This window comes from Eleutherodactylus coqui, chromosome 13, assembly GCF_035609145.1.
Source record: "Eleutherodactylus coqui strain aEleCoq1 chromosome 13, aEleCoq1.hap1, whole genome shotgun sequence".
Taxonomy (NCBI): Eukaryota; Metazoa; Chordata; class Amphibia; order Anura; family Eleutherodactylidae; genus Eleutherodactylus; species Eleutherodactylus coqui.
In genome coordinates this window covers 49,440,505-49,572,643 of record NC_089849.1, presented here as the reverse complement: position 1 = coordinate 49,572,643, position 132,139 = coordinate 49,440,505, and the positions used below count along the sequence as shown (strand labels likewise).

Here is a 132,139-nt window from a genome sequence, read left to right as displayed (position 1 = left end):
GCAGGCCTACATATAGTGCACCATGCAGACTTAGTGTCGCCATATATGAATCCAGTGGGTTGCCCTGCACCCCAAAGGCCAAGTACACCAGCACTGGCACCCTGGGCTTCCCCAGAATTCAAAGCCACACTGCATGTTCTTTACATTTATACAGATACTAGCTGATATACCCGGCTTTATCCGAATTAATTTAATACAGGTATTTACATGTGGTTTGCACAGAAAATTTTATGAAGTCAAGGTCACTTTAGAGTAACCAAGGAATAAAATATGTATACATATAGAGGAGTGTTAGATTCTCCTCAGGCTGCATCTACTGATGTCCCTCTGCAGAATGTGCCACCCCTCCCACTCTTCTCATTTAGGACCTAATGAATGCTTGCGACAAATTTCATGATTGTACGACATCGGGAAGTTAAATTACATAAGGGTGCACTTACTTTTGCAATTAGCATTGAATAATCAAGTTGTGACCACTTTACTTTTCCTATTTAGGACCTAAAGAATAGTCGTGCCAAATTTTATATTGGTCAGAAACGCTTTCAATAGGTGGCACTGTGGAGGATTTATTCCATCTCCCTTATTTAAATTTTATATTTGTACGACCTCAGGAAGTAACATTACTGTTAACATTCGTGTGGGCCTGGTGCTCACTTGCCCACACGAATGTTACCGAAGATAACGTCCAACACCCAATGAAAAGTTACCAGGGAAAGGACTACCAACAGAAAACCAGCACTCACCTTACATACCAGCAGACATAATAGATGGAATTGCTAAATATACAGTAAATACGAGGGATTAGTTTGTGAATTGGCCAAGTCGCTTAAGCTGCAAGCCCAGCAATCAAGGGTCCTCGTGTCTTGCGGTCCCTACACTAGCAAGACAACTGACCCCAAGCTGAAGGGAGAATGGCAGGACCCTACCTAATAAGCAAGGAAATTGCCTCGATAAAGGCGGTCCCGCGCTGGAACCCCAGTCCTGACTATCCCTGAAGGGTTAATACACAGAACCAGAGAGACTAGCACATAGGACACAAATCACACACCAACACACTAGGGGTAACATGCAAGACAGAACAACCAAACAGAACAGGACAGTTCACTCCTCATGTCTAGCCACCAGCACAGACATAAAGAACATGACGCTGTTCACACCATATACACAGAACAGGGCTATCCACACCTAATGTCTGGCCACCTGCACAAACACTGGACAAGCCACAGTTCAAACACATAACACAAATACAGGCATGCAAGACCAACAAACCCTAGAGTGAAGGGATACCAGTTTCCTCTTGCAGAGGGAGGATAAATTATCTGCAAACAGACCAGTGGTGAGTGGCTAGCAGGAGAACACCACACCTAGCCAGCTTAATCATTCCACACCTGTGGGGCTGTGCTGCTAAAAACCTATGTGGTACAACAGATCCCAGCCAGCACAACCTTCACAATTACATAGGGGTGCCAATACTTTTGCACTTAGCATTGAATAATCGAGTTGTGACCCCTTTACTTTTCCTATTAAGGCCCAAAAGAATGGCCATGCCAAATTTCATGTTTGTACGTCACTGGGAAGTTAGAGAATTAGACTAGGTACATTACACAGGGGTGCCAATACGTTTGCATTTAGCATTGAATAATCAAGCTGTGATCCCTTTTCTTTTCTTATTTAGGGCCTAAAGAATGGATGTGCCAAATTTCATGTTTGTACGACACCAGGAAGTTAAAGAATTAGATTTGGTACATTACACAGTGGTGTCTATACTTTTGCACTTAGCATTGAATAATCGAACTGTGACCTCTTTACTTTTCCTATTTAGGACCTAAAGAATGGTCATGCCAAATTTCATGTTTGTACGACACCAGGAAGTTAGAGAATTAGCGGCAAGTCAGTGAGTGAGTCAGTGGGTGAGAACTTTCACCTTTATATATATATATATATATATATATATATATATATATATATTACACAGAGTCCCAACTTTTTGGGAATTGGGGTTGTGTACTGGGTGATAGCTGCATGATGAACAAGTTTAAAAAATCACCAGAGTTGCCCTATAAAATTAAGCTCACCGTGCACTAATTGTAATAGTAATTCCATAGCATGTGCACAACAGGCATAGCAGCGAAAGAGAAAACGATGGATTTCATGTTGCTACAGTGATGGCTTTGCAACAAGTTCCAGGTCATTGCACAGGTACTGTAGGTGTAGTGAAGCAAAGAAGAATTCTTATGATTTATGCTTCAGCACTACCATCACTATTTTCTGTCTCCTTTTAGAACTAGAGGTCATACACTCACTCTTCCTGGCACTTTAATTACTCGGTGATACATTTGTGTCACTGTAAAGAAGAATAACTTTTCTTAGGCTCTTTTCACATTGTATTTTTTATCTCCAGCTCTGATTTCTTATCAGTGCAGAAAACTGCAGAGGAACGGAAACTTGGATTTAAGTGGGATGGAACAGTAGGGTTTAATATGTGTGACAGAGACCTCTTTGGTTTCCGTTTCACATGGCTTTCATCCCTGACAGTTTTTTAGCTGGATAGAAAAGCATCATCCTTGGCGCTTTTCTATTCAGCTAAAAAGGTTGGCAGGAAAAACTTTTAGAAAAAGGTTGTTGAGAAGAATAGATAAGTGAAAAAGTACAAATTGGTAAAACTCCATAGATGTTGATCTCAAGGCTTTGGGGTTAGCTTGACTGTCTCCCAACACCATCTGTCATGGGTATCAATGCTCGTTCATACATGGTGAGTTTTTGTCATATCCTTTACTTGCCTGGCAGTAAAATATGTCCCTACAGCTGGAAATGCGGTAATCAACCCAATGTCAGAGCCCCTTGGGTCAGTGTGGAGATCTTGGCAGAGAGTACATAAATTGTACATGGGTGTGGTAACTTATGAGCTAGACAAACTTTTCAAGTATATGAAGTGGGAGAAGTTGGCACAGGGAAAAGTATAGTGACCATCTGGCTTCACCAGTCTTCAGGTATGCCACGGAGACATTTCAAAAAATGACATCTGTGAAAGCTGGAACATCCACCAAATGGATTGTGTATTACAGTCCCTTTCTTGACAGGAACATCAATATTAGGGCTAATTCAGATGGCTCTATTATTTTTTATTTTTATATAGAGTCATAATACCCCGTTTCCCTGAAAATAAGACATACCCTGAAAATAAGACATAGCATGATTTTCCAGAATTTTTGAGGATGCAAAATGATTTTTCAGGCTTTTTGAGGATGCTTGAAATATAAGCCCTACTCCAAAATTAAGCCCTGCTAACAGTTAATTTTAAAAGTCAATTTAAATAGTGTCCAGACAGCTATACATGTAAAAAAGTTAAACCTTTTTGAACAAAAATTAATATAAGACACTGTCTTATTTTCGGGGGAAACGCGGTAGTGCTTCCCAATGGTGCATAAGCCCTCTACTGTACCCATGATTGTATATGGAGGCATACAGTGGTCATTTTTGTTGGACTTCATACAAATGGGACAAGAAAAAATAATAGTGGCATGTTCCATACAAATGTATATACATTCGATCTATCTGGCGGTGCATTGTTTGGCTCTGCAGATAGTGAGTTGTACAGGCTCTGTGCATCACCGTTTTTGTATCTGTCTATTATAAGGGAACCATTTTTGTGTTTTTCCTTTAACAATTCAACTGTAGAGTTCTAAGACTAGACAGATTCTTCATTTCTGCCATCAATGGACACTGCCATGTGTGATCTGCTTATCTAATCTATTAACAAGTTAGAAAAGACTAATGGCATGGAGATAAATCAATGCTCTTGGCTTCCCCCTTGATTTTAATTTAGTTCAAAGGACTGATGCTCCTTTTAGATGAGCCAAGTTCTTGACCTGATGTAATAATGAGTGCTGATCGACACGCATATTGATTGGCACTGGTTTCATTTTCTTTTACATGGACCAAGAATCTGCTTATGGGGACCAACAATCACTACTACAATCGTTCTTTGCCATAGGTCAGCTGTATGTGGCCCTGTTCATACTAGGAGAAGTACTGACGATCAGCAAGCACAAATGATCGTTAGTTTGTTTGTCATCAGATTGTTGTACAGCCTAACTGTTGGGCAAACAAGTGTTCGAAAGAGCGTCCAAGCCTGATCGGCCCATGTAGAAGGCCAATAAATCATATGATTGAAATGACTGAGTGGCCCTTTGGATCTGTATGTGCTCGGACATACGGTTCTACAATAAATGTAGAGATAAAATGCTTAGCCTAAATTTAATTTAGCTATGTGGTAACATTTACTGCTAGGACCTTCCAAACTAATAAAATTAAAAAATACCTTTTATTAAATTCCTTTAAAAGAAGAACAAAACAAATACAAACAAATAAGGGGAAGATTAGGATTAAGAAGGCCACTAGTGACTAGTGATCAAACAGGTTGGAGTCGTATAATAGGACTCAACCTTAAAAAACGACAGCAACCGCCACTTCTGAAATATGAACAATGGGAAATCGAGTCATGTGATGAAGCTCAATTGATGTACAACATTGATCATAGATCCAGAAAAGTGATCAAATAAAGTAGAATCACTCTAAATCTGGTATCCTAATGTGCGTCGTATAGTGGGAAGGACTTGCACATAAGGAGTTTGCTCTTAAAGCAAAAATGCGCGTTACCCAACGTGTTTCTCCCAACTGGTGGGTTCCTCAGGGGTTACAATGCGCTAGTTCCAACCAAAAGGTTGGGTTGTGGCTAAATTTTTATAAAGTGTGGAAGCCATACATAGTCCAGGACTGATAATCATGGACCAGTGGTCGCCAAAATGATCTGTCTCTAAATGTAAATGCAATGCAGCGAAGAATTCCAGTGCACCGCAATTTACAAAAATCAGAAAAGAATGACCTATGACGTGGCAATGATGGTCACGGTAATGGTCATTAAGAGGACAAAATTATCCTCAAAGTACAAGATGAGATCAAAAAGAGATATATAAGCCGTCAGATGCTATCAATAACTTAAGCCCTTCAAGTCCTCAAGATAGATTTGCAGCTACCTAACTGATAAGAAACTATCTGAAGTTGCTAAATAGACTGATAATGCAACTCGAGTGAGTAGCTGAAGGGGACTAGCCCCTAGGTCAGGACAAAGAACTTAAAATCAAAGAAAATAAAGACAAAACGGCGGCATGTCAGTCCTTGTGGTGGAGTGACAGCATAATGGTGAGCTAGTCCAAGGAGCTTTAAATAGGGTTCATTAGGGAACACCTTTTGATGGGTGTGTATCCCCTGAGCCAATGAGAGGCAAAGTGGGAGGCGTACCACTCATGCTATGTAACCTAGGTAACAGGTAAACATATGTTTCATACTGAAGAAAGAGAGAAAAAAAAAAAAAAAAAAAGGATAACAGGTGCAAGGAAGGGGGCCAGCAACCGCTGCTGTAATGTGTGACTGATGTATCAAACCGATCGCGCTATACCGTCGCTACTAGCTCCGTAATCCGGAGGTATAGTAGATGGCATAGCGACGTCAGCGCGGGGGGCGTGATTCCGCTGACGACGCCGGAGGTCACATGACGCTAAGCGTCATCGACCGCGTCATGGTCACATGACGCCGAGCGTCACTGACAGTATCGTATGATACCCGAGGGGGCGGACCGCATGAGGACCACGGAGGCGTGGTTCCACTGACGGCGCCGGTGGTCACAAGACGCTAGACGTTGATGATAGCGTCATGTGACACCCAAGGAGGCGGACTAAGTGACGGCAGCGGCGTACTTGGAGACAAAGCCATGGCAACGGTAGTGTACATAACTCGGAGCATAAAAATGATGCTGTGGTGGCGAAACAAGATCACTGGTATTCGCTGTTGGGACAATACTCGTGGATGTAAACCATTAGAGTTGAATATAATGATTCATTTTAAGGATAGTTATATGCAGTACATTCTGCCAGGATCATCAGATGTATCCAGTATTAATAAACTCTAACGGATATAAGGAGCATCACGTAGATGATTCTGATACGTAAACCGAGTAAGGGAGTAATCAGAGCGTATGTACACGCCGATAAATATTAATTGGAGTAGATTTAGTTATCCCGCACTACCCTTGCACCATTGATGAGAATATATATTTAATGATCAGTATTATAAAATGCCTCGGACTAGCATGAACAAATATGATCACAGATAGTTATGAGACATCTTGTACGTGGAAATTTTCTCATAGGTGGTGTGTAGCATAATAGCTAACTATTTTTAAAAATAAACGTCTTTGGTTCTTCTGATGAAAAGATATTGCATTGATACTCAACACGTCGGTAGAGGCAGTCATGCATGCTATCAATCAATGAAGCAGTTGAACGACAACTGTTCGTTCAATCCAGTTGGAGACACAGAGCGTAGTCTGTAGATCCAGTTTGCCTCTTTTTGTAAGAGGAGCTGATTAAGATCACCGCGGCGACCGTCAGAACGAATATGCTCAATGCCTTGGAAATGGACATGTGATTCATCGCCCCCGTGTATATCCCACATGTGTATTGCAAGTGGTGTCTTATCCTTGCGTCTTATATTCCCTACGTGGGCAAGAACACGGCGACGGAACTCCTGGGCCGTCTTGCCCACGTAGTTTAAGGGGCATGAGCAAGTGGCTAAGTATACGACATTTTTTGTCCAGCAGTTAATGAATTCACGATTAGTGAATTCCTTTGCTGTATGGGCACTTTTGAAAGTTGGACTTTTTTTGATAAATGGACATGCTGCACATCCTGAGCATTTAAAAGTCCCTTTCCAATTGTGAGGAACAACAGACATTGACTAAAAACCAACAAAGCCTAGACGCGAGTCTAGAAGCCGTCAAGAAATTCTCGACAGATCCCGAGTTTTCTGTGAAAGAAAAAATTTTACAAAACAATGTCGAAAAGTACACCTCCCAAATCAAAGAACGTAAACACGGTCAATTCAATCGGGATCCCATTGATTTTAAAGAAAATCGAGCTTACACGGATAGATCATGTTCTGATACCGATATAAGCTCATCCGATCTCGACATGTCTGAGAGTGATATTCGAGGTAGAGGTAGACATTTTTCATATCCCCGGAGGCACAAAAATAAGCCCCAACAAAAGGGGACGGGGCAGAAATAAATACCCCAGCCCCATTGCGGATCAGGGTTTTTTAGGTGCCCCTACCTCTCGTTACCCGTTACGAGAGAGAAAAGCCCTGTGACCACTGCTAAAACCCACCGTAACAAAACTGCTCTGGATACTCCCACTGATAAACTACAAATTTTGAATCTCTCAGGAAAAACATTAACATCTGTTGAGATTGACGTATTGGAGAGGGGGTTGTCCTTCGTCCCGACGAGCCCTTTTAATCCGTTCGTCTGGACGAAGGACATCTCCCTCTTCATGCGTCGCCTTAGGTGGAAGAAACATTTTATCCAATTGGATAAAAAATTAGCAAAAGAATACGGGCTCTCCCCATCAGATATGCCCATCTTGAGGGATCTCCAAGACCTTGAAAGAGATATGAATAAAGTCCCCGGAAAAGGTCCATTTACGGAACTTAGGAATAAAAATACTTCCAACCCCCCTACACTGCATTGTCCCTTGTTGGATACTTTTGAAAAAATCGTCCTTAAGGAGATCAAAAATCTTAATCCCAGAAACTGCAGAGGTCCCCAAAACCTGACCTATGAAGAGTCATGTGCATTGCGAGCGTTGGAAAGTAATCATAAAGTGGTTATTAAACCATCTGATAAAGGTGGTAACGTTGTAGTTCTCAACAGAGATGACTATACCAACATGTGCCTATCCTTATTAAATGACGTTGACACATATGAAAAAATTCCCTCTGACCCTACTCTAAAATTCTCCAGCGAATTGCTAGCTATCACGGAGAGGGCATTGACTTCTAAACTTATCAGCCCTAGAAAATTTGAGTTCATTGTGCCCAAACATCCGAGGATAGCGACGTTTTACACCTTGCCAAAGGTACATAAGGGACTATCGCCCCTTAAAGGACGCCCGATCGTCTCTGGCGTTTCCAACCTCAGCCAACATGCGAGTACCTACGTTGACCAACTATTGAGGCCTTTCGTCACCTCTTTGCCCTCACATGTCGAGGACACTCTCGACATGTTGCGCCAGCTAGAGGGCATCCATCTTGACTCAGATGTGATTTTGGCGACCATGGACGTAGAGAGCCTTTATAGTTCTATTCCTCATGAACTAGGTTTGAAGGCTACGGAATATTTTCTTAGTCAAAAAGGCCAATATTACTATGAACACAATCAATTTGTTCTGGCACTACTAAGATTTATTCTTACTCGCAATTACTTTCTTTTCCAAGATGTCTTCTTCCACCAGCTCAGGGGCACCGCGATGGGGACACCATGTGCCCCATCCTACGCAAATCTGCTCCTGGGCTGGTGGGAGGAACGACACGTGTTCATCGAGGAGAATCATCTATATACCCAAAATGTCCTGTTATGGGCAAGGTATATAGATGACATATTTATCCTCTGGTCAGGCACGGCAATTACTTTTAACCAGTTTGTGGAGAAATTAAACATCAACTCCTTCAATCTACATTTTACGGCCGAAAGTAATGAAAAATCTATTACCTTCCTCGACCTCAAGATTACAAAGGAACATGACGGCACTCTTTCTACAACTACATTCCGTATATCCACTGCCACGAATACTTTATTAACTTGGGATAGTCATCACCCCTACTCATTACGTAGAGGGATCCCAAAAGGGCAATTTTTACGGATTCGCCGCAACTGCTCTTCTGAAAATGAATTCGAAGCCGAAGCTGTCAAATTATCCTCTAGATTTAGACAGCGGGGATATCCAGAAGAGGTAATTCTTGAGGCATACAATTTTGCATCCCAAAGAAATCGTGGGGAATTATTGCAAAAAAGGAGGAGGGAACAAACCAATCAAACCAGAATTGTCGGCACCTTCGACACTGGTTCTACTGCCGTCAAGGATATCTTAAGCAGTTTCTGGGACATCCTGAAGGATGATGAGGATGTGAGTGACATACTACCTCCAACACCATTGATCACTTTTCGCCGTGGACGCAATTTGCGTGACCGTCTGGTACGAAGTCATTTCCAAAAGGAAATGCCAACAAGTATGTGGTTGGGCAGGCACAATTGGAAAGGGACTTTTAAATGCTCAGGATGTGCAGCATGTCCATTTATCAAAAAAAGTCCAACTTTCAAAAGTGCCCATACAGCAAAGGAATTCACTAATCGTGAATTCATTAACTGCCGGACAAAAAATGTCGTATACTTAGCCACTTGCTCATGCCCGTTAAACTACGTGGGCAAGACGGCCCAGGAGTTCCGTCGCCGTGTTCTTGCCCACGTAGGGAATATAAGACGCAAGGATAAGACACCACTTGCAATACACATGTGGGATATACACGGGGGCGATGAATCACATGTCCATTTCCAAGGCATTGAGCATATTCGTTCTGACGGTCGCCGCGGTGATCTTAATCAGCTCCTCTTACAAAAAGAGGCAAACTGGATCTACAGACTGCGCTCTGTGTCTCCAACTGGATTGAACGAACAGTTGTCGTTCAACTGCTTCATTGATTGATAGCATGCATGACTGCCTCTACCGACGTGTTGAGTATCAATGCAATATCTTTTCATCAGAAGAACCAAAGACGTTTATTTTTAAAAATAGTTAGCTATTGTGCTACACACCACCTATGAGAAAATTTCCACGTACAAGATGTCTCATAACTATCTGTGATCATATTTGTTCATGCTAGTCCGAGGCATTTTATAATACTGATCATTAAATATATATTCTCATCAATGGTGCAAGGGTAGTGCGGGATAACTAAATCTACTCCAATTAATATTTATCGGCGTGTACATACGCTCTGATTACTCCCTTACTCGGTTTACGTATCAGAATCATCTACGTGATGCTCCTTATATCCGTTAGAGTTTATTAATACTGGATACATCTGATGATCCTGGCAGAATGTACTGCATATAACTATCCTTAAAATGAATCATTATATTCAACTCTAATGGTTTACATCCACGAGTATTGTCCCAACAGCGAATACCAGTGATCTTGTTTCGCCACCACAGCATCATTTTTATGCTCCGAGTTATGTACACTACCGTTGCCATGGCTTTGTCTCCAAGTACGCCGCTGCCGTCACTTAGTCCGCCTCCTTGGGTGTCACATGACGCTATCATCAACGTCTAGCGTCTTGTGACCACCGGCGCCGTCAGTGGAACCACGCCTCCGTGGTCCTCATGCGGTCCGCCCCCTCGGGTATCATACGATACTGTCAGTGACGCTCGGCGTCATGTGACCATGACGCGGTCGATGACGCTTAGCGTCATGTGACCTCCGGCGTCGTCAGCGGAATCACGCCCCCCGCGCTGACGTCGCTATGCCATCTACTATACCTCCGGATTACGGAGCTAGTAGCGACGGTATAGCGCGATCGGTTTGATACATCAGTCACACATTACAGCAGCGGTTGCTGGCCCCCTTCCTTGCACCTGTTATCCTTTTTTTTTTTTTTTTTTTCTCTCTTTCTTCAGTATGAAACATATGTTTACCTGTTACCTAGGTTACATAGCATGAGTGGTACGCCTCCCACTTTGCCTCTCATTGGCTCAGGGGATACACACCCATCAAAAGGTGTTCCCTAATGAACCCTATTTAAAGCTCCTTGGACTAGCTCACCATTATGCTGTCACTCCACCACAAGGACTGACATGCCGCCGTTTTGTCTTTATTTTCTTTGATTTTAAGTTCTTTGTCCTGACCTAGGGGCTAGTCCTCTTCAGCTACTCACTCGAGTTGCATTATCAGCCTATTTAGCAACTTCAGACAGTTTCTTATCATTTAGGTAGCTGCAAATCTATCTTGAGGACTTGAAGGGCTTAAGTTATTGATAGCATCTGACGGCTTATATATCTCTTTTTGATCTCATCTTGTACTTTGAGGATAATTTTGTCCTCTTAATGACCATTACCGTGACCATCATTGCCACGTCATAGGTCATTCTTTTCTGATTTTTGTAAATTGCGGTGCACTGGAATTCTTCGCTGCATTGCATTTACATTTAGAGACAGATCATTTTGGCGACCACTGGTCCATGATTATCAGTCCTGGACTATGTGTGGCTTCCACACTTTATAAAAATTTAGCCACAACCCAACCTTTTGGTTGGAACTAGCGCATTGTAACCCCTGAGGAACCCACCAGTTGGGAGAAACGCGTTGGGTAACGCGCATTTTTGCTTTAAGAGCAAACTCCTTATGTGCAAGTCCTTCCCACTATACGACGCACATTAGGATACCAGATTTAGAGTGATTCTACTTTATTTGATCACTTTTCTGGATCTATGATCAATGTTGTACATCAATTGAGCTTCATCACATGACTCGATTTCCCATTGTTCATATTTCAGAAGTGGCGGTTGCTGTCGTTTTTTAAGGTTGAGTCCTATTATACGACTCCAACCTGTTTGGTCACTAGTCACTAGTGGCCTTCTTAATCCTAATCTTCCCCTTATTTGTTTGTATTTGTTTTGTTCTTCTTTTAAAGGAATTTAATAAAAGGTATTTTTTAATTTTATTAGTTTGGAAGGTCCTAGCAGTAAATTTCCCAAAGTTCTGACTGGGATTAGCTGCCCTTGTAAATTAGCTATGTGGTAACAGGACCAGCCAGCCACTTTGTTCTAGTGGGTGATATGTACAAATGTTTGGTGAAGACGTTTTTCTTTTGGAGGCCAGTGACCTTTTCATGTACAAGCATAGATATCCACACAATCCTTATATTAGCATTATAGAGACGAGTTACATTCATGTATTGCAGAACTATGATGCCCTCCACGGACGTCACCAAAACATCAGGCTAATAAGTAATAATGTCTGCAGTGGACCAACATATAAATGTATTACATCTCCAAAATAAGGAAAACACAAAATGCAGGAGAGGGAACACCCTCCCCAACCCAACTACAGCTTGGCCGATGATGTCTAAAAGCAGGGTAATCATTTCGATAGGAATGGCCGCACATCTCAAACTTAGGGGACCATGGAGGGTAGAGAAGGATATATAGCAGATGGAAATATATATATATATATATATATATATATATATATATATATATATATGACAGAGCTAGGCAGAGGTAAATAAACTGCACAGTAAAAGTATCACCACTGGTACATATCTACAGATGACCACTGCCACACCAGACACCTCAGATAGAAAAATGACCAGTACCCATGCAGGGGCGGGCCCAGAACAAATACACTTCCACTTTGACTGATTGGCTGGCTGGGGGAAACACCTCTCTGTTTGCACTGACGGATTCCCGACAGGCGACTCTTAATAGATCTTATGCGGTAACCAGAAACAAGCACTCATCAACATCCAGCATCGATTTTCCAATGTCAACCTCAGTCACGTGGACAGGGGTTGACATTGGAAAATCAGTGGTGTGCATATTGCCTTTTTCACATTTCGTAATATGAGTTTTGATCTGACATCTGCATAGTTCAATTTATTACAAATGCTGTCTCTATCAAAGTCAGAGTTTTTTGCTCTACTGAGCTTTCGCTGATATTTGTCTTGTATTCCCAGTGTAATAATCCTTCTTTACATAAAGATATACAATCAGATGCTACTGGTAGTTACTTAGCTTAGCACATATTTCTCACGGCACCAATTGTCTATTTTATTGTTTTGTTGTTGACCTCCAGTACCACATAGGGAAGGTAGCAGGGACTGCAGGGGTTAAAAGTATGTTGCTACCCTGCTGGTATAAAATGCACAGAAGAGTGGTTGATTAAAATTGGAGGTAAGTGGGCCTTTGATATGTAAATGGCTGAGGGTGCGGTTTCTGCCCACTCCCACCTTAGAAGTAGTCCCCTGGGCAGCAGCCTGGCCCATTCCACAAGCTGCTGCAGGGTCATCATGCAGCCAGAGATACATCCAGGATATCCAGTGAAGTGGCGGCAGATTCGCATACAAGAAGTGCTGGTGACCCAGGCCAGTCCTTGCCCTGTTCTAAGTATTTTTTTTCAGACACTGGGCAAAGAGAACACAGCAGGCATCAGCTGGCCCAGGAGGGCTGGCGCAGGGACATCAGGTGATAGAGCTGCAGTTGGTTGCGTTTCAGAAGCAGAAGGGATAGCAAAAGCAAAGGCGAGTCTTTAACGTCATCTCATTGGTCACCTTATTTTCTTGCCAGATGGTCATCCAGCGGTACATCTGGCCCAACCCACCTTCGGAGAAGAGGGAGTCATTGGGATAGCAGCCAATCAGCAATGTGTTTCACTCATCCATCCCAAGTGCCCCCAGTTGGGCAGACTTCAGCACCGACAAAGGTACCAGCAGTAGTAAGGACAGTGTAGCATCAACCTGGAGTCGTTGGGCCACCAGCGTCCAGTGAGTCATCTTGTGGGAAAGTGTAGCCAGACATGCAATTCCTTGGAGGTTATTTATCTTCTTTGTTAAAAGCAGCTGCAGCCAAATTAGATGTTCAGGGCTTTGGAACCTTGATGCATACCTTTGGGGTAGAGCAACCCATGGCAGAGCGTGAATCTGTTCAATCTGGTCTAACGTATGGGGATACAATTTTCTGCAGGGTCTTGCAATTGAGTACACACGTAACTGTGATGGTTAGGCATAGGATATGCCAGCAGGAATTTGTCAATATATGGCCTCTGATATCTGTAGACCATGATACTGTAGAAAAGGAAAGGACTTTTGAACATGGAAACTAGAAGCTTTAAGTGGCGAAGAACCTTGCATTGTTGGAGTTATTCCCTCTTGTTGTAGCAGTAGAACTCTGGGGCTCTACAATGATCTGTTTTTGGAATGATAATGCATCAGTCATTTAAGCAATTTATAACCTTTTGTCAAGTTTGTTTCCAGTATTAGCCCTTTTGTTCCATCTTCCAAATGTCAAAACTCAGGAATTCAGACAGAACGGCATTGCAGAACTCAAGAATTCAGACTGAATAGGGACACTGAGAAACAGACTTCACACTTGCTAAACGGTGAACTAAGACAGAACACGGAAATAGTGAAACGGACCTCACGGACAGACTTTAATACTTGCCGATAGGCGAACTCAGGAGAACTCAGACAGAACTGCAGGACTGACAGTCGGACTACATATTCGTGGACAGGCATAAACCAAAGACTGCCAAGCACACAAAACACTCTGCTATTGATTTCAATGGGGCCGGTGCTGCTGCCGCCAGTCCCATTGAAAGCAATGGGCGATGTTGCAGATTTTTCTTAGCGCTGCGAGGCTTGAGTGAAGAAATCGCAAATGAGGATGAAACCATTGAAAATCATTGGTTTCATTATCATGCGTTTTCACTCACTCTCGCATTGCAGGAAAGTCTGTCGCCAGTGGGGAAGAGCCCTTATTGCTTTCATTGATAAAAATGGACCTAGAGCATATTAAATAACTGCTACATGAATGTTTGCTCATTTAGTCAGAGATGGTGGCAAGAAAACACTGTAGGGGGTCCGGAGTTCTGGGGCTATTGAGAGGACCTGCAGTGTCTTAAAGTTTGAGGTCACCCATTGAACCCCATTGAGCTCAAATTTTTCCTTTCTGACTTTCAAGATGGTGTTGAGAGAGTTCTTGACTTGAGAGGGTGTGGGTGGTTGGAGAGCCGTTTGAGACAATTCTCTCTTCCATGGTGATTTGGCCTTGAAGATGCTCATCACCCTACGTGAGCACTGCACCTGGGGCAGCAGTTAGCATTGCAGGAGTTGGTTCAAGGATATATTGTGGTTACCTGCCCATCAGGGCATTGTATGTTGTTCAAGAGAATTGTTTATTACAGCTGTGCTCACTCCCTTGCTATCCCTCAGTCTGTGTCTGTATTAATGGAGGGAGGTAAGCTGCTGTGGAATCTTTGCGTTAAGGGAAAGTCCATGCAGTCTACTTGACCACATTTATTATTGCTTACTGCAGTCTTGTAGTTTACAATCCCAGCTAACTGAGCAGGCAGAATTTCAGGGCGGCGTTCCTACAACTATCCATTGATTCAGGAATTTCAGCTGTGACTGTACATCCCAGAAAAGTGACAAGTTATTTTCCACGTTAAGTGTCTCATCAGATCTTTGCCCACTGAAGTCACTCAGTAAAACAGTCATTAACCCAATGAGTAGCTAAGAGGTCAACAACATCTTCTCACGCAGATTGAAATAGTGCTGCTAGAGGTTAATGCCTGTATGAGTCGCAAGACCACAATGGGGGGTATTTATCTTCAAGATAATTTTTTACGTCAATTTTCTGGCAATTTTTCTTTCCTTTGCCAGCTTAACTATGCAACAAAAGTATCATATGTTGCATAATGTTGAGAAATTTGTCACATATTTGAATATTACCAGAGATGCAGTTACTTTGTACACTACCCAACAACTGGAGTGAGATTATAACTAATTTAGCAACTTAAAAAAAAAAGGCAAGTCATGAATATGTCTCTAAAAACCTGCCTTCACTCAAGTCCCTTCACTACTCAGTGAAGATACGGCACGTGAATAATGTACACAGTAGTGATAAAATAGTGGGATAATGGACACAGGGATGCCACTACAGGGATAATTTACTCAGTGGATTCACAGCATAAGATTTGTACAAATGGTGATGTCATAGGGTGGGGATAATGCAAAAAGTGATGTCACAGTTGATGTAATAACACAGGAATAGTTCATCATGTACACTATGATATAGAAAAGCACTTGTACACAGCAATCTCCAACAGTCCCATTGAAAATGAATGGAGCGGCAACCCGCAATCACGGCCATTCCTCCATTCAGTCTCCTCCTCCCTGTGGGGGCAGCAGTAAGCCTGCAGGAGGAAGAAGGGTGACACAGGACCCTTGTTCTAAGGATCGATGGTGATCTCAGCAGTAAAACTCTTACAAATCAGGATTTTGTCATCTATCCTATGGATAAAAAGTTCGTTCTAGTACAACTCCTTTAATATTGCCAAAAATGCCACCTTAAGTATGAATAATCATACCAAGTGATCATACAGAATTGCTTCTTTAATTCTAAAGCAAGATGCCAGAGAGTTATTTTATAGCCCTAGCTATAATGGAAAGATATTCTTAGAAAGGCCAATATGCTAATAAGCTTTAAATTATTAGCAAAAATAACAAATATATAAAATAATTATATATTTAGAAGTTTACAGTTCAGTAAAGTGTTGAGCAAAATAAGAGCAGACAGAATGCGCCATGACAAAAGAATTAGATTAACTTTAACGACCTCCAATAAAAAAAAAACCAGCATTTTATTTTACATTCCCTTAAGCGGATAATAAAACATATAGATTACTTTATTACACACCTGGCAGAACCTCAAATAGCATAAAAGGAGTAATTAGGATCAGTGAAAACAGATGCATGGGTGCTAGTGTCCTTATAATATGCCGGCACTCATAAAATATGCATTTTATAATGAAAGGAAACACAAAGCCTCTTCTATCATCATAAATGGCTGAGTACATTTAAAGCAGCACGACTTGTAAATACAGAGTAGTATGAATGCTGACATCAGGATACGGCAATTTTTCCCCCCAAATTAGGCGAAAATTCTCACCACTCAAGAAGGGATTTACTTGGAGTTTTGTAAGGGGTTATCCAGGACTTAAATAGCGATGATGTAACCTTAGGATAGATCATGGCTATCAGATCAATGGCGTCCAATTCTTGCCATCCCACTGATCAGTGGTTTGAAAGGGCCGCAACACTAGGTGATCGATACGACTCTTTATTGCATACAAGACACGGATCATACATTGCCTACCAGGGGTGCCTGGTACCAAACTCAACCTTTTCACTTGAAAGGAACTGAGTTGGAGAAAGCCATGTGAGCAATTAACCTGACAGGCCGAAGAGAGTCCACAGTGGTGGACGCAGATCCTTCACACAGTAGATCTGCTGCTTTCCGGGTGTCGGACCGCCACTGATCTGACATTGATGACATATCCTAAGGATAGATCATCCATATACTGTATAAGTCTTTAATAACCCCATTAGAAATGTTCTAACTGGACAACCTTTTCTTAGGCCCATTTGGACAGGCCTATTTTTGGTGTACTCCACAGACAGCATACAGACACAATATAGCCAAGTACTATAGGCTATTCAGATAAATATTTTGTTCACACGGACGAATGGTCCAATTTTTTTTCGTCCCATTAGTCCACATGTTGCAGGCTTTCTCCAACGCAGGTTTGGCGTTACACTATTTTTGATTTTTATGTAGATGTTTGTATGGTGGAATTGTGGCACCAATGTGGTGAAATCCACGGTGAAAATCTGCAACGTATCCAAAGCCTTAAAGCCTTCTATCAATTCCGCATGGTTATTATCTGCCCCCCTAGTGTTGCACAAAGGCTATCTCGATTTTGCCGCGAGAAAATTGCGTCAAAATCACGTCATTTCCCCCCCAATTTTTTTGTGTTTTTATTGCGCGACTTTGCCGTGATTTTTTTTTGTGAAAGTCAATAGGACTTTCTAGTATTTAAATCGCATTGCATCGCAGCGCCCGTTTGTTGCATTGTGATAGAAAGCAGGCTCCATAGGGAAACATGGGAGATAAAAAAAATTGCACATGGCAGGAAGATAGAGCATGCCGCGATTTTTTGTTCTCTCAACATCGCATCAATGAAAACATCGCTAATGGAAGGAAGCCAGTGTAAATCATTGGTTTCATAATCTGCTCTTTTACTGACTCTCGTATCATGCGAAAATTGTCTGATTTTCTCAGCCACGTGAAACCCCCCTAAGGGCTAATGCCCAAGGCCGGAAATCTGCAGCGTTTCACCACAACTATTAGGTTTCATTGAACCTAATAGCTCAATGTACACACTGCGGAATTCCTATTTGCCGTGGGCATATGTGCGGATGGCTTCCATTGTAGTCAATGGAAGCCACCCGTCACGCTATACTTCTGCTGTAGCCCCGCCCACCACCGGCCACATCATATGACACCGCTGGTGTGTGATATGACACTGCCGGCGTGTCAGGTGCTGTACTGTGCATGCGCGCCGGCAGTGTCATGTGGGAGCTTCGCAGCGAATGCGGAGGTGAGTATGGGGTCTTTGGGGGGGGGGCGCCGTGACGGCCGTGTGCATGAGGCCTAAGTGAGGAATCCCCATCTCATCCCGTGCCCCGTGCTTTTTTTGATTGAACTTTTCTTGGTAAACCCAAGGGTTATATTGTTGTTACTTGTCTCAGCCTGTATTGGGTGACGTTTTTGTAGTACAGAGGTCCCAGTCACAGTTTTCCGTCTTAGTCACAATCGTGTAAGCAGTAATAAAAAACACGTTATGTTCTTATGTCTGAAATATTGCTTGAGCCGTATGAACAGCAATAATGATATAATGCCATGTAACACTGTTCTATTACATGTACTATCACAAGTCCCTAGAGAAGTGCATGTTGTTGAAAGGAATTACTTATTATCCTTGTGTTTGTAATGAATTAAGGAATACATAATGTTCTTTACAAACATTGGAAACATGGAAGAGAACCAACATGGGAGGAGATGCGGTGGATTATTCTGATGATGCTGAAGAAAAACACATCGTGGTTAAAAATACAATTAATGAGGTGGAGAATAATGAATATGGATAGAGGCAGGTTTGACACTTACAAGGAAGAACTGTTAGGCTTTCTGATAAATATATTGCATAATTCATTAAAAAACACTCTTCTGTGTGTACAAGGGGTCATATCGCGAAGACAACCAAATTTTGAAGTCAAGTCAATAAAGGAACCAGATATATTGTAGACAAGGGAAAACATTGTTGAATATATAGGCTGCAGGGAAAATGTGGTATTACATGCAAGTCATATTCCCAGGCATGTCACAAGGTCTGTTAGAAAGTTGGAAGTTGACTTATAGGAAAACTGCCCTTTAATAGGTGGCGCTATAGAAGTGTTGTGCCGTCCCTAATTTGCATGCCAAATTTCCCAGAGGAGCATTACACGGTCTATAAGTCTCCTTTCACATGCTTGATGGCCTCCACATAAAAAACATACCCCGCCTGACTCAAGTCACAGGCCCCTCACCAGCGAAATAGTAATCTACAGTAGATTTGTAAGGGTAAAAAGTCCTGAAAAAGCTTTTCAATACTTGGCTTTCACTTCATTCTGGAAAAGATTCTAGTTTTGGCTTATATCCCAGTTATATTACAGTCAGTTAGAATTTTGGCTACTGACTTATTACTGAGTATACTTGTATTGAGAACCAATTATTGTGTCAGACACTTAATGATGGATCCTCTGGTATTCTGTTGAACTAGGCCAACCCTACCCAGAACCCAAATGTGAACTTGAATCCAGAGTCTAGTACTGCAAAGTGGTGATACTGTAATCGCTATGTAGGGGGACTACCCTATTGGGATGTGTGAAAAATGCACATATAATAGTTATAACTGGCAAATTTATAAAGGCTAATGTAAAGCTTGATATTACAGGGGCATACAGTGACCAGTTTGTATAACAGTACCTCTGAATTGTTAGAACCTGGAAGTTTTCTGATTAGTGTTTTTCAGGTCACCTGATCATAAAGGGGGGGGGGGGAGAGGTGGCAGGACTTTTGAGTATGCTCTGAGAGGACTGTGAGACAATATGTTTTGAAGTAGCTGAGGAGGAGTGAGTATGAGTTCCCCAAGCCTATTCTGGAGTTGGAGACAAAACCCGTCCCCCTCAGGGTATTATAGTGGCACTTCCATATTGTATAGCATTTTCTGGCAGTAGGTCTCATCTCGTCTTATGTTTATATCTAATTGGTACGGAACACTCTACATGGATACTGCATTGAGGCTTGGTGGTCAGTATTTTTGCCTTTCAACTTGAGGATCATTACGGCCATTCTGATCAGGACAGAGGTTGTTCGGGTTTCCTATAGTATCCTACACTTCAAAAACACATGCTACTTAGGATAATGCTTCTTCTGAAATCTGTCCTACAATCTGAGGACAGTGATTACAAAGTTTGCACAAAATATGTTGATAAACCTTCAACTGGCCTTAAATGCATAGGGTATGTTTCTGGATATGTACACCATTTTAAATATAATGCAGTAAGAGTTGTTTTTCATTTGGAGTGCTGGACTTAACATTTCCATGTGGACAACACCTCTCTGGTGACAGACCTGGTGGAACTAACTACTGTACATGTTTTGAGCACCATAGGATACAAGTGTTGTGACAGTTGGTGGAAAAATGTATGGTATTTCTGGTATTCTCATTAACACTCTTGCCAAGTATGATACTAAAACATTGTCAAGGCTACTAATAGTCACAACCAACATCAAGCTGAGATTCATTGAGCCCATCACAAGAAACAATCCTGAGGACCTATACAGAATATCTACACATCAACATTTGAGTGCATTGTAATCTTTGTTGATATGATTGAACACACAGGACAAACTGTATCATCAATAGGCTCTAATAGGTTACTTGTAAGTCAACCCAGAAGAAATGGACCCAAATGGGAAGTAATAGGCTTCAAAAATCAGCTTCAAATAGGGTTGTCCTACTGGAATTCTGGGGCTTTGTTGCATTAGGACCTTCACCTGACCTCAGATCCAGGTAAACCCCTAAGACTAATTGATTATCCTAACTTCGTTGGTTTTAATTTTCATAAACAATACCACAATACTACTATGTAAATGCTAGATCCAAGGTTACTGAGCGCTAACATATGCCCTAATGCCTTACAGAAGTGGCACTCTAGTGTCAATTATAGTCAGTAGTGATTGAAGAAATACATTTTTCCAGTATGTATATAGCAATTCATGGGACGAAGCATGGACTGTATTACTGTTATTTGTTCAATAAAGGGAACATTTCTTTGGGGATGAATACCCCCGATATTATTAGTTATGACAATACTTTTTACATTAACAGTCACCACAAACATAGTAGTGATATCTCATATGATGATATTGTGATGATCTAATCCCCTAATTGCAATGAGCCAGTAGAGAAAGAGTGACACATGGTCATTGGTACTAAATGTTTCATTGCTATGTTGATGTGGCTTCATTTTTAATAGTATTTGTTCCTAACGAGAAGCTACACGATGTTCTACTGGAAACATTGAAGTCGCTGATGGGAGGAGACGAGGTGGCTCATTCAGATGATTTATATTGATGATGTAGAAGAACAAGTCATTGAGAGCATCAAAAGTGGCTCTACCTTCTGCTCTGGTGTTCATAGACCTTTAGTTGGTGACCGAATTGAAGTACAGATGCTGGAATATATTTATGGAAAAGAACCAAAGAAAAATTGTATAGTATAATATAATAAGCAGGACAAATGAAAGTAATAACAGTTCCAAGCTCAAAAATGGCAGTGCTTGACCACTTGGAAGTTATAGTTCCTTCTTAGTTGTTTTTAGGTGTGCACATTATAATCCTAACCTAGAGACCGGTCTCCATTTACACTTGTTTAAGTTCAGTTGCTTCATAACCACCAAAAACTTCTTCCTTAGCATTTACAGGTTTCTGAAAGTGATGCATGGCAACACTGCTTCTTTTTTCTCTGGCAGTACTGATCTATCCTCTCTGAAAACACTAGCAACCCACCGCTCTGGGCTCTCTTACTGCGCATTTCTTCTTCATCCTCAGCAGCTTCCTCTCAGCTTAGGTAGCTGTCTCCTGACAGCAGGATAGGCTCAGGGGACTTACCTGTTGACGTGGACATGGACAGATGTCTCGAGGAGTAGTAGATCAAGTTGCATCACACTTCAGTCTATGGGCGGCTCCATTGGTGGTTTGACTCATTATCTTGACAGGCGTAGTGGTTGGGATCATAGGATACAGATCGTAGAAGCAGTTGAGTGAACTCACAATTCTGCTGCATATTTAACTGTTTTATTGGAACCGGAACAGAACAGTCTTAACAACATGGGATGCTGTCTGTAGTCCTTGAAAGTGTAACCAAGACGTCGACACATAACACCCGGGTCCTGGGAATCTTCCTCTGCTTTACTCTTCCTCTCTCGCTGCACTAGGCTTCAACTCTGGCCTGGTTCTCTCTCTCTCTTCAGTGGCGGAACCACTTCAATCAAGATTGCTGTGGGACAAGATCTCGTCTAACCTTTTATATCACTTCATGACCCTGTGTAACCTACTTTGATCTTCCCCGATGCCGCAAAGGACCATATAACACAGTTAAAGAGAAACACTCCATATTCATTACACCATACCATTAAATGTAAAGGTACATAGGTTGAACAGTTATAACTTTGCACAGCAGACAATAAAATGAACATTGCAAGTCTTCTTCCCCCTCCCGACTACACCACCATGCAGAGCTAGGCTCCAATGCATCATTTGAAACAGGTCCCTTTCCAGCTATAATGCTTCATCATACTGGAGAAGAGAGACTTTATGGACCTCCTTAGACTCCAGGACCCGGTTGTGACCGTGCCCCCTGTACTCCCTATAATTATGCCCCTGATGCCATGATAAATATCAGATGACACAGTATTTATGTAGATCAGTGATTTTTAACCAGGGTGCTGTTGTACGTCAGAATGCCGCGAGGACCCACCAGCTCTGTGTAGACCCTATATGAGACTTGCTACTATGACTAGGAGACAGTAGAAATGATGTGCCATGTGTCACTGACATGTTCATTACCTTTTATTTCTCCTGGGTGACCCTAACAGAACAGCTGAAATAACCCGGTGAGTATACCACAAGGAGATATGAAGAATAGAATGAACCCGCAGGATTAGCAGGTGTCCTGGATCACAGAGACGGTCATTTTTAGCTTTATGGCTGCTGGGATCCTCTTGGCACCTGGAGGGAATTCACATGGGACTTTGAGGTCAGAAGTTAAAACTCTCTACTGAATACAGGGGTGACATTTTACTGTCTGCAATCAGCATGCAGAATGGCATATTACACTATGTGGAATCGGTTGCATCTGCTGATGGTTTATAGGACTTTTCTGTATTGGCTGCAACTAAATAGTTCTTTTTATTTTTCCCTTCTATCCATTAGAGGTAAAATATAAAGATAAACAATCACAGAAAATGGCCGTTACTTACTGACTGAGGAGTGCATATAGATGCATCCTCCTCTCACCAGGCAGGTAGCTGACTACCAAATGGAGGAGCCAATAACACCTGTGAGGGCACCGATGAAACACCCACTCACACTGCCTCCTGATAATGAGGGGGGTGGATGTTTGGTGTACACTCCCACACATAGTGGATACAGAGTGTCAGACCATTCTGATATATGTAGTTCACCATGCAGACCAGCAACCTACTAATGACGCCATGATAATTCGGCGGGTTGCCCTGCATTTCAATCAGTAAACCACATTGGTACTGCCACCGTGGGCTCCCCCTGGAGTCTTAAAGCCACACTGCATGTGAATGATAGATAATAAATGCAAGGCATTGGTTGGATGTTGGCCAAGATACATCAGCCCACTAACCACTTCACGGTTCCTTGCGTTGTAGTGGGTCCCTACACTAATATAAATGCACTCCTCACCCAGTAAGTAACGACCATTTTCTGTGATTGTTTTTAATTTTTTATTTCTCCTTCTGTTACGCTAAAATATAAAGATAGGAGACAGATTCCTTAAAAGGGTTATATGGGTTGTAAAACGTGATGGCCCATCTTCAGGTTAGACCATCAATATCTGATCATTGTTGGCCTGCTGCTGCTGCCAATCAGCTGATTGAAAGGGCCGTGGCTCTTGCCCCAAATGTTTCTCATACTGTTTTCCGTCATGGACAAGCTTCCACTATGACCGGCCTGAACAAACTCTTATAGAAAACCTCGGAGTGTCGCACGCAGGACTCAAATTCTGTGGTTTGTAAGTGACCTCCATTCTCATGCTTTAAAGCATTCACAACCAAACAAGTGCAAACACCACAAGAACTAGGACATGACCAAACACTGTATAAGGGCGGCTTCACATGGGCATATGGGTTTTGGGCGCGATGCTTTTTTGCACATGTACTTGCATATTTTACTGTACTTTTTGCACTCGCAGGGTTAGCATGCCCCTATTTAGCCTAATGAGTTCCAGATGTGTTCTTTTTTCATGGCATTGCATTGAGCATTTGCACCTACCTCCCATAGAATTCAATTGGGATCTTTCCTCCACAAATGCGCATGAAATTAGAGCATGTCCTCTTTTTTGCGTGCATGAGAAATGTGTGCGCAAAATTGGGGAAATGAGAGCAAACCCCTTGAAATCAGTGGGTTCTATTCTCTGCATATAGAGCAAACACATTTTGCTTGCACAAATACTCTTGTGTGAAAAAGCCCTAAGACAGACCCCCCCCCCCCTTTTTTTCTTTACTTTCTTGTCCTTACTTTCCTTTGTAATGGGATACACATACACATGGCTGTATGTATACCTGCCGCAGGTGCTGTGAACCCTGGCTTTGTAGCAAGACTTACACAAAAAGGTCTGTATTATAGTATAGTGTACAGCAGATTAGGCTGAAATATGAGAATCATAATCACTATTGAATTCTAATGCTTTCTATACAACGCTCCATCTACGCTTCCTGTAGGTCTTGTGGTGTTATATTACTAATTCCATAGACAAATCTATTAAATACCATTGAAGAGTAATTTTCTCTAAATGCACAATATCACCTGTGAATATATGTTCTTGACATGACCTCTACTGTGTTGTTGGGTGCGTCCAATATGGCGCCCCCTTCCAGCATCCCCGGGTGCTGCAGTTCAGCTTTCTAAAATCCCTGCACAACAAAACAACAAGCAGCGTTTTGTAGTATTTTTGCTTCATTTTTGTTGGAAGTTCAATGGTAATTTGTTGTCAGGAACACTGCAGCCGGATTATTGTAAAGTTTGTAGTGAAATATAATATACAACATACAAAGCATTTTGATTTGAGGCGTTTCGGTGTAAGTTTTTGTTTTTCAAAATGCAGCAAGCTAAATGACCAAATTCTCGTTCATCAGACTTTTTTTTGTGCAGCCAAAAAAACTTAGTGTTATCACCTGTATACCTCCAATGTGTGTGAAGAGTGGATGTGCTGCCAACAACAGTAATACTGTATTGGAGGGGACGAACAATTGTTCGTCTGGAATGAAGAGCACGTTGGCTTGTGTAAAGACCTTTAAAACAAAGACCAATCACGGTCATAGAATGGTAGAGTTGGATGGGACTTCCAGGGTCATCGGCTACAACCCCCTGCTCAATGCCAGATCACTAAATCATCCCAGATGATTTGTTTGAAGACTTCCACTAAAGTAGAACTCACCACCTCCCGTGGTAACCTGTTCCACTCATTGATCACCCTCACTGTCAGAAAGTTTTTTCTAATATCTAATCTGTGTCTCCTCCCGTTCAGTTTCATCCCATTGCTTCTAGTCTTTCCTTGTGCAAATGAGAATAAGGCTGATCCCTCTGCACTGTGACAGCCCTTCACATATTTGTAGACAGCTATTAAGTCTCCTCTCAGCCTTCTTTTTTGCAATCTAAGCATTACCAGATCCTACAACCGTTCCTCATAGGACATGATTTGCAGACCGCTCACCATCTTGGTAACTCTTCTCTGAACTTCCTTCAGTTTGTCTATGTCTTTTTTTAAAGTGGGGTGCCCAGAACTGGACACAGTATTCCAGATGAGATCTGACTAAGGAAGAGTAGAGGAGGATAATTACCTCATGTGATCTAGACTCTGTGCTTCTCTTAATACATCCCACAATTGTGTTTGCCTTTTTGGCTGATGCATCACACTGTTGACTCATGTTGAGGGCTCTTTCCCACGAGCATGGGCGTTTTTATGTGCGCCCGCCGGCACCATAAAAACGTGTGAACGGGGGCACAAATCTAACATTTATGCGCCCGTTCAGACAGCAATGCCATTGCCTCCCCTTCCCTCCCCCTCACCGGCTCACCTCCTCTCTCCTTCCCTCCGGCTGTTTGCAATTGGAGTAGGTGGGGTGGGGGTGGATACATTCTTCCACTTGGATGTGCAGCCATTTATGACCACTCTTTAAAGGGGTTGTCCCGCGGCAGCAAGTGGGTCTATACACTTCTGTATGGCCATAATAATGCACTTTGTAATGTACATTGTGCATTAATTATGAGCCATACAGAAGTTATCAAAAGTTTTATACTTACCTGCTCCGTTGCTGGCGTCCTCGTCTCCATGGTGCTGACTAATTTTCGGCCTCCGATGGCCAAATTAGCCGCGCTTGCGCAGTCCGGGTCTTCTGCTTTCTTCAATGGAGCCTCTCGTGCAGGATGCCGGCTCCGTGTAGCTCCGCCCCGTCACGTGCCGATTCCAGCCAATCAGGAGGCTGGAATCGGCAATGGACCGCACAGAAGAGCTGCGGTCCACGGAGGAAGAAGATCCCGGCGTCCATCTTCAACCGGTAAGTATAGAAGTCACCGGAGCGCGGGGATTCAGGTAAGCGCTGTGCTGTTTTGTTTTTTTTTTAAGTCCCTGCATCGGGGTTGTCTCGCGCCGAACCGGGCGGGGGGGGGGGGGGGGGGGGGGTTTGAAAAAAAAAAAAAAACGTTTCGGCGCGGGACAACCCCTTTAAGTATGATCACTCTGCCAGTTGTGAATCCATCTAACAGTTGCATTGATCAATGCTTGTTATATGGCACAAATTGAGCCATACAAAATGACCTTTAGCCTGAGTGGAGGACCAATTACAAATAGCAGCCCTCGCTCTAGCCGGTCCATCTATGTATTACATGGTAAGCCTTTCATTTGAAGGGTCGGCATATACTTCTACATTTCCTCTGCAACTGTAGTAGTGGATGAGACAATGGTTGTGAATATCACATATGGAAGACCACATATGAATGACCACTGACCCAGGTGTCTGCAATTCCTAGTTAATGAGAGGACCATGGGGCAGATTGTTAAAGGGGTTGTCCCGCGCCGAAACGGGTTTTTGTTTTTTTTTAACCCCCCCCCCCCCGTTCGGCGCGAGACAACCCCGATGCAGGGGTTAAAAAAACAACCCGCACAGCGCTTACCTGAATCCCGGCGGTCCGGCGTCTTCATACTTACCTGCTGAAGATGGCCGCCGGGATCCTCTGTCTCCGTGGACCGCAGGGCTTCTGTGCGGTCCATTGCCGATTCCAGCCTCCTGATTGGCTGGAATCGGCACGTGACGGGGCGGAGCTACACGGAGCCGGCATTCTACACGAGCGGCCCCATAGAAGACTGCAGAAGACCCGGACTGCGCAAGCGCGGCTAATTTGGCCATCGGAGGCCGAAAATTAGTCGGCACCATGGAGACGAGGACGCCAGCAACGGAGCAGGTAAGTATAAAACTTTTTATAACTTCTGTATGGCTCATAATTAATGCACAATGTACATTACAAAGTGCATTATTATGGCCATACAGAAGTGTATAGACCCACTTGCTGCCGCGGGACAACCCCTTTAACTATTCGAAATGCAATGCAAATAAAATGCTATTGTGTACCCCAGGAGCATAATCAGTCTCATACATCGCAACAGATGTCAGGTCAGATTTATGGTGCATTCACACTTCGGGCTGTTGGTTATAATTCCATCTCTCTGTTCTGTTTTTGGAGAAAAAGAATTAAAGGAATTAAAATGGAAATAAATGTTTCTGTGTTTTTCCCATTGATTTCAATTGCTTAAAAAAATAATTTAAAAAAATGCTTTCAGTTTGTTTCCCTTTTTTTACCCTGATTAATAGCACAGCCGGTAAAAAAAATGGAAACCTAATGGAATGAAAACAAACAGAAAGCATTTCATTAAAAAAAAAGTTAAAAAAAACATTGAAATCAATGGTGGATGGAAACGTTTATTTCTGTCTTAATTCCAAAAATGGATCAGAGAGACAGAATTATAACTGACGGCCCTAATGGAAGTGGGAATGCTTCCTCCATCTGACCTTTTTTCTGTTGATGTTGTGTTATTATGATGTATGATGCCAATTACGCTCTTGGGGTACACGTAGCATTCTATACCCTGGACTGGCTGGCTGAGAATGGCGGCTGTGCTGGCTCTCCGGGGCAGTGATATATCCTTTCGCTGTCACTTTGGTGCCTGGCTCTGCTCATTTGACTTTTATAAAAGTTGCCATTTAACACAAAATTAAAATATTTCAGTATTTCTGTACTTATTTTGCTGTATGAGGGCCGTTCCATATGCAAAGGTCAACCCCCACCCTGAGACGTGAATAAATAACTAGATGCGAATCAGCGTACCGTGACCCTAGAATATGAGTCAGACGAGGTGCACCTCTTATCTAATGTATTTTCTATGTTGTGTTATTGGCCATCAGCCCAGACTGGCACAAATGTGCTTGGGTCTACACTGTGTTCTATGGGCCTGTCACATTAGTAAGACTCATCGGTCAGACTCAGTAGCTGGAGACTGCAACATTAGTTGTTCTTGACCTAGACGACTAGACGTATCACCAAAAGACAGACTGATTCAAAGCAACCAAACCCTTCTGTGTGGCTATAGATTGTTTGAGAATGTGATCAAACTTTCCTAGTGAGAACTATGTGTTCCCCCTCCCCATGGGTGTATCCTTATAATACGTTATACATAGTTATTAGGTCATCACTAAGCCATCTTTTTTCCAAGTCAACCCCAATTTTAAAGGGGTTTTCCAGGACTAGTATATTGATGGCCTATCCTCAGGATAGGTTTTCAATATCTGATCGGTGTTGGTCTGCCACTTGGGGCTCCTACTGATCAGCTGTTTGAAGTTACTGCAGCGCTCAGGTAGGCACTACTGTCACTTCACTGGATAGCAAGCACAACACCATACACTACATAGTGGCTGTGCCTGGTATAGCAGCTTAGTCATATTCATATGATTGGAAAAAAGGCTATGTGACCAATGAACATGAACACTGCAGATTGGCGGGTTTCCAAGCGAAGGACCAGCACCAATGTCATATTGATGACGTATAATGGGGATATGAAGATGCAGAGGACAACAGAGAATGTGGTGTCCGTATACAAGAAGCATTACTGATGTGATAAATCTTTATTAAAATCAAGGCGACACGTTTCTGCTCCGGGCCAGAGCCTTCATCAGGCCCTTTTACAGATTGGAGCAAATGGAGAAACAATACTGGTAGGCCGACGCCGCTCTCCAATGAATTTCAACAGGCAGTGGGTTAAGATTTATCCAACTTCTTTTTTTTATTGTGTCAATTAAATCCAGCAGATACACGTTTCGGAGTAGGCCTCTTCATCAGTCAAGCTGGGTTAGACATAACTCTTGGGGCTGGAAAATAAACCCAAAAGTGCTGGTGTGACCAGAAGGCACTGTGAGCCTACCAGGGAACACGAGGAGAAGTGGTCTAAGGCTGCCTGTCCACGGGCGTTGCGGTATCCTTCGGCAGATCTCCGCTGCGGGAGCCGCCGCCTGGGAGCCGAAGCCGACAGACAAATCTCTGCCGCTCAGCCTATCTGACAGATAGGCTGATCACGGAGAATCGCGGCAAATCGCGTCATGCTGCAATTTGCTGTCCGCGAGCAGAGAATCGCAATGTTTCACAGCTAGTGGACAGGGGGGAAACGCTATCCATAGCATCGCTATGGAGAGCTTTCACTGCATTCCCTGTGGCCGGATTATTGCCGCGGGGAACACAATGAAAACTCGCCCGTTGACAGGCAGCCTAAGTGGTCTACAAAAAAATAAGTTCAAGCCCTACTAGGTCTGTCTATCTATTGTACACTGGTATCCAGAACCATATATGATATTCCATGTGCAGTCTGACTAATGATTTGTAAAGTGGTAGAACTTTGAGAGGCAGATTTACTATTGAGAATTCGATCGTATTGCACCAAAAACTGCCTAACACACTTTGCACATTTATGATGTATTTTAGACACTTTCAGATACTTTTTTTCCTGCATGTCCAATAAAAGGGAGTGGCTTGTAGGAAAGGGGGCGTGGCCTAGATACACCAAAGTGCACCACTTTTTGGGTGCATTTTTTGTCTTAAACTACAATATCTAATAGGTGGTATAAAGTTAGATTAGGCAGTCTAAAGATTCGACAGGTTTATCATTCAGCAGGGGCATTGTGATTAATCTGTCATATTTAAAGACTGTTTAGTCTGAGTTTGCACTGTCTAATTATTAGACACTATTAGTTAATCTACCCATGTATATTATGATTGTGTGCATTTGTACCCCGTTTAATGCTTTCCACAATCTTATTTGCTTTGACAGCAGCTACCTGACACTGGTTGCTGCAGTTCAATTTAGTGTCAACTAATATTTCACCCCATTTCATTTCCATGTCAGTCTTACCCAGTTTTCTTGCACATTTAGTATGTAATGGTGACATGTATTTTTCCTTCCCAAGTAAATAACAGTGGCCTTAGGAGTCCAGTGGGCGGTCCTATCAGTGATTGATGGCTTCTCCATCCCAACCCACTGGACTCCTAAGGCTGGAAAGAGGTAGGATTAATTTTCAATCAATAAATATCAAGTTACATAGTATGTAAGGCCGAATGAAGACAATGTCCATCTAGTGCAGCCTGTTTATCCTCCTATGTTGTTGATCCAGAGGAAGGCAAAAAAAAACCAAGAGGCAAGTTATACTGAATCTTTCCTCATAAAACTATACATGAATCTACTCAGCTCTTCCTGCTCTACAAGATGATGCCCACAGATCAGACACGATTTTCAAGGTGACAGGTTTCCTTTAAACCGCATTCGAGCGCAGATCTGCGAGGCCCTATTGAAATCAATGGGAGTGCTGTACCGCGATTGGCGCGGTGCTCATGGCGCTACGCTAACTGCTGTAAAAAGTGGCGGTGTGAAAGTGGCCTTAGAGGGAACTATTAGCAATATTTTGTATATCAATATATTTGGGAGTTGCCAGTTATGTAGTTCTCCAGCATTTTGTTCATATTGGATCCCCGCTGGAGCTTTGCATGAATATTTCAGCTGTATATGGTTGGAGACAGAGCCGATGGCTTTTTGCTTTCTTCCCACAGCATAGCAGGAGGGAATGAGTGTTCTGCAAAAACATCTCCCCAAAGAGTTCTTTGTGAGAAATCAAATACAATTTTAACAGGTGAGAAGGCTAAATTTGTGGTGCTGTATCATGTAATGCTGCGTGGAAAAGACAAAGCCAAGGACTAATCTGCCCTCTGCTGGCAAAGATCTGCATTGCAGTCTTACTCCTAATTGAATTGCTTGTTACTGTTAAAGATTCCTCAATCATCCTCTACTTAAAATATATATATTCCACAAGACTAAATCCAAGAGCGAATTTTTCTCAAGAGCGAAAGAAGAGAAGGGCAGAACATTATGCATAAAAGTTTTCTAAACACTGACCCCATACCTCACACAGAGTCGTAAAACACAACTAACTACCAGGGAGGGGCGCAGTCTACCACTGCTCACCCAAACACTACATTATCAAGAGCAACGTCTAGCTATGATCTACCATCAGCCATTGGCCAGTCATGTTAACTGATACATTGTATTTTGTGGAATGAACAGCAGGAAGTAATGACCCCCTTATGCCAGTACTGAATAATAGGTTTTTCTGCAAACATCCTGCTATAATAGGCTTAATATCATGTCACTATGTGTTGGGTTAAAATTACTTTTGGTCTCTACTTTAGTCGATCACTGAGCATTGTGATTGGACATGTGACCAAGTAGCTGGTCCAATATTAACCCATTATAGATGTACTAAATGTCACATTACCCTGCTGTTGAACCTGGGCAGCTCCAGAAGCGGGGTAAGTACAGTATTAAAAAAGGATAAAAATGGATCTAATTTCAGACTTTATGGACAAGCACTTAGTACTAGGTTCTATTTTTTCAGTTGATTGACAAAAATGCTATTATGATTTTTGGTTTTTGCCTCCAGGTTCTCTATAAGACCCAAAATACTTCTAATATCGAGGTGTTGAGTTTTGAAATGGAATGGGACACAGTGAAGTCCTACAATTCAACAGAAATGGAGAATTGTCGATATTTACATAGCAGACACGGGGATTGTCCATCTCAAGCAGTATAATAGTTGTGCGAGGAGCGTGCTGGAGCTCCTGTATGACTGATTCGTTTTAGTTGGCAGTGGTGTGCATGTCCTGTAGGAGTCATATTCATGTTCATCTCTTGTTTCTGTACCACTACAATGTATGGTACAAAATATCCTACCAATCATGAAGGGTCTGGAGTACGCCTCCACTTAATGTGTTTTTTTCTGCTTCACAATACCTGCTATCTGCCCTGGAGCCAATGTGTTGAAATATGACAGGGTTTGGCAATATGAAGAATATGCACTATGCTACCAAAAGTAATTGGAATGGTCAGCAATACTTCCGACAAGGAAACGCGCCTTGTCAAGAATCCAATGCTGTTTTACGTTGGTTTGAACATACGGCTGTTCCATGATGACTGGCCTGAACCCTACTGAACATCTTTAGGACGAAGTAGAATGTCAGGTCAGGAAATGTTTTTTAGAGAACTTAAAAGACATTTGCAGGATGAATGGAGGGAATCATGAGCTGAAATCTATCTGATATGCTGCAGAGAGTATCTGATGCATAGAGTGCATTCCTGGATCCAGGCTTTAACCTGTTGAAAATTGACAAAGGCCCCTCTCCTGAGTATGAACATTTACTACTCCATGTTAGTTTCTTAGGGCATATTAGCTGGTAAAGGTTTGATAGGGGGAGAACATTTTCTTTTCTGTGTATACTTTTGTAGTACTGGATTCCCCAAAAAGTGAATAGTGCATCCTCCAGGTATTGGTTAGACTGCTACAGTTTTTCTTCCACGCATTTGAAGCCAGTAGGAGTTGGGGACGTCAGCTTAGGTTCACGGTGGTTAAATATTCTGACTCCCATTGGCTATGCTACAAGGAAAGGATAAACTAGTGGATGATGGTGACTGAGGTGTTCAAGGGAAGACAAAACAAGGAAGAGGCAGGTAACTTGGGAAAACAGAAACTAGACATCTGGTAACAAGTTTTGCTCAACCTTTACCACAACAATCACAGTACTTGTAAAGTCCAAGGCCGAACTCGGAAATAACTTGTTGTACCATAATAAATGTAATTCAAAGAGGCATACAAGATGGCTACCTGATTCAAAATGGCTATGCATAGGATAGAACATGGAGTCATATTCATTTCACTAACAGAACCCCCTTTTGCGACTCTATTCTAACCCTCGATCTGAGAGCTGAGGATTCATATTTGCTGCTGACTGGGATAAATGACAAAGTATGATGCAACCATTTAGTTGTGTCTGAGTCAGATGTCCTTTAACCACCATAAATTACACATCAGTGTAGTAATGGATGTGTGAGCCAATTATTGTATAGCATACTAAATCTGGTAAGAAACAGCAAAAGAGTATACAATTTACCACTACTTTACAAAGTATACAGGAAAGTAGAAAAAAAGCACTGAAGCTGGAACTGGGAAATTAATCAAACTATCCCTGGTCCTTATTTTGCCTGTCCTAACTCTCTAAATATCTCTATGAATAGACTCTAAATTAGCAATTAGGTTGAAACAACAAATACTGCAAGACTTCTTACATCTATGATCGTATTCGTATACCATCAGTTGTAGCTCTGTTCTGTAGAACAGCTTTCTAAGTACCCTGTATATACAACAGTAATAAGTCAAAAGCCAATGAGGTAACGTTAAGTGCTCTTGCCATATCACATGCTATACCATTTATTATCCTGCCACTACTTACTGCTACTGGTCCCTGCGCTCAGCCAATCAGAGGCAGCACTCACCCATTCATGAATTCATTGTCACAGTGTCCAGTGACAATGGGACTCCCCGCAGAGATGAAGAAATCCTCTGCCACAGCTATCACAATGTTCTCTGTATGCCAATCGGGCTGCTGGCCCCATTGACCACAGGTGAAACCCTTGGATGTGACAGAATCCAGGGGCTTCACATGCAAGGAATCCCCTGCTGCAGCCATCACAGCTGCAGCAGGTGATAGCGGGCAGCGCTCTTTTTGAGCAGATAAACGCTGCTAGCAGTGTTTTTTTCCGCTGTGATGCCCGCTTCGGTCACTTGAATTTTTGATAACTGATGTGTTCAAAAATTTGAGCGTCAAAACGCCCATGTGACTGAGGCCTTACTCAGTAGTGTGGAAGGTCTATCACAGGCTTCAACCAGTACACAGGATTCCCTTTAGCTCTAAATTGTAGTCAGGTGTTCGAGACTAAGGCCGCCTGCAGACGGGCGGAAATTCCACTGTGGGATTTCCCGCAGGATTTCCGCCGCTGGAAGCCTGCATAGGATTGCGTCCTGGGTGAAATCTGCGACCGCGATGCAGGCATCAACCCCGGCTATGGAGGAGCTGCTGGCGCGGATGGACCGGCTAACGGATGTCCTGCTCAAGCATCCAAACTTAAGGAGGGATGGAGCCCCAACTACCGCCGGGCCCAGGGAGACTGCGCAGATGTCCCTGCAGAAGATGACTCCCAATGACGATGTTGAGGCCTATCTGACCGTGTTTGAAAGAACTGATGAACAAGAAAACCTCTGCAAGGCTGAGTGGGTTGAGGTCCTAGCACCATTCCTCACGGCAGAACAGCAGAAGGCGTACCATGATCTCAGTGTCCACGAGGTAAGCGACTATGCCAGATTGAAGGCAGAGATTCTGGCTCGTCTGGGGGTTAGAGCGGTGGTACGGGCGTTAAGAGTGCATAATTGGAGCTACACGTCTGACCAATCAGCCTGGTCACATATATTTGACCTGTATCATTTGGTTAAAAAATGGCTGGAACCGAACATTTGCACACCCGCCCAGATGGTTGACAAGGTCGTGGTGGACCGTTACACCTGTGCCCTGATGGCAGACCTGCAGCGCTGGGTTGGCCATCGGGGAGGGGCTATGCATGCTAACCGGCTGGTAGAACTGGTCGACCTCTACACCGCGACAGAAAACTACCTCCAGGACGTCCATTCTGTCCAGACCCCCATTACGACTTCGAGACCTGCTAGGGGTAAGAGACCATCGGATGCCGGAGAGAAGTAGTGTCCTGGCGGGAAGGAGGTCAGGCCCCTAAAGAGGGCACCACTGGAATTAAAAGGTTCCAATAGCCCCAACCAGTTTGCTGGGCTAAGGAGACCAGGGCCTTTGAGATTCTGGAGGTGCCAGATGCTCGGACATGTGTTGGCTCAGTGCCCTATAACTGAGCCTATGGAGTGTGATGCTGCTTGGTGCTGGTCCTTGTTTGCAAGGCCTAATTGCGGTGCATCCCAGAGACTAGAGACTGAGCCGCAATTGTGTCGGTTAAGTATAAACCACCATTCTGTGGAGGCTCAACTGAGGGCTTCATACCAATTAAGCACATCAGTGTGGTGTGTATATGCGGTGACACTAGGGTATATCCTATGGCAAATTGTAACTTTGAGACCCATGTCGGAACTGTGACCTACGATGTAGGTGTGGTCAAGGGGTTAATGCACAGTAATTTTGGGACGTGATTTTCATGTGTTCTGGGACTTGTGGGGGAAGATGATAACCCCTTCTAAAGAGACTGGCACAAACCCAGCTGACCTTACCCCTCCGCAGGATAGCGGGGTAAATGTGGACATTGAACCAGGAGATGTAACCTTTCCTTTACAGGTCTTGGCTGAAGATGAGGTTGAAGAGGAAGTTCATTCCTCGGTTCAGGATGTGTTCGATCTGGAGGATGCGCCTGAGAACTTTGGAACAGACCAATTAAGGGACCCCACTCTTGTTAATGCGCAAGAAAATGTCGTGATAATAAATGGTGTGTTACAGGAACCAGGTTCTGACCAACAGTTCTCCCATTTGGCCATGAATAATAACTTGTTGTATAGAGTAACAAAAATAGGCGAGAAAGTGGTGGAACAGTTGGTCGTGCCAAAGCCGCACAGGCGTAAGGTGCTCGACTTGGCACATAATCATGTATTAGGGGGACATCTAGGAACCGATAAAATGCAGGATAGAATTCTTCAAAGGTTCTTCTGGCCAGGGGTGTACAAGGACATAAAAGAGTACTGTGAGTCATGCCCCACATGCCCCTCCCCCCCTTAGTGCCTCTCCCAATTATAGAGGTTCCCTTTGAGAGAATTGGAATGGATTTAGTGGATCCCCTAGTCAAGTCTGCTAGAGGACGTCAATACATTTTGGTCATGTTGGATTATGCCACTCGGTACCTGGAGGCAATTCCTTTAAGAAGCCCTACTGCCAAAAACATTGCATGAGAATTGTCCCTTATGTTCTCCAGAATAGTTCTTCCCAGGGAAATCCTCACGGACCAAGGGACCCCGTTCATGTTCAAAGTAACGAAAGAATTGTGTCACCTTAGCTAGAAATATATAGGCCGAGCTCGGAAATAACTCATTATACCAAAATACAACTGGATGTGATCAAAAGTTATTTATTAGAGATGAGCGAGCGTACTCGGAAAAGCACTACTCGCTCGAGTAATTTGCTTTATCCGAGTATCACTGTGCTCGTCCCTGAAGATTCGGGTGCCGCTGCGGCTGACAGGTGAGTCACAGCGGGGAGCAGGGGAGAGCGGGCGGGAGAGAGGGAGAGAAAGATCTCCCCTCCGTTCCTCCCTGCTCTCCCCTGCAGCTCCCCGCTCCGTGCCGGCACCCGAATCTTCAGGGACAAGCACAGCGATACTCGGATAAAGCAAATTACTCGAGCGAGTAGTGCTTTTCCGAGTACGCTCGCTCATCTCTATTATTTATTTATTAATTGACAGGCAGCAGTTTTTATAGAGGCATATGCCTCAATTACAATAATTCAAATTTATTTTAATTCATTTATTACCATTGGTTCATAAACCTAAAACACAAATATAAATGTGCAAGATAAAATATTTAACATCGAAATCGCCAATCAGACTTGTCGCAGGTGCAGTAGAATCATATATGATTGCCTTATCGGAATACGGATACAGAAATGTATAACAATAACATGTTTAGTATAACTATTTAAGAACATGTGTGAACAACGAGGAACAAGTTATCATGATACACCAGTCAGTCTGGATGCTCCATAGCTGTGAAGAATTTTTTTCCCATAAATGGGGAAAATTGGTTTCTACCTCATGTTTTTTTTGTTGCCTTCCTCTGGATCAACATTACATTGTGGAGTAATAGGCTGAACTGGATGGACATTTGTCGTTTTTTGGCTTTACATACTAGGTTACTATCAGTAGAGTAGGAAGAGATATGTCACTTCCCACTTTGCGCTGCTTCTGCTCCATACTCTCCCTCATCTCTTCTCATCCCATCTCCTCCGTGATCTCTCTGTAAACTCTTCTGTGAGCTCATCTCTGATCTCTCAGTGAACTGTCTACTGAACTCTTCTGATCTGTCATCTCTTCTCATCTTAGATCTCTGAACTGACTCAAATCGGAAATGCAGGATCTTACATTACCTCGCCTTTCCAGAAGCTTCTAGCACCTTCCAGATCAACCAATCCTCAGCCAATCAGGGCTCAGATAATACAGAGGGTCTGACCCCTAGAGGTCATTTTTCAGTTGATAAGGCTGGGAAGAAATACTTAAGATTCCAATGATTACATACAATATAATAAAATGCATATGGTGGCAGTCTTCCTGAGATATTAAACGGGTTTTCCCAGGAAAAATACTATTGACCTAGAACACAAGTGCGAGAGAACATCTGTGCCCTCTGTATGACTCACGTTACCTACTATGTTCTTACACTTCCTCATTCCTCTAGTTCTTACTTCCTTGTTTTTCTGAGTGCTATATAACTAGTGTACGATGACTGGAGAGTTACAGCAGTATTAGAGGAGAGAGGGATAGCACCAGGACCTCAGGGATAGCACCTCAGCCTGTAGAGATGGCTTCCTCATTTATAACACCTCTACTCCTATCTCTGGCTATATGTCTGTCTGCAGCAGGTGCTGTGAACCCCGGCGTTGTGGTGAGACTCACACAGAAAGGCCTGGATTATGGTATGTTCTAGCAGCAGATTTATGGATTTAGTGGTGATTATTAATTGCACCGAACCGCAGGGAAAAGATGAAAACTTTCCCTGAAGTGGCCTATTATGTTAGCAGCTTGTATGCTTGTGAACGTGATTTGACTGCAGATTTCGGCAGTAATTTATGGTGGTCTATCATTTTGCATTCCACTGGTCATTGTCATTAATAACGGGGTACAGCGCCATTAGAACAGACACAATGGCTGCAGATAGGCATTTGTGTAATTGTAAATATTCACAGCTGAATATAGTATGACATGGTGACCATTCAGATGAATGGTTGGGGTCTTCCAGTGATAATAGCTGCTCTTAGAGTACTTGCACACGGGCATTGTATAAGTTACATCTGTCCGATGTGCTGATCACAACACATTGTTATGGGAATAATATTATATTCCACAAGATTTCACCAGTCTGCTCCAAATTAGTTATGATAAGAAGTTTCATGCATGAAAATGTATTAGAGTTTGACTTCATCTTCATCATCCTCTAATACCCTTCTGATTTATTTAAAGGAATTCAATCGCTTTTACGGACAAACGTTACATCACAAAATAGGAGTATACAAAAAGAGTTATGCTCATACAGGATTGGTTAATACAATAATATGGTAATTCACATGTTAGTAAAGTATCAAAAGTGAAAGAATTTGCAGAAGTATAATGTTATCTGTAAGGTAGCAGCTTATCTAATCAGAATACACAACTGCTCTGTGAGAATCATGTGCAGGAGGCATACATGTTTAATCGTTTAACTGCTAGCTGTTTCCTAAGAGGGTAGATATAAAAGTATATATATATGTGTGTGTGTGTTAGTCTAAGCTGATATAAGAAACACATGACAAGGTAATATTTGATATGTAGCAGGGGTCCCCAACTCCAGTCCTCAGGGACCACCAACAGGTCATGTTGTCAGGATATCCTATAGTAAGAACCTCTGTGGCAAAGTCTGAGGCACTGACAATAATTACATCACCTGTGTAACACTGAGGAAATCCTGAAAACATGCGTGCTATCCTCATCTGAAAATTAAAAACAAATATAAGACATTCTGTGTTTTCTGCTTTTCTTTTATTCAGACTATCAGTCTTATGCAAGATTCACACAGCCATATTTGCGCAATGCAGCGGCTCACTTTACAGCAGCTTTCTTTCAACCACTTAAGGGCTCAGTCAGACGGGCGTTTTTTCGCGCGATTTGCGGATCGCATGACGGATGCGCATCCGCAAATCGCGTGACCGGTGCACGCAAGTCGCCCGCAAATCGTCCGAAAATCTGCTCCTAGCCGCGTTTCATTAGAAACGGGCCGGAGCTGTCCAGCGCAGTGCATTCAATGGAGACGGCAATACAGCCGTCTCCATTGAAAGCAATGCGCTGCGGGCGAGCCCGGGATGAATTGTCGGTAAGGGCTTAAATATATAAGCCCTTACCTGCAATTCATCCTAAAATGTGTTAAAATAAAAAACAATTGTATACTCACCTTCTGCCGGCAGCCGAAGCTCCGCGCGGCCGTCCTGCAGTGGGTGTGAAGGGGGTGTGAGTCAGACCTGCCCCCTGATTGGCTCAGCACTGAGCCAATCAGAGGCATGCCTCACTCACACCCATTCATGAATTCATGAATGGATGTGAGTCAGACCTGCCCCTAAGGCAGCAGTCACTCACCCATTCATGAATTGAATCAGACCAATCATTGAATCAGACCATCAGAGGCAGATCATTCAGCAGGCGGGGATTTTAAAGCCCCGCCGGCTGAATAGTGGCGAGAAGCAGTTCAGGAGAACTGACAGCGGCCGCGGCTGTACTCCGGCTGCAGCGGAAAGGTGAGTATACAATTTTTTTTTATTTTAACACATTTTAGGATGAATTGCAGGGAAGGGCTTATATATTTAACCCCTTCCCGACAATTCACCCCACGCACACCGGCAGCCCATTGCTTTCAATGGAGCGGTTGTATTGCCGCTCCATTGAATTCAATGGGCAAACATCGTTCTTCTCTGCCACAGCTGTTACAGCTGTGGCAGAGAAGAATGATTTGTCTTCTATATGTTCTCAATGGGGTCGGCGCTGCTGCCGCCGGCCCCATTGAGCGCATATACAGAAGAGAACAGGAATTGCAGATCGTAGATAGGTGCGATCTGCGATTTTTTGTTCTATAATTTATCGGACGAGCGCATAAAAAGCGCTCATGTGTCCGATACCATTGCAAAGCAATGGTTTTAAAAAATCGCCGGACGCATGCGCATGCGCAAATCGCGGCTAAAAACGCCCATCTGACTAAGCCCTTACACTGACTTCACCTTCTCTCTGTTCTTGGCAAGAGAAGTCTAAGGTTATATTCACACAAGTGATTTTTCTATCCTGTTTTCCGACCCAAAAAATTGGTCCAAAATCAGACAAAAATAGGACACATTTATTTTAGTAATTTTTTTTAAACTCATGTAACCATGGTAACTGTAAATAAAAAGGTAAATTAGAAAGCATTTAATATGTGCATGAAAAACGCATACACAAAAGATGGAAATCATATAGAAAACTTGTAGTAGTGCACAATCAGACCAAATATCGCTGACTGAATTTGCAAACACCTGTGTGAATATAAAGGTACATGCCCTCGGGGAATTTTAAAAGTTGTGCCCGAGATTCTCAGACACAACTCGCATCAGATGGCACTCGGACATCCCGTCCATATGCTGTCTGATGTGCTGTACATGGCACATTCAGATGTGCTACTTACATCCGAAAATTAGAAAAGAATAGGACATGCTGCAATTTTTTTTTACTACCAGTCTGAGTAAAATAAGCCTGTGTGCATACACCGATTCAAATGAATGGGTGCTATTTCTGTCCGATTTTATGACTGATTTTTAGGTCCGAAAATCGAATAGAAATATTGTCTGTGTACATGTACCCTAAGGGCGCATTCAGACGACCATATATCGCCTGGGTTTTGAGTCCAGCCAATATACGGCATCCTTCTATGCAGGGGGAGGAGGCTGGAAGAGCCGGGAGCAGTGCTCTGAGCTCCCGTCCCCTCTCTGCCCCTCACCACAATTTGCAATGGAAGGGGGCGGGACAGGGGTGGAGCTAAGTTGTGGGATGTAGCACTGCCCCATCCCGCCCCTCCAATTGGAAATAGTGGCGAGGGGCAGAGTTTTTTTGGGGATTTAGATGATGGATTTATCTTATAATAAAGTTTCTATTATTTATTAACACCAATGAACTTGGTTGTGTCTTTATTTATTTGACAAAGATAAGTTTGATACACATGTATTCTCTTCGTATGGAAATGAAGTTTACAATAAGGCTTCAATGTAATAAAGTTTACAATAAAACTTTGATGTCACTTTACTCTCCTCATAGAGAGATAGATAGAAGGCTCCTAATATATCACTTTTCTTCAACGTGTTTCCCCGCTACATGTGGGCGGATCATCAGGAACGTGATGAGCCAGATGTTGAAAATATTAAAGAGAAAAATGTATTATCAATTGTTGTTAGTCTGAGGTTTCCCAGAGTAGCCTAAAAATATAGAATTTGGTATACATATATTATGGATCTAAAGTGTTCCAAAATATAGTGGCCTAAGATATAGACTTAGATATATACTGTTATTCAATAAATAGTTTTAACTCTATTCAGACAGACCAAATCGGTGTCCTTGGTCATGGTTGATACAGCAATTATATTTATTGGCTGACCAAAGGTACCCCTAGGACTGTATTGAATATTGCAACACTGTTGATGGAGGCAGTGTTGGAATTACGTTTCAAAAACTCAATAGTTGAAACAGACGCTAGGTAGGCTCAAGACTCATAAGGTCTTAGATGAAAAGACCTTCCCTATTAAAAATACTATAGGGGAAAGAATTGTAGCTCCTAAATAGGAGTGGTATATATAGTCTTGATGTAATTGACAACTGTCTATAGAGTCTACCTAGTCAAATGGTCAGAATAGAGTAATTGATGAAAATGGCAGAGCCTTCGTCTGAACTCATTTTGAGTGATAATCGTTACATGTAAATGGGCCTTAATATATCTGAAGGTGGGAGGGTTCTATTCAAAATTTCGGATTTGCACAGGTTGATTTTGAAATTGCTAACCAGACTGTACTTATCGAACTCTTGTACAATGGCAGATAAGGCCCGTCGTAGTTTTGTGATATATACTAGTAGATCGTCAGCGAACGAGCCTACCTTATGTTCAGTGTGTACTGTTTTGTAACCCTGGACCTCTAGGTTTGCCCTAATTGCATTGGCAAGGGATTCCTTGAGCAGGACGTACAGTGTCAGGGATAGTGGGCATCCCTGTTATGTTCCATTCTTAATATTAATCGGATGGAAAAAGCTTTCCATTTACCCGGACCTGCACTGTGGGCTCATGGTGTAATGCCATTTTCCAGCTCCGCAGTCTGTCACCTAGACCTATCTTCCAAAGGGTAGTCTCTAAATCCATAGAATATTTTAACTGTACTGCATTTCAATCCTTAAACGTGAAGGGTCTGTAATATTTCCAGGATATCTGCAGGTACTCCCCTCATTACTGCACTGAGTTTATCTCATATAACTAATGCATTCGTTTTCAGGAAGCTCATTCTGTATTGATCTGTGTTAAAGGAAGTCTAACTCCCGAATATGGCCCATAAACCACTGCCAACACTAGATAGGTGCTATGCTAATATGTAAGATCATACCTCATGTTGTATCTAAAAGTGCAGCCATTAGGGGGATATCGGATGTAACATGTTTAGCTGTATGTAAATGACTTGCAATCCATCTGATGGACAGTCTCTCAGCTCATTTACACGGTCTGGGTTGTCTACCACTTGGCCCTCCACCGCCCCTCTGCTTGCCAAGTAATTGGACCTGTAGATTTCATTCGTTAGACGGAGGACAAGCTGAGAAGGACCAAAGGATAGGCGGCACTGATCAATACAAGCTGGAAGACCACCCATTGGACAGATTGCACCTCATTTATATAAAGCATGGAGAACATATAACAGGTGATATCTCCATGATGGCTGCACTTTCGTAAAAACATGAAGTATGATCCTGCATATCAGCAGAGCGTCAGTCTAAGGCTAGCAGTGATTTATGGTCCATATTCAGGTGGCAGACTTCCTCTAAACCCTTCTATGCATACAGTTTACATTCTCAGGACAGGAGTGGGAAAATAAGATGTTTGTTCTTCTCATTCTGTTGCAGTTGGCTGGTTGACCTCTTTCATCATAGTATTAACAATGCATTAAGAAAAGTTATAGAAAATCAGGTTAGTATTGAGATTTTTTTTGTTAACCCGGCTACCCCTCAAAATGAATAAAACATGATATGAGATGTATATACCCTTAAATGGTACTACTAAACAATACAGCTCACTCCCATAAAATAAGCACTGTACAGCCCATTTGCTGAAAAAAATCAAAAAGTTATGGATCTCGGAATATGACGGTGGAAAGCAATGCTTGTTTAAAAAAGAAGTATCTTTCCTTTTTAGGAGTAGTAAAACATAAAAAAAACTGTATAAATTTGGTATCGCCATAATTTTAGTGACCCACATGTTCACATGCCTTTTTTACTGCAAAGTGTGATTGTTCTCAGTATGAGAAACCAGGTAATCTTGTAGATATGATGCCTTTTAATGGCTAACAAAAATACATGATGTTAATGCGAATTTTCAGACCTCACAGGGTCTTTCATCAAGTCACAATGAAATGGAGGTGAAGAGGCATGCATATTTGTGCACACATACGTATGATAAGGCACAGACATGGATGTGATTAATTTGTACTTAGAAGAATACTACAACAGAAATACAAACATAGATGTGAAGGTTTTATGGTCTCTGTATTAGTGTTAAGAGATCATCAGGTCAGCAGTGGTATCGGATCTATAGATTTCACATACCTCCCAGTCAGGCATGAATCCTTTTGAAGAATTTATCCCTCTGTTGAAGGTGTCAAAAGTTATTATAAATTTGTATTCCCAAATTATTCTATGGCTTTGTGATTTGAAATTGCCTTTCAATATAATAACTCTCATGTCCTCCAAGTTGTGTCTGTAACTAGAAAAGTGCCTGGCCACAAATGCTTGACACATTTCACCTACATTACCTTTTTTAACGTTTTTGAGTACATTTTATACCCTGTTTCCCTGAAAATAAGACATACCCTGAAAATAAGACATAGCATGATTTTCCAAAATTTTTGAGGATGCAAAATGATTTTTCAGGCTTTTTGAGGATGCTTGAAATATAAGCCCTACTCCAAAATTAAGCCCTGCTAACAGTTAATTAAAAAAGTCAATTTAAATAGTGTCCAGGCAGCTACACATGTAAAAACGTTAAACCTTTTTGAACAAAAATTAATATAAAACACTGTCTTATTTTCGGGGAAACACGGTAGTACCATTAAAAAGTACTACCTGTCCTGCAAATAATAGGTGGTCATACAGCTATTTTGATGGAAAAATAAAAAAGATATTGGAAGGTAGGAAAGAAAAATGAAAAACAAAAGAAAAATCTCTGACCTGCATTGATAAAAAGATAAAAAATATTATGGCTCTTGGAATGCGGCAACACAAAAACAATTTTTTTTGTAAAATAGCAAAACAAAAAAACTTTGGAAACTTGGTATCACCAAAATTGTATCGACCCAGAGAATGATGTTGTCACGTTATATACTGTATTCTGCATGATGAACGCTGCAAACACAGAACCCCAAAAAACAATGGTGGAACCCCCCCCCCAAAAAAAAATGTAATTAAAATTTTACAATACATTAGAATATATGTGCCCTAAAATAATGACACTAAAAATACAACTTATCAGCTCAATGTTTGAAAAACAGTTGTGTGATCCAGACACCCCTTTTACTGTTCCAAGTACTGGTTGCCCCCATCTACTAAGCAAGGACAGTAGTTGTGTCTTACATAGTTTTGTCGGTTTATCCCCTTAGATCTGTCCTTTAATTAGTAATGCAATTACAAGCAAATTGGAAATCAGAACTGCAAATCAGGTAGGCTGAATATTTCAAATGCAGCTCGCCACACACGTATGTTAAAGGGGTTCACTGAATTTGCATTCATAAAGTTGAATAAAAATAAGATATCGCTAAAGTATGTACTAAGCCATGACTGGGGGTGTAGGGGCAATGCCATTATAATTAATAGCTCCCTCTGTGAACACTTCCTATGCCACGATCTACATAGATCACGGCAGGGAAGGGGTTAACAGCGGAGGGGCGCATCTCTGTGACTGACAGCCGGCTCCCGCTGCGGGATAGCGCAAGATCATAAGTGATCTCGTGCTATCCCCAGGACGTAAGTTTACGCCCTGTTGCGGGAAGTACCCAGCTGCCAGGAAGTAAACTTACGCCCTGGAGCGGGAAGGGGTTAAAGGTATCACTGATTTTGACACATGTCATACAGATATATGGTTCTATGAATGGAAGTCCACCTCCATATCCCCATACAATTATGAGCACAGTGATTGGCAAAGTAAAGAAGAACAATCTCACTACCCCTGATTTTCCAGCAATGGTTCTTATTTATTGTCAGAGGAGCGGACGTTATTGCAATTGAACTGATGTGTAGCTACTATGAAGACACACTTGTATGCTGCTGTACGGGTCCATACAGATAGGAGTCTACAGGTGCATGAAAAGAAAATGATATATATGTAGTACCAGTCAAAAGTTTGGACACACCTTTTCATTCCATGGTTTTCCTTATTTTTTACATTGTGGATTTATATTGAAGACATAGAACTATGAACGAACAAATATGGAATTAACCCTTTCCTATCCAATTTGTATCCTGGTTTTCCTAGGGGGCTTACTGTTTTTCTGCTGTTATACAACGGCGCTATATGCTGGCTAAAGCCAGTACTACATGAGGTGACACGTTGGATAGGCTCCGACAGCAGAGAGGCTGGCAATATACAGTAAGAGAATCCTGACGGACGTCTTCCAACATCGGAGCTGTACAGCCTTAAACCATAATGTCTTCAGAGGTCAGACAGTGGATTGGAAAGGGATAAGTACTAAACAAAAAATGTTTTAAACCAGAATGTTTTAGATTCTTCAAAGTAGCCCCTTTTTGTGTTGATGACAGCTTTGCACATTCTTGCATTCTATTAATCAGCCTCATGGGAAAGTTACCTGGAATGGCTTTTCAAAAATCTTGAAGGAGTTCCTAGTAGTTTTGAGTACTTGTTGGCTGCTTTTCCTTTACTCTCCCTAAATGATCTAATTTAGGTTTAGATCGGGTGGTTGTGGAGGTCATGTCATCTGACACAGCACTCCATCACTCTCCTTCTTGGTCAATTAGCCCTAACATAATCTGGAGGTTTGTTTGGGGTCATTGTCCTGTTGAAAAACAAATGATGGTTCAAACCAGATAGGACGGCATGTTGCTGCTTCTGGTAGCCATGCTGGTTAAGTGTGCCTTGAATTTTTACTAAATCACCAACAGTGCCACCAGCTAAACACCCCCACACTATTACACCCCCTCCTCCATGCTTAACGGTGGGAAGCAGGCATGTAGAAACCATCCGCTCATCTTTTCTGCGTCTCACAAAAACATTGCGGTTGGAACTAAAAATCTAAGGTCCATTCCTTGTGTTTCTTATCCCAAGCAATTCTGTTGTCCCTATTGATGGTCCTCAGTAGTGGATTCTCTGCAGCAATTTGAGCATAAATGGATAATTCTCACAGTCTCATTCGAACAGCTTATATATGTTTCTGATACTTGCTTTCTGTGAAGCGTTATAGTGGGTTGTAATCTGAGGTGCCATTAATTTGCGGTTTCTGAGGCTGGTACCTCTTCTGCGGCAGAGGTAACTCTTGGTCTTCCTTTCTTGGGGCAGTCCAGGTTCATCACATTTATTTTAGTTTCATTATTTCAATTTTTCCATCCTTAAAGATTTCAGTTTGTTTTTCAAAGGAATTCTACAGATAACGGGTCACATCGAAGGTGGAAATAACTCTGAAATGATTCATCTTGGATTTTTTTAACAAGACTAAAATATGGACTTTTAACAGGGATGTGTAGACTTTTTATATTCACTGTACTTTGAAGAATATAAAATATACAGCCTATTATGGTTTGCTCAAGTTTTTTCTTTACTACTTAATTCCATACATGTTCCTTCATAGTTTTCATCTCTTCAATATGAATGTACTGTACAATGTAGAAAATAAAAAAAGAGCAAGAAAAACCAGGGAATGAAAAGATGTGTCCAAAAGTCTGACTATTATATATAATATATACACAGACACGTCTGACAACCAACAGTAAGATTGGGTTGTGTTTTTTCTGGACTTAAATATTGATGAGATGACTTCTCTTTTTCCAGGTACTACCACTATCAAATGTACGGCATTGAGACTAGTATGCAATAACAAGGCTAAACAGCCCTTTAAATCACTGATGGGCTGTTCATTGGCAGTGCCAGGAGTCGGGCCCTCACCAATCTGATATTGATAACCTAATATAATGATAGGTTGTCAACATCTAAGTCCCGGAAAACCACTTTAAAGTGTTTGACCAATGTGTGACTAGTATACTTATATCCAGCCTTTTGAACACATTTAGCAAATCAGGGTGTAATTTGTAAGTATTTTTTAATCTTTTGAGCTATTGACATATGGTTTTCAAACCCTTTCCGTAGATAACTACTACTCTGGCCAAAGTTTCTGTTAACTCAGGGAGGATTGTTGGCAACTTGCAGCTTAGCGGGTTAGTACATACTTTTTCCTTTTCTCATTGGGCGCACTTCAACAAACTCCCCCAGACTATTTTAGAACTCTTCCAGTTGCAAAAAACGTCTGGAACCACACCTTACTTGTTTCTCCATCAGGTGCATCTCCTCTGCACACTCATTGGTAATTTTGTTTGCACTGAAATTATTGATTTTGCTTTTCGGCATAGCACACTACTGTTTTTGCATGACTTTGCAGAGTCACCATTTTGCTTCAAGCAACCATAGTGCTGTGTAGGTAGCTAATTACAATCCATCATTTATCAGAAGTTCATCATATTGATTGATTGAAATGTGGAACGTTTGAACTGAACACCCTGTATTTTATAGTGGCCCTGCAAAGTATTGCAGCTCATTGCAACTCATTCTCATACAAATGAATAAGACTGAGCTTCGTTTGTCTATGATAAAACTCAGAATGTATTGCAGAAGAAATACCAAAAAGATGTCTACAACATGCTCCTGTCTATATACCACCAGGGGTTAGAGAATCTGAACCCTCCTTAGAAAGGAACTGCCTTGCTGAGACAACCCCTGTGTTAAATTCAAGCTGGACGAAAGCACGGCACTCGTCACAGATGTCACCAACATATAAGGCTGAGAAGTAATTAATGTCCATAATGGACTAATATGCACATGTAATAAAAATCAACACATGAGAAACACCAATAAAGGTGTTATACCTAAACAATTTTGGCATGGTGGACCCTGCCTAAAAGCAAGGTGATTGTCCCAATAAGGACGGCCTCACATCTCTAACCCAGGGGGGCCTAGCCTATCCTTATTTAGAGTAGGGAAGAAGCCTTACAGTATAAGTATCATCACTGTTACTTAGCTGTAGAGGACTGCTGCCACACCAAACATCTCTGGCAGGAAAATCACAAGCACCCATGTAGAGGCGGGCCCAGAATATATACACTCTCATTATGATGATTGGCTGGCTGGGGAAAGACCTCCATGTTGGCCAATTAGTCCTTATACCACAAGAGATATAGAAGCAGGGAAGAGAAGATGAGATATCAAGCATTTAGGGATTGTTGACAGACGACCCCTAAGAGAATTTCTGCAGTGGCAGGAAAGACTAATTGGCACCCAGTGCTGAAGACGCAGTCATGTAGGTCAAGGCTAACGTCATGACATTACCCCAGCTCTACTTTCTGATTTAGGCCTTGAAAATAAAACTTGTCCATTGTTTAATGAAAAGTGATATTATTTTTAAAATACTTGGTTATCAACATTTCTGCTCCCAGTTATCAGTTGTGCACCTCCATTGCTTACTTCCAGAGGAGGTGATCATGTGATGATCCCGCTCCTTACAGTTACCAGAGCCGTGTCTTGCATGTATTAAAGCCTCACATGACTTATGTGCAGAGAGATGAATCGGTGTCCAGGTGTTCCTGTAAATAACCGGATGATGAATGATGTCTTCTGTTCATGCAGAGATTCTGACCAAGGGTTATCCGCTGCCACTTCTGGATAATGTGCAGCTAACAGATGTCATCCTACAGCCACAGCAGGTTTGTCCTTGCTAATATCTGAGTATGAACATGATCATTAGACATCCTCAATGTCACCAATATGTTTTGTTTTGTAGAATACAATTAAGTCTATTAAGAAAAGACCACCAAATCAGAGTTGCTAACCATCCAGAAATTCTTGAACAGTCCGTAATAACAGGGCACATTTTCCAATATCCATAAAAAAAAGTTGATGTATCCATGTTTGTTTGAGGTTGGTGTCACTTGAGTAGGTAATTATGACTGTAACTATCAGTATTTTACAGCTTACTTACAGTTCATATCAGTATCTGACCGATAACCACCTATCTCTTATAATCCTTATCATGCAGTACAATTTTCCAATGTGTCCGTAAAAAATGTTGACTGTCCGTGACTTTTGGATAAGTTGTCCAATAAAAAAGAAAAATTCAGATTGCCGACCTTGCACTAAATCCCTATGCTGCGGGCCATTCCCTGAATAGGGATGAAAATGAATGAGCTGTTAAAATCCAGCATGGTCTATCTTTGTGGAATTGAGGTCCTTATAACTACATCAAGTGAAAATAAAAATATATGAAAGCTAATACAAGAATCGTTTCCCAGTCATTAAGGTCAAAACTGGCTTACTCGTTAAGGAGTTAAATTGTTGGCAATTACATCAGATGCAAAACATCTACAAAATACACAAATAATAATAATCTTTATAATTATTCTGAAATGACCTTTGGATGTGAAGGAGAATCAGGAAGGGGTAAAGTTTCTCCTTGCAGAGACCATCAAGTAGGAGGAGACTTATAAGGCCATGCATGCTTCTCTGAGAAATTTGGTGTGCAAATGGTAGAGGTTACAATGCCTCTGCAGCGCCTCCTATTAGAAAAAAGCTTTTCTCCGCTTCAAGTCAAACTTCATGAAGCTCATGATAGAATCCCTTTAATGAAACTGGAATTGGAAGTACAAAGATTTTCTGTTTTGGCTACACTAAAGTCATGCTTATGGATCTTTGAAGATATGGCTCACACAAAATACATAAGAAGAACAGCAGTGTAAAACATGGTAAGGGCACGGTCAGATGAGCCAATTTTGTGCATGCCAAAGGGCACATGAAAAAACACTTGTCTCGCGTGTGCTGAAAACGAGTAAACAGGCAAAGTTTCATATGCGCAGCACATGAAACATTGCACGTTCACTGGAGCTGCTGAACTTGAAGAAGCAGCAGCTCCAGGTAGAGAGAGACAAAGCCCTGCAGGGCTTTGGGATTTCCCCAGAGCAGGAAGAGTGAGCGAAGCTATGGAAGGTTTCCTCAAAGCAGAGGGAGACGGAGTGGGACTATAGGGTAATCCCCCATAGCTCCGCTCTCTCTTCCTGCTATGGGGAAATCTATAATCCCATTCTCTCCCTGCTATGGGGATCCCCAAGGAAGATGCCCATAGAGCAGAGAGGGGGGCAGGGCTACAGAGAAGGAGTGAGGCTAGAAAGAAGGGGTGTGACTAGAGAGAAGGGGTGGGGCTATCGGGATTCCACTAAAGATTCCACATAGCAAATCATAGAGGGGGCGTGGATAGAAACGGATCTAGTCCTGCCCTCTCCTTCCATGCTCTCCGAAGAAAGCCTTGTAACCCTGCCCCCTCTTTCTCCCTGCTATAGGAAATTCCCTTAGGGAGAGAGGTGGAGGGAGTCCCCTACTGCCCCCGCTGCTGGGGCATTACCTAGCAGGGAGGCAGGAGGAATACCCTGCAGTTTACAGCAGGGCATTTAAAAGGTGCTGCCCAGAAGACAGACAGACGTTCGATGTCAGATCACCTCTAACTCCTGATGCTTTATCTTATTGTCCATGCCCTTTAATCTCATTCTACTGTATATCTAGAAATTACTACATTATGGTGAATCTGTAAAGAGTTTTTTTATCTTACTTTTTTTAGTACTGTCTCACTGGTATCACATTACTAACACTATTTTTTCTTTCAGAATTTCCTTCTTTTTGGGGCAAATGTTCATTATGGTAAAACTTACAACAGCACCTGGCTTAATGGATTTGTGACATCTATATGATCCATTTTGATGCAACACGATTGTAGACTTGCAGAATGTAGATACCAACTCCTGTGACTCGGGATCAATGACATATAGACATTAGTAGAATCACTGATAGGGGGGGGGGGTTCCCAACTATGAGACTCCCACCTTATAGAAGAATGTGGATCCCATCATTTGCACGGTTAGAACATCAATTTTAACCCCTTCCCGACATGCAATGTACTTGTCCTGATTAAATTAATCCCGTGTGGTGAACACAATAAAAAAAAAAAAAATTGCGCAAGGCCAAATTTGCATTTTTTTGATCACCCCGCATCCCAAAAAAATGAATAAAAAGTGAACCAAAAGTTGTTCATACCCCAAAATTGTATAAATAAAAACTACATGTCACCACACAAAAAAACCTAGCCCTCGCACAACCTGATCAAGGAAAAGAAAAACAGTATTGTTTTTAAATTGCATTACATTAAAAAAAAACTATATAATATTTGATATCACCGTAATCATAACCAACGCACAGACTGAAGATAAGATGTAATTTTTTCTATATAATGTCAAGGACTGGGGTCTGGTTATAGGAAGTCCCTGGAATACTGCCCGCACCCCCTGTCCGTTCCTACTTTCCCCCTTAGGCTAGGCCCTAGGGTGACAACTGGGCGACAGTCCCTAGCCTCACTAGGGATGAGGGGCAGAAGTCAGACTCAGGCCTCAGTCACACGGGCGCATCGGCATCCGTACACCGGCGCCGATGCGCCCGTGTGACTGACAGTTAGAAGACGGCCGTACCTGAAGACGGACGTCTTTCTCCAGCGCTGCTGAAAGAACACATGACTGGTAATGAAGCCGGTCACATGTTCTTTCCTCCGGCGCTGCAGAGATGTCCATCTTCAGGTACGTCCGTCTCCTTCCTGCAGTCACACGGGCGCCGATGCACCCGTATGACTGAGGCCTTACAGACAAACAAGGTACACACAAACACAAAGGCAATCCGGGTTGGCAACTGGAGAATACGCAGAACAAGAGGGGTTAGGCAAGCCAAAGTCAGGTACGAAGCAAGAGGATCAAAAGCTGGGGATTAAATCCAAATATGCGGGTATAGCCTGGAGACAAACACACTGGCAAGGATCTGGAGAAACTGAGGAGTTTAAATGCTGTCAGAACTCCCTCCCCGGCAGCTGATTGGGGTGGGGAGTCTGACAGCAGCAGGACCAAATTAGACGCTGGGAGAACAGTCCCCAGTGCTTGCAGAGACAGAGCAGAGCAAATGCACCCGGGAGTTATGGCAATGGGGATGCGCACGGCTGGAGCCAACGTCCAGGACTGCGGCGGCCAGTGCAGGTCACCAATACTCCCCTGCGCCGCACCCCATCAGCCCAGGTGATAGGACCGGCGGTGTGGGAATGGAGACCCAGAGAGCCGCCAGTCCTGACACATAATGCACATCGTAAAAGCAATCACCCACCAAAAATTGCACAGTTGGATTTTTTTTTTAAATTTCTCCCCACTTTGAAATTTCTAAACATTTTTTACAGTGTGTCATATGGTATATTAAATGGTAGCATTGAAAAAAAACTCATCCCACAAACAACTAGCCCTCAGACAGCTACGTAACCAGAAAAATAAAATAGTTATGATTTTCTGGAAGTGGGGAAGAAAAAAGAATTAGAAACAATGAAAAAAGGCTTTGGCAGGAAGGGGTTAAAGGGGTTGTCTCATGAAGAAAATCCTAATCTATATACCCAATTAGGGCATAGCGCATCTATCTCTTCTGTAAGTGCAGCTCCTGTTCTGTATACATCACAGAAGGGGAAATATCAAAACATAAATCACAGAAGACGACCGTTACTTACTGCCTGAGGAGTGCATATAGATGCATCCTCTCACCATGCAGGTAGCTGACTACCAAATGGAGGAGCCAATAACACCTGTGCAGGACACCGATATAAGAACCACTCACACTGCCTCCTGATAATGAGGGGGGTGGATGCTTGGTGTACACTCCCACACATAGTGGATACAGGGTTCCAGACCATTCTGATATATGTAGTTCACCATGCAGACCAGCAACCTATTAATGACGCCATGATAATTCGGCGAGTTGCCCTGCATTTCCATCAGTGAACCACATTGGTACTGCCACCCTGGGCTCCCCCTGAAGTCTTAAAGCCACATGACATGTGAATGATAGATAATAAATGCAAGGCATTGGTTGGATGTTGGCCAAGATCATTGAGCCCACTAACCACTTCATGGTTCCTTGCGTTGTAGTGGGTCCCTACTCTAATATAAATGCATCACAGAAGGGGAAATCAAGAATTAAAAACAATCACAGAAGACATCCATTACTTACTGCCTGAGGAGTGCATATAGATGCATCCTCCTCTAACCATGCAGGTAGCTGACTACCAAATGGAGGAGCCACAATAACACCTGTGCAGGACACCGATAAAACACCCACTCACACTGCCTCCTGATAATGAGGGGGGTGGATGCTTGGCGTAAACTCCCACACATAGTGGATACAGGGTGCCAGACCATTCTGATATATGTAGTTCACCATGCAGACCAGCAGCCTATTAATGACGCCATGATAATTCGGCGGGTTGCCCTGCATATTCATCAGTGAACCACATTGGTACTGCCACCCTGGGCTCCCCCTGGAGTCTTAATGCCACACTGCATGTGAATGATAGATAATAAATGCAAGGCATTGGTTGGATGTTGGCCAAGATACATGAGCCCACTAACCACTTCACGGTTCCTTGCATGTAGTGGGTGCCTACACTAATATAAATGCATCACAGAAGGGGAAATATATAAAAAAAAATAAAAACAATCACAGAAAAATGCCCATTACTTACTGAGTGAGGAGTGCATATAGATGCTCCTGTTCTGAAGGATTAGAAAGATGACTGTTCATCTAAATAGCCACCATTTAATACACCAATTCTGTATCTTACTGCTGCCCTTGTTTGTTCCACTACATACAGTAATTGACTTTCTTCTCACAAGTAAATGATTTGTACTTATTAATTATTTATTTCCACACTACAATTCTTTATTGTATTACTTTTTTTAAATATCTGATTACATTTTTGAAAGTATTTTATTTAAATGATTATGAGGGCGGCCATCTTGTCTAAGCTGTGAATGGTCGTTCCAGAGAATTGCTTTACAGGAGACAAGATATCTTATTGATTTCTATGGGAGAGTGTTGAGGGTATGCTATGTGATCTTTGCAGAGGTCATTGTGCAGGGATGAGATGGAGGTGAGCTGTGACAATCTGCTATAGTGAATGGTGAATCCTGTTATTTATATAGAGGTGTCTCTTTCCATTGTAATCAGCCTCTGATGATAATGAGATGACTGCTGAGAAGATTTCTCTACAGAACAGGAAGTGTCGGACTATTATGAGCCTCAGTAGTCAGAGTGAAAACTGCAAGATTTCAAGATTTCTTTAAATATAAATAATGATATAAAAATAAAGAAATGTAAATATTATATATTTAAGATAAAAACTTTATTTAAGCAGTAGATTGCTTTTTGATGACAGATTATTTTTAAATATACTAGATGTCCACCTAAAATGCAAAGACTGAACCTAAATGAGCCAAGCTTACAACATTTCAGAGGAATTCATTACAGTACTTTTAAAAGTATTCAACTACTGAGGGACAATAGAATCCATGTCTGGCCATTCCTTTGTTTTGAGGTGTACTGAGATAATAAGCATACCCCAGTGTGAGACAGATGCTTCCCTCCTTACTTTCCTTCTTGGCTCAAGATGTCCTGAGACGTTTGGTGTAAGGGGCTTTGAAATAAAACATGATTTTGTGATGCCGTCTATGATATATGAGTCTGTGTGGCCACCTAGTGGTTGTAAAGTTTCAGCTTGTCAGAGGTTTTGTCAGCATGTTGCAAAATTGCATTTAACCCGTCAAGACCAAGCCTGTTTGTGCCTTAATGACCAAGCCAGATTTTGGGAATCTAGTATGTTTCATTTCAGCAGAGAATAACTTTGTAAAGCTTTTGCACATCCAAGAAATCCTGAGCTTGTTCTTTCATCACATATTGAACTTTATTTAGGTGGTAAAAGTAGATTGATACAATTTGCATTTACCGTATTTTATTGTATAACAGGGGCACTAAGGGGAAGAAATGGGGAACTGTCTGCATATGCGAACTTGGTTGGGACACAGCGCTGGAACGGGCACCGGGTGAGTACAGGACGCAGCTGCCTGGACTCCAAGTTCCCTGAACTCTGAGCCGCATAATGTCGTTCCCTTAATGTCATTTAAAAGTACATTATGATACCAAATAATAATAACAGAATGACAGCAATCTTGGGTTTTGAATTAAGACGCTTGCCTTAGCACAACGTATTTGCGCAGCAAACGAGGCTTGTTTGCGCCTGAGTACTTTACTGTACATATTTGTGCTGTAACAGCAAGTTGAAATGTGTGAGGGACCCCGCCCCCTAATTTAAGTGTCAAGAATCCAATGCTGTTTTACGTTGATTTGAGCCTATGGATGTTCCGTAATGACTGGCCTGAACCCTACTGAACATCTTAGGGACGAACTAGAATGCCAGGTCAGGGAATAATAATAATCTTTATTTGTATAGCGCCAACATATTCCGCAGCGCTTACATAGACAGGGGGGAATACAGAAAGACAAATACAAACATTACAGAACCACGGTTACATATAGTAATCAGTTGATTGATACAATAGGGGTGAGGGTCCTGCTCCAACGAGCTTACATACTACAAGTAATGGGGTGATACAGAGGGTAAAGGGGCTGGAGATGTACATGGTATTGCGAGGTGGAGAGTGAGCGATGCTATACACATAGACCATGGTCAGACATTTAGCCGTGTGACGGCAGAAACGGTGTGACTGCAGGAGCGGTTTATGATGGCTAGCAGGGATTGCAGTCAGTAGGTCAGGGAGCATGTTATCAGGCGGAGTACAGAGAGGTTTGTTTAGGGAATGCGGTATGCCTCCCTGAAGAGGTGCGTTTTTAGAGCACGCCTGAAGTTCTGCGAGTCCTGGATTGCTCGGGTAGCCTTTGGGAATGTTTTTTAGAGAACTTAACAGACATTTGCAGGATGAATGAAGGGAAATACGAGCTGAAATCTATCTGATGTTAGTAAAACGTATGCTATGGAGAGTATCCAATGTCATTAGGGACAAAGAAGGCCCACTAACTAATAACATATGGAAATAAATGCTACTTTAATTCTTGTTCAGGTGTCCAATTACTTTTTTGAAAGATTCGGTAGACTGAATCCATGGCGCAGATGAGAACACAGTTTAGTAAGTGGAAACCTGTTGACCTACTTTAACTGCCAGCCAAACAATACTGACTGCTAAAATAATACCGAAATCATAAAGGAAAGAAGAACAGAAAGCCATGTACTTAGAAAGCAGGAGGAAGCGTGAAGTTCCTCCAAGTACTGTTGTAATGATGTTGTGATGCTTCTTTCTGAAACATTACTACTCTGAAGAAAAATCAAAGGGTGGCAGGCGGTGGCAAAGGAAGATGCCAGCAACGTGTTATGGAAATGCTAAAACGGTGCCTGCTGCATTTATTTGTAGGCATATGAGTTGCAGTAACCCCATCACTATTTTATCTGCCCGCAGTCGACTACTAATTGCTATTCTCTCGAGCATAGATGTTGGAAACAAGCTGAAGGCTAGTCAAACAAAGACCTTATTGATTCCATTTGACTATTGACATTCTATGGTCTGTGTGGTTTCCATCTAAATCCTGCTTTAAGGAATTTGGACAGATCCCTGGAACATAGAATAAAACTTGGCGTTAATGCATCCAAACCACACTACTGGTGTGAAACCCATATGGCCCATGCCTCTGTCAACAGACCTTAAACTGCTATTTACAGTACATAAGCCTGCAAATCCAAGCAGGCCCATACGTACCACATAGGCAGGCCATTCCATCCCACTACCACAAGGCCAGAAAAGTAGGGAAGCTAGCAATGAGCTGATCCTTACACAGTAAGAAATAGGAAAAAACTAATGGCTCTAAAGTCTCCTGTCTTTCCCAACTACAATAAGCACCATTTCCCACAAAGTCTGGTTATTATATATATGTCACAGTGACACAGCTTTCCAATACAGTTTCTTAGAAAGCTGATTCCCGTACTCATGTATAATGACCCTTTAAATAACACAATCCATAACCCGGGTTCGATCACCGGAGATTTGTGCAATGTTAGAGTCTGCAATATGAGCCCTATCTCCTATAGTAGGGCTGCTAACATACTGTCTTTAACCCTTTCCGCAGTGTGCAAACTTAGATTAAGGCTAGCCTCACTTACAATATGTCGCATGTAGGTACTCACTTCGACTGACCCAGGCTAGTCCAGGGTCAGGAGTGCTCCTTCGCCATGGTTTCTGTAAATCCTTGTTGCTGTTCAGGTGTCCTGCTGGCCTGGACGCACAATGTTTACTTTCTCTTGGCTGCAGACACAAGGCAGCTCCTGCAGCTTCCCCTCACAGGCAGCAGCTCCTCAGCTCTCTGAGGCCCAGCATCAGCAGCACCTCCAGATCACTCTGCTCAGCAATTTCTCTCCGCTGTGACCAAGCACAAAAATGTCCCGTTTATAACCAAGGCTCCAGTCTCTAGAAATTTCCTACTGAGCATGCTTAGTTCTAATGTGCCAAGATTTGGTGCTAATTTCGGCAACATTTAACCCTTTGTTGTAGCCCCTTATAGTACAAAAGTCAAACAAGAAGAAATATAATAGCCACTAAATAGAGAAGAAACTGTAACTTTTAATAGATAATATGCTAATATATAACTATTACCTGTAGTCTCTAGGGACTCAGAGGCGTAATTTTGAAGCTGCTCGGCCCAAGTGAAAAATTTGGAACTGGGTCTGCAACTATAAACCTGCATTAATAGTATTGGTTTGCAATATGGGAAAAAGAGACCTTATGGGCCCCCTAGGGCTCCTGGGCCCGTGTGCGACTGCACCCTCTAATTCCCCACCAAAAATGCACAGTACCTGCATAACAAACTATCACCATGATTCCATAGTGCAATGATAAAGGTATATAAATTTAGTTAAGAGTATATCACAGGCAAGCCATTTATGCAGAATAAATGTAGGCAAGGAAAAATGTAGCAGTCTTACCAATACCTGGAGGCTGCACTAGTCACTTTTTGGGGAATTCAGTACTGCCAAAGTGTACACGCGAAAGAAATTGTTCTTTCTTTATCAGACCTTTATCAGCTAATATACCCTAAGAAACTAACACGGAGTAGCTGCCTTGATAAGGGCGACCTTATCTGGAGGATTTTCCTTTATATTGAAAACCCTCTGGTATCCCTAAAAAGGGGGGTAAAAGGTAATAAAAGTCCTAAACATTTTCTTATAGAAAATGTACTTTAAAATGCGCCTCACTTGCAGTTTAAAAATGCTTTTGTAGCTACATGAAAGGTGGACTTACCCGGTGCCAGAAGGGTTAATCCGGTGGTGAAGGAGTTAACCCCTCTGCACCTGTTGTCCACGTTAGCCTTCAGCAGGTTTCTTGCTTCTCCATGTTTCTTTTTTGGAGTGGCGTCCAGGGATATCCTTTCACCGTGTTTGCAAGCACGGTCGGGCTGGATAACTTAGTATAAAAGTAAAAAATAAAAAATAAAAACTATCCCGTGCCTTGGCAGAAAACCAAATAAAAAAAGATTGGTTTTCTGCCAAGGCGCGGGATAGTTTTTATTTTTTATTTTTTACTTTTATACTAAAACATTTTCTTATGCATTTTACTGCTGGATAGAGATGAGCGGGCATACTCGCTAAGGGCAATTACTCGAGCGAGCATTGTCCTTAGCGAGTATCTCACCGCTCGGAAGAAAAGATTTGGCTGCCGGCGCGGGGGAGCGGTGAGTTGCGGGAGTGAGCAGGGGTGAGCGGGGGGGAGAGAGGGAGAGAGAGATCTCTTCTCCGCCCCCCCCCCCCCGCTCTTCCCCACCGACACACGAATTTTTTCTTCCGAGCCGGCAGGTACTCGCCAAGGGCAATGCTCGCTCGAATAATTGCCCTTAGCGAGTATGCTTGCTCATCTCTACTGCTGGACTCATCAAGGAAATACATGTTTCATCAGAACTATTATTGTTATACTGTTACTGGTGTTGGAACCTGGGTTATGGATTGTGTTATTTAAAGGGACATTATACGTGAGTACGAGAATCAGCTATCTAAGAGACTGTATTGGAGAGTCAATCCCTAGGGGAAAGCTGTGTATATACCATAACTGGATTTTGTGTGAAATGGTGCTAATAGTACTTGAGTGTTATAGATATTGTTCTTTCAGATTTATTTCCTATTGTGCACAAAATATTATTGTTAGGATCCATTTAGCCATAGTTAATAAGAGATGATTCTCAATAAAATGGTATAATTACATAACCATTATTGTTATACTATTACTGTTTATTTCTATTTTTGTGCTTATCAACAAATATTTTAAACTTTGGTTACTCCATCTGCTGCATCGTATCCTAAATCCTATGTTGTACCACCACCCACAACATTTTCGTTAAGTGTGCCATTCCCTTAAGAATGGCTTACGAATGGAGTAACAAACAGCTGAGCACTGATATATTACCCCAAACCTGACCCCTAAATTATATCACATGCTGTATATACAAGGTGCAAATATTATCACCATCATATTAACTTCAAACTTAAAACCCACTCTACCAAAACCAGCATTACCAATAATAGCCCTGCATAAGGTCCAAATAATACCGCCACATTGTGGTCACATATTACCACCACAACATAACTGAATAATACCCCCAAAGTGTTACTGACTATAAGCTACTAGACAAAGATCAATATCACCATTACACAGTGACCGCATAGTGATAGATGGTCACAACACAAGTGAGATAGAACATCTGTGCACTCTGTATGACTCACGTTACCTACTATATTCTTACACTTCCTCATTCCTCTAGTTCTTACTTCCTTGTTTTGCTGAGTGCTATATAACTAGTCTACGATGACCTGAGAGTTACAGCAGTATTAGAGGAGAGAGGGATAGCACCAGGACCTCAGGGATAGCACCTCAGCCTGTAGAGATGGCTTCCTCATTTATAACACCTCTACTCCTATCTCTGGCTGTATGTCTGTCTGCAGCAGGTGCTGTGAACCCCGGCGTTGTGGTGAGACTCACACAGAAAGGTCTGGATTATGGTATGTTCTAGCAGCAGATTTATGGATTTTGTGGTGATTATTAATTGCACCGACCCGCAGGGAAGAGATGAAAACTTTCCCTGAAGTGGCCTATTAAATTAGCAGCTTGTATGCTTGTGAACGTGATTTGACTGCAGATTTCGGCAGTAATTTATGGTGGTCTATCATTTTGCATTCCACTGGTCATTGTCATTAATAACTGGGTACAGCACCATTAGAACAGACACGGCTGCATACAGGCATTTGTGTAATTGGATATATTCTCAGCTGAATGCAGAATTACATGGTGACCATTCAGATGAATGGTTGGGGTCTTCCAGAGCTGCTCTTAGGGTACATGCACGCAGGTGTCTTAAAATTTGCGCCCGAGATTCTCGGTGCAACACGCATTGGACAGCACTCGGACATCCCGCCTGTGTGCTGTCTGATGTGCTGATCACAGCACATTAAGGCACGCTCTCCTCATCCGAAAATCAGACAAGAATAGGACATGCTGCGACTCAGTCTTAGGCCGAATCCACACAGCCGTATTTGCATAAGGTATTGTGTACACTAAGGCCTCAGTCAGACGGGCGTTTTTTCGCGTGATTTGCGCATGCGCATGCGTCCGGCGCATTTTTTACAACCATTGCTTTGCAATGGTATCGGACACATGAGCGCTTTTTATACGCTCGTCCGATAAATTATAGAACAGAAATCGCAGATCGCACCTATCTGCGATCTGCGATTTCTGTTCTCTTCTCTATATGCGCTCAATGGGGCCGGCGGCAGCAGCGCCGACCCCATTGAGAACATATAGAAGACAAATCATTCTTCTCTGCCACAGCTGTTACAGCTGTGGCAGAGAAGAACGATGTTTGCCCATTGAATTCAATGGAGCCGGCAATACAGCCGGCTCCATTGAAAGCAATGGGCTGCCGGACAGCGCTGGATGAATTGTCGGGAAGGGCTTAAATATATAAGCCCTTCCCTGCAATTCATCCAGAAATGTGTTAAAATAAAAAAAATATATATACTCACCTTGTCCCGGCAGCCGGAGTTCAGCGCGGTCGGCCTGCAGTGGGTGTGAAGGGGGTGTGACTCAAAGCTGCCCCTGATTGGCTCAGCGCTGAGCCAATCAGAGGCAGGTCTCACTCACAGCCATTCATGAATTCATGAATGAGTGTGAGTGAGACCTGCCTCTGATTGGCTCAGAGGCAGCCAATCAGAGGCAGGTCTCACTCACATGGCAGCCAATCAGAGGCAGGTCTCACTCACACCCATTCATGAATTCATGAATGGGTGTGAGTGAGACCTGCCTCTGAGTGGCTCAGCGCTGAGCCAATCAGGGGCAGCTTTGAGTCACACCCCCTTCACACCCACTGCAGGCCGGCCGCGCTGAACTCCGGCTGCCGGGACAAGGTGAGTATATATATATTTTTTATTTTAACACATTTTTGGATGCATTGCAGGGAAGGGCTTATATATTTAAGCCCTTCCTGACAATTCATCCCGCGCTTGCCCGCAGCGCATTGCTTTCAATGGAGCCGGCTGTATTGCTGGCTCCATTGAATGCAATGCGCTGCACAGCTCCGGCCCGTTTCTAATGAAACGTGGCTAGGAGCAGATTTTCGGGCGATTTTTGGGCCCCGGTCACGCGATTTGCGGATGCGCATCCGTCATGCGATCCGCAAATCGTGCGAAAAAACGCCCGTGTGACTAAGGCCTAAGCCTGCACATGCAATACACAGTGAACACAATCCATTGCTTTTAATTCATTGAGTTCATTCACATGTCAGTATTTTGCGCGCACATTTCAGGTGTGCAAAAAAATACACAACATGCTCTATTTTCTGTGCAATTCCGCAGTGCAAGAGCCCATTGAACTAGACAGGAGATGATAATTAGCCAAACAGTTTCTCCTCAGCGCAGATATGAAGTATCCTTGATACATATTTGCTGGGAATCTTCAGTGCACAAAACTTTAAAGGGTTTTCTGGAACTTTATCATTGATGGGCTATCCTTAGAAGCTGCACTGCCGGGTACTACGACGCATTCCATATACATCAATACCTTCAGCACCAGGTACCACCACCTATATGGATGAGCCACTGTGTTTTTGAATACAATGAGCCTTTTCAGAGGGCACCGATTATGCATTGTATACTGGTCCAGGTGCTTGTGTCCACTTGTGGTGCTTAACTGCTTAGTGTTCACTTGTGCTGATCTTTGGTGTTCAGTGGTTACTAGTGTTTCGTATATCCGTGCCCAGTGCTCAGCATACTAGTTCTTTGTAGTCTGGTGTCCCCTGTGTTTCCCTGGTTCGACTTGGTTACTGTTAAGCGATAGGGTCGCCCTTTTCGGTGCAGGTGCTATGCCAGGCGGCGAGTTCAGAAGGGGTAGCACAGAGTATTTCAGGTGACCTAGTCTCTGACTTCCATCTTCCCCTTTACATCCGATTTGGTGCTCTTTGTGTGTATTGTCACTCAGCTTGCCGCAGCAACTTGTTTCCTAGTATTGTGCCACCCGTGTAGCCAACATCTCTGAATAGATGTGAAGGGTACCATTTAATGTACCATATATTGTACAAAAAAACTTTTAAAAATATCTAAGTGGGATGAAATAGGAAAATGCAATTAAGCTATTTGTTTCCATGGCATACATACTGCAGCAAAAATGACATGTTAATTATTATCTGTGGGTCATTATGATTATCTTGACACCAAATTTATAGGTTTTTTTTGTATGTTGTACTACTTTAAAAAATAAAATAGCTTTAAAAATATTACATTCTGTTGCCGTCTTCTGACCACCATAAATGTCTTATATTTTTGTTGAATGGGTGGTATAAAGACTCATTTCTTGCAGGACAACCTGTAGATTTTCAGCTATATAGGACTTTTTGACTATTTTGTTTCAATCATTTTTTATTGAACTTTTTCGATAAACATTAAACAGAGGTACATTATACTGTTCTGCAGTTACCGTTTTATCTAAGCATATCCACTCTGATTCTCTTATGTCATAGATCGTGGTTTTTCCCTGCAGAGTACCTTTATTTTATAAAACAAAGAACTAAGAAATAATACGTTGAGAAAAAAAACAACAAAAACAAAACAAAAACATACAAAAAAAAAAAAAAAAGGGGATACGTTACTAAAACATGGCATATGTCTGACTAGGGGGGGTGACAGGTGGGGGGGGGACTGTTGGGGTAAGGGGACAGGGGGAGGGTGTAGGTCTTGCTTGTGGGCTTTTTATGCTCCCAGGGGTCCCTAAAGGTCTATAGTACCTGTATTTAACCAGTTTTCGAAAGATTTAGATGCTCTCATGGCAATCCACGGGCTCCAAAGATCATAGGACCTTTTACTGTCTTTTTCCTCCTGTGCTCCCTCCATTTCGTATCTCATAAGAGTATTAAATTTTTCTGTCCATATAATCCTTGTGGGTGGGGCCGTGGAACGCCATAGGCCCGGGATCGACATCCTGACTGCTAGGATGGTCAATCTCAGAAGATCAGTTTTGATCTTTGCCATGGACCCCGGGAGCATTAATAGTAGGGCCATTTTTGCTGTAAAGGACACCGTCGATCTGGTCATGTTATTGTAGAGGAGTTGGACTTTTTGACTATTTTTAATAAAAAACTTTCTCGCAGACTTGGTGACCACGAAAGCACATTTCTGGACTTCTATATTTTTCTTTCCCTGCGCGGGATAATAATGCATTATTTTAATAAATGCGACTTTTTTAACTTTTAAAAAAAATTCATTTTTTTGTAATAATTAAAGGGGTTGTCCCGCGCCGAAACGGGTTTTTTTTTTTTTCAACCCCCCCCCGTTCGGCGCGAGACAACCCCGATGCAGGGAAGTAAAGAAAGTTTACCGGAGCGCTTACCTTAATCCCCGCGCTCCGGTGACTTCAATACTTACCGCTGAAGATGGCCGCCGGGATCCTCTGTCTTCGTGGACCGCAGCTCTTCTGTGCGGTCCACTGCCAATTCCAGCCTCCTGATTGGCTGGAATCGGCACGTGACGGGGCGGAGCTACACGGAGCCGCTCTCTGGCACGAGCGGCTCCATAGAAGACTGCTGAAGACCCGGACTGCGCAAGCGCGGCTAATTTGGCCATCGGAGGCCAAAAATTAGTCGGCACCATGGAGACGAGGACGCTAGCAACGGAGCAGGTAAGTAAAAAACTTTTTATAACTTCTGTATGGCTCATAATTAATGCACAATGTATATTACAAAGTGCATTATTATGGCCATACAGAAGTGTATAGACCCACTTGCTGCCTCGGGACAACCCCTTTAACCCCTTCCTCACCTGTTTTGTACATGCCGAGCCAGCTCCATACACGATGGTGTTGGCCTTCTTTGACAGCTGATACCCACCCACAACAGCCTTTAAATTAATCCTTTAGGTTAACTCTTTAAATACTGCTGCCAATTGCAATGTACCATCTGAGTGTCATGGCACCCAGGGCTTTCTGAGGCTTCCAAGGCTACCATGATTAATTGCCTAGTAAGATGTACCTGTGCAAAGTTCCAGCTCCGTAACTACCTTGGCCACTACTGGGCGGCAAGTACTTCCGCCTGGGTCACTCCTACGACGGCTGCGTCTAACCGCCAGAGTCGACGACAAGTGCATGGTAACTTTTTCTTCCCCACTTCTGCCCTAATCAGCAATTCCAGCAACCTGATTGATTGTTTGGGTTGACTGATTCACCAAACAAGCAATCAGGTTGCTGGAATTGCTGATTAGGGCAGAAGTGGGGAAGCAAAAGTTAATATGCGGCTGACGTAGGAGTGTCTCGTCACGTGCCGACCACTGACCCGGACGGAAGTACTTGCTGCCTGGCAGTGGCTGAGGCGCTTACAGAGCTGGAACTTTGCCAGCTTCTGCACTGCCTTATACAGCCTGCAGGACGGACATGGGAAGACGAGGAGGTGTCTGGTGAACGGCCCGGAGAGAGGTACAGGTGAGTATAGATTTTTTTTTTTTGCTGACAGAACCACTTTAATCCTGCATAGTGAAAGTCATGAGAAAAAAAATATGCAATGCCAAAATTGTGCTTTTCTGGAAAAAAATGATTAAAAAGCAATCAAACGTTTGTAAATACACTGGAGAAATAAAGAACTGGTTGGTTGCAAATAATGCACACAGCCGTTATGGGTGTTTCCCATTTGAAGAGATGTAACATATAAACAGTGTGCAGATGATATTATGCTTCTCCGTTTACCATCTAGATTTCTGGACAAACAGTTTGATGGGAAAATCTTTTTGCATTTCCCTTTTTCACAATAAAGTTAATGATTGCAAAATGGGAACTTCCCCAAGAAGTGTTTCACAATGCAAAACTGGAACTAGACAGGAGATTATAATTAACCAAACAGGTTCTCCTCAGGGCAGATATGAAGTATCCTTGATAAATGTTTGGTGGATGGGGAATCTTCAGTGCACAAAACTTTCAGGGGTTCTCTGGAACTTTATTATTGATAGGCTATCCTTAGGAGCTGCACTGCCGGGTACCACAGCTCATCTCATATAAGTCAATACTTTCAGCACCAGGTACCGCCAGCTATATAGATCTCAGAAAGCCCTTTAAGCCCTGGTGGATACTGTATATGGAGCAGGCTCAGCCCTATACTAGTCCAACACATATCTGATAATAAACTGTGGGGTTGTGTGAGATCTAAAGTAATATTTCCCTTTCCTTTTGCTATGGACCAGTCACCAGAATACATATTTCTGTTATCTAGATCATTAGACAATCTTTGTCTTTTAGATCCAAACACTTAGTTACCTGACTGCTTATGGATCGGTGTAATCATAGAAGGGGTTGCGTAAGAATTGAAAAACATGGCTGAACTTAACCCGAAACAATGCCGCTCTTTATAATGGTAATGCAACTTACTATTCTGGTGAATGGGGCTGAGCTACAATACTACACATAGCCCATGGACAGGGATGGAGCTGCTTCTGAAAGTAAGAAATCATGTATTTCAATTTTTACACAACCACATTCAAGTTTGGCCTTATAAATTATTATTTCATATACCGGCATGTGCATAGTCCATGCTCACTCCCGCAACTCACCGCTCACCCCCGCCGGCCCCCGAATCTTTTCTCATGAGCCGGCATGTACTTGAAAATAGCAATACTCGCTCGAGTATTTTGCCTTAACGAGTGCACTCGCTCATCTCTAACTATAGTCCTTCGGTGCTAACCAAGTCTGGCATTTCCATAAACAATTGCTTGTTGAGCTTTTCTAACGCAGTCTTTACTCCGAGGGCCTCCTCCAAGGTGCGTGCCAAAAAAGAGCACTTTGGTTTCCTTTTCACGAGCCCCAGCTTCAGCATGGGCACTCTATTGTTCTCACTGTAACAAGCAACTGATCAAACCTATTCTGATTCTTCAGCTGAAGTCTAGTTTTATTCTTCTCTAGTTTGTCATAAGTAGCTGTTTTTTCTTCATACTATTGATTTGTAGCTTCTAATTCTTTTTGAATTGTTCTCTTTTGCCCTTCAACGGAGTCCAAGAATGCTATATTCTCAATTTTCTTTTTCATATCTGCCACCTGAGCCTGAAGTGTTGAAATCTGTCTTGATAAGTTTTTCTTTTTTTCTTCATCTTCCTTTAGTTGCTCAAGGAACACAGTTCTCTCATGTTCCATTTCTTTCAGTTTGGTACTAAGGCCAAGCTTCTGACAAGTTTCTTCTTGCAAAAGTTCAGCCATTGCTTGGGAATGTTTCTGTCTAAGCTCCTGGATTTGGGCTTCATGTACCAAATCCCTCTTTTATTTTTCTACCTTGCTGCAAGCAGCTTTCACCAACTCCAAGTCTTCCTGTACTTCATCTATCTGTGACTCAAGTTCGCAAACTTTTTTCAGAGCCCTATTCTTTTGTGCAGACACTTCCTCTTCTGTTGCAAGGGCAACATGTAACTCGTCAACATCTTGCTTTTACCAAGCAGTTCGTTCTTCCCATAATGATCTGTGATCAGCTTCAAATTTGGCTAATCTTCTAAGGTGCTCATTCTCCTTTAAGATGACCTCAGCTTCTGTCTCCAACCATTGCAGTTCATTGAGGGAAACCAATATATCATTCAGATTCCTTCCTGATTTTTCTTCTGCCGGTAGCCCTTATGACAAATAGCAGCTTCTTTTTCCAGCCACTCCTGATATTTTTCATTTACAACTTGACTTACTTCTTCTTCTATCAAAATAATGTCTGTTATCCTGCATATGTATAAGTTTCTCTTGAGCTCTGCACACCTGTTCCCCTACTTTTTCCCATTGGACATCATGGTCTTCACTGACTACATCCTCTGTCTTCAGAGAAGCAGTCTTCTTTTTCTTTCTTTGTATTTTTCATATGTGTAGGCACAATGGACATTTGATTGCCAATAGCAATGCCATTAATTTCACAGGATACTACACTGAGAACACCTCTCTGGTTTGCCTTCAACTTCAAACTACACGCAATCCTTTCATTATTTTACTCCCTACCACTAGGGGCATATTTGAGCTAATTTCTTCATGGCTGTGCTGAGCTTTCTGTACCAGCCTGTTCACACTCTGCATTAACCTGTGCAGACTGTGGAATACTTTCACATATTATTGGCATTTTGTACACAAAACAGGACATTCCATTAAAGGGGTTGTCCCGAGGCAGCAAGTGGGTCTATACACTTCTGCATGGCCATAATAATGCACTTTGTAATGTACATTGTGCATTAATTATGAGCCATGCAGAAGTTATAAAAAGTTTTATACTTACCTGCTCCGTTGCTAGCGTCCTCGTCTCCATGGAGCCGACTAATTTTTGGCCTCCGATGGCCAAATTAGCCGCGCTTGCGCAGTCCGGGTCTTCTGCAGTCTTCTATGGGGCTCCGTGTAGCTCCGTGTAGCTCCGCCCCGTCACGTGCCGATTCCAGCCAATCAGGAGGCTGGAATCGGCAATGGACCGCACAGAAGAGCTGCGGTCCACGGAGGAAGAGGCCATCTTCAGCGGTGAGTAGAGAAGTCACCGGAGCGCGGGGATTAAGGTAAGCGCTCCGGTGAGCTTTCTTTACCTCCCTGCATCGGGGTTGTCTCGCGCCGAACGGGGGGGGGGGGGGTTGAAAAAAAAAAAACCCGTTTCGGCGCGGGACAACCCCTTTAACCTTATCACATAAAGATTCTGTGTTCAGTTCACCAGACAACATTTCATGTAATATATTGTTTATCAGTACACTCTCCATATACATTTTTCTTAAACGCTAATGCACATTGTGCGGATTCCACTGCACCATCCTGCAAAGCAAACATACTAAGCACATCCATGCTGCAGCCTGTTATCAGTCCTTGGGATGGTTTCACTACCCTGCAGACGTATCTTGTGGCACTGCAGCTCCTCAGGACACATTGACATTTTACCTGGGACACAGTTCACATTGTCAGACAGTGGAACTCCAACCACCATCTGCTCAGAGGCCTGTTTCTGGCTTGGCTGTTTAGACTGCTGACCAGCAGATTTTCCAGGAGGCTGCACATCATTCTCACAACTGCCAGAAGTATGGAAAGTCCTTGCGCAAAACGATTTCCACTTTTTGCTCTTCACATTTAACAAGTTCAAACAGTACAGTTCCATACACAGTCTTAAAATGGACTGACAAGCACAGTCTTACCAGTCTCAGGACTTGTCTTAAGGAATGACAGTACCTCGGCACTACCCTGGGAACCTTCTGGTTTGATTCGAATTCTGTCAACAGTGGGATTCCACCCACCAGCAATTCACCTGTCCTTATCTTCAGCTTCACTGGCCCCCTAGCCAGAGGACACTCAGCTGCATATGTGGCATCCGCAGTGTGGCACCTCCAGAAAAAGTATTTTTGCTTCTTTGTGATTGCTACCTGCTGTGAACACTTGTTGCCCTTAGCAGCCACACTCTCTCCCACTTGTCCTTCAGAGGAACAACACCAAGGACCTTGCCAATAGTCCTCTTTTTTCACAAAAACATTTTGTGCAAGATTCTTTATGCCAATTCCCACAGTGATAGTGGTATTGAATCGACAGACAATAGTTTCTTTGCAATGCTAGCAATAGACTTATATGGAGCAGTCAATTTTCAGCCATTCTGGCACATCAGTGCAACATATCACTTTCATCTGTGGAAACCAACACTTTCCACTCACCACAGGACATCAGGCCTTTCAGGACACCATTGCAGGGTTGTGCACCATTTTCTTGCCCGCATCCTCCATCATATATGGCAACTTGGAGGTTGCTAACACAATGGATCGCCATCTTTCCTCCACCTAGATGGATGGTTGCATCTCAATAACCCACGTCCAGGCCAAAATTTGTTAACAATAAATCCATTTTTTATTTTGGCACATTAAGAGAAAACATAATATAATCTTTATACTGTTGTCATATGTCACAGTCCAACACCTTTAGACCCAGTGTGGAAGGCTGTCCACTTTTGCAAGACTCCTTGTTCTCCCAGTGACAGCATGATTTCTACACCTGACTTGTGCTTGATCACCAGCTCACCACTTAGGGACCCCACCCAGGGACACTGCAGCAGGGCTGGGGGGTTTCTCTCCTCCGAGCTACAACCACACCTGTCTCTGCCAATTTATTAGTAGAATGCCTGTTCTGCAGCCCCCTATAGGTCATCTGTGGTACTGCCATACAATATATATATAATATAGATGTATACACAACACATATATATTAAACACTGACATGCATGAATAAAGTTACAATAGCCAGTCAGACGCTCCTGCTGTTGTAACTTTCAACAGTACAGGCAAGAGTCTTTACATACTAAAAAGCGGCACCATGGGTACCAATCAATCACATGCTCTGTGCTGCAATCTGATTAGTTGAGTAAAACCCTTTGCTCAAATTTTTATTTCTGCTACTCTGATAAAGAAAATGCTATTTCTTTGTATGCTGATATACTCTGGATATCATGGCTTTCTTTTTCAGCACGTCAGGAGGGAATGAGTGTTCTCCAACAGGAACTTGCTAAAGTTCATCTCCCTGATTTCTCAGGCTCTGCACATACCCATATAGGGAAAGTCAAATACAGTTTCGACAGGTAAATAAATTTCAGATTTCTACATGTGTCCTATAGAACTAAAGAATATCCCACACATTGGTCTCACAGACCCTCATATACTGTAGTCTGTATGCTCCCATGTAACATCACCATTCAGGTACCAATATGTCATCATATGGGTCAATAATATTGAAGTATGAAACATATTGACTCAATATGTTTCATACTTCCCAACATTGCCAATTACTCTGATCAGATACATTCATTGCCCCCATAGTGGCAAGTATAATTCTTCCAAAACAATGCTAGCCCCAGTCACCATAACTAGAGGTGTCACATAAGTAGAGGGGGTTCTGAGGTGGCATACACCGTAACATTGATGCCCGAGGGGGGCACGAAAAAAAACCCTTAGTCACATAGGAAGACACTAGCTTTGTAAATTGCACATGGTAGGATTAGTATTGAGGTCCAGGAGCTATAAGCTACCTCTGACCATAACAATGTCTCCAACAATGGCCCTATATCAGCAGCCATTATTACTGTTCCTGAAGATCATGCAGAAGAAATGAGAATATAATTAACCTTATATGTTATTCTATTTCAGCATGACAATCCGGAACTTCCAGTTACCCAGCTCGCAGATCAGCCCGTTTCCTGGTGTTGGCTTTAAGCTGTCCATATCAGGAGCCTTCATCGAAATTAGCGGAAACTGGCATGTCAAGGCACTTCATATGTAAGAAACTGAAACATCACAGCAATAACTGACTTTAAAATTATCTTCATTTACATTATTTTGTTGGAAAGTACCCAATGGATGGTAAAATTAGCAATTCAGCAATGTGCTCACATAAACTAACTGCAGCTCCACATCAGTTATATATGTGGAATTTATCTGAGTAGTGGAAGAAGTAGATAATTGGAATGGGAAAGAGGGAATCCTGGTAGAAGTGGGGTGGAAGAACCGCCAGGTACATACAATGCAGTGTGTATATACATATATAGTGTTGAGTAATCCAGTTGGGTGGGAAGAAGCTGACAGATTTTCTCTGAAACTAGTGCTACCCATTCACATTAGATAGTTGCATTTGTGGAGGAGCAACTGTCACCATATCTGTTGTGCACTCTATTCTCTCCATCTTTCCCAAGACAGAGACAAGCCTGTTTATTAAGTTCTCATTAAGTAAATGTTGCATGGACGTGACAGATGGGCCCGCATGTTTTGATCTAAATGTGCACTAAGCTTACACTTTTATGTATTTAATAAACACAACTGTTATGCACTTTTATTCAGATATCTATTTGTTGTTGCATTCCCTAATGCAGTGAAGGGGCTATGTGATGTCCTTTTAAAGAGATGATCTGCTCCAAGTTTATCGGAGCCAGTAATTTGGGAAATCAGAACTACTTCTAGGGATGTTTCTGTCTATTCACTTATACAATTGCAACTGTGGGCTTGTAGTGGATTGGGTAGCTAAGGATAAAAGAGCAATATTTGTTTTGGAAACCACTTTAGGTGTCAGGTACTTAACTTTCTCCTTTTTTTGTGTCCATTTGTTTTGTGTCCCTTTCCCTGATGTCCAATTCTGTATTTCACATTAGTTGAGTGCCATCTATTTCTGGCACATACCCTGTATTGCCTAGACGTTTGCTGGTGTCCAATGGTTTAGTGACCAGTCTCATAGTAATTGAGTGTTACTGTTAGGTCTTGTGTATCCAGAAAAATACCTATTGTTAAGTGCTTTAGTTTCCTACATAAAAGTCTGTGTTGGATGCTAGCCACTTGTTATCTAACCTCTGTACCAATATTATTGGATGTTTTGTTTTTCCCCAATGACTGACCATCTAAATTATTGGTATTCAGATTTTATGAGCCGGTATTTTTAGTTATTCTAATGTGATTTTACTTATTATAGATCCACAAAAGGTGGATTTGATTTGAGGGTGGAAGGACTCAGTATATCTGTGGGTCTGAAGGTAGGGAGTGACACAGCCGGAAGACCAAATATTGCTCTCTCGGACTGCAGCAATCACATCTCAGATGTCAAAATCCACGTGTCTGGAAAATTAAGGTACCTTCACAACTTTTATTCTTACAATATCGATAAACTATTTTAACTGTTCTGCATTTCAATTCGTACAAATGAAGGGTCTGTAATATTTCCAGAATATCTGCAGGTACTCCACTCATTACTGCACTGAGCTTATCTCATGTAATTAATGCATTCATTTTCATGATGCTCCTCCTGTAGTGATCTGCATTAAAGAAATCCTATCACCTGAATATGGTCCATTGGCATTGGCGCTATGCCAATATGTGAGATCATTATGGGGCGAGCTGTATGTAAATGAGCTGCAATCCATCTGATGGACAGTCTTTTGGCTCATTTACATGGTTGCCTACCACTTGGCTCATACACAGCCCCTACACTTGCCAAGTAATTTGAGCTGTAGTTATCATTAGATGGGGAGGAGCTGAGAAAGACCAAAGGTTAGGCGGTCCTGATCAGTGCAAGACCACCTATTGAAAAGTTTGCAGCTCATTTACATACAGCGTAGAGAACATGTAACAGGTGATATCTCCATGATGGCTGCACTTTAGTAAAAACATGAGGTATGATCCTGCATATCACCATAGCGCCAATCTAGTGTTGGCAGTGGTTTATGGGCTGTATCCGGGTGACAGACTTCCTCTAAGCCCTTCTATGCATAGAGTTTATGTTCTCAGGAGAGGAATGGGGAAGTAAGATGTTTGTTCTTCTCATTCTGTTGCAGTTGGCTGGTTGACCTCTTTCGTCATAATGTTGACAATGCATTAAGAAAAGCTATAGAGAATCAGGTTAGTGGTAGATGATTTTTTTTCTATTCTACAACTTAACCAGTAAAATAAAATGTTAGGGAGTTTGTCTGGTTTAGAAAATCAGTTTTCAAATAACCTATTAGGATATTCAAAATTAACCCCTTAGTGCCAATGTGTAGAGATTAGCAAACCTACTCGGCCACGCCCCTTTTTCGCCCGAGTACCGCGATTTTTGACTACTTCCGTACTCGGGCGAAAAGATTTGGGGGGCGCCGTGGGTAAGTGGGGGGTTGAAGCGGTGAGTGGGGGGAGAGGGAGAGAGAGAGGGCTCCCCCCTGTTCCCCGCTGCTACCCCCGCTCCGCCACGCCTCCCCCCGCCCCCCGGTGCCCCCCGAATCTTTTCACCCGAGTACAGAAGTACTCGAAAATCGTGGTGCTCGATCGAGTTATTACTCGAAACGAGTATATTCGCTCATCTCTACCAATGTGCTTTTTTACTACAGTCACCAAAGGGCCTTATTCTGATATATTAGTCTTTTTAGGATGCATCAGATTTTGTCCTTGTTTAGCGTTGCGCTTCATCCCAGTGCTATGCTACGTTTTATCTCTGGCATAGATTCTCTTGCCTGGTCAGTTATCAAACCAAGGAAGATGAAGTCTCGCACGCATTCGATGGCATTGTTTCCGATTTTGATTTAAATTTGGCCATTTCTTTGCATTTTTGTTTTCTTTACACTCAGGTAGAGGCCCATTTTTTCACTTTATTTTAATCTTCCATATCAGCTGCTTCAGACCGGCTTCTGTTTCTGTAAACAGAATAAGACTCACATGTCATTTTTACTGCACTGTGAACATCCCAAAAACTAAACTGGGATAAAATAAGTTTTTCTACCCCACTTAAAAATTATAAAGTTTTTGAGTACATTTTATTGCACATTAAATGATACCATTTCCTACAAAAAAAACATCTCTCATACAGCTATTTTGATGGAAAGCTAAAAAAGATCTTGGAAGGCAGGAAAGAAAAACAAAAGGAAAAAAAAGAAAAATCTCTGCTCTTGAAGGAGTTAACCTGCATGGTGAATGTTGTGAAAAGAAATTCAAAAACATAGCAAAAATTGCAAATTGTGCATATCTCACCTCACAAAACAGGAACAGAAAGAGATCAAAAGGTCACATGAATCAGCAAATGTACCATTAAAAAGTAGAGTTCTTCTCGCAGAAAAATCTTCACACAGCTCTCTGGATGGGAAAAAAAATGTTATAGGTCTTTGAGTTCAGCAATGCAAAAATAAAAAATAAAAAAAAGTATTTCTACTGTGCAAAAATAGCAAAACATTTAAAAAATATACAAATTTCATATTTCCGTAATTGTACAAACCTGCATAAGAATGTTAACATATCATGTATACCATGCAGTACATGCCATGAAAACTGAAAATAATGTCAAAACTGTAGTTTTAGTTAAAACATCGAAATTTCACATATCCAAAAATAGGATTACTTAAGACTAGAGCTCATCCCACAGAAAACAAGCCCCCCCATAGCTCCATCAGTAAAAGGATAAAAATGTTAAGACTCTTGAAATGCGTCAATACAAAACATTTTTTTGTAAAGTGTTTTAGTGTAGAAAAACAGCAAAGCAAAATAAAATGTACATAAACTGTTCATAAACCTGATATAGCCATAACCCTATTCTCGTAAGTACTGCATCTAGCTCCTGCTCACTGTCTGTACTCAGATGAATAACAGAGGAAGAAGTCTCCAGACTGCTTTCTATGCTCGCCTCACCACCTGCGCTAGTGACCCTCTTCCCGCACACCTCCTCCAGACCCTCTCCCCGGTGGTCATCTCCAACCTCACCACTATATTCAATCTTTCTCTGGCCTCTGGCATTTCCCCCCCCCCCTCATTCAAATACACTATCATATCCCCACTGCTAAAAAAATGACTCTTGACTCAACCGATGCTGCCAGCTATTGACCCAACCTCCCCTTCATCTCCAAACTACTAGAACGCCTGCTTTACTCCCGCCTTATAAGCTATCTCTCAGAAAACTCTCTTCTTGACTCCCTACAGTCTGGCTTCTGCCCCTTACACTCAACAGAAACCACCCTGACTAAAGTGTCAAACGACCTCCTGATGGCCAAATCGAGGGGTGACTATTCCCTACTGATCCTTCTCGATCTCTCTGCAGCATTTGACACGGTTGACCACAAACTCCTCCTTAGTATGCTTTGCACCATTGGACTAAAAGACACTGCTCTCTCCTGGTTCTCCTCCTACCTATGTAAACGCTTCTTCAGTGTCTGCTTTGCTGGCTCTACCTCCCCTCTTCTTCCCCTTGTTGTTGGGGTCCCCCAGGGCTCGGTCCTCAGCCCCCTCCTCATCTCCATATACACAGCCCCCATTGGACAGATCATCAGGAGATTAGGTTTTCAGTACCATCTCTATGCTGATGATACCCAGCTATACACTTCTTCCCCTGACATCAAAGCAACATTCCTCCAGAATGCTACCGACTGTCTGTTTGCTGTCTTTAACACTATGTCCTCTATCTACCTAAAACTGAACCTCTCAAAAACTGACCTTCTCTTGTTTGCGCCCTCTACTAACCAACCTCCTCCTGACATCTCCATCTCAGTGTGTGGCGCTACCATAACTCCCACACAGCACGCCCACTGGCTTGGGGTTATATTTAAGTCCGATATCTCCTTCACCCCCTACATCCAATCTCTTGCCCGAACATGTCAGCTGCACTTCAAGAACATCGCAAGAATACTGTGGACATGCTAAAAATGCTCACTGTTGCCCTCATCGACTCTTGGCTTGATTATTGCAAGTCACTGCTGATCGGCCCTAAATGTGGCAGCCAGGCTCATCTTCCTGTCCAGCCACTACTCGTACGCCTCTGCCCTGTGCCGGTCACTGCACTGGCTGCCCGTTAAATACAGAATTCAATTTAAACTCACTATCCTCATCCACACAGCTCTCCACAGCACTACGCCGCCCTACATTGCTTCCCTCATCTCAATTCACCACCCAGCCCACGCCCTTTTCTCTGCCCCTTTAATTTGAACCTCTCATTCCCGCCTCCAAGACTTCTCCAGAGCAGCACCAGTCCTCCGGAATGTGCTATCAAAAAATATACAGGCAATCACGGACACACTAAACTTCAGGAGTGCTCTAAAAACGCACCTCTTCAGGGAGGCATACCATATCCCCTAAACCAAAACCCTCTGTACTCCGCCTGATAACATGCTCCCTGTCCTACTGACTGCAGTTCCTGCTAACCGTATTCAACTGGCACCTGCAGTCATACCGATTCCGCCACTATACGGCCTGACCATTGTCTGTGTGTATAGCATCCCTCACTCTCCACCTCGCCATATCTTGCACATCCCCAGCCCCTTTACCTTCTGTATCACCCCACTATTTGTAGTATATAAGCTCGTTGGAGCAGGACCCTCACCACTACTATTTCCATCAATTGATTACTTCATGTAACCAGGGTCTTGTTTTATTTCCCCTGTCTTGTAAGCGCTGTGGAATATGTTGGCTCTATATAAATAAAGATTATTATTACATCGCTGTAACTGTGCCAACCCAGAGAATGATGTTATCACATTACTTATACTGCAAGATGAACGCTTTAAAAACAAACCCCAAAATAACAATGATGTAACTTTTTAAAACTCATTCTTTCCCCACAAAAAAAATTAAATTTATACAATACATTAGAATATATGTACCCCAAAATGATTGCATTAGAAATACAACTTATCAGCTCAATATTTTAAAAACAGTTGTGTGATCCAGACACCCTTTACCGTTCCAAATACTGGTTGCCCCCATATATTAAACAAGGACAATAGTTGTGTCTTACATAGTTTTGTCTGTTTATCCCATTAGATTTGTCCTCTAATTAGTAATGCAATTACAAGCAGATTGGAACCAGTGCTGCAAACTTTACCAGGTAGGCTGAATATTTCAAATACAGCTCGCCACAAATGTTTGTTATAGGGATTCACTAAATTTGCATGCATAAAGTTGAATGAAAAGATATAGTTAAATTATATAATAAGCCATGACTGGGGCTATTCAGAAAATACTATTAGAATTTTTGAATATTTTTGATGTACAGTACCATTTTTCTTTCAGTAACTGCAAAGATTGACAGTGTCGCTGCTATTGACTACTCTCTGACTGGTCCCCCCGCAGTGACTGCAGATTGTGTGGATGTGCAGATGAAGGTGAGATCTTCCTGTCACTGTTTCAGAAATGTGCATTACATATTGGTAGTCTTAGTGCATGTACTACTCATACTCCTATGCTATCACTATCAGTAATATTTAACCAATGTATGTTTCTACAGGGAGAATTTTTTGATTTGTCTCATCGCACACCTCCTCCTTACTCGCCACCAACCTTGACCTTACCTGTTGACCACAATCTCATGGTTTACTTTGGAGTCTCTGACTATTTGTTTAACACGGCCGGTTTTGTCTATTATTCAGCTGGAAAACTCATCTTCGACATCACTGACAACATGGTATGTTGATGGCAAGTAATGGCTCAAGAGAGGTTTAGTACTGAGGAAGGACTTCAGTCAAAGATTGCCCTGGTCCATTCATCTCTAGTGTTTGAGAACCTGACAGCATGTCCATAAGATTTAACAGACACCTTTCTTCTAGCAATCGGTGGTAAAACCTCTTTAAGAAGATCACCCAACTGCGAAAAAGAATGGTCTTCTAGGTGACTGGAATTCTCCAAAAAGAAGTTCAATATGCATAGGATATAATGGGATTGAAAATCTGTCTTGGAAAATCTGGTATTCCTTAGAGGTGGTCTCAAATAGGCAGTGATCCAACTGTATATGATGTTTGTAAATCATTTTTTTATTATGAGATGTTGCTAAGCTTTATGACTTTGTCCCCACCATAGATTCCTAAGGAATTCAGCACTCGACTGAATACCTCTTCATTTGGCGTGTTGATCCCTCAGGTAAGAAGCTTTTTAGAAGGTGCTTACTTGACTTTTTAATCTATTGACTCAACATAATATTTTCACATAACTAATAGAGATGAGCGAGCACCAAAATGCTCGGGTGCTCGTTACTCGGGACGAAATTATCGCGATGCTCGAGGGTTCGTTTCGAGTAACGAACCCCATTGAAGTCAATGGGCGACCCGAGCATTTTTGTATTTCGCCGATGCTCGCTAAGGTTTTCATGTGTGAAAATCTGGGCAATTCAAGAAAGTGATGGGAACGACACAGCAACGGATAGGGCAGGCGAGGGGCTACATGTTGGGCTGCATCTCAAGTTCACAGGTCCCACTATTAAGCCACAATAGCGGCAAGAGTGCCCCCCCCCTCCCAACAATTTTTACTTCTGAAAAGCCCTCATTAGCAATGCATACCTTAGCTAAGCACCACACTACCTCCAACAAAGCACAATCACTGCCTGCATGACACTCTGCTGCCCCTTCTCCTGGGTTACATGCTGACCAACCCCCCCGCACGACCCAGTGTCCACAGCGCACACCAAACTGTCCCTACCCAGCCTTCAGCTGCCCTCATGCCACGCCACCCTCATGTCTATTTATAAGTGCGTCTGCCAGAGGAACCGCAGGCACACACTGCAGAGGGTTGGCACAGCTAGGCAGCGACCCTCTTTAAAAGGGGCGGGGCGATAGTCCACAATGCTGTAAAGAAGCAATGAGAAATCCAATCCTGTGCCACCTCCATCTGGAGCTGCACACGTGGGCATAGCAATGGGGAACCTATGTGCCACACACTATTCATTCTGTCAAGGTGTCTGCATGCCCCAGTCAGACCGTGTTTTTTTATAAAGAGTCACAGGCAGGTACAACTCCGCAATGGGAATTCCGTGTGCACCCACAGCATGGGTGGCTCCCTGGAACCCACTGGCGGTACATAAATGTATCCCATTGCATTGCCCATCACAGCTGAGGTAATGTCGTGCTTAATGCAGGTGGGCTTCGGCCCACACTGCATGCCCCAGTCAGACTCGGGTTCTTTAGAAGTGGACACATGCAGTTACAACTCCCTGTGGACCCACGGCATGGGTGGCTCCCTGGAACCCACCGGCGGTACATAAATATATCCCATTGCAGTGCCCAACACAGCTGATGTAACGTCAGCTGTAATGCAGGTGGGCTAAAAATTCATTTGATTACACTGTAGGCGAGGGCCCCCAAAAATTGGTGTACCAACAGTACTAATGTACCTGAGAAAAATTGCCCATGCCTAACCAAGAGGGCAGGTGAAATCCATTAATCGCTTTGGTTAATGTGGCTTAATTGGTAACTAGGCCTGGAGGCAGCCCAGTTAAAATAAAAATTGGTTGAGGTGAAAGTTTCAACGCTTTAATGAGCATTGAAACGTATGAAAATTGTTTACAAAAATTATATGACTGAGCCTTGTGGGCCTAAGAAAAATTGCCCGTTCGGCGTGATTACGTGAGGTTTCAGGAGGAGGAGCAGGAGGAGGAGGAATATTATACACAGATTGATGAAGCAAAAAGGTCCCCGTTTTTGATGGTGATAGAGAACGATGCTTCCATCCGCGGGTGCAGCCTACGTATTGCTTAGGTATCGCTGCTGTCCGCTGGTGGAGAAGAGAAGTCTGGGGAAATCCAGGCTTTGTTCATCTTGATGAGTGTAAGCCTGTCGGCACTGTCGGTTGACGGGCGGGTACGCTTATCTGTGATGATTCCCCCAGCCGCACTAAACACCCTCTCTGACAAGACGCTAGCCGCAGGACAAGCAAGCACCTCCAGGGCATACAGTGCGAGTTCAGGCCACGTGTCCAGCTTCGACACCCAGTAGTTGTAGGGGGCAGAGGCGTCACGGAGGACGGTCGTGCGATCGGCTACGTACTCCCTCACCATCCTTTTACAGTGCTCCCGCCGACTCAGCCTTGACTGGGGAGCGGTGACACAGTCTTGCTGGGGAGCCATAAAGCTGGCAAAGGCCTTGGGGAATGTTCCCCTGCCTGCGCTGTACATGCTGCCAGATCTCTGCGCCTCCCCTGCTACCTGGCCCTCGGAACTGCGCCTTCGGCCACTAGCGCTGTCGGATGGGAATTTTACCATCAGTTTGTCCGCCAGGGTCCTGTGGTATAACATCACTCTCGAACCCCTTTCCTCTTCGGGTATGAGAGTGGAAAGGTTCTCCTTATACCGTGGGTCAAGCAGTGTGTACACCCAGTAATCCGTAGTGGCCAGAATTCGTGTAACGCGAGGGTCACGAGAAAGGCATCCTAACATGAAGTCAGCCATGTGTGCCAGGGTACCTGTACGCAACACATGGCTGTCCTCACTAGGAAGATCACTTTCAGGATCCTCCTTCTCCTCCTCCTCCTCAGGCCATACACGCTGAAAGGATGACAGGCAAGCAGCATGTGTACCCTCAGCAGTGGGCCAAGCTGTCTCTTCCCCCTCCTCCTCATCCTCCTCATACTCTTCCTCCTCCTCCTCAACGCGCTGAGATATAGACAGGAGGGTGCTCTGACTATCCAGCGACATACTGTCTTCCCCCGGCTCTGTTTCCGAGCGCAAAGCGTCTGCCTTTATGCTTTGCAGGGAACTTCTCAAGAGGCATAGTAGAGGAATGGTGACGCTAATATTTGCAGCATCGCCGCTCACCATCTGGGTAGACTCCTCAAAGTTTCCAAGGACCTGGCAGATGTCTGCCAACCAGGCCCACTTTTCTGTAAAGAATTGAGGAGGCTGACTCCCACTGCGCCACCCATGTTGGAATTGGTATTCCACTATAGCTCTACGCTGCTCATAGAGCCTGGCCAACATGTGGAGCGTAGAGTTCCACCATGTGGGCACGTCGCACAGCAGTCGGTGCACTGGCAGATGAAACCAATGTTGCAGGGTGGCAGCGTCCGTGTGGGACTTGCGGAAATGTGCGCAGAGCCAGTGCACCTTTCCGAGCAGGTCTGTCAAGCATGGGTAGCTTTTCAGAAAGCGCTGAACCACCAAATCAAAGATGTGGGCCAGGCATGGCACGTGCGTGAGGCTGCCGAGCTGCAGAGCCGCCACCAGGTCAAAGCCGTTGTCACACACGACTATGCCCGGTTGGAGGCTCAGCGGCGCAAGCCAGCGGTTGGTCTGCTCTGTCAGACCCTGCAGCAGTTCGTGGGCCGTGTGCCTCTTCTCTCCAAAGCTGAGTAGTTTCAGCACGGCCTGCTGACGCTTGCCCACCGCTGTGCTGCCACGCCGCGCGACACCGACTGCTGGCGACGTGCTGCTGCTGCTGACACATCTTGATTGCGAGACAGAGGTTGCGTTGGAGGAGGAGGAGGAGGAGGGTGCTTTAGTGGAGGAAGCATACACCGCCGCAGATACCAGCACCGAGCTGGGGCCCGCAATTCTGGGGGTGGGTAGGACGTGAGCGGTCCCAGGCTCTGACTCTGTCCCAGCCTCCACTAAACTCACCCAATGTGCCGTCAGGGAGATATAGTGGCCCTGCCCGCCTGTGCTTGTCCACGTGTCCGTTGTTAAGTGGACCTTGGCAGTAACCGCATTGGTGAGGGCGCGTACAATGTTGCGGGAGACGTGGTCGTGCAGGGCTGGGACAGCACATCGGGAAAAGTAGTGGCGACTGGGAACTGAGTAGCGCGGGGCCGCCGCCGCCATCATACTTTTGAAAGACTCCGTTTCCACAACCCTATATGGCAGCATCTCCAGGCTGATAAATTTGGCTATGTGCACGTTTAACGCTTGAGCGTGCGGGTGCGTGGCGGCGTACTTGCGCTTGCGCTCCAACACTTGCGCTAGCGACGGCTGGACGGTGCGCTGACAGACATTGGTGGATGGGGCCGAGGACAGCGGAGGTGAGGGTGTGGGTGCAGGCCAGGAGACGGTAGTGCCTGTGCCCTGAGAGGGGGGTTGGATCTCAGTGGCAGGTTGGGGCACAGGGGGAGAGGCAGCGGTGCAAACCGGAGGCGGTGAACGGCCTTCGTCCCACCTTGTGGGGTGCTTGGCCATCATATGTCTGCGCATGCTGGTGGTGGTGAGGCTGGTGGTGGTGGCTCCCCGGCTGATCTTGGCGCGACAAAGGTTGCACACCACTGTTCGTTGGTCATCTGCACTCTCAGTGAAAAACTGCCAGACCTTTGAGCACCTCGGCCTCTGCAGGGTGGCATGGCGCGAGGGGGCGCTTTGGGAAACAGTTGGTGGATTATTCGGTCTGGCCCTGCCTCTACCCCTGGCGACCGCACTGCCTCTTGCAACCTGCCCTGCTGCTGCCCTTGCCTCCCCCTCTGAAGACCTGTCCTCAGTAGGCGTAGCAAACCAGGTGGGGTCAGTCACCTCATTGTCCTGCTGCTCTTCCTCCGAATCCTCTGTGCGCTCCTCCCTCGGACTTACTGCCCTTACTACTACCTCACTGATAGACAACTGTGTCTCATCGTCATCGGCCTCCTCACCCACTGAAAGGTCTTGAGACAGTTGCCGGAAGTCCCCAGCCTCATCCCCCGGACCCCGGGAACTTTCCAATGGTTGGGCATCAGTCACGATAAACTCCTCTGGTGGGAGAGGAACCACTGCTGCCCAATCTGAGCAGGGGTCCGAGAACAGTTCCTGGGAGTCTGCCCGCTCCTCAGAATGTGTCATTGTAATGGAGTGAGGAGGCTGGGAGGAAGGAGGAGCAGCAGCCAGAGGATTCTGAGTTGCAGCAGTGGACGGCGCAGAACTGTGGGTGGACGATAGATTGCTGGATGCACTTACTGCCATCCACGACAGGACCTGCTCACACTGCTCATTTTCTAATAAAGGTCTACCACGTGGACCCATTAATTGTGCGATGAATGTGGGGACGCCAGAAACGTGCCTCTCTCCTAATCCCGCAGCAGTCGGCTGCGATACACCTGGATCAGGAGCTCGGCCTGTGCCCACACCCTGACTTGGGCCTCCGCGTCCACGTCCTCTAGGCCTACCCCTACCCCTCAGCATGCTGTATTACCAGTAATGCAGAAACCGAACGCTGTAATTAAATGTGCCGCTTATTGGCCTGTGGTTGGAGGCTGACTTCGCTTACGGAACGCCAGGAAATAATTTTGCGCAAGCCTGCTGTAACACTTAGCTGGTTGCGTATGAATTAGGAGGACTACTACACGCAGCAGAGACCCAGAACACTGAGGACAGTCACAGGCAGCCCAAATAGATTTTTTTCCCCAAATGTTTTTTTGCAAAGGCCCACTGCCTATATTCAATCAATATGTCTTCTGTCCCTGCCTCACCGCTACTGGCCCTGGAGTATGTCAAAGAACTGCAGAGTGTTGCACTGTGGACTGCAATACAGCGGTGATTTAACAGCCCAGACAGAGCCAGGAAATAATTTTGCGCAAGCCTGCTGTAACACTTAGCTGGCTGCGTATGAATTAGGAGGACAACTACACCCAGCACAGACCCAGTACACTGAGGACAGTCACAGGCAGCCCAAATAGATTTTTTTCCCCAAATGTTTTTGCAAAGGCCCACTGCCTATATTCAATCAATATGTCTTCTGTCCCTGCCTAAGGGCTTCTGGCCCTGGACTATGTCAAATAACTGCAGAGTGTTGCACTGTGGACTGCAATACAGCGGTGATTTAGCAGCCCAGACAGAGCCAGGAAATAATTTTGCGCAAGCCTGCTGTAACACTTAGCTGGCTGCGTATGAATTAGGAGGACTACTACACCCAGCACAGACCCAGTACACTGAGGACAGTCACAGGCAGCCCAAATAGATTTTTTTCCCCAAATGTTTTTGCAAAGGCCCACTGCCTATATTCAATCAATATGTCTTCTGTCCCTGCCTAACCACCACTTCTGGCCCTGGAGTATTACTGCAGGGCGCAATGCTCTGCACGGCCGATATACCAAATAAAAAAAAAAATGTGCAACACTGCAAAAAGCAGCCTCCACAGTACTGCACACGGTTAGATGTGGCCCTAAGAAGGACCGTTGGGGTTCTTGAAGCCTACAATAACTCCTAACACTCTCCCTATAGCAGCTCCAACACGATAGCACTTTCCCTCAGCTATGTCAGAACGCATCTGTGGCGAGCCGCGGGAGGGGCCGATTTTTATACTCGGGTGACACCTGATCTCGCCAGCCACTCACTGCAGGGGGTGGTATAGGGCTTGAACGTCGCAGGGGGAAGTTGTAATGCCTTCCCTGTCTTTGTATTGGCCAGAAAAGCGCGCTAACGTCTCCGAGAGGAAACTGAAAGTAACTCGAACATCGCGTGGTACTCATTACGAATAACGAGCATCTCGAACACGCTAATACTCGAACGAGTATCAAGCTCGGACGAGTACGTTCGCTCATCTCTAATAACTAACCATTTTTTCTATTACAGTTATCAAAAATGTACCCAGACATGCTCATGAAACTGCAGATCTCATCCACCTCAGCTCCATTATTGGACATCAAGCCAGGGAATTTAACTATTTCACCAAAATTAGATATTCAGGCCTATGTCATCTTACCCAACTCTTCCCTGGCTCCTGCCTTTCTTCTAAATCTGGTAGGCTAATGTGTGAAATATTGTTATCTAACTTTCGCATATTTAGGTTGCAGTTAGATATTTGTATAACTTAATATTACTTAAATTGTAGGTTTCCACTTTTCTATAAACGATCACACTCAGCTAGAGTTTACATTTTAGATCTTGTTAGTTAATACTTCACATCTTAGAATCCGACAACAGTAACTGCATTTAATACTCTATAGATGGGACTATATACGTTTGCATTCTTAGAGATATATTTTAAAGGTATCACTGAATTTGACACGTCATACAGCTATATTGCTATATAAATGGAAGTCCGCCTCAATATACATATCTCTATACAATGATGAGTATAGTATCTTGTCATTGATTGGCAAAGTAAAGAAGAACAATCTCACCACCACTGAATTTTAATTCCAAGAACAAGGCAGCTAACATTACACTTTTACTTTACATATAGGACTCTACAGATGCAGTACCAGTCAAAAGTTTGGACAAACCTTTTCTTCCCATGGTTCTCCTTTTTTTACATTGTAGATTCATACTGAAGACACACACAGTATCATACCTCCTTCTTCATGCTTCACGAAAGCACACATATAGAAACCATCTGATCACATTTTCTGCGTCTCACAAAGACTTTGTGGTTGGAACCAAAAATCTAAAAATTTTGACTGATCAGACCAAAGTACAGATTTCCACTGGTCTAAGGTCCATTCCTTGTGTTTCTTGGCCCAAACAATTCTCTTCTTCTTATTGATGGTCCTCAGCAGTGGCTTCTCTGCCGCAATTTGAGAATAAAGGGGTGATTCTCGCAGTCTCATTTGAACAGTTGATATTGAGATGTTTCTGATACTTGATTTCTGTGAAGCATTTATGTTGGTGGTAATCTGAGGTGCTATTAATTTGCGGTTTATGAGACTGGTAACTCTAATTAACTTCTCCTTTGCAGCAGAGGTAACTCTTGGTCTTCCTCTCCTTTGACGGTCCTCATGAGAGCCAGGTTCTTCATAGCATTTGATGGTTTTCATGACTACACTTAAGAATATCTTCAAAGATCATGAAAGTAATGGTGGACTGTAATTTATACAATTCGTCGGCGGTCTCGGGAGTCGAACCCCCACCAATCTGATATTGAACAAACAAACAGATCAGCGCCTCATTAGGGTTAAAAAAAACAAAGCGGTGAATGAAAAGGTGTGCACTCACCTGGTGCTCGGTGGACTTCTCTGGATAGAGAATCCACTGGCACCTATATTTACGATCTCCTTGATCATCTACCTCTGGTTCCCAATCCAGCTCACTGGAGAGTCATCCTGGGGAATGCAACCCGCAATGAGCTGAGATGAATACAACTTGTGAAAGAAAAAAGTTCCCCGCCCTCTGGAATCCAGAAGGATCAGCCGAAAACCTGTATCTTTAAAGGGTTAATTTAATCCTGCAACGCGTTTCTGCAATCTCCACTTGCCTTTTTCAAGCATATAATACATAAAATACATCTATATATATAGCTAAATTAAAATCCACTCACATTTTCCCAACTCGTGGTGGACGCCGCTGCTGGGGCAGACCCCGTGTTATCAGGGGAAGTACTTCCCCCTCAGGTGACCCTGATGACGCAGGGTCTGTCCAAGCACCGGCGTCCACCATGAGTTGGGAAAATGTGAGTGGATTTTAATTTAGCTATATACATAGATGTATTTTATGTATTATATGCTTGAAAAAGGCAAGTGGAGATCGCAGAAACGCGTTGCAGGATTAAATTAACTTTTTTAAGATACGGGTTTTCGGCTGATCCTTCTGGATTCCGGAACGTGGAGAACTTTTTTCTTTCACAAGTTGTACCAATCTGATATTGATGACCTAATCTAATGATACATTTTCAACATCTAAAACCTTATCTAAAATCAACTAATGTTTAACTAATGGGAAACCAGTATGCTTAACATCCTCTAGTGTTATCCAGCTTGACGATGAGGTGTTTCACATTAGCAAATCAGGGTGTAATTTGTAAGTATTTTTTTAATCTTTTGAGCTATTGACATATGGTTTTCAAACCCTTTCCGTAGACAACTACTGCTCTGGCCAAAGTTGCTGTTAACTCAGGGAGAATTGTTGGCAGCTTGCAGCTTAGCAGGTATGTACATACCGTACGAACACATGACATTTCTCATTTTATGTATGTATGTATATATATATATATATATATATATATATATATATATCCAAGTTTTAATGGGTGTGCTAGGTTTGGAATAGTTTAACAAGAGCAAACCTTTGAGAAGCTCATGTTACTTTTTAGGGGGTCCGGATGGGTAACGCAGCAGATCTCAACTTCAAGTTCATGATTAGAGATGAGCGAACACCAAAATGTTCGGGTGTTCGTTATTCGGAACGAACTTCCCGTGATGCTCGAGGGTTCGTTTCGAACAACGAACCCCATTGAAGTCAATGGGCGACCAGAACATTTTTGTATTTCACCGATGCTCGCTAAGGTTTTCATGTGTGAAAAATTGGGCAATTCAGGAAAGTGATGGGAATGACACAGTGACGGATAGGGCAGGCGAGGGGCTACGTGTTGGGCTGCATCTCAAGTTCACAGGTCCCACTATTAAGCCACAATACCGGCAAGAGTGGGCCCCCCCCCCTCCCAACAACTTTTACTTCTGAAAAGCCCTCATTAGCATGGCATACCTTTGCTAAGCACCACACTACCTCCAACAAAGCACAATCACTGCCTGCATGACACTCCACTGACACTTCTCCTGGGTTACATGCTGCCCAACCGCCCCCCCCTCCCCCCGCACAGCGCACACCAAAGTGTCCCTGGGCAGCCTTCAGCTGCCCTCATGCCACACCACGCTCATGTCTATTTAGAATTGCGTCTGCCATGACGAGGGACCGCAGGCACACACTGCAGAGGTTGGCACGGCTAGGCAGCGACCCTCTTTAAAAGTGGCGGAGCGATAGCCCACAATGCTGTCCAGAAGCAATGAGAAATAGAATCCTGTGCCACCGCCATCAGGAGCTGCACACGTGGGCATAGCAATGGGGAACCTATGTGCCACACACTATTCATTCTGTCAAGGTGTCTGCATGCCCCAGTCAGACCGGGCTTTTTAATTCATAGACACAGGCAGGTACAACTCCCTATTGTGAAGTCCCTGTCGACCCACAGCATGGGTGGCTCCCTGGAACCCAACGGCGGTACACAGAAATATCCCATTGCATTGCCCAACACAGCTGAGGTAGTAATGTTGTGCTTAACCCTTTCCAATCCAATTTGTATATGGTTTTCCTAGGGGGCTTACTCTTTTTCTGCCGTTATACAACGGCGCTATATGCTGGCTAAAGCCAGTACTGCATGAGCTGACACGTAGGATAGGCTCCGACAGCAGAGAGGCTGGCAATATACAGTAAGAGAACCCCGACGGACGTCTACCAACAACGGAGCTGTACAGCCTTAAACCCTAATGTCTTCACAGGTCACACAGTGGACTGGAAAGGGTTAATGCAGGTGGGCTTCGGCCCACACTGCATGCCCCAGTCAGACTGGGGTTCTTTACAAGTGGACACATGTAGGTTAAACTCCCTGTGGACCCACTGCCTGGGTGGGTGCCAGGAAGCCACCGGCGGTACATAGAAATATCCCATTGCATTGCCCAACACAGCTGAGGTAGTAATGTCGTGCGTAATACAGGTGGGCTTCGGCCCACACTGCATGCCCCAGTCAGACGGGTTCTTTAGAAGTGTACAGATGTATTAAAAACTCAGTGTGCACCTACAGCATGGGTGGCTCCCTGGAACCCACCGGCGGTACACAAAAATATCCCATTGCATTGCCCAACACAGCTGAGGTAGTAATGTCGTGCTTAATGCAGGTGGGCTTCGGCCCACACTGCATGCCCCAGTCAGACTGGGGTTCTTTACAAGTGGACACATGTAGGTTAAACTCCCTGTGGACCCACTGCCTGGGTGGGTGCCAGGAAGCCACCGGCGGTACATAGAAATATCCCATTGCATTGCCCAACACAGCTGAGGTAGTAATGTCGTGCGTAATACAGGTGGGCTTCGGCCCACACTGCATGCCCCAGTCAGACGGGTTCTTTAGAAGTGTACAGATGTATTAAAAACTCAGTGTGCACCTACAGCATGGGTGGCTCCCTGGAACCCACCGGCGGTACACAAAAATATCCCATTGCATTGCCCAACACAGCTGAGGTAACGTCAGCTGTAATGCAGGTGGGCTAAAAATTAATTTGATTACACTGTAGGCGAGGGCCCACAAAAATTGCTGTATCAACAGTACTAATGTACATCCCAAAAATTGGCCATGGCCAGCCAAGAGGGCAGGTGAAACCCATTAATCGCTTTGGTTAATGTGGCTTAAGTGGTAACTAGGCCTGGAGGCAGCCCAGTGTAACGAAAAATTGGTTCAAGTTAAAGTTCCAATGCTTTTAAGCGCATTGAAACTTATAAAAATTGTTCTGAAAAATTATTTGAGTGAGCCTTGTGGCCCTAAGAAAAATTGCCCGTTCAGCGTGATTACGTGAGGTTTCAGGAGGAGGAGCAGGAGGAGGAGGAGGAGGAATATTAGACACAGATTGATGAAGCAGAAATGTCCCCGTTTTGGATGGTGAGAGAGAACGTAGCTTCCATCCGCGGGTGCAGCCTACGTATTGCTTACGTATCGCTGCTGTCCGCTGGTGGAGAACAGAAGTCTGGGGAAATCCAGCCTTTGTTCATCTTGATGAGTGTTAGCCTGTCGGCACTGTCGGTTGACAAGCGGCTACGCTTATCTGTGATGATTCCCCCAGCCGCACTAAACACCCTCTCCGACAACACGCTAGCCGCAGGACAAGCAAGCACCTCCAGGGCATACAGCGCTAGTTCAGGCCACATGTCCAGCTTCGACACCCAGTAGTTGTAGGGGGCAGAGGCGTCACCAAGGATGGTCGTGCGATCCGCTACGTACTCCCTCACCATCCTTTTACAGTGCTCCCGCCGACTCAGCCGTGACTGGGGAGCGGTGACACAGTCTTGGTGGGGAGCCATAAAGCTGGCCAGGCCCTTAAAGACTGTTGCACTGCCTGGGATGTACATGCTGCTCGATCTACGCACATCCCCTGCTACCTTGCCCTCGGTACTGCGCCTTCTGCCACTAGCGCTGTCGGCTGGGAATTTTACCATCAGCTTGTCCGCAAGGGTCCTGTGGTATAGCAACACTCTCGAACCCCTTTCCTCTTCGGGAATCAGAGTGGGCAGGTTCTCCTTATACCGTGGATCGAGCAGTGTGTACACCCAGTAATCCGTAGTGGCCAGAATGCGTGCAACGCGAGGGTCACGAGAAAGGCATCCTGACATGAAGTCAGCCATGTGTGCCAGGGTACCTGTACGCAACACATGGCTGTCTTCACTAGGAAGATCACTTTCAGGATCCTCCTCCTCCTCCTCCTCCTCCTCAGGCCATACACGCTGAAAGGATGACAGGCAATCAGCCGGTGTACCGTCAGCAGCGGCCCAAGCTGTCTCTTCCCCCTCCTCCTCATCCTCCTCATGCTCCTCCTCCTCCTCCTGTACGCGCTGAGAAATAGACAGGAGGGTGCCCTGACTATCCAGCGGCATACTGTCTTCCCCCGCCCCCGTTTCCGAGCGCAAAGCAGCTGCCTTTATGGTTTGCAGGGAATTTCTCAAGATGCATAGCAGAGGAATGGTGACGCTAATGATTGTAGCATCGCCGCTCACCACCTGGGTAGACTCCTCAAAATTACCAAGGACATGGCAGATGTCTGCCAACCAGGCCCACTCTTCTGAAAGGAATTGAGGAGGCTGACTCCCACTGCGCCGCCCATGTTGGAGTTGGTATTCCACTATTGCTCTACGCTGCTCATAGAGCCTAGCCAACATGTGGAGCGTAGAGTTCCACCGTGTGGGCACGTCGCACAGCAGTCGGTGCACTGGCAGCTTAAAGTGATGTTGCAGGGTGCGCAGGGTGGCAGCGTCCGTGTGGGACTTGCGGAAATGTGCGCAGAGCCGGCGCGCCTTTACGAGCAGGTCTGACAAGCGTGGGTAGCTTTTCAGAAACCGCTGAACCACCAAATTAAAGACGTGGGCCAGGCATGGCACGTGCGTGAGGCTGCCAAGCTGCAGAGCCGCCACCAGGTTACGCCCGTTGTCACACACGACCATGCCCGGTTGGAGGCTCAGCGGCGCAAGCCAGCGGTCGGTCTGCTGTGTCAGACCCTGCAGCAGTTCGTGGGCCGTGTGCCTCTTATCGCCTAAGCTGAGTAGTTTCAGCACGGCCTGCTGACGCTTGCCCACCGCTGTGCTGCCACACCGCGCGACACCGACTGCTGGCGACATGCTGCTGCTAACACATCTTGATTGCGAGACAGAGGAGGAGGAGGAGGAGGAGGAGGGTGCTTTAGTGGAGGAAGCATACACCTCCGCAGATACCACCACCGAGCTGGGGCCCGCAATTCTGGGGGTGGGTAGGACGTGAGCGGTCCCAGGCTCTGACTCTGTCCCAGCCTCCACTAAATTCACCCAATGTGCCGTCAGGGAGATGTAGTGGCCCTGCCCGCCTGTGCTTGTCCACGTGTCCGTAGTTAAGTGGACCGTGGCAGTAACCGCGTTGGTGAGGGCGCGCACAATGTTGCGGGAGACGTGGTCGTGCAGGGCTGGGACGGCACATCGGGAAAAGTAGTGGCGACTGGGAACTGAGTAGCGCGGGGCCGCCGCCTCCATGATACTTTTGAAGGACTCAGTTTCCACAACCCTATACGGCAGCATCTCAAGGCTGATGAATTTTGCTATGCGGACGGTTAACGTTTGAGCGTGCGGGTGCGTGGCGGCGTACTTGCGCTTGCGCTCGAACACTTGCGCAAGCGACGGCTGAACGGTGCGCTGAACTACACTGCTGGATGGGGCCGAGGACAGCGGAGATGAGGGTGTGGGTGCAGGCCATGAGGCGGTAGTGCCTGTGTCCTGAGAGGGGGGTTGCATCTCAGTGGCAGGTTGGGGCACAGGGGGAGAGGCAGGGGTGCAAACCGGAGGCGGTGAACGGCCTTCGTCCCACCTTGTGGGGTGCTTGGCCATCATATGTCTGCGCATGGTGGTGGTGGTGAGGCTGTTGGTGTTGGCTCCCCGGCTGAGCTTTGCGCAACAAAGGTTGCACACCACTGTTCGTCGGTCGTCAGGCGTCTCTGTGAAAAACTGCCAGACCTTAGAGCACCTCGGCCTCTGCAGGGTGGCATGGCGCGAGGGGGCGCTTTGGGAAACACTTGGTGGATTATTCGGTCTGGCCCTGCCTCTACCCCTGGACACCGCACTGCCTCTTGCAACCTGCCCTGCTGATGCCCTTGACTCCCCCTCTGAAGACCTGTCCTCCTGAGTAAGCGTTGCACACCAGGTGGGGTCAGTCACCTCATCGTCCTGCTGCTCTTCCTCCGAATCCTCTGTGCGCTGCTCCCTTGGACTTACTGCCCTTACTACTACCTCACTGCAAGACAACTGTGTCTGATCGTCATCATCCTCCTCACCCACAGAAAGTTGTTGAGACAGTTGGCGGAAGTCCCCAGCCTCTTCCCTCGGACCCCGGGAACTTTCGAATGGTTGGGCATCAGTGACGATAAACTCCTCTGGTGGGAGAGGAACCGCTGCTGCCCAATCTAAGCAGGGGCCCGAGAACAGTTCCTGGGAGTGTTCCCGCTCCTGAGCAGGTGTCATTGTAGTGGAGTGAGGAGGCTGGGAGGAAGGAGGAGCAGCAGACAGAGGATTCGGATTTGCAGCAGTGGACGGCGCAGAACTGCGTGTTGACGATAGGTTGCTCGAAGCACTTTCTGCCATCCAGGACAGGACCTGCTCACACTGCTCATTTTCTAATAACCGTCTCCCGCGTGGACCCATTAATTGGGCGATGAATGTGGGGACGCCAGAAACGTGCCTCTCTCCTAATCGCGCAACAGTCGGCTGCGACACACCTGGATCAGGAGCTTGGCCTGTGCCCACACCCTGACTTGGCCCTCCGCGTCCTCGGCCGCGTCCACGTCCTCTAGGCCTACCCCTACCCCTCAGCATGCTGTATTACCAGTGATTTGATTTCACAGGCAGGAAATAAATTGGCGCAAGACTGCAGGCCAAATATAATTTTTGCCCTTTTGGGAAAACGAAAGGCCCCACTGCCTCTAGTGAATGAATAATCTAAGTTTAATAACTGTGCTGTGTCCCTGCTTATGTGTCACAGAACGTGAGGGTAGCAGAGTTATTATAACTCTGGCAGAGCAGGTATTTTTTTTCCCAATTAAGGAAAGCAAATGGCGAAGCCAGCAGTAAAGCGTAGCTGGCTGCGTATGATTTAGCAATGTTTTTCACGCAGCTCACACGTGTCCACAGGCGTTAGGACGGACAGAGGCTGGACAAATAGATTTGTTTTCAGTTTTTTCCCACCAAAAGGCAGCACTGCGTATATTCAATGAACATGAGAAGTGTAATAACTGTGCTGTGTCCCTGCTTATGTGTCACAGAACGTGAGGGTAGCAGAGTTATTATAACTCTGGCAGAGCAGGTATTTTTTTTCCCAATTAAGGAAAGCAAATGGCGAAGCCAGCAGTAAAGCGTAGCTGGCTGCGTATGATTTAGCAATGTTTTTCACGCAGCTCACACGTGTCCACAGGCGTTAGGACGGACAGAGGCTGGACAAATAGATTTGTTTTCAGTTTTTTCCCACCAAAAGGCAGCACTGCGTATATTCAATGAACATGAGAAGTGTAATAACTGTGCTGTGTCCCTGCTTATGTGTCACAGAACGTGAGGGTAGCAGAGTTATTATAACTCTGGCAGAGCAAGTATTTTTTTTCCCAATTAAGGAAAGCAAATGGCGAAGCCAGCAGTAAAGCGTAGCTGGCTGCGTATGATTTAGCAATGTTTTTCACGCAGCTCACACGTGTCCACCGCCCGTAAGGATGGACAGAGGCTGGACAAATAGATTTGTTTCCACTTGTTTTTCCACCAAAAGGCAGCACTGCGTATATTCTATGAATAATAACTGTGTTGTGGCCCTGCCTATACAATTCTTTCCCTGCAGTATCAATGGAGGGTGGAATGCTCTGCAGAGGCGATTTTGAGAAGCCCAAAAAAAATGCAGCACAGCTAACAGCAGCCTGGACAGTACTGCACACGGATAAATATGGCCCTAGAAAGGACCGTTGAGGTTCTTGAAGGCTACACGCACTCCTAACACTCTCCCTGCCTATGCAGCACTTCTGTCCCTAATGCCAGGTGCAACGCTCTGCAGAGCCGATTTTGAGAAAAAAAAAAATTCCACTGCTAACAGCAGCCAACACACAGCTATCAGTGGCCCTAATAAGGACCTTTGGGGGGTCTTGAAGCCTACACTAACTACCAATTCTTTCCCTACAGCAGCTCCGGTATAAACAGCACTGTCCCTCATCTAACTCACACCGCATCTGAGGCGAGCCGCGGGAGGGGCCGACTTTTATATTAGGCGAACACCTGATCTCGCCAGCCACTCACAGCAGGGGGGTGGTATAGGGCTTAAACGTTGCAGGGGGAAGTTGTAATGCCTTCCCTGTCTTTCAATTGGCCAGAAAAGCGCGCTAACGTCTCAGGGAAGGAAGTGAAAGTAACCAGAACACCGCATGGTGTTCGTTACGAATAACGAACATCCCGAACACCCTAATATTCGCACGAATATCAAGCTCGGACGAACGCGTTCGCTCATCTCTATTCATGATTTAAGGATATCTCACACCTTTGGCAATTTCCGATGCACTAGGTGTACAGACACATATAGTGTGGTCAGGGTGGCTGATACATAGCTGTCATGTGGGTGCTAACCATGCTGACAATTTTTTAATGCCATTGTGGATACTTGAAATATGGACTTGTACCTGTAATGTGATGCTCTTACATAGAGCAGCATATTAGGCTAAAAGACCCGCTTTAAAGATACCCCCCAAAACATACACAGGATCTGCCGGAGGAGGGAGCTATTTGCGGACTGAAGTTTGGAAACATTGCAGCACAGGAACTCCCTTGAAGGCTTACCTTGTGCAACTTTACTTTCAGAACTTTTGCCAGCAATGATCTTGATTTGAACCTTTTCTCATTTTGTTTTTAGAGTAAATATGGATCTCAAACACTCTGATGTTGGCCCTTTTTCTGTAAGTATACAGTAGTCAAAAATTATTATGTAATTTATATGTGTCATATGATGGTCACAAGCTGCAAGGAGAACTTGTAACTACTTTTTAAAGGGGTTTTCCAATGAAATACTATTGATGACCTATCATTTGGATAGGTCATCAATAGTTGATCGGCCGGGGTCCATCCCTCAGGACCCCGACCGATCAGCTGAACAGGCACAAGCTGTCATCGCCACAATAACACAGAGGTCAGAGGGGAAGCCTTATTGAAATCAACATGAGCTGAGCCTGCGGTTACAAGCACTGGTCACTACATGAGAGGCTTTCGCTCCAAATACACAGAGGTCGGAGCTGAAGCCTCCGTGCCGACCTACTTATAGTGGTCGGCGCTTCAACTTCAGGCACGGCTCTCATTGAAATCAACATGAGCCGTGCCTGCAGTTACAAGTGCTGGCCACTACATGGGAGGTCAGCATGGAGACTTCCAATCCAAAAACACAGAGTTTGGAGGGGAAGCCTCCGCGCCGACTTCCGGCACGGCTCTCATTGATTTCCTCATATCTCAGCTGCTTCCCTTACAGCAGTCAAACATATCAAAGTATAATACCCAACACTAAGCACAGCACAGTTGTGACAGAATCTGTATTGGTGATTGCTAAATAAAGAATAACTATCATCTATACTACTATGTTGCAGGTGGCATTACTAAATGTGGCCGTGAACTATTGTTTATCAAATATATTATTGCCTAAAGTTAACGGTAAGTAGATTACATCCTGAAGATTTATTCTTGTGTGCTTACCACCCTCCTCCCTATCTTCTCCTGTCTCTGTGGTCCTGTAGTGGAAGGTACAATATCATTGGGTCAACCAGTGATGCATGTAACACATTGTATCAACCAATAGTGTGCTCAGCTCTGGATGGCCGCTGCGTCACCCGAAGGACTAAATGAAGCACAAAAATTATTTTTTACTTATTTGAAAATCCAGCAACATTGGTCGGGCTGAAATAACCGTCCGAGTGATCTTTGGGTTTGCGCCAAATCATAGGCACAGCAAACGGCATTGCCTTCCTCTTGCCATTGAGCGACTGTGTGAGGCCAGAGTAGCAGATGTGAGGTGCCCATCTTTTGTCTTGATCTCCAACTTCATACCTAAAATAATACTTCAGAAGACTCGATGCAGGTAATGGTGCATCAATTATAATGTCGCCATGCATCAGTACATGGGCTAATCTACCAGCTGTCGTCAAACCGTAGTTGGCTATAAACTAAGATCTAGACGTCCTAGGTTAATTTTTACTTCAGATTCGGATTTAGGGCACTCGGCTTAATGCTTGAAAATGCATTATTGTTAAACGCCGAAACACGTTGCTTGCATTATTTGGCGATTGCATTCGCTATTTGTACTTCATTGTATTTTATTATTCCATTTCTGGATATCATCATTAAACCTTGGATACTTTATCATTGAACCAAGGGGTGATCACTATATAAAAAAACCTGTTTGTTAGAGCGCGGAAGCCCTCCCCTTTTTTTTCTTAATGTAAATAACATTCTACTCCCAGTAGCAAAGTCTTTGTTTATCAGTGTAAGTTAGAGGCTCCTGTCATAGAGTTATAATAGAGAAGATCCTCCTCCTGACTGTATAATTATAGTCTGTAGTATATTTAGGTGAATGCAGAATGTAATATCAAACAGTGTTCTCCCTGCAGCAGAGAGGGTACAGTCTCTAGTTACTCATGTACTGTAATGCTGTGCTGATGCATTATGGGATTGATAGTGTTACCATACAGTGCGGCATGGGGTCCCGCGGTCGGCGCGCGCCGCTCCAGCGTCGGCTCCAGCAGCCGGGAGCCCTGTGTCGAGGTCATCCCAGCAGCTTGGGTTGTCCAGTGGGCGGCGGCATGGGCGTGCCCGCCCGTAGGGTACCGCCCGCACTCCTCTGTGCTTCTTATACAGCAGTGGGTGGAGTTGCCTCCTCCCACTCTCCGCCCCTGGGCGGAACCTTGTGGTTAAAAGACTGGCAGTGAACTGAGCTCATTGCCAGTTATTGGTTCTGCATGCACCTAGCCAGTCTGTCTGCGGTTCTCCTCAGCCAGTCCCTAGTTGTCGGTCAGCTCCCTCTGGTCCCCTATTACTCAGTCTGTTTTTGTTGGTTCTGTTTGCCTCTAATCTAGTCTGGCCCAGTCAGCACTAGTTGCTATCCAGCACCCTGCCAGTTTGCCTGTGAGTTCGATCTCCAGCCTTGTAAGTTTTGTTGGTCTGATTCATCTGCCTCCTCTGTCGGCACTCTGTTCCCCCCATTAGGTAGTTTCCTGCTTGTCAGCCGCCAGGTCCCTAGCCAGGGCAGGGACCGCCGTCCAGTTGTCCGCCTGGGGTTAGCCAGGGCCGAGGCAAGTAGGCAGGGACAGTGGGGTGCGGGAAGATCAGGGCATCCCACTTGGCGCTCGGGGGGCAGAGTGCCGTAACATAATAACTGGCCCTTAAAATATTGTTTTTCTTTTCATGGCGGCGATCAGCGCCCTTGCAAACCAGCTGCAAGACCTGGTGCCGGTGATCCAGGATTTGTCAGCTCGCATGGTGGCCCAGGAGCAGTGGGCGTTGTCGCAGGAGCAGAACGCCTCTACCTGTCCCGAACCCAAGTGCCCTCTTCCCGAGGTGTTCTCGGGGGAGAGGAACAAGTTTTTCGTTTTCCAACAGGCGTGTCGCCTGTTTTTTCGGATGCGTCCCCGTTCTTCCGCCTCGGAGGTCCAGAGGGTCGGGCTTATAATGTCCCTGCTGCGGGGCTCTGCCCATACTTGGGCCTTTTCCATTCCCGAGGGTTCCCCCTCCCTGCAGTCGGTGGGCTCCTTTTTTCAGGAACTCGGGGGTATCTTCGATGAACCGGACCGAGTGGGGTTGGCGGTTTCGCGGTTGCTGGCGTTGCACCAGGGGTCGCTTTGTGTGGAGGATTATTGCTCCAATTTCAGACGCTATGCGGGCGATACTGCATGGAACGATAGCGCCCTGAAAGACGTTTTTATGCAAGGTCTCTCGGACGCGGTCAAAGAACTGTTGCTTGCCCATCCCGTTCCTGGGTCCTTAAAGGAGGCTATGGAGTTAGCAGTGAAGGCAGATAGGAGGCTCAGGGCTGGGAAGCAAGACAGACCGACCCATAGAGTCAGGGAGGTCATTTGTCCTGTTCCCTCCCCGTCCGTACCAGTCTCTGTTCCCGAACCTATGGAACTGGACCCGCTGGACCCCAAGGAGCGACGCCGGATTCGGTTACTACATCATCTCTGTCTCTACTGCGGGAAAGCTGGACATCGGGTGATAACTTGCCCCGGGAGGCCTCAGCGTCCACAGTCTGAATCGGCAGAAAGACTTCCAGTCCTAGGCGATTGCAGGGAGGGTCGCCTAGGACCTCAGGTACGTCCTAGACTTCTGATACCCTGCCAGGTTAGATTCCGGAACTTCTCCCGCCTAGGGCAGGCGTTTATTGATTCCGGAGCAGCTGCTAACCTGATAAGCATGCGTCTCGTTGAGCCCCTGAGGGCTGAATTTGTGGCGCTGAAGACGCCAATTCGTTTTGCTAGCATTGATGCTACTCCTCTTGCTTCGGGCTTGGTACGATGGAGGACCCCAGTGTTACAACTCACTGTGGGGGGTCGCCATTCGGAAGGTCTATCATTCCTGGTGATGGAGAAAATGTCGGTTGACATGGTACTAGGGATGCCGTGGCTGGCGTTGCACAACCCCCAATTCGATTGGGCCACTGGGGAGCTAACCCAGTGGGGGCTGTCCTGCCATAGCCATCGCGCTCCCCCTTCTCCCTGCTCAGTCGATACCGCACTCAGTCCCCGAGGTATCACTTACCCTCACACCCCGTCCGCCCGTCCTGCTGCTGATGTCGCTGCAGGGGGGGACGGAAGAAAGGGCTGGGGTCTCGTATGCAGTTGCATTGTGAGGAGAGTCGGTCGGTGTTTGAGCCGTACAGGGTGGGACAGAAGGGGTACCGGTCCTCTGGAAATCGCAAAAGGAGGGGTCGCACGGGGGGCCATAAGTCTTTGTCGGAACCTGTTGTCTCTTCGGTGATGCCCACCTCCGGTCCCCCGCCGCCCACCCTGGTCTGTGATGAAGTTGAACACAAGGCCCAGGAGGTCCTGGATTCTTGCCGGGGTCCAGGAACCATACAATATTTGGGGGCCCGGAAGAGTTTTTTGGAGTATGATAGCTCAGATGACAGTGATTTTTAAGTTAGAGATGCCTCAGATTTTGAAGGCAGCATCATTGGTAGCGAGGATGGGTCAAAAGACACTGGCGAATGGTTGGACATTGACTCGGAAGACGACCTGAAACATGACGATATGTCAACGGTTGGCCCTGAAGGAAGCGGGGCAGCCACAGACTACCGAAGTCATGGACCTGAGGATCAGTCCATGGTGTCCGCTCAGGAGGGTCACATTCTCGGGTTGGTACAGCGTTTTCACAGCCTTTGCCTGGATAAGCCTGGTCGAGTTTCCGGGGGCCCGGAGGTCCCCCGTCAGAGGGGGGGTAATGTTACCATACAGTGCGGCATGGGGTCCCGCGGTCGGCGCGCGCCGCTCCGGCGTCGGCTCCAGCAGCCGGGAGCCCTGTGTCGAGGTCAACCCAGCAGCTTGGGTTGTCCAGTGGGCGGCGGCGTGGGCGTGCCCGCCCGTAGGGTGCCGCCCGCACTCCTCTGTGCTTCTTATACAGCAGTGGGTGGAGTTGCCTCCTCCCACTCTCCGCCCCTGGGCGGAACCTTGTGGTTAAAAGACTGGCAGTGAACTGAGCTCATTGCCAGTTATTGGTTCTGCATGCACCTAGCCAGTCTGTCTGCGGTTCTCCTCAGCCAGTCCCTAGTTGTCGGTCAGCTCCCTCTGGTCCCCTATTACTCAGTCTGTTTTTGTTGGTTCTGTTTGCCTCTAATCTAGTCTGGCCCAGTCAGCACTAGTTGCTATCCAGCACCCTGCCAGTTTGCCTGTGAGTTCGATCTCCAGCCTTGTAAGTTTTGTTGGTCTGATTCATCTGCCTCCTCTGTCAGCACTCTGTTCCCCCCATTAGGTAGTTTCCTGCTTGTCAGCCGCCAGGTCCCTAGCCAGGGCAGGGACCGCCGTCCAGTTGTCCGCCTGGGGTTAGCCAGGGCTGAGGCAAGTAGGCAGGGACAGTGGGGTGCGGGAAGATCAGGGCATCCCACTTGGCGCTCGGGGGGCAGAGTGCCGTAACAGATAGCACAGTGAAAATGAAAGGAGAAATCTCAGAATTAAAGGGGTTGTCCCGCGCCGAAACGGGTTTTTTTTTATTCAATAGGCCCCCCGTTCGGCGCGAGACAAACCCAATGCATGTGTTAAAAAAAAAACGTTTAGTACTTACCCGAATCCCCGCGCTGCGGCGACTTCTTCCTTACCTTAGCAAGATGGCCGCCGGGATCTTCACCCACGATGCACCGAGGGTCTTCTCCCATGGTGCACCGTGGGCTCTGTGCGGTCCATTGCCGATTCCAGCCTCCTGATTGGCTGGAATCGGCACACGTGACGGGGCGGAGCTACGCGATGACGCGTAGAAGGGGGCGGAGCCAGAACTCCGCTCATGCCAAGACCCAAGAGAAGGGAGAAGACCCTTCTGCGCAAGCGCGTCTAATCGGGAGATTAGACGCTGAAATTAGACGGCACTATGGAGACGGGGACGCCAGCAACGGAGCAGGTAAGTGAATAACTTCTGTATGGCTCATATTTAATGCACGATGTATATTACAAAGTGTATTAATATGGCCATACAGAAGTGCTTACCCCCACTTGCTTTCTCGGGACAACCCCTTTAAGATGGTGCCTAATAAGTATCAGGAGGCTGCACTGCATAGAAGTGACTGCAATATACAGAGAAGACCTTCAGTGTGTTACAGGGAATCAGGTGAAATTTCTTTCTTTTCCTCATGTGGGCCAATCAGTCTATACACCACAGGAGATATTGAAACAGGGAAGAGAAGAAGGGAACCTCAAACACTAAGGGGATTTTTGCAGTAACAGTAAGTCAGCAACACCCAGTGCTGAAGACGCAGTCATGTGTGTCGCGGCTAATGTCATGGCATTACCCCGGCTGTACTTTCTGATTGCGACCGGCACACCACAACACTGTATAAATAAATCTTTATTGTGTAATGAAAAGTAATATTATTTTCAAAAATACTTGGTTATCAACATCTCTGCTCCCAGTTATCAGTTGTGCACCTCCATTGCTTACTTCCAGAGGAGGTGATCATGTGATGATCCTGCTCCTTACAGTTACCAGAGCCGTGTCTTGCATGTATTAAAGCCTCACATGACTTATGTGTGGAGAGATGAATTGGTGTCCAGGTGTTCCTGTAAATAACCGGATGATGAATGATGTCTTCTGTTCATGCAGAGATTCTGACCAAGGGTTATCCGCTGCCACTTCTGGATAATGTGCAGCTAACAGATGTCGTCCTACAGCCACAGCAGGTTTGTCCTTGCAAATATGTGAATAAGAGCATGATCATTAGACGTCCTCAATGTCACCAATATGTTTAGTTTAGTAGAATGCAATTACGTCTACGAAGAAGAGACCACCAAATCGGGGTTGCTAACCATCCAGAAATTCTTGGACAGGCCGTAATAACAGGGCATTTTTTTTCCAGTGCCTGTAAAAAAATGTAGATGCGTCCATATTTGTTTGAGGTTGGTGGTACTTGAGCAAGTTATTATGACTGTAATTATGATCATTTTACAGCTCACTTACCGTTCATATCAGTATCTGACTTAAGTGTGATTGTTCTCAGTAAGAAAAAAACATTCATCTTGTAGATATGATACCTTTTAGTGACTAACGAAATACATGATGTAATAGCAAGCTTTTGAACCTCTCAGGGTCCTTCCTCAGGCTTAATTGAACAAATCGACGGGCGTATTTATATTAAAACATATACACATGATCACATGGGAGGGAACAGACATGGTGAACTTAATTTGCACTAAGATCAATACCAGAGACTGTGTAAGAGGGCAAATATGTTTTGTGATTAATAGCACTTAGATACATACCAGGGAGGGATGAGCATAACAGTAAATAATTAGTCAAGTGACAAGGAATGTGAAAGTGAAAGTTTATAGTCTTTAGATTGATGTTAGGGGGTCACCACCATCTCAACATGTTACCACCCTCAATAAGGAGTTAAATTGTTGGTAATAAGTCAGATGCAAAACTTCTAAAAATACACAAATAATCTTTATATTTATGAATTAGATTTCGATACGAATGAGAATCAGGAAGGGGTAAAGTTTCTCCTTGCAGAGACCACCAAATAGGAGGAGACTTATAAGGCCATGCATGCTCCTTTGAGAAATTTGGTGTGCAAATGGTAGATGTTACAAGCCTCTGCAGCACCACCAATTAGAAGGTAGCTTTCCTACAAGTCAATGTACGGCCTTCAACAGGCCTAATAGCATAACAGGAAATATATACCAAAACAAAGTCTTCTCCAGAAGGAAAAGCTAACCATGTAGGACAACTGTTTGGGGGGGTCTTGCCTTTCATCAGTGTGCAATAGGTTTCTAGCTGATTGGGTTAGATGCCTATGACGTGAGTCGTGACGGTAAAATTATTGAAGAAGCAGTCATAGCTAGGGGCATAACTACAGAAGTTGCATATGTACACAATCCCTGCAGCCAGAGGGGGATCCAGTAGGTTCCTTTGCTTTATATGAGGATACAGCACTATATACTATGCACGATGATTTGGGGGCCCTGTTTCTCATTTAATGTTATATTACACCTCTGATCTGAATATAAGTCAAAATAGCAAAGTTTTCTAATATCACAAAACATTTTTTTTTTGTAAAGAGATTCTGTCGCCAGGTTCATGACGCTTGACTTGTTGCTTACTCAGTCACAGAGGTGGGCCATGCAGGCTTCTCCCCACCCACATTATGCAGACTGACAGCTCTCTCCCCTTTTGTGTATATGCTGGGCATGCAGCTGTCACTTTACATGCTACGTGCGGAGAGAGGCTGGTGCGCCCAGCCTGCATGACTCTGAGTTCAGCTCCCAGTCAAACTTCATGAACCTCATGATAGATTCCCTTTAATGAAACTGGAATTGGAAGTACAAAGATTTTCTGTTTTGGCTGCACTAAAATCATACTTATAGCTGACATAAAATACCTAAGAAGAAGAGGTGCCGTGTAAACCGCGGTAAAGGTGCAAAACAGTCACTTATAGGGCCACAAGATGAGACAGAAGTTCAAAGTCAGACTACCTGTTACTCCTGATGTTTTATCTTATTGCCCATGCCCTTTAATCCCATTCTAATGTATATCTATAAATTACTCTACGTTATGGTGAAATAATGGTTTATCATCTCACATTATTTAGTACTGTCTCACTTGTGTAACATTTGTAACGCTATTCTTTTTTTCAGGATTTCCTTCTTTTTGGGGCAAATGTTCATTATGGAAAGACTGAAAACAGCACCTGGTTCAATGGATTTGTGACATCTATATGATGCATTTTGATGCAACACGATTGTAGACATGCAGAATGTGAATACCAACTCCTGTGACTCGGGATCAATGACATATAGATAGAGATGAGCGAGCATACTCGGTAAGGCGATATACTCGAGAGAGAGCATCGCCTTTTTCAAGTCCCTGCTGGCTCGTCCCTGAAGATTCGGGGGGTTGCAGAGGGGATCGGGAGGGAGGGAGAGAGAGAGATCTCCCTCACTCTCCTCCCTGCCCCCCCCCCCACTGCCCCGCTCCGCCCCTGACCCCCGTGGCCCCCCCTGATTCTTCAGGGACGAGCCAGCAGGTACTTGGAAAAGGCGATGCTTTCTCGAGTAATTCGCCTTAACGAGTATGCTTGCTCATCTCTACATATAGACATTAGTAGAATCCTACTGTTACCAAGTGACTTATAATTAGATCAACAGAATGTAAATGCAGACACAAGGAATTTTATGAAAATTAGGGGAAAAACACCATATGTTTACCCTCTAAAGACTGTGAGCACACTCTAGTTGTGTTTTGATATATATCTACATCGAAAAATAATGAATACCTTGGCCGTTGTTCCTTACAGGGGTTGTATTGTTTCAGTACAAAAAATTTTAACAGATGGGCATGGGTTAAAATTAAAAAAATTATGAATTGCTAAAAAAATAATGAATTCTCACCTGCGAGGGCACCGCAAATAGGTTCTCGCTGTTCTAGCTTTGTCCTCGACTGCCAAAAGATAGGCCAGTCTGAAGCTGAATTGAACTCCTGGCATCATGGCACTCAGCATGTGGGTAATGATGCCTGTAGTTTGGAAGGTGATGGTGCAGCCTGTGATTGGGGACCGGAGGCAGGTGAGTATTATTAATTTATTTTAATGCATGCCCAGCCATTAAAAATATTTTTATTGATACAACACAATCCTTTTAAAGAGTATTTCCATCTTAGAGGTGCTGTCCCTCTTCTAGCTGTTATGCTGCAGAACGTAAACAGCTCCATACATTGCACAGTGGCCTAGGTTGGTACTGCAGGTTGAGTCCTATTAAAGTGAACGTGACTCAGGTTGCAGTACCAACTCTGGCCACTGCACAATGTACAGAGTGGTCTACTGCCTGCAGCAAAACAACCAAAAGTGGGACAACCTCTTAAGCATCATGCCTTCTAGTCCTATGGGGAGTAAAAAAAAATAAAACATGATAAAAGTTTTAAAAAAACTTTTGCAATACTTAAGTTTTAAAAATTCTAAAAAATAACTAAATTTGGTATCGTAGTAATCGTTGTGACAAATAAAGTTATTGTGTCATTTCTGCTGCAGTTTGTACGCTGCACAAACAAGACACCCCCCGCCCCAAAGACGGCAAAAGTTCATATTTTTGCCATCTCACTCCACTTTTCTTTCGGTTTTCAGTACATGGTACATTAAAGAGTATCTTTAAAAAATACAACTCATCCCTCAAAAAACAAGCCCTTAGACAGCTACATTGATGGATAAATATAAGAGTTATGATTTTTTTAAGTGGGGAGTAAAAAACTAAAATTGGGGAAAAAAGAACACAGTCCTAAAGGAGGTAAAGTAACATCTGGCCGCAGCAAAGGGTTAAAATGATCAGCCTGAAAAATGTACAGTTTATATGCATATATATATTCCTCACTGCCGACCTCGTTTGTTCCTCCACATACAGTAATTGAATATTGATGTTAATTTCTTCTCACAAGTAAATGATTGTTCTTATTAAATGTGTATTTCTACACAACAATCCTTTATTGTATTCCCTTTTTAGTTTTTAATTGCATTTTTTATTGTATTTCATTTAAATGATTATGAGGGCGGCCATCTTGTCTAAGTTGTGAACGTCCGTTCCAGAGAATTGCTTTACAGGAGGCATCAAGAAATCGATTGACTTTAATGAGAGAGTGTTGAGGGCATGCTATGTGATCTTTGCAAAGGCCATTGTGCAGGGATGAGATGGAGGTGAGCTGTGACCATGGGCTTTAGTGAATGGTGAATCCTGTTATCTATACAGCACTGTCGCCTTTCATTGTAGACATTGATAATGAGATGACTGCCGAGAAGTTTTCTGTACAGTACAGGAAGTGTATTAAGAGCCTCAGCAGTCAGAGTGAAAACTGCAAGATTACAAGATTAATTTTAATATAAATAATGATATAGCAAATAAAAAATACTACCGAAATGTAAATAATATATATTTAACATAAAAACTTTATTTAAACAGTAGGCCTCATTTTTATAACAGATTGCTTTTAAATATACTAGATGTCCACTTAAAAAGGAAAGACTGAACTTAAATGAGCCAAGCTTACAACATTTCAGAGGGATTCATTACAGTACTTTAAAAAGTATTCAACTACTGAGGGACAATAGAATCCATGTCTGGCCATCCTTTTTGTTTTAAGGTGTACTGAGATAATAAGCATACCCCAGTGTGAGACAGATGCTTCCCTCCTTACTTTCCTTCTTGGCTCAAGATGTCCTGAGATGTTTGGTGTAAGGGGCTTTGAAATAAAACATGATTTTGTGATGCCGTCTATGATATATGAGTCTGTGTGGCCACCTAGTGGTTGTAAAGTTTCAGCTTGTCAAAGGTTTTGTCAGCATGTTAAAAAATTGCATTTAACCCGTCAAGACTAGAGATGAGCGAACACCAAAATGTTCGGGTGTTCGTTATTCGTAACGAACTTCCCGTGATGCTCGAGGGTTCGTTTCGAACAACGAACCCCATTGAAGTCAATGGGCGACCAGAACATTTTTGTATTTCGCCGATGCTCGCTAAGGTTTTCATGTGTGAAAATCTGGGCAATTCAGGAAAGTGATGGGAATGACACAGTGACGGATAGGGCAGGCGAGGGGCTACATGTTGGGCTGCATCTCAAGTTCCCAGGTCCCACTATTAAGCCACAATACCGGCAAGAGTGGGCCCCCCCCCTCCCAACAACTTTTACTTCTGAAAAGCCCTCATTAGCATGGCATACCTTTGCTAAGCACCACACTACCTCCAACAAAGCACAATCACTGCCTGCATGACACTCCACTGACACTTCTCCTGGGTTACATGCTGCCCAACCGCCCCCCCTCCCCCCCACAGCGCACACCAAAGTGTCCCTGCGCAGCCTTCAGCTGCCCTCATGCCACACCACGCTCATGTCTATTTAGAATTGCGTCTGCCATGACGAGGGACCGCAGGCACACACTGCAGAGGTTGGCACGGCTAGGCAGCGACCCTCTTTAAAAGTGGCGGAGCGATAGCCCACAATGCTGTACAGAAGCAATGAGAAATAGAATCCTGTGCCACCGCCATCAGGAGCTGCACACGTGGGCATAGCAATGGGGAACCTATGTGCCACACACTATTCATTCTGTCAAGGTGTCTGCATGCCCCAGTCAGACCGGGCTTTTTAATTCATAGACACAGGCAGGTACAACTCCCTATTGTGAAGTCCCTGTCGACCCACAGCATGGGTGGCTCCCTGGAACCCACTGGCGGTACACAGAAATATCCCATTGCATTGCCCAACACAGCTGAGGTAGTAATGTCGTGCTTAATGCAGGTGGGCTTCGGCCCACACTGCATGCCCCAGTCTGACTGGGGTTCTTTATAAGTGTACAGATGTAGTAAAAACTCCGTGTGCACCTACAGCATGGGTGGGTGCCAGGAAGCCACCGGCGGTACATAGAAATATCCCATTGCATTGCCCAACACAGCTGAGGTAGTAATGTTGTGCTTAACCCTTTCCAATCCAATTTGTATATGGTTTTCCTAGGGGGCTTACTCTTTTTCTGCTGTTATACAACGGCGCTATATGCTGGCTAAAGCCAGTACTGCATGAGCTGACACGTAGGATAGGCTCCGACAGCAGAGAGGCTGGCAATATACAGTAAGAGAACCCCGACGGACGTCTACCAACAACGGAGCTGTACAGCCTTAAACCCTAATGTCTTCACAGGTCACACAGTGGACTGGAAAGGGTTAATGCAGGTGGGCTTCGGCCCACACTGCATGCCCCAGTCAGACTGGGGTTCTTTACAAGTGGACACATGTAGGTTTAACTCCCTGTGGACCCACTGCCTGGGTGGGTGCCAGGAAGCCACCGGCGGTACATAGAAATATCCCATTGCATTGCCCAACACAGCTGAGGTAGTAATGTCGTGCGTAATACAGGTGGGCTTCGGCCCACACTGCATGCCCCAGTCAGACGGGTTCTTTAGAAGTGTACAGAAGTATTAAAAACTCAGTGTGCACCTACAGCATGGGTGGCTCCCTGGAACCCACCGGCGGTACACAAAAATATCCCATTGCATTGCCCAACACAGCTGAGGTAGTAATGTCGTGCGTAATGCAGGTGGGCTTCGGCCCACACTGCATGCCCCAGTCAGACTGGGGTTCTTTACAAGTGGACACATGTAGGTTTAACTCCCTGTGGACCCACTGCCTGGGTGGGTGCCAGGAAGCCACCGGCGGTACATAGAAATATCCCATTGCATTGCCCAACACAGCTGAGGTAGTAATGTCGTGCGTAATACAGGTGGGCTTCGGCCCACACTGCATGCCCCAGTCAGACGGGTTCTTTAGAAGTGTACAGAAGTATTAAAAACTCAGTGTGCACCTACAGCATGGGTGGCTCCCTGGAACCCACCGGCGGTACACAAAAATATCCCATTGCATTGCCCAACACAGCTGAGGTAACGTCAGCTGTAATGCAGGTGGGCTAAAAATTAATTTGATTACACTGTAGGCGAGGGCCCACACAAATTGCTGTATCAACAGTACTAATGTACATCCCAAAAATTGGCCATGGCCAGCCAAGAGGGCAGGTGAAACCCATTAATCGCTTTGGTTAATGTGGCTTAAGTGGTAACTAGGCCTGGAGGCAGCCCAGTGTAACGAAAAATTGGTTCAAGTTAAAGTTCCAATGCTTTTAAGCGCATTGAAACTTATAAAAATTGTTCTGAAAAATTATTTGAGTGAGCCTTGTGGCCCTAAGAAAAATTGCCCGTTCAGCGTGATTACGTGAGGTTTCAGGAGGTGGAGCAGGAGGAGGAGGAGGAGGAATATTAGACACAGATTGATGAAGCAGAAATGTCCCCGTTTTGGATGGTGAGAGAGAACGTAGCTTCCATCCGCGGGTGCAGCCTACGTATTGCTTACGTATCGCTGCTGTCCGCTGGTGGAGAACAGAAGTCTGGGGAAATCCAGCCTTTGTTCATCTTGATGAGTGTTAGCCTGTCGGCACTGTCGGTTGACAAGCGGCTACGCTTATCTGTGATGATTCCCCCAGCCGCACTAAACACCCTCTCCGACAACACGCTAGCCGCAGGACAAGCAAGCACCTCAAGGGCATACAGGGCTAGTTCAGGCCACGTGTCCAGCTTCGACACCCAGTAGTTGTAGGGGGCAGAGGCGTCACCAAGGATGGTCGTGCGATCCGCTACGTACTCCCTCACCATCCTTTTGCAGTGCTCCCGCCGACTCAGCCGTGACTGGGGAGCGGTGACACAGTCTTGGTGGGGAGCCATAAAGCTGGCCAGGCCCTTAAAGACTGTTGCACTGCCTGGGATGTACATGCTGCTCGATCTACGCACATCCCCTGCAACATGGCCCTCGGAACTGCGCCTTCTGCCACTAGCGCTGTCGGCTGGGAATTTTACCATCAGCTTGTCCGCAAGGGTCCTGTGGTATAGCAACACTCTCGAACCCCTTTCCTCTTCGGGAATCAGAGTGGGCAGGTTCTCCTTATACCGTGGATCGAGCAGTGTGTACACCCAGTAATCCGTCGTGGCCAGAATGCGTGCAACGCGAGGGTCACGAGAAAGGCATCCTAACATGAAGTCAGCCATGTGTGCCAGGGTACCTGTACGCAACACATGGCTGTCTTCACTAGGAAGATCACTTTCAGGATCCTCCTCCTCCTCCTCCTCCTCCTCAGGCCATACACGCTGAAAGGATGACAGGCAATCAGCCGGTGTACCGTCAGCAGCGGGCCAAGCTGTCTCTTCCCCCTCCTCCTCATCCTCCTCATGCTCCTCCTCCTCCTCCTGTACGCGCTGAGAAATAGACAGGAGGGTGCCCTGACTATCCAGCGGCATACTGTCTTCCCCCGCCCCCGTTTCCGAGCGCAAAGCAGCTGCCTTTATGGTTTGCAGGGAATTTCTCAAGATGCATAGCAGAGGAATGGTGACGCTAATGATTGTAGCATCGCCGCTCACCACCTGGGTAGACTCCTCAAAATTACCAAGGACATGGCAGATGTCTGCCAACCAGGCCCACTCTTCTGAAAGGAATTGAGGAGGCTGACTCCCACTGCGCCGCCCATGTTGGAGTTGGTATTCGACTATAGCTCTCCGTTGTTCATAGAGCCTGGCCAACATGTGGAGCGTAGAGTTCCACCGTGTGGGCACGTCGCACAGCAGTCGGTGCACTGGCAGCTTAAAGTGATGTTGCAGGGTGCGCAGGGTGGCAGCGTCCGTGTGGGACTTGCGGAAATGTGCGCAGAGCCGGCGCGCCTTTACGAGCAGGTCTGACAAGCGTGGGTAGCTTTTCAGAAACCGCTGAACCACCAAATTAAAGACGTGGGCCAGGCATGGCACGTGCGTGAGGCTGCCAAGCTGCAGAGCCGCCACCAGGTTACGGCCGTTGTCACACACGACCATGCCCGGTTGGAGGCTCAGCGGCGCAAGCCAGCGGTCGGTCTGCTGTGTCAGACCCTGCAGCAGTTCGTGGGCCGTGTGCCTCTTATCGCCTAAGCTGAGTAGTTTCAGCACGGCCTGCTGACGCTTGCCCACCGCTGTGCTGCCACACCGCGCGACACCGACTGCTGGCGACATGCTGCTGCTAACACATCTTGATTGTGAGACAGAGGAGGAGGAGGAGGAGGAGGGTGCTTTAGTGGAGGAAGCATAGACCTCCGCAGATACCAGCACCGAGCTGGGGCCCGCAATTCTGGGGGTGGGTAGGACGTGAGCGGTCCCAGGCTCTGACTCTGTCCCAGCCTCCACTAAATTCACCCAATGTGCCGTCAGGGAGATGTAGTGGCCCTGCCCGCCTGTGCTTGTCCACGTGTCCGTAGTTAAGTGGACCGTGGCAGTAACCGCGTTGGTGAGGGCGCGCACAATGTTGCGGGAGACGTGGTCGTGCAGGGCTGGGACGGCACATCGGGAAAAGTAGTGGCGACTGGGAACTGAGTAGCGCGGGGCCGCCGCCTCCATGATACTTTTGAAGGACTCCGTTTCCACAACCCTATACGGCAGCATCTCAAGGCTGATGAATTTTGCGATGCGGACGGTTAACGTTTGAGCGTGCGGGTGCGTGGCGGCGTACTTGCGCTTGCGCTCGAACACTTGCGCAAGCGACGGCTGAACGGTGCGCTGAACTACACTGCTGGATGGGGCCGAGGACAGCGGAGATGAGGGTGTGGGTGCAGGCCATGAGGCGGTAGTGCCTGTGTCCTGAGAGGGGGGTTGCATCTCAGTGGCAGGTTGGGGCACAGGGGGAGAGGCAGGGGTGCAAACCGGAGACGGTGAACGGCCTTTGTCCCACCTTGCGGGGTGCTTGGCCATCATATGTCTGCGCATGGTGGTGGTGGTGAGGCTGTTGGTGTTGGCTCCCCGGCTGAGCTTTGCGCGACAAAGGTTGCACACCACTGTTCGTCGGTCGTCAGGCGTCTCTGTGAAAAACTGCCAGACCTTAGAGCACCTCGGCCTACGCAGGGTGGCATGGCGCGAGGGGTCGCTTTGGGAAACACTTGGTGGATTATTCGGTCTGGCCCTGCCTCTACCCCTGGCCACCGCACTGCCTCTTGCAACCTGCCCTGCTGATGCCCTTGACTCCCCCTCTGAAGACCTGTCCTCCTGAGTAAGCGTTGCACACCAGGTGGGGTCAGTCACCTCATCGTCCTGCTGCTCTTCCTCCGAATCCTCTGTGCGCTGCTCCCTGGGACTTACTGCCCTTACTACTACCTCACTGCAAGACAACTGTGTCTGATCGTCATCGTCCTCCTCACCCACAGAAAGTTGTTGAGACAGTTGGCGGAAGTCCCCAGCCTCTTCCCCCGGACCCCGGGAACTTTCGAATGGTTGGGCATCAGTGACGATAAACTCCTCTGGTGGGAGAGGAACCGCTGCTGCCCAATCTAAGCAGGGGCCCGAGAACAGTTCCTGGGAGTGTTCCCGCTCCTGAGCAGGTGTCATTGTAGTGGACTGAGGAGGCTGGGAGGAAGGAGGAGCAGCAGACAGAGGATTCGGATTGGCAGCAGTGGACGGCGCAGAACTGCGGGTAGACGATAGGTTGCTCGAAGCACTTTCTGCCATCCAGGACAGGACCTGCTCACACTGCTCATTTTCTAATAACCGTCTCCCGCGTGGACCCATTAATTGGGCGATGAATGTGGGGACGCCAGAAACGTGCCTCTCTCCTAATCGCGCAGCAGACAGCTGCGACACACCTGGATCAGGAGCTTGGCCTGTGCCCACACCCTCACTTGGCCCTCCGCGTCCTCGGCCACGTCCACGTCCACGTCCTCTAGGCTTACCCCTACCCCTCAGCATGCTGTATTACCAGTGATTAGATTTCCCAGGCAGGAAATAAATTGGCGCAAGACTGCAGGCCAAATATAATTTTTGCCCTTTTTGGAAAACGAAAGGCCCCACTGCCTCTAGTGAATGAATTATCTAAGTTTAATAACTGTGCTGTGTCCCTGCTTATGTGTCACAGAACGTGAGGGTAGCAGAGTTATTATAACTCTTGGAGAGCAGGTATTTTTTTTTCCCAATTAAGGAAAGCAAATGGCGAACCCAGCAGTAAAGCGTAGCTGGCTGCGTATGATTTAGCAATGTTTTTCACGCAGCTCACACGTCTACACAGGCGTAAGGACGGACACAGGCTGGACAAATAGATTTGTTTTCAGTTTTTTCCCACCAACAGGCAGCACTGCGTATATTCAATGAACCTGCGAAGTTTAATAACTGCGCTGTGTCCCTGCTTATGTGTCACAGAACGTGAGGGTAGCAGAGTTATTATAACTCTTGGAGAGCAGGTATTTTTTTTTCCCAATTAAGGAAAGCAAATGGCGAACCCAGCAGTAAAGCGTAGCTGGCTGCGTATGATTTAGCAATGTTTTTCACGCAGCTCACACGTCTACACAGGCGTAAGGACGGACACAGGCTGGACAAATAGATTTGTTTTCAGTTTTTTCCCACCAACAGGCAGCACTGCGTATATTCAATGAACCTGCGAAGTTTAATAACTGCGCTGTGTCCCTGCTTATGTGTCACAGAACGTGAGGGTAGCAGAGTTATTATAACTCTTGGAGAGCAGGTATTTTTTTTTCCCAATTAAGGAAAGCAAATGGCGAACCCAGCAGTAAAGCGTAGCTGGCTGCGTATGATTTAGCAATGTTTTTCACGCAGCTCACACGTCTACACAGGCGTAAGGACGGACACAGGCTGGACAAATAGATTTGTTTTCAGTTTTTTCCCACCAACAGGCAGCACTGCGTATATTCAATGAACCTGCGAAGTTTAATAACTGCGCTGTGTCCCTGCTTATGTGTCACAGAACGTGAGGGTAGCAGAGTTATTATAACTCTTGGAGAGCAGGTATTTTTTTTTCCCAATTAAGGAAAGCAAATGGCGAACCCAGCAGTAAAGCGTAGCTGGCTGCGTATGATTTAGCAATGTTTTTCACGCAGCTCACACGTCTACACAGGCGTAAGGACGGACACAGGCTGGACAAATAGATTTGTTTTCAGTTTTTTCCCACCAACAGGCAGCACTGCGTATATTCAATGAACCTGCGAAGTTTAATAACTGCGCTGTGTCCCTGCTTATGTGTCACAGAACGTGAGGGTAGCAGAGTTATTATAACTCTTGGAGAGCAGGTATTTTTTTTTCCCAATTAAGGAAAGCAAATGGCGAACCCAGCAGTAAAGCGTAGCTGGCTGCGTATGATTTAGCAATGTTTTTCACGCAGCTCACACGTCTCCACAGGCGTAAGGACGGACACAGGCTGGACAAATAGATTTCTTTTCAGTTTTTTCCCACCAACAGGCAGCACTGCGTATATTCTATGAATAATAACTGTGTTGTGGCCCTGCCTATACAATTCTTTCCCTGCAGTATCAATGGAGGGTGCAATGCTCTGCAGAGGCGATTTTGAGAAGCCCAAAAAAAATGCAGCACAGCCAACAGCAGCCTGGACAGTACTGCACACGGATAAATATGGCCCTAGAAAGGACCGTTGAGGTTCTTGAAGGCTACACTCACTCCTAACACTCTCCCTGCCTATGCAGCACTTCTGTCCCTAATGCCAGGTGCAACGGTCTGCAGAGGCGATTTTGAGAAAGAAAAAAAAATCCCACTGCTAACAGCAGCCAACACACAGCTATCAGTGGCCCTAATAAGGACCTTTGGGGGGTCTTGAAGCCTACACTAACTACCAATTCTTTCCCTACAGCAGCTCCGGTATAAACAGCACTGTCCCTCATCTAACTCACACCGCATCTGAGGCGAGCCGCGGGAGGGGCCGACTTTTATATTAGGCGAACACCTGATCTCGCCAGCCACTCACAGCAGGGGGGTGGTATAGGGCTTAAACGTTGCAGGGGGAAGTTGTAATGCCTTCCCTGTCTTTCAATTGGCCAGAAAAGCGCGCTAACGTCTCAGGGAAGGAAGTGAAAGTAACCAGAACACCGCATGGTGTTCGTCACGAATAACGAACATCCCGAACACCCTAATATTCGCACGAATATCAAGCTCGGACGAACGCGTTCGCTCATCTCTAGTCAAGACCAAGCCTGTTTGTGCCTTAATGACCAAGCCAGATTTTGGGAATCTAGTATGTTTCATTTCAGCAGAGAATAACTTTGTAAAGCTTTTGCACATCCAAGAAATCCTGACCTTGTTCTTTCATCACATATTGAACTTTATGTTGGTGGTTAAAGAAGATTGATACCATTTGCATTTACCGTATTTTATTGTATAACAGGGGCACTAAGGGGAAGAAATGGGGAACTGTCTGCATATGCAAACTTGGTGGGGACACAGAGCTGGAACGGGCAGCCGATGAGTACAGGACGCAGCTGCCTGGACTCCAAGTTCCCTGAACTCTGACCCCCATAACTTTTCTCCCTTTATGTCAATTAAAAGTAGGTTACTATATTAAATAATAACAGAATGACAGCAATTTTGGGTTTTGAATTAAGCATTTAGGACAAATAATATTATGGCCAGGACAAGAAGCCAGCATGGATACCGTTCAGATGCAATCATTTTATTACATGAAGAGATAATGGACTCCCCATTTTCCATATATTTCCATGTAGGCTCCACAGATGGACAGCTTCACACCAACATTTGGAATAAAAGTGACTTGTGAGCTTGACAACTAAAAATTCGTTATAACCATGCTGCACAAGAAAAATATAAAGGGTTATCCACTTGTGCGATTCCCAAACCATATTCAATATAAACTCCACAGTCTAAAGAATGGAAAAAAATACACCCTTCGCCATAAACATCGGGACTATATATCAAACTCCCAAGCGCTCTCCGCATAGCTGGGAAAAGTCATTGTTATGTCCAACAGGACATATTTGTTGTGTCCTTAAAGGATGGATATACATACACACAATATAAATGAGGATAACACTAAAATGTAATAAGGAAACACTAAGTGGGTAAGACGAGGAATCTAACCCTAAACCTTAAGAAATGAGAGGACCCTACCTACTAGCAAAGTGCTCGCCCCGATGAGGGCGACCCCACATCAGGAACCTGGAGTGACCTTGATATTCCCTAGATCTTGACAGAGAATAGTGGCAAATATTAGATGACACTCAATGCAGTGCCACAAGTATACAGGGAATGAGATGTTCAAACACTCCAGACAAATAAGTAAATCAACAGCAGACTTATCTTAATCGATAAGCCGCTGAAATGACCAGAAACACCTTCACAGATAATATAATCATTGTCCTCTGTGAGGAGAAACCAGAATAAACATACACAAACTATAGTTGATTGGCTGGCTGGGAAGTCACCTCCATGGATGTTAATCCATAAACCCGCAGAGTGCTAAAATAACAGCTATAGGGTCTTCTCTAGTGACAATTGCCCATAATTTATAAGTTCATGTTAGTGATGAGAGGGGCCATTGAGCCCCACAATTGTGACCCCTCTAGCCCCTATTGCTATGCCACTGCTCTGGGAGGTTGCAGCAAACTGCCTGTACATGTGCAAATTGACAAGTCCAGTCAGTGCCTCAGATTGTCTGGGGGCCCCTTGGGGATGGAAGGCCCTGGGAATTTGTACAGTTTGCCCCCTCCCCAACGCCGACCCTGATTGTAATCCTGTCCTTATGTATAAAGACTAGTTCTGAAAAAAAATAGCTAAACCTCGCAATGCAATTCCAGATTTCAGTTTTACAGTTGAATGGAATAATCTGGTTATTAGAGTCATAACTATATGAAGTCCAGATATTGTAATCACCACAGACCCAGAGTTGCTAACTTTTGAAGGAGATCTAAGAATGTTTTAGACACATAAGAACTGTCCTGAAATATTGATCTTACCCCATTTAGCCAGGATATTCCCATTAAAGGGGTATTCAAGTAAGTGCACTTTTTTCACATTTTCACTAGAGATGAGCATACTTGAAAGTACTCGTTACTCGAGCGAGCACCACAGAAATTTTACCCTCTCCTCCCCACATGTTTTGCGGCTTTTTAGCCAATGAACATGCAGGGAAGGCTTTGGCACCTCCTGCTAGGACGTGCCAACCCTGTGCACGTTTATAGCAGTGATTGGCTGGCCAGAACAGGGGATCTGGGATCATAAAAACTCAGATCACCTGATGCTCGCCTCACACGGTGGCTGGATTGGCTGAGGGACAGAGCTGCTGTGAATAAGGGAGAACGTTAGTGTAGGTTAGAAGGAGTGTTTAGGTAGGGATCCATATTCAAAGAACCCAATAGTCGTTTTTAGGACTACAACTCTACTTTTGTGCATCATCAGTTTGGCTGCCTGGGACCAGTAGTGCGCACAAAGTATTCACAAGCAAGTACACAGACTATATGGGAACTAACAAAACTCAATTTTTTTTATTTGTTTTTGTACAAGACTGTACACATTTTTCACTGTCTATTTTTTGCTATAGTGTACGCAAAACACCCCAGTCGATCCACACTATATAACAAGACTGTGGGCGTCTGAATGAGGGTGTGGGCAGAGGCTGAGGTCCTGGGCAGGGTGAAACAGTGCCTGCTGCTGATGGAGAAGTAGAACACCGTGTATCTACGCTCCCTAGCTTCATCTTACAGTTTGCAGGTCCGCGTGGTATACCATTATTAAAACCACAACAGTGCGATCAGGTGATCATGTGGATAGCGGATAACTTGTCCAGTAATTTATCCACCACCCAGTCTTCCACGTAGTTCACTCATGCGAGCCAAGGGACTGCACCTCTGAATCTTCACGCCGATCCTCTTTCCTCCCAGCCTGGTCACTCCAGGAAAAGGAGAGATTCCGAACGGGCATACTCACAGGAACCGTTATCAGGTTCCTGAGTCGCAAACAATGGTTCATGAGCCACCTGAGGAGTTTGTCGTGACTGGTGCCCACAATTTGCACCTTTCACAGTCTCAGGGTGATGAGGGTGGGGACTTCCAAGTAGTGTCTCAAGAGGTATTTGTTGATGATGATGATGATGATGAGACACATTTGTCTTTCAGTGAGGTTGTTAGGGCAGTAAGTCTGAGAGAGGAGCAGACTGAGGATTCAGAGGAAGAGCTGGTGGATGATGAGGTGACTGACCCGACCTGGGTTGGTAAGCCTACTGAAGACAGCGCTTCAAAGTGGGAGGCAAGTGCAGCACCAGAACAGATTGGAAGAGGCAGTGGGGTGGCCAGAGGGAGAAACAGAGCCAGAGCAAGTAATCCCTCAACTGTTTCCCACAGAAACTCCTCACGGCAAGCTCCTGCGCAGAGGGCTAGGTGTTCGAAGATCTGGAGATTTTTTTCCCACCCTGCACCCACCCCTTGACCTGCACGGTCGTCCACTGCCTCCACCAATGGGTCCCAGCGCAGCACTCAGGTATCCATAACACAAGTGCAAGCGCAAATATGCAGCCACCCACCTGCATGCACAATCGCTAAACGTGCATATCTCCAAACTGCTGAGCCTGGAGATGCTGGCATATAGGCTGGTAGAAACTGAAGCTTTCCGCAACCTCATGGCGGCAGCCGTCCCTCGCTACTCGGTCCCCAGTCGCCACCATTTTTCCTGCTGCGCTGTCCCCACCCTACACCAGCACATGTCACGGAATATCAACCGTGCCCTCACCAACGCAGTTACTGGGAAGGTCCACTTAACCACCGACACGTGGACAAGTGCTGGCGGGGAGGGACACTATATCTCCCTGACGGCACATTGGGTTAACCTGGTGGAGGGTGGGACCGAGTCTGACCCTGGGTCCGCTCACATGCTATCCACACTGAGGATTGCGGGTCCTACCTCGGTCATGGTTTTTCTGGCTTATTATGCCACCTGCTCCAACCCCCCCTCCTTCTCCTCCATCTATCAATTACCATCTGTGAGCACGTCGCCTTCAGTCGGTAGCTCGAGGCACTGCAGCACTGCCGTGGGGAAGCGTCAGCAGGCCGTGCTGAAACTCCTGAGCTTAGGTGACAAGAGGCACACTGCCCAAGAGCTGTTACAGGGTTAGACGGAGCAGACAGATCTGTGGCTTTTGCTGCTGAACCTCCAACCAGGCATGGTCGTGTGTGACAATGGGCGTAACCTGGTGGCGGCTCTGCAGCTTGGCAGACTAACACATGTGCCATGCCTGGCCCATATGTTCAATCTGGGGGTTTAGCGCTTTCTTAAAAACTACCCTAATTTGTCTGAGCTGCTCAGCAAGGTGTGTCGAGTGTACGCACATTTCAGGAAGTCCACCACAGATGCTGCCACCCTCAGGACACTGCAACAGCGCTTCCAGCTGCCAGTTCACCTACTGTTGTGCGACGTGCCCACATGCTGGAATTCAACTTTGCACATGTTGGCCAGGCTTTAAAAGCAGTGTAGAGCCATTGTTGAATACCAGCTGCAACATGCCCATTGGAGTGGTAGTCAGCCTCCGCACTACTTCAGAGAGGAGTGGGCATGGATGTCTGACATCTGTCAGGTGTTAGGAAACTTTGAGGAGTCAACACAAATGGTGAGTGGCGATGTGGCCATTATCAGCGTAACCATCCCGCTGCTTTGCCTGCTGAGAAGGTTGCTGCTAAGCATTAAGGCCGACGCTTTGTGGATAGAATAGGAGATGGGGGATGACAATACGTCGCTTGATAGCTAGACCACCCTTAGGTCTGTTTCTCAGTGCGTATTGGAGAAGGAGGAGGGGGAAGAGACTGCTGCCCACACTGCAGAGGGTACCCATGCTACTTCCTTCACATCTGTTCATTGTATATGGGCTGAAGAGGAGGAGGAGACTGAGAGTCATCCTCCTAGTGAGGACAGCGATGTGTTGCGTACTGGGACTCCTGCACACATGGCTGACTTCATGTTAAGCTGCCTTTCTCGTGACACTTGCGTTAGATGCATTCTGGCGAACACGGATTACTGGGTGTTCACCTTTCTCAATCCACGGAATAAGGAGAACCTTTCCACTCTCATTCCCGAAGATGAAAGGAGTACGAGAGTGATGCAATACCACAAGGCCCTGGTGGAAAAGCTGATACTAAACTTCCCATCTAACAACGCTTGTGGTAGAGGACTTAGTTCAGTGGGCCAAATAGTAGGGGAAATGCGGGGAACAGGCAGCATGTACGCCTTGGAGGTGCTGGCCTGCCCTGCTGCTAGCGTGTTATCAGGGAGGGTATTTAGTGCTGCTGGGGGGATTATCATGGATAAGCATACCCGCCTGTCAACTGACAGCGCCGACAGGCTTACACTTATTAAGATGAACAAAGCCTGGATTTCCCCCGACTTCTCTTCTCCACTAGTGGAAAGTAGCTTAACATAAAGTATCTTTAAGCTGGAACTTGAGAACCATGTGCCCTCTATCACCCCAAAAAAGGGTAGAAGTAGCTTGGTCTGTCATGCTGAACAGCCAATTCTTCAGAGGGTCAAAAGGCTCTGTAAAAGCTATTTTTTTCGGTGAGCTGCCTCCCGGCTCTGTCAAAACTATTTTTTCCGAGTGCCGCCTCCAGGTTCTCGCCCTCAATTTTGAAGAGGTTAATCACTAGAGTTCAGCAAACGTGTTGGTTCCAGCTTCATACACCCACAGAGTCCACAAATGTATCCCAGCGCAGTGTCCAGCTATCTGACACCGAGACAGAATGAATTGTCCTGGTTTGGCCACTCTAATTTCTTCATAGTACATGCTGTCTTTCCCTAAGGCACTGGTTAAAAAGCCGCACGAGGAGAGGCAGGGGCTGGGACAGGCGGTAGCTTGCCTGTCGGTGGACCACCACCTGGATCCTATTAGGCAAGTACGTGCTCTATGTTAAAAAATATTTCAGGGGTTCACCTGCACTAGAGATGAGCGAGCATACTCGCTAAGGACAAGTGCTCGATCGAGCATTGTCCTTAGCAAGTAACTCCCCGCTCGGCAGAGAAGGTTCGGGTGCCGGCGTGGCTGACAGGTGAGTTGCGGCAGTCAGCAGGGGGGAGCAGGGGGGAGAGAGGGAGAGAGAGATCTCCCCTCCGTTCCTCCCCGCTCTCCTCCGCAGCTCCCTGCCCGTCGCCGGCAGCCAAATCTTTGCTCCCAGTCGGGCAGGTACTCGCTAAGGGCAATGTTCGATCGAGCAAGTGCCCTTAGCGAGCATGCTCGCTCATCACTAACCTGCACTCTGGGTAAACAAATCTTTCAGGGGTTCGCCTATACTCTTGGTACACAAATCTTTCAGGGGTTTGCCTATACTCTTGGTAAACAAATGTTTCTGAGGTTCGCCTATACTCTTGGTAAACAAATCTTTTAGAGGTTCACCTAGACATGACAGCTACATGCTGTCAGTTACTGGAGGTAGCCAACAACATCGCGCAGTCATGGGGGGCCGCGAGGAGCCACCACCCAGAAATGCGATCGGCGCTATCCACCGGATAGCGCCGATTACAATAAAGTCAATAAAAAGTTCAAAAAAGCTAAAGATTCAGCTGCCCTCATGGATTGGATCCATAGGAGCAGTTGAGCGTACTCACCCCCATCCTCTGTGATGTCCCACGGTGATCTGGTTCTCCAGGACCTGACGCCACTCTTCTGCGCATACGCACCAGACGTATGACGTCATGCGCACATGCAGAAGGCCTGGATCACCTGGGAGATTTGAAATCTCCTGGCTCCCAGCCCCCCGCATCGAGAAGGTAGTTGGAAGACAGGAGATATCACTGGGGTCCGCAGTGACCGGTAAAAGTTTCAGCTGCCCTCACGGACAGGGTTTTCCCGTGTCAATGCTACACGTGAGAAAAGATAGGACTAGTAAATTGCGATTTTCGCGATCGCGATTTGAACATTACAAGTCCCATAGATCCCTGCAGAAAAAAAAATGCTGCGAATTTCGCAGTGAAAAAAAACTGTAGTGGGTAGTCACCCTAATGGTCCTTGTTAGGTTTTGTTCACATGTCCACATTACAGCCCCTTGTAGGAGTAGTACATACAAAGCCAAGAATCTGATTGAATCCCATCCTGTAAGTCCATGAAAGCCTTTCCTAAAGCTTGGCCTGAGAAAGGATTTCTTGGTCTTATTTAGTAGGAAGGCACTAATTATTGACAGATGTGTGGAGTATCCATGCAAAAAGAGGGCATATGATGATGATGAGGCCAGAAGAAAGTAAGGAAGTGTTCAGGGGCATAACAATAGTGGCTGCAGAGGATGTGGTCACACACGGGCCCTGCAGCCTCAAAGGGCCCTTTAAGATCTCACTTCTCCATATAAGGAGACCAGTAGTGTAAATGAAGAATTGGGGGATCCTGTTATAGACATTACAACTTTAAGTTACATCTCTGGGCATTTCTATTGTGAAAGTCCTTCAAAAAATAAATAGAAAATAAATATAATAAAAAAATGCAGGTCCTCGCCTTCTCTATAACCTATATAACTTTCCAGAAACCTATACCAGGTAAAACCACTATAGTTTCCACCAGTTTGTGGAGTAAATTGTGGTGAATTTGATGGGCCACAGGTGGCCTCGCCCCTTCCTGGCAAGTCCTGCCCACTATTTACAAATGTGTTGAGGATAGTAGATAAATATGCCCTAAATTAGCACATTTTTGTGTGGGCAGAAGTTGATCAAAAATGTGCATCTTTTTTTTGCCAGAATTCTGGAGTAATCCCTTTTCATGAATATTCCCCCATGATGTATAGCCTGCTATTAGAATCCAGAAGGAGACATCTTGCTCTATAGGCAACAATGTGGAAATTGGATGGCACACTGGATCCAAGGGATTGGAAAAGATAACAGATATGGACAAACGTACTTGTTTTCAGTTAGTTCGTTGGGTGGATACATCCTCCTCCCCTTAAGGGTGAAATCAATTTAATAAAAGGTATCCATACATAATTTTTTTCTTATTATGCTGTACATAAAGGGTTTCATTACATCAGGAAAGACAAACATAAGTACATGTCAAAATGAATAACAGACTGGTATAGAAGGAGTGAGGACTCAGCTCACTGGGGCTTACAATCTACAAGGGAAGGGAGAAGAAAAGGTAGCTGCAGGTAGAAGGTTACTATAGAATAAAGGCTTTTCTGAAGAGGAACGTTTTTAGGCTCTTTTTGAGGGTTCCGAAGGATGGGAAGAGTCTCATTATTTGGGATAGTGAGTTCCAGAATATGGGAGACAAACAGAAGAAATCTTAGAGATGGTTGTGTGAGGAGCAGACGAGAGCAGAGGAGGAGGTCTTGGGTGGTCCGTAGAGATGAGTGAGCACCAAAATGCTCGGGTGCTCGTTACTTGGGAAGAAATTATCGCGATGCTCGAGGGTTCGTTTCGAGTAACGAACCCCATTGAAGTCAATGGGCAACCCGAGCATTTTTGTATATCGCGGATGCTCGCTAAGGTTTTCATTTGTGAAAATCTGGGCAATTCAAGAAAGTGATGGGAACGACACAGCAACGGATAGGGCAGGCGAGGGGCTACATGTTGGGCTGCATCTCAAGTTCCCAGGTCCCACTATTAAGCCACAATAGCGGCAAGAGTGGGCCCCCCCCCCTCCCAACAACTTTTACTTCTGAAAAGCCCTCATTAGCAATGCATACCTTAGCTAAGCACCACACTACCTCCAACAAAGCACAATCACTGCCTGCATGACACTCCGCTGCCACTTCTCCTGGGTTACATGCTGCCCAACCCCCCCCCCCCCCCGCACGACCCAGTGTCCACAGCGCACACCAAATTGTCCCTGCGCAGCCTTCAGCTGCCCTCATGCCACACCACCCTCATGTCTATTTATAAGTGCGTCTGCCATGAGGAGGAACCGCAGGCACACACTGCAGAGGGTTGGCACGGCTAGGCAGCGACCCTCTTTAAAAGGGGCGGGGCGATAGCTCATAATGCTGTACAGAAGCAATGAGAAATATAATCCTGTGCCACCGCCATCAGGAGCTGCACACGTGGGCATAGCAATGGGGAACCTATGTGCCGCACACTATTCATTCTGTCAAGGTGTTTGCATGCCCCAGTCAGACCGCGGTTTTTTATAAATAGTCACAGGCAGGTACAACTCCGCAATGGGAATTCCATGTGCACCCACAGCATGGGTGGCTCCCTGGAACCCACCGGCTGTACATAAATGTATCCCATTGCAGTGCCCATCACAGCTGAGGTAATGTCCGATTAAATGCACGTGGGCTTCGGCCCACACTGCATGCCCCAGTCACACTGGGGTTCTTTAGAAGTGGACACATGCAGTTACAACTCCCTGTGGACCCACAGCATGGGTGGGTGCCAGGAAGCCACCGGCGGTACATAAATATATCCCATTGCATTGCCCAGCACAGCTGATGTAACGTCAGCTTTAATGCAGGTGGGCAAAAAATTAATTGGATTACACTGTAGGCGAGGGCCCCAAAAAATTGGTGTACCAACAGTACTAATGTACGTCAGAAAAATTGCCCATGCCCAACCAAGAGGGCAGGTGAAACCCATTAATCGCTTTGGTTAATGTGGCTTAATGTGTAACTAGGCCTGGAGGCAGCCCAGTTAAAATAAAAATTGGTTCAGGTGAAAGTTTCAACGCTTTAATGATCATTGAAACGTATAAAAATTGTTTACAAAAATTATATGACTGAGCCTTGTGGGCCTAAGAAAAATTGCCCGTTCGGCGTGATTACGTCAGGTTTCAGGAGGAGGAGCAGGAGGAGGAGGAGGAATATTATACACAGATTGATGAAGCTAAAAGGTCCCCGTTTTTGATGGTGATAGAGAACAATGCTTCCATCCGCAGGTGCAGCCTACGTATTGTTTAGGTATCGCTGCTGTCCGCTGGTGGAGAAGAGAGGTCTGGTGAAATCCAGGCTTTGTTCATCTTGATGAGTGTAAGCCTGTCGGCACTGTCGGTTGACAGGCGAGTACGCTTATCTGTGATGATTCCCCCAGCCGCACTAAACACCCTCTCTGACAAGACGCTACCCGCAGGACAAGCAAGCACCTCCAGGGCATACAGCGCGAGTTCAGGCCACGTGTCCAGCTTCGACACCCAGTAGTTGTAGGGGGCAGAGGCGTCACGGAGGACGGTCGTGCGATCAGCTACGTACTCCCTCACCATCCTTTTACAGTGCTCCCACCGACTCAGCCTTGACTGGGGAGCGGTGACACAGTCTTGCTGGGGAGCCAGAAAGCTGTCAAAGGCCTTAGAGAGTGTTCCCCTGCCTGTGCTGTACATGCTGCCTGATCTCTGCGCCTCCCCTGCTACCTGGCCCTCGGAACTGCGCCTTCGGCCACTAGCGCTGTCGGATGGGAATTTTACCATCAATTTGTCCGCCAGGGTCCTGTGGTATAGCATCACTCTCGAACCCCTTTCCTCTTCGGGTATGAGAGTGGAAAGGTTCTCCTTATACCGTGGGTCGAGCAGTGTATACACCCAGTAATCCGTAGTGGCCAGAATGCATGTAACGCGAGGGTCACGAGAAAGGCATCCTAACATGAAGTCAGCCATGTGTGCCAGAGTACCTGTACGCAACACATGGCTGTCCTCACTAGGAAGATCACTTTCAGGATCCTCCTCCTCCTCCTCCTCAGGCCATACACGCTGAAAGGATGACAGGCAAGCAGCATGGGTACCCTCAGCAGTGGGCCAAGCTGTCTCTTCCCCCTCCTCCTCATCCTCCTCATGCTCCTCCTCCTCCTCCTCAATGCGCTGAGATATAGACAGGAGGGTGCTCTGACTATCCAGCGACATACTGTCTTCCCCCGCCTCTGTTTCCGAGCGCAAAGCGTCAGCCTTTATGCTTTGCAGGGAACTTCTAATGATTGCAGCATCGCCGCTCACCATCTGGGTAGACTCCTCAAAGTTTCCAAGGACCTGGCAGATGTCTGCCAACCAGGCCCACTCTTCTGTAAAGAATTGAGGAGGCTGACTCCCACTGCGCCGCCCATGTTGGAGTTGGTATTCCACTATAGCTCTACGCTGCTCATAGAGCCTGGCCAACATGTGGAGCATAGAGTTCCACCGTGTGGGCACGTCGCACAGCAGTCGGTGCACTGGCAGATGAAACCGATGTTGCAGGGTACGCAGGGTGGCAGCGTCCGTGTGGGACTTGCGGAAATGTGCGCAGAGCCGGCGCACCTTTCCGAGCAGGTCTGACAAGCGTGGGTAGCTTTTCAGAAAGCGCTGAACCACCAAATTAAAGACGTGGGCCAGGCATGGCACATGCGTGAGGCTGCCGAGCTGCAGAGCCGCCACCAGGTTACGGCCGTTGTCACACACGACCATGCCCGGTTGGAGGCTCAGCGGCGCAAGCCAGCGGTCGGTCTGCTCTGTCAGACCCTGCAGCAGTTTGTGGGCCGTGTGCCTCTTCTCTCCTAAGCTGAGTAGTTTCAGCACGGCCTGCTGACGCTTGCCCACCGCTGTGCTGCCACGCCACGCGACACCGACTGCTGGCGACGTGCTGCTGCTGACACATCTTGATTGCGAGACAGAGGTTGCGTAGGAGGAGGAAGAGGGTGGTTTAGTGGAGGAAGCATACACCGCCGCAGATACCACCACCGAGCTGGGGCCCGCAATTCTGGGGGTGGGTAGGACGTGAGCGGTCCCAGGCTCTGACTCTGTCCCAGCCTACACTAAATTCACCCAATGTGCCGTCAGGGAGATATAGTGGCCCTGCCCGCCTGTGCTTGTCCACGTGTCCGTTGTTAAGTGGACCTTGGCAGTAACCGCGTTGGTGAGGGCGCGTACAATGTTGCGGGAGACGTGGTCGTGCAGGGCTGGGACGGCACATCGGAAAAAGTAGTGGCGACTGGGAACTGAGTAGCGCGGGGCCGCGGCCACCATCATACCTTTGAAAGCCTCCATTTCCACAACCCTATACGGCAGCATCTCCAGGCTGATAAATTTGGCTATGTGCACGTTTAACGCTTGAGCGTGCGGGTACGTGGCGGCGTACTTGCGCTTGCGCTCCAACACTTGCGCTAGCGACGGCTGGACGGTGCGCTGAGAGACATTGGTGGATGGGGCCGAGCACAGCGGAGGTGAGGGTGTGGGTGCAGGCCAGGAGACGGTAGTGCCTGTGTCCTGAGAGGGGGGTTGGATCTCAGTAGCAGGTTGGGGCACAGGGGGAGAGGCAGCGGTGCAAACCGGAGGCGGTGAACGGCCTTCGTCCCACCTTGTGGGGTGCTTGGCCATCATATGTCTGCGCATGCTGGTGGTGGTGAGGCTGGTGGTGGTGGCTCCCCGGCTGATCTTGGCGCGACAAAGGTTGCACACCACTGTTCGTCGGTCGTCTGCACTCTCAGTGAAAAACTGCCAGACCTTTGAGCACCTCGGCCTCTGCAGAGTGGCATGGCGCGAGGGGGCGCTTTGGGAAACAGTTGGTGGATTATTCGGTCTGGCCCTGCCTCTACCCCTGGCCACCGCACTGCCTCTTCCAACCTGCCCTGCTGCTGCACTTGCCTCCCCCTCTGAAGACCTGTCCTCAGTAGGCGTAGCAAACCAGGTGGAGTCAGTCACCTCATCGTCCTGCTGCTCTTCCTCCGAATCCTCTGTGCGCTCCTCCCTCGGACTTACTCCAATTACTACTACCTGAGTGATAGACAACTGTGTCTCATCGTCATCGTCCTCCTCACCCACTGAAAGCTCTTGAGACAGTTGCCGGAAGTCCCCAGTCTCATCCCCCGGACCCCGGGAACTTTCCAAAGGTTGGGCATTGGTCACGACAAACTCCTCCGGTGGGAGAGGAACCATTGCTGGCCATTCTGGGCAGCGGCCCGGGAACAGTTCCTGGGAGTCTGCCTGCTCCTCAGAATGTGTCATTGTAATGGAGTGAGGAGGCTGGGAGGAAGGAGGAGCAGCAGCCAGAGGATTCAGAGTTGCAGCAGTGGACGGCGCAGAACTCTGGGTGGTCGATAGATTGCTGGATGCACTTTCTGCCATCCACGACAGGACCTGCTCACACTGCTCATTTTCTAATAAAGGTCTACCACCGTGGACCCATTAATTGTGAGATGAATGTGGGGACGCCAGAAACGTGCCTCTCTCCTAATCCCGCAGCAGTCGGCTGCGATACACCTGGATCAGGAGCTCGGCCTGTGCCCACACCTTCACTTGGGCCTCCGCGTCCTCGGCCGCGTCCACGTCCTCTAGGCCTACCCCTACCCCTCAGCATGGTGTATTACCAGTAGTGCAGAAACAGAACGCTGTAATTAAATGTGCCGCTTATTGGCCTGTGGTTGGAGGCTGACTTCGCTTACGGAATGCACAGCAGAGGCAGGAAAGAATTTTGCGCAAGCCTGCTGTAACACTTAGCTGGCTGCGTATGAATTAGGACAACTACCCCCAGCAGAGACCCAGTACACTTGTGGACAGGAATACAGCGGTGATGTAAGAGGCAACACAGAGGCAGGAAAGAATTTTGCGCAAGCCTGCTGTAACACTTAGCTGGCTGCGTATGAATTAGGACAACTACCCCCAGCAGAGACCCAGTACACTGAGGACGGTCACAGGCAGCCCAAATAGATTTTTTTTCCCAAATGTTTTTGGAAAGGCCCACTGCCTATATACACTAAATATGTCTTCTGTCCCTGCCTCACCACTACTGGCCCTGGACAATGTAAAATTACTGCAGGACGCAATGCTCTGCACGGCCGATATACAAAAAAGAAAAAATGTGCAACACTGCAAAAAGCAGCCTCCACACTACTGCACATGGTTAGATGTGGCCCTAAGAAGGACCGTTGGGGTTCTTGAAGCCTAAAATAACTCCTAACGCTCTCCCTATAGCAGCTCCGGCACCAGCAGCACTGTCCCTGAACTATGTCAGAATGCATCTGTGCCGAGCCGCGGGAGGGGCCGATTTATATACTCGGGTGACACCTGATCTCGCCAGCCAGTCACTGCAGGGGGGTGGTATAGGGCTTGAACGTCGCAGGGGAAGTTGTAATGCCTTCCTTGTCTTTCTATTGGCCAGAAAAGTGCGCTAACGTCTCAGAGATGAAAGTGAAAGTAACTCGAACATCGCGTGGTACTCGTCTCGAGTAACGAGCATCTCGAACACGCTAATACTCGAACGAGTATCAAGCTCGGACGAGTACGTTCGCTCATCTCTAGTGGTCCGGAGATTATGTGTGGAAAGGTATCAGGCGATTAGATCAGAGATGTATGGAGGGAACATAGACAGGTGAGGACATAAAGTCATACTAAACTCTGTCTAAACAGATTGCTTCTTCACGGTATCCAAACTCTCATCAAGGAGTTGTCCAGCTGTAAACTATTGTTGGCCTATGCTTTAGATGGGACATTCATAGTAGACTGGCAGGAGTCCACTGTCTGGGACTACCAGTGATCAGTTGTTTGCTGGGGCCGGTGTACTTGTGCATTGAGCTGATGTGTGTAGGAAACAGACAACGCTGTTAACACTGGAGTGGCCATGGTTAGGACTGTAAGTCATTCTCTTCAATTGAACCTTTGACTGTAATAATTAGCCTGGCCACTGCAGTTGGAACGGCGCTGTCTGCTTCCGTCCAGAAATCAGCTTAGTGCACAAGCACATTGGCTCTGTTAATAGCTGACCAGAATAGATACCGGGTGGCCAAACCCTTGTCAATCTACTGTTTGATAGGCCATCAATAATGTACAACTCTATATATGGGGCCTGCATGGTGCTGTAATACAGCCATCATAATAAGTTTTGTTTTTTTGACCATTAACAAAATATTGAATACACAGTAGATAAAAATCAAGACAAATATAATATATCACACTAAATCCAAAAAGATTAAGAAGTACACGCTCTGTTAGTTCTTCACATTACAAGAACTAATGTTTATTTGGAAAGACTTCCCATTTCAGAACTGTTTAATGAATAAACAGATACAATTTACCTTTGGTGTAGAGAAGAGCCATATTATAATATTCCTAAAGCCACTTAAAACCCTGGATTAACAGGGTGGGGCAAAATATTTAGCAATACTTCTGATACAATGCATCTACTAAGAGGCATAACTGAAGCTCCTGAGCCCCAGTACAAAATCTTTACCAGGATTCCTAAATTATCACCAGTCATTTTAGTAGGGGTGTCCTCGTATGTGGCAGAGGGACTTTTTGAGGGCCTAGCCTAATTAGATGTAACTATCTCTGTGCTTCCTATGGTTATGCATCTAATCGTCTAGAGCACGTATCAAAGTCAAGGCAACCGAGCCAAATCTGGTCCATTTTATGCAGCCTACAAGATCTGGTTGCAGAAGAGCCTTTTGTACATTGAAGGGTCCGACTCCTGAGCTGTGCCGGGAAGACCCTCTGGTGCACTATGTGGCCAGCCGCTGGGTACCGGGATCGCACCTTGGGTTTTTTTCATGCCTGTGTTGTGTGTATATAGGTGTGAATAGTGTCATGTTCAGTTTCTGTGAAGGTGGCTGGACATCAGGTGTGAACAGGCATGTTCAGTGTATATGTGTGTGAACAGTGATGTGTTCTGGTATTAGTGTTTCTTGACGTCACCAGGAAGTCCTGGTGGGGACAAGAGTGACTAGCGAGTGACGCCCCCTGATGGTGATTGGTTTAAAAATATGGGTAGGCTGTAGGTCCTGGCTGCCGTGTATAACTGTTCTGTACCAGCTCCCTAGGCCTTAACCCTTTCCAGTCCAATTTGTATCCTGGTTTTCCAAGGGAGGCTTACTCTTTTTCTGCTGTTATACATTGGCGCTATCTGCTGGCTAAAGCCAGTACTGCATGAGGTGACATGTTGGATAGGCTCCGACAGCAGAGAGGCTGGCAATATACAGTAAGAGAACCCCGACGGATGTCTTCCAACATCGGAGCTGTACAGCCTTAAATCATAATGTCTTCAGACGTCAGACAGTGGATTGGAAAGGGTTAAATGTTCTCCCAGGATCTCTTCTGCGACCTACACTACTTGGTTACCCGCCGCTGTGTTCCTTCGTTCCCGTCGCTGTGCTCCCACATGTTTGAGCTTTAAGAGCGGCGCAGTGGTAGCGGTACCGGCAGTCTTGTCCCCAGGGCTGGATCCCCGCTAGTGCAGTAGCCTTGCCCTCTTCACAAGCATCTGAAGTAGGATCTTTAGCTGTGCTGTAATGCTTTTGTTCGTTATCCACCCTGGGCAGTTAGGTCAATAGGTTCCAGCATGGTGCTGTCCCAATCGGGACAATCACAATGCCTGCAGCCGGGTGTCATTCTGGGGGCAGTCAGAATAATCCTTGGATTAACTTTTTTTTTTTTTAAGTTCCTACTTGACTCCAAGTCCGGCAGTCCGAAGATCTCTGAATCAACAACCCTTCTGATCATTCAATATCCATATCCTGTAATATCATAGCACTCCAAGAAGATGTATAGTCCCCTCATAAACTCCTATATCGATTTTGCCATCACCACGCCCTCAGGCAAAGAGTTCCACAGTCTCACTGCTCTTACAGTATAGAACCGTGTCGGTGATTAAACCTTCAAGAATGCGCTCTTGTAATCCTCACAGTCCTCCATATAAACAGATCATGGCAGAGATCCCTGTATTGTCCCCTCATGTATTTATACATAGTTATTTGGTCGCCCCTTAACCGTCTTTTTTCCAGGGTGAATAATCCCAATTTTGATATTCTCTCTAGGTATTCCAGTCCTCCTATTCAGTTTATTAATTTAGTTGCTGGTTTCATATTAGAATAAAAGTGAACTTGCATGCAATTCTTTGCCTTCTTGTTCTTCTCATTAGAAGGTTACACCATTTACCAGTTATTTGCAACTTTGTTTCAGTTTTTCACCATTCATATTTCGCTGGCATATTGTAAAATCGCCACAAGACTTTGCATAAATATAGCTCTAGGAACATGCTGCTTCTATTTTATACATTATATAATGTGCAGCTTCATAAGAGTTCAAATTAACCCATCACCACTTGCATGGGGCAGGTATAGTCCAAGCCCAGAAGGCATTCATCCACTAGACGCAGGCCCTGATGCAGTACAGACCCCTAGTCATGTCCCATGACAGCCTATGAATTATATATATATATATATATATATATATATATATATATATATATATATATATATAAAAGTGACAGCCCTCACTGACTGACTTGCCACTAATTCTCTAACTTCCCGGTGTCGCACAAACATGAAATTTGGCAGGAGCATTCTTTAGGTCCTAAATAGGAAAAGTAAAGAGGTCACAACTTGATTATTCAATGCTAAGTGCAACAGTATTGGCACCCCTGTGTAATGTACCAAATCTAATTTTCTAGCTTCCCGGTGTCGTACAAATATGAAATTAGGCAGGAACATTCTTTAGGCCCTAAATAGGAAACTTAAGGGGTCACAACTCGAGTATTCATTGCTAGTTGCAAAAGTATTGGCATCCCTATGTAAGGTACCTAATCTAATTCACTAACTTACCGATGTCATACAAACATGAAATTTGGTAGGACCATTTTTTAGGTCCTAAATAGGAAAAGTAAAGGGGTCACAACTTGATTATTCAATCCTAATTGCAAAAGTAAGTGCACTCCTATGTAATGTAACTTCCCGGTGTCGTACAAGCATGAAATTTGGCACGAGCGTTCTTTAGGTCCTAAATGAGGAGAGTGGGTGGGGTGGCACATTCTGCAGAGGGACATCTGTACATGCAGTCTGAGGAGAATCTAACCCTCCTCTATGTGTATACATATTTTATTCCTTGGTTACTCAAAATAACACGTAAACACTTGTATCAAGTTAACTCGGGCGAGGCCAGGTATATCAGCTAGTATAAGAAGAAAGTGAAAAATCTGACTGTTACTATGTGATGGTTGCTGGTCCTCCCGGGACGGGGGTGTGCGGGGTCCCATGGTCGGGGCACGTCCCCCCGGCTTGTTGTCTGGCTGCCGGGGGCGCAGGTGCCTGGCCGGCATGGTGCTGGTTGCGCGCGGTACCGTGTGAGCACGCAC

The 132,139-nt window shown here is 45.3% G+C and overlaps 1 protein-coding gene across 3 annotated transcripts; it reads left to right on the top strand.

Moving 5' to 3' along the window:
* Positions 1-37,758: 37,758 nt before the first annotated feature.
* On the top strand, positions 37,759-106,090 carry LOC136588725 (bactericidal permeability-increasing protein-like). 3 transcript variants are annotated; one of them, XM_066588149.1, is made up of 16 exons: positions 37,759-37,848; positions 60,368-60,516; positions 70,472-70,583; positions 71,149-71,277; positions 72,458-72,613; positions 73,317-73,380; positions 77,254-77,317; positions 77,503-77,594; positions 77,717-77,893; positions 78,286-78,345; positions 84,719-84,886; positions 86,941-87,008; positions 95,013-95,055; positions 95,734-95,797; positions 101,441-101,517; positions 103,471-106,090. In XM_066588149.1, the coding sequence occupies exons 2-16, from the start codon at positions 60,402-60,404 to the stop codon at positions 103,552-103,554; spliced, it is 1,473 nt and encodes a 490-aa protein (XP_066444246.1). In that variant the 5' UTR covers positions 37,759-37,848; positions 60,368-60,401; the 3' UTR covers positions 103,555-106,090. The 3 variants fall into 3 exon arrangements, with proteins under 3 accessions (XP_066444246.1, XP_066444247.1, XP_066444245.1); XM_066588150.1 differs by lacking the exon at positions 60,368-60,516 and having other exon boundaries at positions 37,794-37,977; XM_066588148.1 differs by lacking the exon at positions 37,759-37,848 and having other exon boundaries at positions 60,304-60,516.
* Positions 106,091-132,139: the final 26,049 nt, after the last annotated feature.

Excerpts from the sequence above, each read along its gene's own strand:
- LOC136588725 (XM_066588149.1), top strand. The coding sequence starts at position 60,402 with ATGGCTTCCTCATTTATAACACCTCTACTCCTATCTCTGGCTGTATGT. Across the intron at positions 60,517-70,471 it reads ACAGAAAGGTCTGGATTATG|CACGTCAGGAGGGAATGAGT; the intron begins GTATGTTCTAGC and ends TTTCTTTTTCAG. Across the intron at positions 73,381-77,253 it reads GAAAAGCTATAGAGAATCAG|ATTTGTCCTCTAATTAGTAA; the intron begins GTTAGTGGTAGA and ends TTATCCCATTAG.